This window comes from Plodia interpunctella, chromosome 3, assembly GCF_027563975.2.
Source record: "Plodia interpunctella isolate USDA-ARS_2022_Savannah chromosome 3, ilPloInte3.2, whole genome shotgun sequence".
In the NCBI taxonomy this organism is placed as follows: domain Eukaryota; kingdom Metazoa; phylum Arthropoda; class Insecta; order Lepidoptera; family Pyralidae; genus Plodia; species Plodia interpunctella.
The window spans coordinates 4070517-4171513 of NC_071296.1; the positions used below are offsets into that span (position 1 = coordinate 4070517).

Sequence of the window (100997 nt, forward strand, 5' to 3'; positions counted from 1 at the left end):
TCTTAATAAATTAAATACCTATGAACTTATAATAAGCTCGGGAAGATTCTTGCCGGGCCCTCCTACACAACAAGTTTTAGAGCTTTCGTTAGTAAAAAGCTTTACCGAATATGTATAATAATTATAATCTGTACTTATAAAATTACGAGTACAGATTTTAATTATTTAAAACTCAAAATCACTCAGATTATTGAAGAAGATATCGACTATAACAGTTTACTTCTTACTATAATAATTGTCTATTTCTTACGTTAATTATAATTACATTGAATAATATGTTTATTTCGCATATATAATGCTTACTACCTATTTTTAACTTAGAAATGAACCTAAAATACAGTCATTGTGATAAATCATCAAAGAATCTCAGCTTTGGTTCTCAGGATTAGAACGCAGGCTTCAGTGGTTTCTCACACAAGAAGAAAAATAAATGCTTGAAAATACGTCTAAGGAAAACTCGTAAATGGGAACGTAATCTGCGACAGAAAGCTAAGTTGCTATGAAAATTATGTACAGTTATTTAAGGAATTTAAATAACAACTAGAATATGTTTATTCGATTAGTTTTTATCTCTCTCTGAGCGTTTTCCTTTTTCCTTTAAGCATCGGCACCCAGGATTATATGTACCTAAAGTAAGAATTACAAATGTAACAACTGTAGATATTCATTAATTTAAATACTATTAGGGTATTTCGGGGATTTTCTGACGTGAAATCCAACGTTTCTTATTTAGTTCATTCACTAAGGAATGAGAATATTTATATTAGTTCATTCACTAAGGAATGAGAAATATACATTTTTACATGTAACTGATACGACGAAAGATGTCTGTATTTTCATTCTGTTGCTTCCGGCGCGTCAAAAAAAGTTAAGAAAATTCGAAGCAGTGGTTCGGAATCCATTGTGAAAAACGTGCGGAATCCAAAGAGATGTTTTGTGAACGGTATTTTCGTTTCCTACACAAATCCATGTTTCGTCGACATCGTGTCAGCGATGTTAGACGGCTGCCTGGAATATGAAATGTACAAAATGTACAGTCAACACCTTATCAACCTCCACATATCATAGCAAATTCGCATTTCCGCGGGGTAACTTAATATGTGGTAGATTTTACGCTTTGCAAACTAGGATCATTAAAACACCCTGCAAATTTACGGGTTTCTTTTTTAATTTTTAAAGTGGATTTTATTAGTTTTAGTTATGCAACTACTTCAAATGAATATGTAAATATTTTTTGTTTACATGCTACATACTTTTCTTGTGATGTGCAACTAAGTCTTTATGTGAAGTGCTTTCACATAAAGACTTAGTTATTAATTTCCTAAATCCATAATCGTCTTCAATATGTAGGTATCCAGCCACGCTATGATAACAAAATATATCGTACAAGTTCTCAAACATGTACAGATTTGCATTTTAAACGGAAACCAATGCTCGTCGGTAATCGCATCACTTCGGTCCGCAGCTGCAACGGCACCGCTATGCGAACCGAACACGGAGATTAGAATCAAACCAAAGTACCGATACTTCAGTGTAGGATAGGTGGAGACGATAGGTGGAGTAGGGTGAATAGAAAAGAGGCATATACCTATGCTGAATCTGCCGATGATGAAGATGATAAATGTGAAAATATTCAACAGTGCTGTACTTATTGGTTTTAAAATATTTTTTCACAGTTTATACCCTAAAACAAAGTATTAAGTACTTTTAACACAAGACTGGAATGGAGAATGGAGGGAGGCCTTTGCCCAGCCGTGGGATTCTTAACGGCTCATAATAATAATAAAAAAATTGGCACTTGCACTTGGACTAGTCGTAATAGACAAGTTTTTATTGGTATGTATACAGCATATGTTAAGTATCAATCGATTTAAAAAAATAACATTTTTGGTATAAGATCAATAAAGTATGACTTAACACTTGTACATTTTTAACTGTGTACCTACTCGGTGAATTGAAATATTGTTTTAATTTCAAACGAATTCAAAATTTGTTTTGAGCTTCTTGGAATGGTACTGATCTGATGCTGATGCTCTGTCGTTGCTATGACAAATTGGAGTACATATTGCACTTGACACGCTCAAACAGAAATTGCAAATGCGGTCGCTTTGAAGTTTCTTTATTTCGACTGCAATTGCATCATTCTATTCTGATTTCCAGTTGCCAATCTAATTATTGTTTGGATCTGAAAATGTACTTATTTAAAGGTACAGTTCAATTCTACATTCATACAATTTCATAGCTTTGTCGAGCTGTTTAAAAACTTTAGCTTTTTTATTGAAATCACTTGATAACTTATCGACGTACACCAATGTCGCAGATACACCTAACGCGTGCGACACATAAAACTCAACAAAATAAAAAGCAATAGTAGGTGTACATTACACACAATCACAGATCTGAAGCTTACGTACCAATTTGAAACACAACAATACTATGATATGGCTACCGCAATGCGGCTAAAAGGAAACCGCAATAATCAATTAGGAATTATTACCAGAGCACCACTACAAGTAAGTATATGTAGTAAACTTAGAGAATTTTTTCTTTTCATTTTACTTAGGTAAGTCGTCAACGTGCTTCGGTTGAAGGCCTGTTTTGTTTTTATTAATAAATTAATGAAACACGGATTAAAATTCTTATCGTTTTATGTCGTATGTTTTGGTTCTATGTCTATCGCAAAATTCCGTTCTATTGGTGAGATACATTTTGAAATCTGTGGACCTGTATATTCCGAAGATTGAATTCGACATTATCTACTATAACTACAATGTAGATTAATTCTTCCTTCAATTCAAACATACTTCAACTCAATGTTTATCGAAATATCTGTATAAAGTTATTTTTGTACCTTTACATTCTATGTTTTGTAGAACCCATCGATCGTAGGCAATCTCAGAGTAATTAAATTATAAAATCAGTTCTATTGAACGAAGTCGTATAAATTTGATAAATTTTGTATTTCAAGATTATTATTTATTCGTATTCAATGCCGAACCAATTCGTTTAGATATCTCAATGCTTTGTAATGCAGCAAAAGTTATATTAAGTGTTTTAATTAATTTGTCTTGAAGAAGAAAGTTTAATTTAGACTAATTGTGTATATGCAATCATTATGTGGTGACATAATTCTTGTGGACAAATTAAAACAGGTCAAATTGGTTTTTCAGTGCCTACTTTAATATGCTTTCATAAGCTTTTTTTTAGTTGAATTTTAAAATACTTATAACTATATAATTAACTTCTTCTTATTTTATTACAATATCTAAAATATATATACTTAATATTTATAATAAAACTTACACCTACAATATTCATTATATAAGATATGCTTACATGCCCGCAAGGCATGAGAACGTTCCCGAATAAGATTGGCTACTTGCATAAGCCACACGCAAGCGTTCAACGAGTACATTTGTGAAATGCCGCCATGATCGAAATTTGTCGGACATCATTATCATCGCCATATCACACATATAAAATATATTTATTTATTCACCAAAATTGGTACAAGCAAGCTAAAAGCATTCTCTACCAGCAGTCAACCTTCGGGAAAAACAGAAAGACTAAAGCGAATAAAATAAATTTCCAATCCAAAACCAATTTTAATGTATTACTAAGCTATAGAATAAGATCTCTTAAAAACAACATGCTTTCTCCTGCAAAACCTTCTCCTGTACCTTCTTTTTACAGGAAATCCTTTTAATTTTTCATTATTGATAGACTCCACAATGTGTATCCATTTTTGGTCCAAATCCTCGGGAAGTTTATCATTGATTAGTATTAAGGGCATTTTGAAGCGAGGTGCCTCGGTTTTCATGTTTTCTTTGTAGATTGGGGATATTTCGAGCCAGGCCTTGTGAATGGAGCCTTCTGGGGAATTGGGCTTGGAGCTATCTTTGCTGGAGAGTGTGGTGGCGTCGTTGTGCTGAGATAGCTCAGAGATCTGCGCATCGTTCTCGGCCGCGTCCGGAGAGGCCAGCGCAGCCTCAGCGTCCAGCATCAGTAACTGAAACAATGTTAAATCGCACATAAGTACATCAATATCACATCAACCTTATTCGTGACAAACTCGCCTCAATTACCGTAACAGTGAATGTACCTGATCCTTTTAAAATATAGTAGTTTAATTACAAAATTAACAGCCCTGCTTGTCTGGAGTATTGTAAAAGTCAATCAAAGTACAGGGCTCGATGGAATTCTAGTCAATTTCACCAATAAGGCCTGTCAATTTCAACGTCTCCTTCGAGCACCGTTCGAAATATGTGTTAATACTATACATAATATTAATATTCTTTGACTACACTAGTTACTTAGATCAAAATTGTATTTAGGTATATATTGTATCACTTAAAATGGGTCAAGAAAACGAAATAAAAGACAATAAAAATTAAGATAAAGCATTTCTCAAAAGTGCAGTTAGTGAGCATCATTTAAGATTAAGAAGCAGTTCTGTAGAGTGCGGTGCGGTGGCGATGTGACTCTATTATTTCAAAGGATCAGCAGTGAACAAACACCACAAATAACGTGGTATATAACCGTAACTTTGGCGGAGTGTTTGAGCATCGGATTGTACACGAAACCAGAATGGCGTCGTAAAACGTCCGCCCGAACAAATCCGGGACCTATGAACAAAGACGATTAGTGCCGCCGCCTGATCTACGGAGAATGTTCTTCTTGTTCTTGATTTGTAGTTTTGTTTTCAGGCTCCGATATACAAACAGACATTATATTTAGTTTCCTTCCTACATCTGTCTCCTAATGATAAAGATCAACCTAATGATAATGCCGGCTCCACACTACCGAACAGAATGCCAAACAGATTGTGATGCGCATGCATGAATATTGCGTAGTTTGTTGAGTGCTTTTGTTTTTACTTATACTTATTCAGAGTCTTATTCCTCATAGCTAAAGTGAAATTTTTACAGATACTAAAAAACAATACTAAATATTTAAGGGGCTCCCATACAATAAACGTGATATTTTGCTCGTTTTTATAGTGCGGAAACCTTTGCGTCTGAAGTCTGAGTTGTACTTGGCCAGTATTTTTTTCTAAGACTAAGCAAGCAAACAGGCGGTCCACCAGATGGGAAGTGGTCACCGCAACCTATGGACGACTGCAACACCAGGGGTCACACGCGCCGACTCTGAATAAATCTTTTCTCGTTTTTGAAGAATTTCATGAAATAAATGCGAAATGTGAAATATTTAATACCAATAACCTTTATCAGACCCTTAACTTCAATTAACGTCAGATATGACAGGGCAAAGGTTTATCCCTCAATTTAATTTGTATAATGAAAAGGCGAAAGCGAAATTAAAAATTAAAAATAATGTTTGGAATGGCCCTTTTAAAAACAATTATTTTGTGTCCCTACTAACATAGTTTCTAAGTACTACTAACACAATGAGTCCTGGTTACTTGAAATAAAAATTATTCATTCATTCATTCATTCATTCATTCAATGTTTTATAAAAAATCAAATGAAACTAAATATATTAATCTGAATGATACCATGGGGCTAAATGGATGTGATTACCTAACTCATTTGAATTTCTATTGGGCAAAAAAAGTTATATATGTAGATAGGGAAATCTAGAGTCTGTCTACTTGAATCATTATAAGATGTGTTACTTATTCATACTTATAACAGAATGGGTCTCTGAAACAAAAAAAAAATCTATTTTTTAATTTGTTTCTCATTTTGGGATTCGCGGCCTATAGTCCGGTCCTTTGAGACGCTTGCATGAGGAGATAGATCCAATTATTTTAATTATTTATTCAAAATGATTTACCAGATCAAATCAAATGAATCGGCGCGCGGTCACGTCAAACTTGATCTCTTAATTGTTAACTTGAGCCCTCATTGAGTAAACTTGAAAGCGTAAAGTTGCAACCGCTCAAAAGCTCACGCACAACTTCTAAACGAGGATCGGAGTGGAAATTAAACTTTTGACGTTTATAAAGTCTTAGAGAATTGTAACGCGTCGTAATTAAATTTCAGGATAGATAAGAAGCCTAGTTGCTTTATTGTCCCGCATAAAGGATTTTTACCCAATTATTTGCCATTGCTCAAATACCTTAATATGTAATTATTTGTCTTATGTTCTGGCTTAAATTGTTAAATATGGCCAAATTTAATGACTGAAAAGAATATCGCTATATTTCATACTTCATCCATACTTTCATATCCAATGATTTTGTCTGTGTCCTTCTGTCTAATTTGAGTATTGTCTTATGACGTCGATTCCGCTGTATCTAATGAACGAGTTGATAATATTCTGTATTAATAATAATATCATTGATACTAATAATTATTCCAGTATAGATTTTTCATTTCTCAGGTGTGTCAGTAACAGAACTCAGTCCATGACCGCCAGTCGGCACTGTATAAACAAACTGTCAAAGCAGCATCAATCGATTCGCCGTTAACGTGAACACAGATGTTTACGTTCGCGCAAATGAGCTGTAGGGTCGGTGAATCAGTGTTTACCGCGGACCATTTCTATAGACCGGCAGACATGCGATTTATCCGCAGTTATACAATCTACTGGGCTTGTGACGCCTTGAAGCTTTTGTAAATTCGGCTGTAATGTTACCAACTGCCTGACTTCAATCCTCCTTGGAAATGCTATTATTGCCTATCAGCAGCCTAAGCTATATGTCCCTTAGTCGCCTCGTACCTTTGACGTGGACACAAATTTTCACGTTCGCGCATAAGAACGCTCTGTTACAAATCAGTCTTTACCGATGACCATTTCTATAGCAAGGTACACGACGTAAGACATGCGACTTACAGACATTTGTAGACTAAGTAGCTAAATATTCCTTAACGTGAAGACGTGCATATGAGCATATGAGCATACGTGCATATGAGCTATAAGATCGGTGAATCTTTGATTACCGCGGGCCATTCCTATGGTTAGACAGACATTCGACTAAATAACATTGATGCCTGGCTCGGCATCTACCTAAATCAGAACAATTTGAAATATGAAAATTCTTGTGTTTATTCAATAGCGACGCTATCACTTTATGAGTTGATTTTTATTAAGTTAATTGTTTGTTTATGCAAATTTTAATCTAGTAATATATATACTCTGTTTCATATTTCTGACATCAATACATATAATAAAACAGTAATCTCTAATAATTTAAGTGGCCATGGAAACTTTGCAAGGTAACATTGCAGCTATTACTCAAACATTTTAAGGAATAGTACTAAAAGTAGCAAGTGTGCTATGGTTTTATCGCGCATAGCTTACGACATGCTACTTTGATGTTTCGCGAAAATAATTAACGCTTTCATTGGCCGAAATTAACATTTAGAATCGAGTTTTACTATCTTCCTGGTATAAACTAACTCCTGTGAACTAGGTCAAAATGTTTTTAATAGTTGGTATTAAACGAGATCGTTATATTTACCATAGGTTTTCATTAAAATGAGAAGAGCTAGTGGTCTGACCTTTGTATCTCTTTGTAAAAGTTTAAATGTCAGTTGACTCCGTAAACAGAGAAAACTCAAATAATCACAAAATGTTAAAATCGTCGACTACTATGATTTTTGTAATAAATAATACTTAAGTATAATAATATTATTTGTTTATATTTATATATAAACAAATAATATTACCCTAATTTGCGATAAATCTAAAAAAAACTATCATTATCGCAATAACATTTGATAGACCGCGGAAAGCTAACAACACTAAATCAAAACAAAGTACGGGTTCTGTGTTGCGAAATATAAACTTCACGTCAAAACTACCTTGAATCTGAACTTGAGTACACTTGTTTTGATTATATAACGTGGCGGTATTTAAATATAAAAACAAACCAAGCCACGTCAGCCGCGGGTGTATAAACTTGCATATGTTTTATATCTACCACCAACTATAGTTGTTGGTGTTCGTGACTCACTGATTTCACGTATTCAAACAATCGAAATTCTTGAAAATAAAAACAACAAATAGACCAAAAATCACGTCAAGTTACGACGTACATTTTGGATGCAATTTTTAGTCGACATACAAAAGGATTTCATTGCGAAATTGTGTATATCCTATGTTAATTTACTTACCTTTTATTTTCATAACAATATAAGACAATATAATGGTGAAAATATGAAGATATATACAAAGCAAAAGACATGTATATGAAGCTTTAATATACACAGGTACAAGGAACAATAAGTACACACATTGTCCATTACTAGAGACTTCAGAGCGTTATGCGTTACTAGTTACTATCTTCATTGTTTTGTTTATTTAAAGACAGCTTGTATTTCTCGAAAATTAAATTACACATATTAAAATAATGCATTCGTATGTACCTACTGCTAAATTAAATACGACAAAGTTCAGTGAATTTCAACTGAAAGAGAGAGCAAAATATAAAATTGGATTTCGTAGAATGAAGGTCTATCAAATCCAATTAAGTATATATTTTGCTGTGGTTGAATAAACTTTTTTACAATAATTACTAGCGACCCGGCGTGGCTTCGCACGAGGTCTATAATTAGGAATAAATTGTCTAAATTACTGTGACAACTGTATCAAAATCAGTGAAGAAAGTTTAGAAATAGACAGACGCGGAGTGCGACTATGTTTTATACAGCTCAAGAAAAAAGGAGCTAATTTGTTCCTCAAAATATGACGTACCCTATGTTTGTCTCTAGATGCGGTGTAAAGCACCCAAGCGACGTACACGAACATGATGAGCGCGGGCACCACCAGGCTGGCGACGATTGGAATCCTGCGCACCCACGCATGGTACATCGCCAGCAGGAATAGCGAGATTCCCACCAAGATGGCGATGTAGCGGCCCGTGCGCCGGCGCTCCTCCTGAAATCATTGAAAAATAATAAGTGTCATACATTTTCTTCTATTCTCTCTCTTTATTAACGTCGCATGTTTGATTACATTTGGGGCTATAAGGCCGCTAAGACCAGAGACCGCGTAAATAGTAAACTTTAAACAAGTTTTAGCTCGATTTAACCAAAACAACTTAAACAATGATCAAATAAATCCCATAAAACAAACGATGACGTAAAATGTCTGACGTGCTAAAAGCCCTCTTTGTAGCGCGCATGAATGTTAACAAAACATCTACTTGTAGGAGTAATAAAATAAACGACTCGAAAGATAATCTAGTAGGTATATCATTTTATTTGCATTTCTTTACATTTTAGAATCTCAGCAATAGAAACACGCTTTCTAAGTTTCAAAGTTGGTTCAACAGTTGTACGAGTACATGGGATTTTCCTAGACAATTGCTACGAGAACAATGATCACAATCATTTAGACTAAACATGACAAAACGTTCTTTTCAGGATTTCTTGCAACATCATGTCCGCGTCATTAGCACTCATACTTAATCCATGCTAATATTATAAAGTGAAAAGATTTATATTTTTGGTTTTTTATTTGTAATGAATAAACTTGATTTTGATGAAATTTGGCACAGAGATAGACAATACTTTCAGGAGTAACACAGGCTACTTTTTATTACGATTTTACCCGGATGACGCCGGACGGAATTCTAGTATTAAATAAGTAATGTAAAATCTGGTGCCCACCAGTCATTAGGTAAACAATGCTTTGGGAAAGGTACCGAAATCTGACATGATGACACAAAATCATTAAAAGAATAGCTCCCTCACGTCACAGCCCTCGATTTAAACGCATCAGATATCAATCACTCATTTACGTCTGCAATTCAAAGGCCCAATCCACAAACAATTCAGGGTTTTTGACGTGTCGTTAAAAAACCTTAAACTGTTTGTGGATTGGACGTCTATTTTTACATATTCAATTCCGAATAATTTTTCAGGGTCGCTGATCGACTGATTTGTCCTGTGTCTTTAACCTCGCCCTGGATAAAATTACATTTAGTATGATCTTGGACTGATGTCTCAACAGTTTTGATTTTGGATGATTTACGAGTTGCAGGTTATTGAGTAACCTTATACATTTAACGACCACGTAGGTCGGTCGGGTTGGCTAAAGCCAAATTATTTTGTAATGAGGCAGAAACTTTCGATAAAATTGAATTTAAACACGTTTCTGTTCACACAATGTAAAGGGTCGTGGTCAAAGTCAAATGAAATTTCCTTTGTGTACATTTATGCAGAGGTTTCTAGGAAGCTTAGAGGCAGTGAAACTATTCTAGTAAAAAATGTATGTACCTACATCAAGATAGGTGTTACTTAGGTAATCCTTCGGTTTCCAATAATCCTTAGTAATGACATCGGTATTGAATTAACAACATTCCCCAGGGTCGCTCACCAAACTAGTCAATCAGGCGCTTGATTTAATCAAAAGGGTATTGAAACCCGAGTCTCTGGTGTAGCGAGCGTGTGGAGACAAAAGGAATAATTTGTGGAAGCCGACCCGACTACCTACTCGTGTTTATTCGTGGCTCCTATACACACATACGCACAGAAAGTAGGTATCTGTGCAAATTGTGGTGCAAATAGTTCTCAACCCTAAGCTTGTAGATTAAGATCGTAAATGAGTAATTGAGGCTCAGTTGGAACAGTCAATTTGACGTTAACTTTGACGACAGACAAAGTACCTACGCATTTTGTATTATCGGCAGCGGAGCTGCGCGCAGATCAAAGTAAAAGTTAAAGTTGACTGGGTGCAACTGAGCCTAGTCTGACTAAAATAATGCCAGCCATAAATAAGTAACCTATAATAACTTGAAATCTAATCTACTAAGTGTGGTTGTCAGTTCATATGATACTGGAAAAGGAATCAACCATGTTTTTTAGATTTTACCATCCTAAACGACAGGACCTTTGCCTTGTCTTTTATTTCATCTATGAACGCCCTTCTTGGCTTTCCTTTATTATGGCAATAGCAAGTTATATATATAAAACACTTAATATAATATAAAACATGGAAAATGAGAATAACGTTCAGGATATATTTTATTTTAGAAAAATTCCAAAGTGGTGAATAGGGGAAACCATACATTCAGGGAATAGATACGTGCAAAAAATGGCCAGCGGAAACGATAAATTACAGAGATTTGCAATAAAAACAAATATTCAATCATTTTGGCAAGTTAGAAAGTTTATTATTTTATTTCAAAACAGTTGAGTGGTTTGTGTTAGGATTCCCGTCAAGATTGCACATCTCGTTATAAACTATTTAAACATGACAAGAATAGCTACTTAAATTTTGGGTGTTTTCAATATATCCTTATCCTACCATATTATAAAACAAAGTCTTCCGCCGCGTCTGTCTGTCAATCTGTTCGCGATAACTGCACGGATTTTCATTTCACCAATAGATAGTATGATTCCTGAGGAAGGTTTAGATGTACAAATTATTATGTTAACCCGAGCGAAGCCGGGACGAGCCGAGATTTATTAAAGTAAAAATACGTACGTGATTTGTTTCTTTCTTATCAAGTAATTGTTTTGAATTTGTTGATGTAACGGTTTTCTGAAAGGATTTCTTTCAAATAAAACTCTCGCGACCTTATATTTACCGAAAAGTTGAAATGGCGAATTTCGGAACTACCTAAATGGATTGAAATATAATTTAGGGTGCAAGAAAAGAGTTTCTACGTTTGATGTACGGAACGCCGGAGACATCTGGCGCATCCTGGCCAACAATCTGTTAGAAAACTTTTGTAAAAAGGAAATTAAGCCTAAAATTTATAGTTTTCTATTTAGGGTATGTACTTACTTATTTGTCTGCGGCTTCGCCCGCTCTACGAAAGCGCAACAGAGACAATTAAAGTTTTACGTTCAAATTCAAATAAAAAATATTGTTAATAAAATTATTAAACTATACAATTCAAACGTCGCTTCTGTCGAGCTCACAAATATTTAATTAATTAGTTAATTGGTATATTCTTTGATTTTGACGAGACGTGACGATTAATGACACCAATAATGAGTCTTAAGAGCACACAAGCATAAAATACCTTCACCGAGGACGTCGGGGGTGTCGCCACCCTCAACACGTGCGCTGAGCCCCTCAGATCATTGTTCAATTTCAAATTCATCGCGCCGCCGCTTCTAAAATGAAATGCACACTTAATTAAAACAACCACAAACCGCTTACGATGTCGATTACTAATTAAAACCGCGCAACTAACGCACCTGTGAACAGACAATTGAATGAGTTACACACCTGACACTCATATACACTTGAGGATTAGGCGCTCGAAAAGTTATAGTCAGATGCGTCTGCGCGTTCTACCTAACCCGAGGGCGAGAGCTCACTGCAGACAACCGTGACTGCATAATGAATTTACGCCTTGTTTACTTCGGCCGTTAAAAACGCGTAAACCCCGGAACATACTATCAGATAAGCTCGCAAAATCGACTCCAGGAACAATACCGCAATTAATCATTCGCCAAACGAGTGAGCATCGGCAGATAAATGTTCGAAGCGCGTTTTATGGCCACACGCGACGCTAACCAGCACACCATTACGGGTTAGCAAAAATTCTCAATTCGCCAGCTTGTTTATGTCAATATTTTTTAAATAATCTACAGTCGAAATTTATATTTATTACATTCTGTGTATGCATTTCCAGTGTAAAATCTTCATGTGAGTTTTTACGGAATGGAAATTGAACACAAAGAATTTACATAACGAGCAATAAATTTTCACGACTTAGTCCTGTGACGTATAGGATTGCTATTGGTACTCAGAATCTAGCCCGTTATACGAGATATTCTTCAAATACAATAAATTACCTTATCATCACTATTTTTGAGTTTTTTCTATCCAACATTAAGGATTTTGGCACTAAAGGAAATTGAGAATTCAAACTTCAATATTGGTTAGAGTCTATAGCGATCCAGATGGGACTACTAGGGGTCTTTGCCCACTTTAAACAGAACGGGTAAATCGAATTCTCAGGGATTCAATTTTCGAATAAAAAGGGAAGATGAACTCAGAGATGTTTGTTTTTCATTTTCTATTAATTATGATCTGCAAACTTTGTGAAAAGGAGGCACATTTATAAATGTAAAGTATCTATACCTAAGTTAGCAACAGTTCCCAATATTAATACTTACTTTAAGATATTTTTTTGTACATAGGCATAACACATACTAAATATACTATATAACACATACTTTTAGTTTTTTATAATATTAGTAGTGAACGTAAATATGTATGTTAAGTACATGGTTGACAAGACCATGTCATACCATACGCCTGAGATAAAATTGGAAACAACAGCATTCCCAAAGACCGGTCATAAAATCGGAGCCGAATCTTCAAAATTTCAATATTTACATCAAAGTTTATAATAAAACCGGGACACATAGAGATGAAAGGGAAATATTTCTGTAACTATTAGTTTAGTGCTGAATCTTTATTCGGTGTACCTAACAATTAACAACTTACTGTGCATGTACAATTTATCTAAGCTATTGACTTAATGAAATTCCTCAGCAGCCATTAAGCCAGTGATGCGATACAAAAACGATGTTATTCAGAGCAATCCAAAAGTTTTCCGTTATTTGTGAATTTCCTTGCGTAAAGCCCCACGGGCGTGAAAATGTTTGAGCTTTATTATCATTTTCATAATTATAAATCATTCATTGTAAATTGTTAAATTAGGAAAATGTTTACTTTGTAACAATCATTATATATTTGAATTAAGAAAAAAATATTTTATATGTAACTAATTACTTATTTCATAAACAAAAAAATATATATTTTAAGTACAAAAAGAAAAGATACTTACCAATAACAACAGTACTACCTAGGTAAGGTTATAGTTAACTTTAATGGAGTCCACTTCATTAAGTGGATGTTAAATGGCTATGAATGTGAAAATTTAATTGATTTACAACCCGCTGTTAGATTGAATACACGTAGAGTTTATGTTAATTTATGGGCCATAAATTTATGATTACTGACCAATACTAAACCGGGACCGGGACTACAACCATAGATAAATCATCGGCCGTTGCGCAGCTTTTTGAATTATTCTCATCCTCGCGTGTTCCCGGTTTAGTTACATTCGGAGCTGTGAGGCCGCGAAACCCGGGATCAGCGTGGAAAATAAACCATACAATTTTGATGATTTTACTACCGGCTGCTTGCCTGACGTCAATCCTCTTTGGGAATGTTATTGTTGCATATCAGCCGCCAAAGCTACGTGACCCTTAGTCACATCGTACGACACGGGAGGATGTGGTGTGGTCCTATTTTAGGGCGGGACCACACGCTTAATGCAAGACTAGGTATGACAAAAATTTAACCTATCTCCCAGTATGTCTATTTTAATGAATGGATCGGATTTTAGACGGTGGATTTAGGCTAAGGTCTGTTTGTGTACAGTCAGGTCAGTAAACCTTGTCCTTTTACGTACACAAAACAAGCTGCTATAGATGCGTAAGTACAGTCAACCAAAAAATACTTGACCAGTTACAATTTTATTATAGTCTCTTAGCTCGATTTTAGTCCTCAGACGATATGAACTACCCTACTTACTTCAAGACCTCTCTATAGAATTACATGTAGTGCGTAGGCAACATTGATCCTGTATATATTATTGTATATAAAAATAACGTTAAAAATAAAGTTATTGTATAATTTTTTTATGAAAATCTGCATCATGAATCTTCGCTAATACTTATATCTGTATCGTCTAATATCTAACCTCTAATAATCGAATCTAATAGATGAATCTACATTTGCACACGTCAATACACGTCACTTTTTAAGCATAGAAAGTAGGTACATTATTTAAAGCAAAAAAGTGATAAAGATTATTTTTTCTAACTGTACTCCCGTAGACTAGTGGGCATAGTGCCCACACCGCCGTGCCAACTGTGTGCCACCGTAATTTTAAAACGCATGATGCCAAATTCGCGCTATGGTACTAAATTTTAATTTTATTAACTTGTATTAGTACTAGTGGACTTCTTTTAATTTTATGCAATTCTTCAGTTTCAGAACCGGAATAAGAAAAACACGTATTAAAGAAAATACGATAGGGTGAAAGTCAGATCAAGAAGAGTGTAGAGGAAGTGAGAGAGATAATGATTGTCTCCACGGAAAACTACTATACTGCTCATACGTAGAACACATATAGTTAGAATTTACTAACGTAATGTAGCTGTAGGTATATTGTGAGCGATTGTGTGTGAGCTAATACTGATTTAATTTTACTGTAATCATAATACTAAATAATTAAGTATTTTCTACACTACTTACATACTTACAGGAATTCGTTTCACCAGACCAGACCTAATTGGAGTTCATGCCAAGACATATCCAAACGACAAGACCAAAGTTGATTACAATTTATATATGTATGGACGGGAAGTAAGTCAAATATAGGAGTCAACATTTGATTGGATATGTCGCAGCCATCTGGTTAAATCGACCATTTAATCGGAAGGCTAGCCTGTTTATTAAACGCCGATATTCAAATAAACATCTATGCCAATAATTAATTGAACTAGCATCAAAACTTGGCTTATTGTAAGCTAAAAAATACCTAAATAATTCTCTCTTCAAAGTCTTCAATTTGAAGAGAGAATTATTTAGGTATTTTTTACATTCAAGGTACGTATTATATGTAAAAATTATCTTTACCTTAATTAACTTTACCACGTTAATGTAAAAATGTCTACTGAATAATTATCTCATGTAAATCTATACCTATCGGAGATAATAATATCGATAATCGTCGAATTTGTGTCTATCGATTGTAACCTATATACTCTATTCGTTTTTTTTTATTTTCAACTCTTAGAGTAAAAAAAAATACTTCAGCGCACACGGCATTTACCGCCCAACACCGCCCACAAAAACGAGCACAAATTACCCAGAACCTTCCCGCGCTTAAAATCAAACCAAAAAGTCTCAATATGGGCAGGATGGTGGGGCGAATTGACACTTCGCTTCGAGAGGTACAGGTTAGTAGACAGTTTTCCATGCATTAATTTAAATAACTTTTTTACCTTGATCGATAAAATAGTTCGCCTCCGAAGCATTTAGATGAAGACTAGTTTGTATTAGTGCTACACCGGCGACAACCGCACGGCCACCGAAGTTGAATGTTATTGTCATATCATTAGATTATTCTCAAGCGAGCGTCATGTGTTGGCAAATCAATATACCATCACAATATTAATTACTATGGGCGCGAAATTTGAGTTTTAATCAATAGTTTTTCTTTGTCACATCTGAGCGTTTTCCAGATTTCTTTACTTTCTCTGCCCAAGTTCCGCTTTCCTTCTTATTCTTCTCCACCACAAACAAAAGCTTTTCAACTAAGATAGGTACCTTTCTCAAACTCAGTACAAACTAATTTCAGGACCAGATGGTGAAATGGAAACTAACGAATTTTTTTACACTTAATTAACTACTAAACTTTTTATACTAGGTATCTGTTGAAGTTAGCAGGCAACGTTTCACTTCGAGGTTTGCCTTTGGATTATTTTTATAGAAATTAAATTTAATCGTTTTTAAGGGATGAAGAAAAAGAAAAAAAAAATGTACTTACTAATTATAAAATAAAACACGGACAGTGCTCTGATTTCAAGCGGAATTCTACTAAAATGGATAATTGCTAAAAATTTATTAACTAAGCTTACCGGGTTATGCTGGTAGCTAGCCTACACAATAGAACTAGTTAACAACGGTAGGTATTCTAATACCTTTTGAAATGGGAGTATAACGGGAAATAAGGCCATCCAGCGAGGCTTTAAACAGGATTTATAGTCTGTGCTACGGTAATAACACATTACTCTGTCGTATCGGGGTCAGGTACGTGTACCTAAGTATTTAAATCTTTAGCGAATCACCTTGTACCTAAAGCTTTTAAACGTTACACATCATGTTATGACTCGTTAAATTACACTGTACTAAATCGAGACATTTCGTAATTTTAACAAAGACTACAACACGCTCTGAAGTTTGTTTAAAAATATCATCTCCACCTCTTTGTTTGAGTGTATAACTTTCCAGATTTAATTGAAATTAAACCAAAAAATATTCATTCATACGGGTCTATCTAATATGGTAAAACTATTTTCCTCGGTAAGTCAACCCAAAAATTCTAGTCCAAATTCATAGGACTATAATCGTTTCAAAGATTTGAATTTTTGTAGTCAAAATAGCAGACAAATTACCTATATGTAATTTGTCTATTTTGACTCGAAAAGCAGAACTTCATACCTGAGAGCCGTGGCTGTGGCGTCTTCTTGTGTTTTATTATGTCAATTAATTTATATACGTTATACTTACTTACCGCGACAATTATACCATATTAGAAACTTTTTCCTACCATAGGGTGGGCCACGGTTGTGGAATCGAATGACACCGCAGCGATGCACGTTGTAGTGAAATGTGTAGGTAATTCTTGCCGGATCCCATTCGTGGTGTCGAATGACGCCGAAGCGACGCACGTTGTGGCGAAAATATTTCAGCGTTCAAATCATCATGAAAATAGAAGTCTAATTACAATTGGTACATTGTATTTAAACAAATAGGACAATTTAATTATACAGAAATGGCAGAAGAAATAAAAATAAATCCTTTGTTATATGTTATTTATTAATTTCCAATTTATTTACAGGGTGACATGGTATAAATTCACTCTAATTGCAACATAACTTTTGAATGTTGCAATGTGGCTTTTAATGTAAATGGTTTGTTCAGACTTTCTATATTAAATGTCTCCTCTGCAAATTTTTCTCCACTAGGATCCTCATGTAAACTAACACTCAAGTCCTTCACATCTTGACCTGCCTCAACATTACACACATTTTGTGTAAAAGGAGGTGTGCCCTGTTTGAATAACTGCACTGTCTGATCCAAATACTTCAAGTATATGTCTTTGCCTAAGAATTCAACTTCAGTATTTAAATCATTCAAGTTAAACTCTGGTACATCAAGTAACAACCCAGCCTCACGGGCACATCCCATAGCGATTACTTCATCAGGGTTTATGCCAGAAAGAACTTCCGCATCTGGCAGTAAGTTGCCTATGGCAGATTGCAGTTTAGGAATCTTCATACTTCCTCCACACAAAACTATCTTGTGGATTTTTCCCTCAAAACTATCAATAATCTTTTGGGCCGGTTCTATATATGCTGATAATTTTGAAGAAAGAATATTCTCAAACCTCGCCCTGGAAATATTTTGACTCCAGTCCACACCATCCATTAGTGATTCAATAAAAACATGTGCAGAGCTAAGGGTAGAAAGTATGTGTTTGCAATTATCTGCATGATGCAACAGTTTGAACATTGCTCTGCGGCTCTCTTGCGGATCTAATTTCCACTTTTGCTTCACTTCTTGAGCGATGTAGTCTGCCAAATCTTTTGTGATGCACTGTCCTCCTAGATCCGATCTAAATATATTTTTTTCAACTGTAATAAATCCACTAGATACTTTTGCAATTGAAACATCACAAGATGAACCACCAAGTCGATATATTAATACATTTATATCTTCAATACTTTCCTCCACATTATACGCCAATAAGGCAGCAGCAGGCTCACTTATTACTTGAAGAACATCAAATCCAGCCAATTCTGCACATCGCACTAGTCTGTTTCTGCTCTCATTAGACCAATACAGCGGTGCAGCCATAACTAACTTCAAATCACTCTCGTTACTCATAGAATGACTAGCTATGGTAAATAATTTAGCAAAAATCTTAGTGGCAATATTATCAGGATCAGAGTATTGAGTTGTTTCACTTGTTTCAAATTCATATGTCAGCTTCTCCTCATTTTGAATGCGGCAAGATGAAGATACTTCAACATAAGAAAAATCTTCTTCAGTCCAGTCACAATTCATTAATCTTTTGTTATGTTTTATGATGGCTTTGGAAAGTGCCTGTCCAGATTTTGCGGTGAGACCAATTTCCCATTCCGAGCCGTTAAGAGCTACAATAGCTGGCGTAACTCTGTCACCTGCATCGTTTGCAATTACAGTAGAAGCACCATTCGAGTAGGCGGCCAAACAGGCAGAGCTATTTCCCAAGTGAATTCCATATGCAGTAGCCATATTTAATATTTCACTTTTCAATAATAAATAGCTTAACAAATTTCAAAGTATTCTTGGGTATTATTAAATAACTTTCAATGGTAATTCACAAAGAAAATTGTAATTTAAAACACATGTGCGAAACCTTAGTGAAAGTGAAACACGAAAACTTGGTACTTTTATGATTGACTTTGACATTTTGTGACATTGACGCATAATATCTGAAGTGCACTGAAGTGTCAATTTTTTAATGAGGATAAGACTAAGGTGAATGGCAACACACTGCCTATAAATTACTATTTTTCGGGCACTCAGTAACTGAGAACCGGCAATAATATGTTACGCCCACATTTACGCGTTCTCACTTGTCGCATAGCGTAGTTGCGATGAGAATTTTTATTCATTTATTTTCTATCTATATCGTTTGATATGAAAGCGAAAGTATACACGATAGATCCTAGTAGTAACATATTGCTATTGCGTAGCCTATCGTGACAAGCTACGTGATAAATGAGTCCTCAGATATATCTAGTGGTGTAGGCGCAGCACTAGCATAACCATAGATAAAAGAAATGAGCAAAACTAATGTAAAATAAAAGATAACCACCGCTCAACGGCAAATATTCCGATCCCCAAAGACCAATTTGTTGAATAACCGATCAGCTACGTTGATGTTGTTGGCTACTGTATATATATAAAATAAAAACAATCCGGACAACATTATTTAATAAATCAGCAAACATTTTTTCTACAACTTTGCAGATATTATTCCATCAGGTCATGTGGTAAATTCATAATAATATTTACACCTTGTGTAGGAATAGGGCATAAGTCCATATTTTGATAAATCTTCACGTGTGAAGTGTTCCGAGCTTATTTTCGATCGTTTACTGGCTCGAAAATTTTACAGCGTGAGGCGTATCCCATAGTTCGATTTTTTTTTATCTTATGGAAAACGATTTTTCGGCACCCGAATATGCTACATTGTTGTATATTTTCACAAACGAATGTTTTCATATTGTACATATTGAAAGGATTAATAAAGTAATATCAAAAATAAACGTTTTAATCGACATAGCAAAAGACGGCAAAGCTTTTGTGTACCTAACATACAGTGCTGTACTCTGGCGGGATAAATGTGCAGTAATATGCCTCCTTATAGAAAAAAAAAAGTGGCGGGAAAGACAAGGTAATTCGTTATCATTTGAAATGAAAATCTTTCTAATTTCTTGTTTGTTACCTAGGTTGCATATAAGGTTAGGTACTAGGTATTACATTTATCAAATAGAGTAAATGTTATACAGTAATGGTGATGGAGTCTAAAGAAGATAATTCTTGTAATATTTTAAATGATAAATATCAAACTCTGATAGCTTGCTTTTCAAAATGTAAAATTGTGAGTACCTATACCTAATTGTTGGAATTCACATTAATTTATGTTAAGACAGCTTTGTGTTTACAATCTTATAAGAGATAGTTAAATTGTCCTTGATCTAAGTAATAATTTCTCTAAATTGTCCTTGATCTAAGTAATAATTTCTCTTAGAAATAATAGCCGAGGCTTTTCAATAACAACTACTAGCTACTAACTACTAATAATTATCTAACAGGAATTCCAAAACGAAAAGGAAGAAAGAAAAAAATTAAGTGAAATAAATGCTAAATTGGAAATTGAACTAAAAGAAGCTCGCGAATTGGAAAAGTCGCATCGCTACCACTTATTGTCATGCCGAGAAATGATAGGAAATCTTCAGGAAACTGTCTCACAGTTGGTGTATTTAAAAAGAGATGTTAAGAAATTGAAAGACGAATTATGTTCCAAAAGCGCTGTTATTGTTTCCATGGAGAAGGTAAGACATGCGTTTTAATGATTTAATTTATCTTAATTATTCAAAAAAATAACAATGAGCGTAATTATAATCAAACTTAATTTTTATTGCGTGGTTTACATTTTTTTGTCTGCTTAGTTTGTGTTTATTATTACTTAAGTTGTTCTTCGATTAGTAGGACAAAGAGAACATTTTACTGAAACACGCGGAAAATGTGACCGTATTAAAAGAAGGTCATGAAAAACACATTGAAGAGCTGACAGCCATGAATGATAGAAAAAGTATGTACCTGCTACCTAAGTACTTACTTACTTACTTATTACTTATGTAATTAGATGTACAAAGTGACCAACTGCGAGTCGGTCTCGCCCTTGAAGAGTTCCGTAGTAGTAAGTAGGTACCTAGTAAACAGAGCGTCGGGAGTGGATTAGGGGTAAGGGATCAACGTAGGATCAACAATACAGTAAAAATATATTCTGTGTTCATTAATATAAAATAAAAGAACACATTACATAAACGTAGTTAAGTATTTGCAGTTTATGAAAATGTTACAACTCACTAAACCAACAAATCACTAAAACTTAACTGTATATCGTTCAGATCAATTTTCATTGAAAGTTTTCATCTTGTCTTAGTTTTTCTTAGATTTTTCATTCTCATTTTACTTTGAAAATGTCTATATATTTTCCTGAAAACCATTTTTGAAATCTATCATAAAAAGCCCCAAATTGCTAACATATTTTATTACTTAGTTCAACAGGTTCAATACGAATCGGACACACAAGTGGCGCAGTTTTCCTGTGTTATCGAAGAGCTAAGGAGCAAAATAAAGGAAATTGAATCGGAACATAGAGACAAAGTATGTACTTACTCACGTGTACATTGTACGTACAGTCTACTCAGTTTAGATAGATACATTTTATTTACTACCAACTAGCTCCACATCTAGGCTTTGTTCTCGTGGGAATTTTGACATAATAATTAAATGTATGACACTTGTTTAGGATTCGGTTGAGTTTCTGAAGATCACTCCATACCTACACACAAAGCTACAAACACTTCCTCGACGACGATGTCCTCTTTGTAATATTGATGTAGATTTCCACATGCCATTTAAAAATATAACTTTACATTAGGGAATTCATCATATTTAATTTTTTTTTTATATTTAGGCACGCGGTTGTGTGTCAGCCAAGTTCGTTGAAAGAGGCTTGTAAAATATCGGTCTTTGAAGTAGATACTTACTACTTATTACTGTATTCTATTTACTATGGCTTGAATATAAAACTACATTGCATTTTTCGTGCTAAGTTATTTACTTACCTGTTTATAGGTGAAAAAAAATACAACAAGTGAGTACTTAGTACATAATGCAGTTTGAGAGGACTTATTCATTAACCTAGTGCTTGACACCAGATAAATAATAAATAAATATATGATTTAGATGAACGTAGTAGTGCTGGAGTATGAAGAGAAACTCCAACGCGGTGCAGCACAGATAGCTCAAATGCAGGAACAGCTGGCGCGGCAAGCTGCGCGCACTGAGTCTAGCATGGACGCCTATCGCCGAGTGAGACGCCGATATTATCTATTAACTATATTTTAATTTATTTTGTCGAGCACTGAACAATATTTTTTGTGACAGAATGACAATAATGTCCGAACACACTATAGTATATCGATGTTTATACATAATTAAAGTACACGGTATAAACAAACATCGATGTACATAATCCTTTTGATTTCTTTTGACCAGAACACCATTCCTATGTCAATTTGACAAGCTGAGGTTAATAATTTATTTTCGTACAGTTATTAGTAGGCAAGTAATAGTGCCTAGTCAAGTAGAATAAATTGAGGCAGGTTTGTAAATTTGAAAGGTGTGCACTGTGCAGTTCGTTCCTCGTGAGACAATGATCTACGAGGGCGTCGACTGGCGGAAGTCGCGTAGTCTTTGCATATAGAGTCAGCCTTACAGATATGACTAAGGCTGACGTTATATGCATAGTTTTGGTGCTGCAAAATCTTACAGTTGACGTATGCTGTATGTTGACGATATGCTACAAAATCCCTGTATTTTTTTAATTAATTTCGTTTCATAGGATATATAATCCTGCTAATTCTTATTAATAAAATTTGAAATATCTTTACCTGCTTGCATACCATTGACGTATAATTGAGCTCTCTGCCATTTTTATTGCACTTTCTTTCGTTTTGACTTTCGCTCGAAACCAGTGCTTCACACACAGTCCAAATAACTCGTATTTTTTGTCAACTGTGTACTTCTATAAGTACACTGAACTATAAGTATACTGTATATTTAAGAAGAGGCCGTCTGCATTTGCATCTTAACTTTTTTGCGTCAACTCACTTCCATGGTTCCATTGTATTATTATCTTAATGACTGACTTAGCACTTAGCAGAAATAAACATTAGTTATTATAAGGCCGAGGGAAACAAATCTACAATGCCGCAAGCCGCAAATCAACAGGGTCAATCAATATGAGATATATGCTGTCTAGCTGTTGCTTACAAATGCTTCAAATGTTTGTATTCTAGCAAAGGCAAAACGCAATGAATGATGCCCTGGGTTGGATACAATCACTCATTACTGTACTGATTAGATTTACTCATCGAGTGATTATACACTAGCACTTCACTGCAATCACCAGAAACGTGAGATAAAACAGTCCGTGAGAGACTTTAATTAGATCTCAGTCAACATTAATTACAATTCATTATCCGACTTTCACACCACAATCTTGTGGTATCCAGCGACACGATGTGCAAGGAATTTTTCTTAATCCGTATTTACTTTCATACGTATTCTTCACTGTTTTTTTATTCAGTTAAGATTTCATTTATATGCTACTTACTACTTTACAGAAATTAGAAGATCTAGAGGAAAAACTAAAGCAGAGCCAATTTAAGGAATATTTGGCGCAGAATACCTATGCTTCACAATATGAGACCCAAGTTGAACGTCCTTATTCGATGGACAGAGATCCGTACCCAATAGATTTTGAAACAAATTTTGAACCAATAAAGTCTCAATTCAATCCAAGTGTTAACCATAATAAACCAAAGTCAACTAATACATTGCAAGTTATGTATTACGGTAACAAACCACCATGTGCCAAGGGTTCAGATAAGAAGGGACAATTCAATATTACCAAAAAGAGAAAACTTTACAACGAAAAAGACTTTCAGGACTGCTAAAGGTTCTTTTAAGGCTTTGTCTAATAACAGCTTATTAAACTTTATTTAATTGTACTTACACAGACAAATTTTTCATAAATTACATGGCATGTTTAATATAATTTGTTACTTAATATAATGTTGTCTTTTATTACGAATTTATTGTCATCTCCATTAAAATAATATTGACTCTAGGTAGGTACACAAATGTACCTACCATTAATTCACTCTATTTCTCAATATTACTTATGTAAAGTGTTACTTAACATCCGTTATAATTCTTAACAAACGTCTTGCAACAAAAGCGAATATTATAACAATTATTTTGAACCAAAAACGTAATTAAAGTTTATCTATAGCGTTGTATCTAATTCTGTTGATTTATCTAATATCGCACGATTCTACCGCTGTGACTATGAATTAAGAATGCGGTTATGAAAAACTATTACATACTTGACTATTCATAAGTTACATCATGGCCTACATTCGATCGTTTAAAATGTGCAAGTACATCCCTTGAAGCGTGAATAGCTTCTTCATTAATGGATAAAGAATTTGGCTTTGTAATAATTATGTGCATGAATTAAGTAATGAAACTAACATATTTACCAATTATTGTCTAAACTTGATATATCAACCAGTAAAAGGTACTAATTTGGTACTGTTCTTGTGAGCAGTTCCAAAAAATACTTACACCAAATTAGTTATAGGTACCTAATAGAGAAGTAATTATATCATTTATCCTGATCAGGACCAGATTAAATGATATTTACTGAGACTTGATTAATCCAAACAATCTCACTTTGGAATAATGGCATGGTTTTCACAAATGTATTTACTTATTTAAATTAATTATGATTTTGCTTGAGTGCTTTTATTGACATTTTACCTTGATATAAAATCAAAGAAAGGTGCCAAAAAAATATTTATTTGTAATCTATCAACCAACCTCCTGCTTCTAAAAAAAGATATCAATGTAATATAATTACTATTGATAATAGAAGAGTATTTGTCTCTCTACGATGGCTTTGTTTCCTCAAAACCGAACCACTTCAATGTCACTTCAATGCTCCCATGAGGTCAGAGTGCTACTCTAATCAATCTGTATTACCTAACTCCGTCATTACTAAAAATCTTAAGTAATTAGTCTATTTTTAATAGGATCATCCACATTTCCACTTACATTTTATGAGCTTACATAATATAATTATGAGACATTATGTTTAACATGATGGATTGGCAGTGAAAGTTTTGTCTGATACTTAAAAGCAAATCTTTATTATAGTTGAAAGCTAACCGCACTGATAATTCAGTAGAAATTACTTGAATAAGTCGATGCAATAGGTATAATAGTATCGCTATAAGAAAGCGGTTGTCAGACGATTTATTGGTAGCTTTGTTGGGTTCGCTTCTATCGGTCGTAAGTGATTAAAATACCATCTTCGCATTATGACTTCATTTAAAATCATACAAAACTTGCATTATTGATCTCTGTCTGATAGATGTACAACGTATAGAAAAAAATTGCGAAAATTAAAACAAAAACCTTTATTCATCTTTGGCTATGCATTTTTGCAATAACTAATATTTAGCACCACACTAGGTACTATCCATATAATTACCTACTTAGTTTAATCAAATATAAAGAGTATAATAACATGAAGTTTTATCTTACTACTAACATGAGCATAATGTAAAAAAATATAAACGAACTTCAACGCCGTCTTGATTCCACTCCAAGTCTTGATTCTTTGATATAATTTTAATGGTTTCTGATGAGTCTGTCGAGCGAATTCCAGCTGCACGAGTAGTCGATCTGAAGATGCCCGTATCGGGATAGGTGGAAGTTGTCAGGGGCAGTCTTCGGGAATGGCCTGGCCCAGTCCTCGTAGTCAGGAGACAGGCTCTCGTACGCATAGTGCTCGTACGCTTCAGTCAACCTACAAAAAGAAAAAATATGATTACATTTTCAAGAGACATTTGTTCATATTATCTTCATTCTGAATGTTAAGTAGGTATTTTGAATAATTCACCCCATCCTCTTAGAGGAATCCTTAAATGATCTATAAAATAACTACCATAGCCAGTTTCTATTAAAAACAAATTTTTTTTACAGAAATCTGACCTTCAATTTAACTTCAATACCTGCTATCGACAATTAATATGATTTACAGCAAATTATATTAAAATTTATTATTATATAGTTATAGTAATTGCATTACATGTGTACCTACGTAAATATTATAAATTTTATTTGTTCTGTTAGTATTTTTTTATGCTAGCTTCTGCTTATTCCACCTACATGTAGGTAGAGTAAATCTTCAATTGTAGATACAAATTGTTCATCATTGTTGAACTGTAGGTGTTATTGTGGGTGGGTTGATCAGACCTTGATTTAATATTATATTAAGATTCGTAGGTACAACGTTCATAAACTTTTTGTTAAATTCATTATACCTACCTCTACCCTGTTATAGATAGTAGGTATTCATTGAATTTCGATGGTTAAAATTATTCTGTAACCAGAATATGACAATATTTACTCAGCTGTAAGTAGGCTGTAAGTACTAAATTACTGTAGCCTAACGATTTAAGCCTTTTGATTTTGATGATTGAATGGATGATGGAACGATTTTATCTTCGTTCTAATTGCTTTCGTTCCTGTTTTAAACACGATTTTTCCTAAAATACGTAAGTCACGGCTATTTGTTTTTTGGGAAAATATTTATTTTTAAAATTCTTATAAAATTTAAAAGATAAATGTTTATCTAAAGTTTAAATAAACGTACTTCTTATTTACCTACACTCGAACTAAGATAAATATGCAATAAGCATGACTTGGTATACCCAAATCGACAAATTACCAGAAAAGTGGAACATCATCAAATATTGCAAACATAAATCAATAAATTAAAATATGAAAATAATGTAACTGATTATACAACATTTTATCCGTGTCAGTGGACGATCATGCCAATTATATAACAATCGTAACAGTTGACAGAGTCTTCGCGCCATTTCGCCAAGTGGGAAGTGGGTAAAGAAGGCCTATCTTTGGAGGTACAACGGGTACAACTATCTTCATCTGTCACAAATCATGGAAGCCACAGAAAATGTGGCCACATTCCCTAAAATGTTCAATTCTAAGCACCGACTTGACATTCTCTAAAAAATATTTTGCATTTAAATCGATAGGTATATTTTTTGTTAAATCGAGATAGTTTAGCGTGTCTGAAGGGTTTACCACAAAACATACATACACGTACATATCACATTACTAACGTGCTGACTGCTGCACATGCCACATGCTGTCTCTTTTTACCATATCGTGTACACGTACATCGTTCAAAAAAAGAGAGAATATGTGGACGCAATGATGTGCTACGTTTTTTAATGTTACATTGTAGTACTGTGTTTGAGTCACCAATGTCATTGTAAAACCGATATATGTATGTATTCTTTTTTCATTATTGACAGGAAATTAATTAGGTAGGTACGTTTGAGTAGGTATTCCAATCAGTTGAGATAGGATTCTCTATAAAGATCAATCTCAGCTAAGCACAAATCTGAGAAGCTTTTTCATTGAGTATTTATTTAGCCGTAAACAAGTACTTATAGGTAAAGTTAAGCTCAAGATAAGTTATTGAAATTTCTTTATACCGTCTATATTTTATATCTCCATCTTGGCATTACTTTCTACTTATCCGCTAAAACTCCACAAAGCTATGTTCACGTAATTTATGTTGTCTAGAAAGTCAGTATTAACAGTATAATGGCTCTCATGTTCCAAGTGGAAAAACATACTAGTTTCCGACCATTCCCTGCCCATTGGAAACTAAATTGCGCAATCTGAAGACGAGACAATCCGAGTGACTATTATAGATTCACCGCCACTTATCTGTTAGTAGCTATTAGGAAATAAGGCAACGATTAAGTAACTAACTATACAAATAATAAAATATTCGGTCATTTGGATATTAATAATTATTGAAAGTCCTCGTTATAGTAGAAAGTGAATTAGGTGTGATTTCAACCGAGCTTTCAATCTTGTTTGGTTTTAGTAAACGTAAGTAAGTAGATCACATGCATATTTTATTTTGCAATTTTACCAGCGAAACAAAATTAATTCATCTTGAATAAACAAAGTAGGATGCACCTATGTAGGTAGGTACATAGGTGCATCCTACATTTTATTTTAAAATAGCCTTTGTCCGCGGCTTCGACCGCGCGATTTTGATGAGAGGTAAAATAGGCCTAGTCCTTTAGCGGTACTTCGAATTATACTTGTTTAGTAGGTATATATATACTAAATATACCTACTTTATGGTATACCTATATGTACAGGTATGCAAAATCTCAAGAAAATTGGTTTAGCATGAAGATCACAGGTGAATGAAAACAAACAATTTGTTTGTAGGTCCTATATTTCTATTCGTTTCTTTGTACCTATAGATAGGTAGGTAATTAGAACATTTCGTCCAAGAATTTGTTTCAGAGTTCACTCTAGATAACTACATCAAAACTATTAAAAGACATCACTTTGATCTAAGGGTCAATGTTAAAACAATAACAAATGCAACACAAAGAATCTGTTCTCACAGATGGAACTTTCATTTGTAGGAAACAAAAAAATGGTGCGCGTTCACACGACGCATGTTGTTAATATTATACAAATAACGCTTCTTGGCGCGCCGCGCGCCGCAACGCTAGTGTTTTTTGCCATTAGCTTTCCGTGGAAGTTAACGTCACGCGTTTTGTTATGGGAATGAGAACCTGCATTCAAACTATAGGTACATAACTCTTATTTATGAATACGAAAACTTTACATACGATAGCACGCAAATAGGTACCTACCTATAAGCAAGCAGTTTATATTCTTTCAATACTTATTGAAAGAATATAAACTGAAGACGCTTAAACAAAGCAACAGACAATAGAGTATTGAATGGGTAATTTGGATGACAATGTTTTGTCAATTCTCATGGTTTTTGCTGAAATTTCACAATGAAAGTGCAAGCGTTCGTCTCTAATGGCAGATTACGAGGATCGTCCCCATCATAATTACTTTGTCAGTGCCTCCTCTATCATTACGGCGAGACAAGAGTGAAATCGTTGCCACAAATGTTTTCCGCGCACGAAGTCTTCATCTCATTAAAAGAAAATGTCTGCCGTCCCGTCGATTTGTTGGGATCGTCGTGCGTAACGTATGTTTAACACAAACATGTAAGTACTTATGATTATAATGATTTTTTCCGGTATTTGAGTCAAGTTTTGCCTTGGCATTCGTTTCCTATCTTCCCGTTGATTGCTCACTCATCATCACCTGACAGTTTAGATATTTTGTTTTCTAGGTATATTCTGATGTTCACCCACAACAGAATGTCATCAATCAAAGTCAAAGTGTCATCATATTTTCAAATGTTGGTACAATCAACTACTAGTTTAATTTTGTAAAAGGCTTAGAAATAGTTTTGTCACTGTTTGCTGCATGAATAAACAGTTCGATTACATCAAATTTGCATAAGTGGGTAGGTACCTACCTACTTTCCACACTAGATACCTAACATGCAACGTATAATTTATATATAGCTTCAATGTACCTAATACCTACCTTATGAAAGAATTTTAAAACAAGTTTGTATTAATCCAATTACCTTATATTCATTTATTAGTTGATGCGGGAACAAATATAGGTATTTACATACAGCCAAAAATCTAAAAAATAAAAATGTTTTGGCTTTTATTAGCCCACTGATAAAGAAACTGTTCATTATATGTATAGAATTTCTTAGTATGTCAGTAAATATGTAGGTACCTATATTCAATGCAGTTATTACATGTTTAAATCATTGTGATTAACAGCTAACACAAATAAAATGTGAAATAATTGTAAGTAGGTACCTACTTACTTATTATACGCTTAGTACCTACTTAGTACTTAGTAGCTACTTAATACTTAATTAGTAAAAATGGAAAAAAATATTATTTCATTACATAGGTACCTATATCTTGAAATGTATAGATATTGAGTTCAAGTTATAGGTACCTACTATATACGTACCTACCTATGTTATACCTATATCGATCAAATTGAATTGAGGACATTTACGTTCTAAGTACCTAAGTATTGTTATTGGTAGAGCATAAGTGGAGGCTTGTTGATATTGTCAATAATTATTTTTTTGTTTAAGTGTAAATTAAAAGTATAATTTTAAAATAAATCCTATTGTTTTAGCTTCTTAGGTTAGGTAGATAAGGGAGGTAGGTAGGTTACCTATGAGTTTATTGGCATTTGTGAATAAATAGGGTACCTACTTTTTGGCTCATGGGTAAAATAAAACAGTTTTTATAATAAGTAAGGTACTTTTATACCTTAGGTACCATTTAAATGAAATTCCTGAAAAGCGTCATAATATCTATACTTATATATATATCTATATTCTATACATAGAATAAAACTGTAAGTGGACTATGTTTGTTCGAGCAAAACGTAAAAACTACTGGTGGAAATTTGAGTGGTTCTCACAGGTTGTACTTATAGCGGATGGTCTAACTTACAATCTGGTAAGTACTAGGTTTAATCGCGATATGTTGCTTAGAACAAGAGATATTGACATAGGTAATAAGTTATGAGCGGAGCGTGAAATAAACACCGGCGAAGCCGTGGGCAAAAGCTAGTAAAATATATAAGTCACTGCGTATAGGTACAATCTCCGCCTGCGTGGTATGTACGTATTTAATTGATTAATAAAATTAATTAGAATACCTGGAATGTCTTCTATGCTTGCCGTATCCGAGATTCGCCATCATGTACTCTGGGTGGTGAGGCAAAGACATACGGGACCTTGGAGCCGGAGGCATGTACCCTGGCGGAGGTGGTATTGGCCCGTACAGAGGTTCATACAAAATTGGGTGAGGAGCGTATACCGGCTCTTCGATGTACATGGATCTTCTGCGCTCACCTGGCAAGTATTTGATAAAATATATATTTTTTTACAGATTAGCTGACCGGATTTAGTTGGTAGGTATATAAAATAGTTAAATCCCCTATAACTCTAAATATGTACTTAGTCGAAATATGTAATGTTGTCCCAATAATATTTATTTGAATGTTTTTGTAATTAGGTAGGTACTTAAGTATGTAATAATATAAACCTAGGTATTCCATGCACCTATGGATCGCTTGTGAAAAGGCTGGTACTTATTTAAAATAACACCCTGTATGTATTAAGTACTGAATATAATATCGTTTTATAAGTGGTAGAGTTAATTTCCCATGATAAATAAAATAAACAATCCAACTAAAATGTTTCTTTCACCACCACAATTGCGAATGACATTTTGGTCAGAATGATAACAAACAATTAAGAATCAAGATAAGGAAATCAATTTCAGATTGCGGTTAAAATAGACATTAATATTCAAATAGCAGTTAGTAGTTATCGTAGGAAGTTATGTATTATTATTATGCTATGTGGACCACAAGTGGATAGCTATTTAACTCAATTTATTAATGTTACGCTCATGTGCAAATTAAAAAACATCCACAAGATAACAATTTTAGTTGCATATTACAAAATAGCCGTATTGTAATTATTAACTCACGCATCGGTCGGTCTCCATAAATAGCCATATCGTTGTGCATATCTGCTATAATTGCTCTGGATAATTTTCTCCCATAGATAGGATAGTCAGGGGGAATCATTTCTTGTGGAGGTGTTATACTTGTATTTCTTCTAGGTGGTGCTGGAGCTTCTTCAGTAGAGTCATAAGTTTTGGTTGGGACGTAATAAAAACTGGCACTGACAGGTTCACCAGCAAAAGAGTTTAAATTTTCTCCTTGGCTGGACTCTGCTGTTTCCGCCTGCATCATTCCATAAGCTTCATTGTCCCATGGATCCAGGTATACCCGTTGGTTCGGCGGTGGGGTCTGATCATCATCGCCTTCGCTATCGAAATCAATAGCCGCCCAATATGGGCTCCCTGCGTGGCCCGGCATCACTTTAGAGTCAATCAAAATGTGGAGTCGTCGCGATGATATTCTGCACACTGAACACTGGTATCCTCGGGAGCGTTGGAACACATTACCATTACCACACGTTTGCACGTCCCATCCACATATGGAATCGTTTTATGTGCTTTAAAGATGTTTGTTATTCTCGGCACGAAATGCGCGGTCGTTCGACAAGCGACCGATGCAATCGACGGCAGACTTATGAGCTAACATGGGCGAGCGCGCTAGCCGTGGCTCCTCGCTGTGTGTGCATAACAGCGTAGCGATGAAGAGATGCGATAGATTATACCAGCAGAGAAATGTATTCACGCCCGCGCCGAGCCGACTCGTGGTTCACACGCAAACTTTGAAAGCAATTTTTTGCTTTTGCATTCAGTGCGTGCTCTAAGAATTTTTATCACACCTACCTACTTTGAAAATAGAGGTTCTCGTTATTTGTGCGTTTTAACTTATTTGTGTATGTTGATGATTTGGTAACAATCGAAAAGAAAATACTTATAAAGCATGTCCTTACCTACCTAACATCTTGTGGTATCAAGCTCTATCTAAGTGGTATAGATTCACTCTGAATTAAAAAAAAAACTTGTTTTTATGCTACAGATATTAGAACATTAGGTACTTTTCTGTGTTTTATGCCCAAAATTGAGCGAAGTCTTATGAGCCAACTCCAAGTCAATACCTATACATATGAGTATTTCTGTAGGTACCTGTAATAAGAGGTTTCTAGGTAATAATGCGCATCTGAGTATCGGTTGACTTGTACAGATGTGTAGATTTTGCGAGTTTCCAAAAAAATACGTGCCTAATACCTCCCGTTGACACAGAAACAAACCATTGAAAAGCAAGAAAGCAAGTCCTTGTATAAATTAAAAAAAAAATACATCTCCGACTCCTCGCGCCTTTCTCTGAGCGAAAAAGCAACCCTCAGTCCTCTTTATTACAGATGTAGATGATGTCTTGGTGAGATTACTTCAAATTTGCGCCGCCGCCGCCGCCGCCGTCGCCGCTCAGCTCTCTTGGCAGATGAATCGGCCCTTGAAAACGTTCCTTTGACGCGAGGGGGTTCTAATGTGTCAAAGTAGGTGCATACACGTCCCAACGCCCTCCGTTCTCAATGGATCAACGACACCACCTGAACCTCTTGTCATCATCGTCATCATGAGCTACCTAATTAAGTATCCTTTGAAGTTTCAACCCGCGCTGACCATAAAATCGGAACTGACCCACATCGCTGCCACATATGTAAAAGCATTGGTGCTTCTAACCGACTATTTGTTATCCATGTAACATAGCTATTATGTCATCAAAGAACTATTATTTTTAGCCTAACGGATCACCTAAAACAACGATTTAGCTACCTGAGCTACTATTTGGATGTAACTATCGAAGTACTTACTAATTCCATGGATGTAACTAATACAAATGTATCTGCCTATATGAACTTGCGAACGGTAGGCAAGCAAACTCTTTAGTTAATAGACCCTTCCTTGCAATGCCCTTGCTTGATCGCAGTTAGTGACAGTGACAGATTGTTTTGTTGTCACATCACATTTGTAATGTCTTGTCATTTCATTTTGGTTTTGTTGTTTTGGTTTTCTTTCATGAAATTGTAAACAAAATTACAAATTATCGAAGTGTTTAATAAAAATTATCAAAAGACATACTTAAATAAAAATGAAAGTATTCATTATCAGTATTTTCTTTTATATTTTACAGTATCAATTAAACGTTTCAATAGCAGAATTGAAATCAAATAAAAACGAAATCGTAAACCATTTGGGCACACGTACACCGTATAGATTTAGATTCAATAAAAATTATGACAAAATTAAGTATTCAAGTAAGTAGTTCCATTTTATAATTTTTTTAAATTATATTGATTATTTACTTGATCTTTTATACGTATATTTTCGTAGATACAACTGCTGCCACTTATTCATGCCTCATGCGTATTCTTTGTAACCTATTCAAAATGTTTACAAACATTTCAGAATGCAAGGACTCAAAAATCTGGATGATTGTGAGACATGGAACCAGATTACCAAGTGCTAAAGACATATTAGGAATGAATACTACACTCCATGAACTAAAACATCTCATAATATTACAAAATAAATTGGGTAGAGGTATGTATACAGGTTGGGCATCTACCAAAATAAATGCCTTATGAGGCATTTATTTTGGTAATTTATTCTAATTTTATTCTATAATACATCTCAGGAGATTTAAATGAAGAGCAAGTGACAAAGTTCGAAAAATGGTCAAGTAATATAAATGTGGAAGAGGAGAAGTTTTTGACTCTAGAAGGTCAGGATGAAATGATATTACTGGCTGAGAGAACTCGAAAGCGTTTTCCCAATGTGATAAAAAATAAATATGACAACAGTACTTTTTTGGTGAGCCACACACTTTATAACACTAGCATATTCAAACCGATATTAAGTATGACAGAGCTATCACAACCTGGAACACTATAACCAAGTACAATAAAAAACTTACCTTTCTTGTCTCATAATGATTATTTAATTACTTTAATTTTTGTTAATTACTTCATAGGCACAGGTGCTATTATAGTTCTGCTCAAACTAAATGAATCTTTTTCTTTTACATATTAATAACTTGTAATATATAATATACCTATTTCTGTTATTTTATAGTTCCGTTTTACTGCAACTCAAAGAGCACATCAGAGCGCAAGATATTTCACAAAGGGTTTATTCACTCAAAAAGATGCCCAGAATGTTGTGTTTGCTCCAGCCACTAAAGTAGATCATATTTTGAGGGTATGAGTATAATAGATGTTATGATTCATTGCTGATTAATTTTTCTGTTAATTAGAATAGAACAGTGATATGGAAGTCAAAACTACAGGCAATTTGTTCAAATTACTTTACTTGTGGTAACCAGTACAAAATGAATACACTGTATGATATATAACTTATAACTTAAAATATAACTTACATGTATGGCATATAATAAATGTGTCCATGGGATTGTATGCCAAATAAGTCAACTGCTAGTGGATGGCCCAAAGTAATTTATTACTAATTGCTTGTTTCATTATATATTTTTGAAATCCTAAAGCTTCTCCTACACTTAGTTGCTATTTTTCAGTTTTACAAACATTGTGACAAGTGGCAAAAGCAAGTTAAACAAAATCCAGATACATACAAGGAGCAAAAGATATTTGGCCGAAGTATTGAAATGAATCACACTCTAGATTCAGTAACAAAAAGATTGGGCCTGAATAGACCGCTCACATTGGGTTTGTAAATGTTTTCAACATACAATCGGCTTGCTTTGCTATTTGCTACATCATTATCACAACACAATGTCGGCATCAACAAATGACATCTATAAATCACAGTAAAGAGAAGAGCAGTTCTGTGGCATCATTAGCACCCGAATGTACGCACGCATAATAAGCGTGTTTTGCACGACTTAAGGTTGCGCCTACCTGCACACTAGCGCCACTATCACATTTTATCATCTTTTATTTATTAGCGAAATAACAATAGTTTTTATGGAGGTGTAAGGCGATAGTGTGCGGATGTATGTACTCTCCTAACCAATCTTAACAAGACAAAATCATGCAGTATTATGCTGCGTTCCGCCAAGAAAAGGTCAAGTTCAAGTTCTTCTCTGGACTGTCACGGTGTACTCGTATTTCTTCATGGTACAGTCTGCCCCAGAGAAAACTGACCACCTAAGAGATGGTGTTCAAATCGCGGGGGTGTTAGATTTCTCTGTGGCAGACTGTACATGGTGGTGTGGTTTAAGTATATAAGTGTATAAGACACTACAAGCTGTTGCAAACCAAGCTTACAAAATCAGTTATTCATTACATTTGCAAAAATTTATAGTATATTATGAGGAGATGCATACTGGATTCTAGTTAATTCTGAATAAGCTTTTGTATTATTGCGTTTAGGAAACTAGTAACTAGGCAATCAATCTTGACTGTCATTTTACTGAAATATGTACATAACTACCTAGTTGCACATTATAAAATTTTATAAGCACCTTATAAAATAGATTTGTGCGCATTCGTTCCCTCAACCCCGTGATATAGCAGTCAAAAAGGAGCGCTGCCTTTCCTGGTTAGGCTTCGTTTTGCGTCGGGACCACAATTTTTTCCTATATCGTTTATCAAGAATTGCGGGCTTTATGTCGTCAAGGATGATATACGTGCCAATTGCCTGACAACTGAGGATGCCAAAGACCGTGTGAAATGGAAGAAAAAAGTAGAAATGGGAACCCTACGCTCCGACACTCTAGGGCTGTAGAAGAAACCGGGAAAACGAGATGAGAGAGAAACAGGTTAATTTTAATATCAAACGCAATACTAAGTTTCAATTAATTAAATTTCATTTAAAACTAATGATCTTTTTATATAAAATTTAATTCTACATCTAACCAAATTATTATAATTGCCTAATATTATTCTCAGCCAAAATGATGTTACTGTGTACTAAATTGTTTTTATATAAATTACAGGTGAGGTGACTTTGATGTACAAGGTGTGTGGCTATGAAACCTCATGGAATAAGTTCACCATATCTCCGTGGTGCTCCGCTTTTGATAAGAATACTGTGGAGGTATATATCTATTTCTATTTTTATATACATATATATAAAACGCAAAGGTGACTGATTGATCTATTAACGCACAGCCCAAACTACTAAACCGATCAGGCTGAAATTGGGCATGCATATAGCTACTAAGATGTAGGCAATCACTAAGAAAGGTAAAAGTTTGTATGAAATGTCGTCATTTTTGAAGTGAAATGCCATGTCATTTGAGACAAAATTGTGGTTAGTAAAAAATACAATTGAGGAAAAGGATACGTTGGGGGAAACGGTGCGGGAAACGTGATACATGGAAGAAATGGAACAGAAATTGTAGCGGGAAACAGCAATTTGAAATAAAGACTGAAGATGATACGAATATAATTCAAATAAATACAGCAAAAAACTTAAGACATATTATTCTATATTTTTTTCAGATACTAGAATATTACCACGACCTTAAACACTATTGGATAGACGGCTATGGTCATAATCTAACTTATAGACAGGCATGCTTAGCATTGCAGACCATGTTTAAAATGTTTAGGTAAGAAAATTTGAAAACATTTTTCATGTGGTGTAACCCCATGGTTTGTAGTGAAACTAAATACGTGCACACTAGTGCCACCACTACCACCATCTCATTTTTACTACTTTTATTTATTAGCCAAAAAATGTGAAGGTGGCCCTAGGTACCAGTCTGTTAAGAAAGTGAAGTACCTAATTGGTGACGGCGCTGTGTCTTGTTGACTGGCAATACAGGGTGTTATCAACCCATCTTGACAAAAAGAAGTAGTTCATCAAAAATCCGTTTTCTTCACATTTTTGACAAACTGTATAGTGTGCCTTTTTTAATAATTAAAAAAATATTTAACGAAATGGATTGTTAAGGCACTTTATGCCCGCATACTAGCGCCGCCTCACATTTATATATATTTTAGCGGAAAAATATATTTTAATAGATAAAGAGAAAGTTGACTACACATGTCGGTCAATTATAATTATAATAAATAAATTTTTGTTGATAATATTGAGAAGCAGAAGCAAGAACTACTTTCACGTATTTAATTTACAGATCTGACCGCGAGCCATTTGCGACGTTCCTGTTCGCCCATTCGGGCACCTTGCTAAAGATTCTCACGCATTTACAGCTGTTCAAACCAGATCACCCTCTCACTGGCGATGCAATGGACAAGGGTAGATCGTGGAAGGCTTCGTACATAGACTGCTTTGCTAGCAACTTGGCATTTGTGTTATACAAGTGAGTTTGAATTACATAGCAAAAGTAAGAAGAATTAAAAACATTTGTTTTTTCTGTTCCGTATTACAATACTTCTTCAGCCTTACTACAGCCTTAATTATTAGCCTTAAGCTTTATATTTTTTATGAATAACAATCATAGAGGTATGAGAGCGTAGAAAAAAAAAAAGTCGTTTAGTTGTTATTTTTGAAATTATGATTTATTGCAGGTGCAAAGATGGTGATCACGTTTTAACGCTTCATCAAGAGAGACCTATCATACTGCCAATGTGTGATAAGGAACTATGCCCATTACAACAACTGGAGGATTTCTTCTATGATACAATACACAAATGTGACTTCGCAGATTTATGCAATCTAGATAAAGATGAAAAAGATAAAAGTAGCCAGTGAAATATCTAAAGGAAAGTCTCGAAATAATGCTTTGTTGTGTTGTGACTTGTGAGCTATGAACAAATCAAACTTGTTTGATATTGCCTTGCCGAAAATTTCTGCGCTTGTCAATTACTTATGTCATAAAAAATGTAAATGGAAATAAAATTATTATGCACTGCTTTAGTCTATAGCTATTTTTCTTTTGTATATTTTGGCGCATGTGATGTGAGGATTACGGGCAAGGGAACTTTTCAAGCCTACGTGGTGTGGATGCTACTCATGAAAGATCCAAAATCGTTATGCTCAGCTCATTATAATAACAGAAAGCTATAGATAATTTTATTATACCAAGATTTCTTCCATTTTGCTTATACAAGAAATGTAAAAGATAGTATGTATATTAGAAATACAATTTGAAAATAAATTAGAGCTCTGACGTCTTTTCCCTCCCCATCTCAATTACATTTTAGTATAAGTACCTACTTTCCTGTTTTAAAGTCTACAACACCTAAAATTTATCGGTATTTAATTTCATACTAATAAATAAATATTTTTTAGTCTAGTACTTAGTTAGGTACCCGTGTTAGGTACTCCGTTAGTACCTACTAATTCCATGGTTGATACCTACCAACCTATATTGAGAACGTATTTTGAGAATATTAGGTACTTGGCACAGACAAAAAAACATTACATACTAGACTTACGTAAAAGCCTTCTTTTTGAGTAGGTACCTACTCAAAAAGATAAAGGCTTTTTTTCTGGCGGCACATCACACATAGCCAGCGTAGCGCGGCCACACACTTTAGTTGCCCAAACCCGGAATCCTAATCAGTAATTTGAATTCGGAAACCGGAAAAAGCCGGATGTCATCCATGCAGCGTTCGCCTACATTTTGGTTCGGCCGCCGCATACACATGAAATTTTTTATTTTTTTTCTTTTCTTCTTTGTGGCAATCAAACTTCTTGAATAGAGCTTATTTTTGCCAGTGTCGAGTTACATTGTTGTTGGACGATAGGATAGGACTTAGGCGGTGTTGAAGAATGAGGTCAATAAATACATATATTATCATATGCACATGAAATTTCCATGCGGTTTCAGATTAGAATGTTGCCAGCACGGTACAAATTTAGATTTTATTGCGAATGAATTACAACTTGCTGTATTAATTACTGTTTGAATTCAAAATGTATTTCATAGAATTTTTAAATTATATACAGTAGTATATTTACAGAAAATTACGTACAGTAAAATATCTAGTATCTATCAGTATGTAGCTAAAGATATATTTTTTTATGTAGGTTTCTAAAGGTTGTTAAAAACAAATAAATATTAATCGATTTTAGAAAATCTGCGAGAAAAAAAAATCTACTAGTTGGTATGGTTTTGGAATACAAAAAACCGTACATATGTGTGAAATAGTAGGTTGTACGGAATCTAATCTACCTAATCCATATCGTACATTCCTTAGGTAGACACATTCGGAAACCTAATGTGTGTGTGTGTGTGTGTGTGTGTGTGTGTGTGTGTGTGCAGCCGCGTTGTTTGTTGCCATGATAAAAATAAAAGTGTCAGCTGTCATGTATGTCAAATGTCAAGCAAAAATATTCGCGCCAGAAATATCGTGAACGTCAGACAGACATAGGTATGTTACGTACAAGTCAAGACAAACAAAAAATGTTGATTTTGAGAAATCTGAGTGCACCACCGAAATAAAATAGAGACTTTGTTACTTTGTACACAACATACATCAGGTATAATTTATTGTTAGCATATCGATTTTGTTCTATTTCATGCAGAACAAAAGTGGCAAAATTCAGAATAGGTTGATGCCGGACATCTACCACTTGTTTCGTTATCATTTTGTTATACAAAGGTTTATAGCCAGCTTACTAAATAGGTAATGTGCTTTTCTGTAACATCCGTTATTGTTAGTAGCAGATACGTTAATTCGAAAAAGTTTTAGTTGGGTGCCTAGTAGGATCGAGTAGAAAGGAAGCTGTAGAATAAAATAAAAATATTGTTTTAGCCATGCCTGAAGACGAGTGTGCAGAACTTAGTAAAGCCCTTGATGTCTTAGAAGATAATACATTCGACACAACAATAATGAGATATCAGGAATTCAAAGTGATACAAAATGTAGTAGACAGTGACACTGCATTGAACATTCACAACATAAAAAGGGTGCTGGCTGTTTGCATCCACAATATGAAAGATGAGAAGAGGTTTTGTGGCAATTCATTGACTATTGTCTCATCCATTCTGAAAAAAATTAATGTAAGTCACTATTGTTATCTAGCTGTACTTCATGGTTTATGCAGAAATTGTGAAAATCACAATTTCACAATGTATATATGTATTATTCTATATATTAAATAGCATTCCTTATGATTGTGGCTATCATACTGGAAGTACAAACAACACTCCAGCATTATTAATTACATAACTTTATTAGTATAGGTAGATGTTGTGTAAAATTATTATCATTACTTATATATTTTTGTTTTCAAATTGTAATAAAATTAAAACACTGTATTGAGATGATATTTTATCTATGACATGCTATTTTCGTTGACTATATTTATGTGATAAAAAATGTTATGTTTTTAGTCTGGTCAACTTACAACAGTCCCTGATCTCATACCATCAGCTTTGGCCATCATCAACATATTGAAAACTATAGCCCGTACACCCAAGATAGACACTTTGCAAGTCCTGAGTTTCAATACTCTGTTGTCATATCCTGATGAGACATTTGTGACTATCACCTCTTCACATATCACAGAGATAATGGAACTGTATCATCTTTATTGTCACAACATAATATCGAAGGAAGTGAGGTTTCTGGTTAGTAAATATTTTAAAAATTTTGTTTAATTGAAAATTAATTAAGTAGTGAAAGATAAATAATAAAATATATCAATTAAATATTGTGACAATTAGTTATATTGATTACATTGTCTTTTTTCTAAAATTTTCAGCTCTGTGATGTATTAATAAAGCTGCTTAAAATACTCCCTCAAGAAAGGAGAACAATATTTGTTAAAGAGTATTTAAATATTTGGTTTATTAAACTTATACCAACAGTTTTGAATGATGAATCACTTGGTTCATACAATACAAAGCATTTTGAGGCTTTAGAGCTGTTGGCTGAGGAACTCCAAAATGTTGAATATTCTGACAATCAACACTGGGAAGTGCTTTTTGGATGTATATACAATCCACATAAGTGAGTTTATGCTTTTGAAAACATATGTTATTGTTGAATACTTACATATTATAAAACAAAGTTCTCTTTCTACTTTCCTGTCTTTTCTAAAAACTATAAAGGATCTCTGATGAGCAGATGAATAAATTGCTAATCTATTATGTTACTGTTTCTTTCAGATATCCTCTAATCATGAAAAATCTTTTAGACTCTGGCAATCCATATTGGCACAGACTGTGGATTGTATTTATAAAACTTCTCAAAAATCAGATAACCCGCAGCAATACTCAAGGAAGTCCCATAAATGCTTTGTTACCAGTTGTCGAGGCAGCTTTTAAGATGGATGTACCCAATCGGTGTCGGGCATTCAAATGTTGGGAAGTACTCATAGACAACTTCTCTAAAGAAACAAATGAGGTTTATATAACCAAGAGGTTAAAACTCTTGATAATACCACTCCATTCAAATAATGCTAAAGTTGAAGAAACTGCCATTGCCAAATTGCATACATGGTGGCATTTAATTAGGAAATTTGAGAGCAGAATAAATAAGTTTTTTGATTCAGTACTAATTGCATTCTTGAATTTTTGCTTTGGCAAAAATGTTTCAACTGTCAAAGCCACATTTGTACCTGGACTGATCTCGAGTAATGTTAAGAAAAATTGTGTTGAGGCTTTTATCAATATTGCTGGCCATTTAGACTGCCCTGGATGTGGTTCTTTGCCTAGATTGGAAGGTAAATTAATAAACACTCAGGTATTAGTATGCAACTGGGGTAACTTTGCGTACTGTCTTCGTAAAGCTATTATTATAGCTGCAGATGATTCAGTAGGAGTGACAGTAAATCAGGCTCAGTGTTTGTGGAAATCATTTGTGCAGATCATTGGAGATTTGCCTGACAACAATGTTCGAAGAGATATATTTAATGAGTTATTATCGGTATTGGAAAAATTAACACAGGTTGGTTTACTATTGTAAAAGTATTTGTATTTATGAATAAATCATAAATGAGAAATTGTAAATGTAGATTATTAGATTGATATATGCATGAACATATATCATTTATCATTGTGCGTGTGTGCATTGCTATGAAATATCTTTAAGTCATCCTACTAGTGAACATACTCACTAGTCATACTCATTAGCACAAATTTTAATAGAATTTTGGAAACTGAATATAACCTTGGAAAGCACATCTTTAGTCTTTAGTTTAGGTGCAACAAGTATAAATAATAATATACTTTTTATTTATTTTTCCAGGATTCCCATCAAAGTGCTACAGATAATGCTGGCAAGATTGAATTGGAGGATTTAATTCTGAACTTGGTTTTTTCATTATTTGCAAATGACAATAATAAAATTATGTCCCTACTTACTACAATGCAAAAGACTGAGGGGCCAATGTTTAAAATTTTGTCTATAATTTTGGGACCAATTTCAAATAATCTTTATAATAAGTATGTACTTTAATTATTTAAAACAAGCTTGGGGGTGTAGGTGTAATGAGTGTTTCTTAATAAATTACGAGTATTAAAAAAACAAGCACATTTGTCATGTACCCAATTTTTCCTGGCTTATCTTTAACATATGTGTCGCGCCGTAATCAGTTGGCAGTTCATACTTTATAACATTAAGTGCCACTACCTTGCTCAAGCTTTCTTACTATAAATTATTAATCTGTTTAAAAGAGAGGAAATTATTATATGACGGTATTTTTTATACTTAGAACTTATTTTATCTGAATTGAAAATTAATATTCAAATGTCTCATGTTGATTACGAAAACAATGTTTTATATTTTCAGAAATGATAGCATTGGCTGTGTGAACAAGTTAAAATCGGTCATAAAATGTATTTTGGACGAAAAAATGTGTGTCGTTAGCCATATAGTGAATTGGTTGATGAAAAATTTGTCTCCCAATGATAATACACTAGTAATATGGACAGCGTTGGCTGAATCGATACACGAAAATGGTACGAAGACAGAATCTTTGAACTTAAACTATATATTAATGTGGCCTTTGAAAAATATCGACAAATTCAGTGATGTAAGTATTTTTCTAATGATACAAAAATCTTTATTTGCTAATACACAGACAACCTATTCAAAAATAGTAAATCATTAGTGTAATACATTTTTAATAGATGTATATAGAATACAAATAGAAAGTGTGTTCTTTTTTATACTTAATTAAATAATCATTTTTATATGTCATTATGTTGCAGTCTGCATTGGCATCATCGGCATGGTATAATCTCTGTATATTGACTTATTCAAACAGCAATAGTAATGTCGACCAGGAATCGTTCAAGTTGGTTAAAAATACGACTATAACCGATTATAATAAGGTGTTTTTATTATATGCTTCTTTAGCGATTTTGAAGTTAAAATTGATTAAAGGAAATGGTGAGTTAGATTTTTAATATATTTAATAAGTATTTGTTTTTGTGAAGTACAGTAGATGATTAGAAAAGGCGTTCGTAAACCATTCTATGAATAGTTGATCAAGCAAAAGACTCTACCCAAGACCCTCTCCCTGCAATCTTGGTGATAATATACCATATATTAATCATTGTAAAAACAAGGAGACATTGAAGACTGTTACCAACCAAACTATTGCATTTTGTTTTAAAATTTTTGTATATTTTATTTTGTTAACTTTGTATATTTTATTGAATAATTTTTAATGCAACAGTTTTGTTCCGGTCTACAATAAGCTAATTAAAAATCTTATTTGTAAAGACAACATATTAGATAATTTAGCTTCTTGTATATTTTTATTTTTATTGTGGCAACTTGGGTATGGCTTGGCACTTTCGTAGATGTTTTGACGATTCTTTAGTAATATGATGCTGTACAAAATATATTTACAACATCGTAATTTATTTTAAAACTGAAATATTAATTCTATAATTATTATTTTCAGCAAGTAACATCGAAAAAGATATACAAGTTGTTTTGAATGCAATGTCGAAGATAGAAGAGTATACAAGCATTGAAAAAATATTGCTGATTCTAGTAGATACTCTTATTCTTTTGACAAGTAAGATTATAGACGTTTCAAATGCTACTACTTCAGAATATGTATTCGTAACTACAATCCAAATATTAACTGTTTTGAAACAACAGTCGCCAGATGTAAGTAATAATCATACATTGCATTGCAATAGTTTCTTAGTACTTTTTAATATTGCCATTCTTCTAATTTGATCAAATTATATTTTTAGACTGTCGAAGATTTATTGCAGTTCATTCAGCAACTACACAAAAATATAGAAATTTTCGTCAAAAGTTCAAATTCTTTGCAGTTAAAACAAAACATTATAGTCAAACTAGCAACTTATGCAACAGTCGATAATAAATATCAACAAAAGGAAATAATACAGTTATTGAACTCGTGTCTGTGTGAGATAAAAGACGTTGATAATTCTTTTTATACAACTATCAAAAACAGTATAGACGGTTTGGGTTCTAAAGAAAATAAATCTGAAAATTCTAAGCAAAACAATAATTTTACTACACCAAATACTAAAGCAATAACTAGAAAAGCAAAGAAAAAAGAAGCTAGTATTGTGAACACTGTAGTAGAAAATGGAGAAGAATATGTTGTAGTCAAATCGAATTGGAAATTCAATCCTAGGAAACTGACTGAAAATCAGAAGGAAAAATTGCAAAGAAAAAGAGATGACATTCCAGCTCTCTATCAGGACTTGTCTCAGTCTCAAGACGAATTTAAAATGGCGACATGGAAAGCGGACTCTCAGGATAGCTCAACGACAATGAGTAGTAAATCAAACTCAAAAACAAGCGACGATCCTGCATCTATTCTGAAATTTATACCTAGTTCCGAAGTTGTGCCTAAAATTATTGATAACATTTTCTCAGAGAGTGCTTCTAAAGCTAACACAATGACAGAGCAATCAGAAGATAAATTATTAGATAATAATACAAGTAAGTCTAAACAAATTGTAACCAAAGACGTCAAATCGCCTCGTGTAGCTCTGAAAGATAGGGTTTTTAGAAATGTAAGAAATCTTATAGAAAAATCATCATTACCAGCAAACGGCAAGGATAGGTCAGAAAGCTTAATACAAATAGAAAATGTTCCTAAAACACCCGTTTCTACGGTTTTAAATATTAGTAAGATAACTAACTCTGCGCCACCAAAAGTAAATACAGAAAGACCATCCCGCGTGAAAAGAAAACCAAAAAAATTAGATGATGTAGTGTTATTTGGCTTAAAAAAGCGAAGAAATTCTTTGGGTTGCAATGATCAAAATGATTCACAAGGCGGTAATGAGTTAAGTGAAAGCCGATTAGATGATTGTAATATGCAAGGGGAATCAATCAAGAATGTAGATATAAAAGAAGACAAACAATCAGATATAGTTTTGGGTAATAAAACAAATTTAGATACTAACATGGAAATTGTTGACGACCCTTTAAATAAACCCATGGATAATAGAGTAGTCGAAAAACTTGATGAAAAAGAAGATGAAGTAATCCATATAAAAGATGATGTTGATGGAGCAAATGTTGAAAACAAAAATTCTGATATTAACCTTCTCGAAAAGGAAAAAAATGTGGAAACCAGTTCTAAAACTTGTGATAAAGATAAGAATTCATTGTTAACACCGAAAACAATAAAGAAAAAAGATTCACAAGAATCATCTATCAAAAAAAGTACTACAAAAAAATCTAGAATTGAAAAAGAATTAGCTATTGATATGGTTGAAGGACATCCATTTTTGAAAACCCAAACTGAAAAGAGGTTAACAAGAAAGAATCTTAATAATTCTACAAATAATAGTAGAAGAACAAGTTTAGCTGAAAAAAATAATAAATCTAAGTCTGATATCAAAACGCCTTTAAGACAAGATAAGAAAAAAGATAAAGATAAGATTAAAGATGAAACGAACAAACAGAAGGCTAAAGGAATATCCGTGAAATCTGAAGAGCTAAAAGAAGACGCAAGTTTTGAATCCATAGAAGATGCTCCTTGCTCTGAGGATGTAATTGAAAGTTCCCAGGATTCCACAGTCACTACTATAAGTGTAAAGTCGACAAAGTCATTAGTGCCGAAAAAAACATTACTTATAGAAAATGTTCATGTACTCGATAAACGTGTTAGTAAGGAATTAGAAACTCAAAATTTGTTAGATACTCATATTAAAAATAGTTCATTTATTGACAATAAAGAAGATAGTAAAGAGGATATAGAAATACCGAAGAATAAAACGGCTGAAGATGCGCAGGGAGATATAGATCTGACAGAAACAATGGATACAGAACCTTTCGACAGTAAGGTTGTAGATGAAATTATTGTGATTTCTGATGATGTGCCAATAATTTCACTAGATACAGATGTTGCGGGACCGGAGACACAAGAATTGGCAGAAGCTGATACACTACCTAACATCGTTGAAGATTTCATAGAACATCCGACAAATAAAACCATTGTTGATTCGAATATAACGACAGTTACATCAACTGTAAGTGAAGTCGACAATAAACTTCAGACAGACAACGAAAATAAGACTGATTTAACTATAGCTGAAACTACAGACTCTGGAACTTTAGACAAAGATACTGACGTATCTTCTCCATTTAAAGACGATGTTCAGAGAAAACAAGACTTCTTAGATAACACATTTGAGATATCCCCAATTAAGACTATGAGTCCTGATAGAGATAAAAAGTCACCGTCGCCAGAAACCAGTAGTGATTATGTTGTAATTAAATTGTCTTCGCCAGTGCAAAGTAATGGTGAGCCTTTTGACAAGTGTGATTCGCCGGAAATTTTCACTGAAGACAAGATCTCACCAGACAAACGTAATCAATCGCCTCCTAGAGAAGAAGTCGCTGTGACTAATACGAGCCCGAGTTCTAGTTTGTCTTTAAAGAAAAATAGACCACAGGTTAGAAGTGGCGGTCGTGCGGCACAAATGCTTGGTCTTTGCGTCCCGGATAGATTGCAGACCTTAAAAAATTCTGAAAGATTTGAATCTGAAGAGCCAAAAAGAAGTCCATCGACCACGCCTGCCAGAAGGAATTTACGTATCTTATATAATTCAGTTGGTGATAATAGTGAAAATTCAGAAGAAAATGAAGACAGTGATAACTTTTTGAAATTGAAAAGGTCTTTGCCTACGGCTGATAGTAGTCCTTCTGTACCTATCCTAAAAAGGAAGTTAGCTGAAATAATCGACGAGGCTACCGTTTCACCTGCCAGCAAAGTGAGTATCATTATTATAGTTAATATCATATATTAAAGTTAATCCACTAAACAATTATTGCTGTTGAACGGATATTGATATTAGTTTTCTAATTTTCAGAGGAAACGAGTTAGTTTTCACGACCCGCCAGTATCTACCACAGTCTCTGTACATAAGTATATAGAACCATGTGGTGTTAGATCCCCACAAAATTCAGCACTCAAACGCCAAGAGCGACAGTTGAGATCACAGACAAATTTGAAGTCACCCAAAAGACTCGACACAGCATTTAAGTTAGATATGGTTCTAAACAAAGCTGTTGAAAGTTTTGACGAATCTCAAAAGAATGCCAGTGTAGATGATACACAAATGACTTCTTTAGATGAAACTCCTGTAGTAGAAATAGTAAAGACGAGTGATCTTAACGACGCCTATCCAATATGTCCTAACTTAGTTGATTGTAGTGACCCAATAGATGCTATTGCTTCTGAACTGTCCTCTCCAGCCACGAAAATAATGTTCTTGAAGGAATTGGAAGGTGAAATTATAACAATCGGTGATCTGGCTAAGATGACTGAACTTGAAGTAAATAGGTTATGTATAAAGGCGCCCAAAGTGAAGGTAGCTAAGAAAGTGTTGTCCGACTACGCTTCAAAAAAAGTTGCATTGCAAGACAAGGAACTCCCGCAAGAGATAATGGAAGTCGAAGTGCCGCCTAAGGAAATAGAGGAAATTAAGAAAAGTGATGCAGAAAATCAGACTAATGTAATGTGTGTGGATATGGAAATTCAAACAAATATAGTGGAGTTTACGACCGCGAACATGCAGACTGATGACGTTGCCACCGCACAGTGTCACACCCAGACAGTACAGTCGGGCAGTAATTCTACGGAAATTATTATTTCTTCATGTTTATCGGAAGTAAGTATGATTTCTATTTACTCACTTATACCACAGCTTAGACGTTAATTTTACAGAATCCTTATGTTCCCGGATGAGTTAAATTTTGAAGATTCTGCCTTTCACCTTCATTATTTTCTTTTTTTCAGAGAAAAGACTTCATATTAGAATTGAATAAAAACCTGCCAGACTCATCCAAACAGGAAATTGTTGAGAGCTTACAGTTTGACACACTCAAAAATTCTTTTATGAAAAAGGTTAATAACCAAAATTACTCCACTGTTATAACTGATGTGCTGAAAAATACTGCGAAAGGTGATTCAGATTTGTCACGTCTGCAAACATATCTATCTGAAAAGTATACATCCAGACAACTGATATTATTCTGTAGTGAGTTATTGCGTAAATTACATGATGAATCAATGCAAGATTAGGAAATCAGGATACAATGTTTGTATGCATTTTTTTTCGGTATTTGATTATATCTTGAAGGATTGTGTTCTATCTTATAGTATTCATACTTGTAAGAGTTCAGTATAAACTTTATAATCGTTTCTTACTGAAGAAACTTTCAAGTTTATGATTTTAAACAATAAGATATTTTTTCTTTTTAAGTACGTCTTTTAATATAGCATAGAAATTGTACATTTTAAGTCTTTTAATTTTTTATTCATTTCAACATGTTATTCGAGATGATTTTTAAATTTGGTTTAGAAGAAAACTAAAAAACTCTTATCAAAACCTATTTATTTCATAACAAGTTCATATTTACAATATCAGTCATGATTGTTGACCTAACGGGTCACACATTAGTTCATCCATACAAAACTCTTATTACCACAAAATGCAATGGCGATTATCCTATATTGTATGAATGAATCTGCATTTCAGAAGTGGGATTTTATGTATTTTTCGAATTACATAATTTAATAGTCAATGTTGACAAAGTTTACATGCTTGTACGAAGTTTGTACGCACATGTTACATCAATTAATATATGTTATGGCGTATATATTAAAAAGATAAATTTATTTCCAACAGTGATGGCTTTTATACATTTATCTATAGACAGAATACTGATAAATATTATCTTCATTTAAATATTTGCCTCTTTTCGGAATGCGATAAATATAAATAAATATTATATTTATCACTTTTGAATAACAACGATTTTGCGTGTAAACTCTGTCAAATAAGTAAAAGTACAAGATGGCAGCAAAATATATCAGGATCTTACAGATATAACACAAATTATGAACAGCAAACTACTGTAGACAAATTACCTTAAAGCTTTATATATAACACCAAGACTTAGCCTATGTATAACACACTTATATGTACACATCCGATAGAACATAACTTAAAATAGGTACCCAGATTTATATCACACAAAAAAATCTTAAATCTTTAACTGCCAAATTAGATTATACAAATTACAGACTGAAATTTGTAAATATAAAGGGTCAATTCGACTAAATATTGTATGATTAAAAATAGATTTCTTGATTACATAAATCCAATACTTTACAGTACTATTCTATGAAGTAAATTTTTTTAGCAGAGTTCAATTGGACCCAAAATACGCCGCGTCGTAGGAACTAGTATTTTTAAATAAATTATTTTAAAATATTTTGCATTCTCTTTTATTATATCAAAAAACTGCGTCGTCTAAAACTGGGACAGGACAGTAGATAAAAAAAATGGATGCTGTCACATTTTTATTTTACCTATCTAAACTAAATAATATCATTTTCTTATCCTACATATCTATATATAAGAACGAGCAATTTGAGCGATTTATACAATTTTCGACTGTTTCTCTTTTATGTCCATGTTCTCACAAAAACAATGTTTTGTATTTGTAATGAACAAAGCTGCCAATTACTATTTTACACAATCTTTAATACATGTGTTCCTATCTAGATTAGTAACGTTCGAAATTAGAACGTGTAGTATTGTATACTTTGGTCCACAAATTGAGCACATTATTATGATATGAATTACACTTTAAAAAAAAGCCTTCGTCAAGGGAATCTCATTTCAGCAACATAATCTAAGTGGTCTAGATTCTGGTGCGAGTTGGATCGTCGTGGCGCGCGGGGTCGATGCAGGTTGTGGTGCGAGTGCGCTCGCATCACTCTGTAGGTGCCCTCGTGACGAGGCCCCGAGTCGCTGGACTTGCGAGTTGACGACACCCAGTCGTCGTCTCTTGATCTGGGAACTTTGCGATGGTTGTCAAATATTCTGCGATTATCTTCGTACCTTTGCCTTTGCCAACTTCTATCCATCTCCTGTCCATAAAGTTCCAATTCTCCTGAAGGTTGGAATTGACTCCCGCCCTGGCAGTAGCTCGATCGCTTCCAACCGTCTTCATATTTTTTTCGTCCGTTGTCATCATCTCCTGTTTGCCTGCGCTGAGATTGGTTAGAACTGCTTTCGCTGGTATCTTCGCCCGACGTTCCGATACCCAAGTCTTTATCGTCTCCATAAATTTTATATACTCCGTTTGGATTTAAAGTTTTACCATTGAATATTTGATCATTCAAAACCAATTGGGGGTGCGGTATACAGTATGGATGAGGAAACTTTTCAGATTTGCCCATCTTGATATCTTTCTGTTTGGTGCATGATCCTGGCCCGAACAAAGACAGGAGCACTGGTAAAAGGAAAAGTCCGTGCATTGCACCAAAGAATATGACCATGAATACCATTTTGAAGAACACTGAGAAGATGTAACTGTCGGCTAAAAGTAAAGCCACCACTCCGAGTATCGTGCTGAAAGATCCTTGGACTATTGGGAGTCCTAAGGAGTATAGACACTCGCTGACCCTTTCGTTGGTAGATTTTGCCTTGGATGACATGTACGCGTAACAAATATGTGCGGTGAAATCAACGGAAAATCCGATGCACATGATAAGGTTGATCATGGATATGGAATCTAGATTTATGTCCCAGAGCGCCATGTACCCGACGACGCCGATTTCTATGGAGACGATACTGAAGGCAACCCACAGAGAACATAGAATGTTGGGGATGAATATGAAAGACGTGATCATCATCATAAGTGCACCATAACTTAAATTCTGGATGGATGTTGGTTTTACCAGCTCGAACTGTAAAAAGAAAAAAAATGGATTCAGAATTGATTTAATAGTCGTTATAATTTTTTATACTTGAATATAAAATTAAATAAAAACACTAGGTAAGTAAAAAAATGATCTCAATTACGTATTTCTAGCACAAAATGTTTACCTGATCGAAGAAGACAAAATAAGGATGGAATACAGAAACATTTAGCGGTGACTGTTTGACGACGTCTCTGAGTACTTTGACCATCTCTTTTTCGTGGTTGGTGCCGCTGATGTTCACGGCTTGGATTAGGAACCTCGACGCAACTATCCGGTCTCCGGCTTCATTGAATTCTACGTCTAGTGAGAACGGATTCGCAGGGAATAGCCATAACTGAAAATAGGAACATAAAAATTAATTAAAAAATATGTTGTATTGTTTGTTCGTGTCGTGTCGTTTATACGTTTAAGTTTATACAATTCGTGTAAAGTGTGAAGTTTATTAACAACTAAGTACTTATTATAGTGTTAAGAAAATCCATAGGTACGATATAGTAGTCGAAGTACCGTTAGAATGGTTAGTCACATAACTACTTTATTTCATTTACATTTATGGATCTAGAATCTACATACTAATAAATGTAGTTAATTATAATTTCATTTTCCTCACCTCCTTTAGATTGTGAATAAAGTCAGTTTCATTTTCTATTGTAACGTTTAGGTAGTCATTGTTCCTGGACACATAGTCGACGAACGTTCTCAGCCAAGACTCAGTGTACAAGGAATTTGATATATACGAAGTATTCTCCAAACTTTTTGTCAATTCTTCAACCTGGTCCTGAATTTTAGGGTCAGAGTAGTTATATTGACCGGTTATTACAACCTGGAGAGAAAATTGAAAACAATGTTATTTTGTAATTCATAGAAAACAACATGTTTTTGAATTTAAAATGTTGCGACAAGGATAAAACTCCATCAGTGTTATCAATAAATATAGTTTTTGCAGTTATACCTGAATCCTGTATGGAAATTCTCTGTAATAAAGGTCTTCTCGGTCGAAGAATTCCACCGAATACGAGTCTTCTTTAGATAGCTTCCGTCTCTCCAGTCCTTCCTGAAGATTCGTTACACCATACCCCGCCCCCGCAAGGTAGGCTAAAAACACGACCAGAACAAGGGCTTTCACAGCACTATTGTTTAGCAAATCGGCCATTGTAGTCTTGAAAAACGCCATAATACAGTGCTCCTTATTGTCTATTGGATTGTCTGGGTCAGCCGGGTCTATACCACCGCTACAGAATACTCTGTATAGCCATGACCTTTCTTCTGTAACAAACGCAAATATTATAATACGAGAAAATATTGTTACAGGTAAAGACCTAAGACTACTTTGAATAGTGTTTTACATTTTTTGTGTTGACTGATTCAAAGTTGGAGCTATGAGCAAGTAATGAATTTATGGACGTGCAACTCACCTTTCCTTGCTCTAGATTCTGGCAACACCTGCAACATAGTGATGGTGTGGCGGTTCTGTTTCTCTCTGTACCCTGATACAGCGACGCACCCAGCGAAGAATGTCAGATGCCACACAAATGTGAAGCATACTGCTAACCCTGCAAAGAGAAACAGTGTTTTAAGCTTGCTTTCTTGACGTTTGCAACTTAAAAGTAGTTAATCTTTATGAAACAAAGAAGTTCGTCTCAACTTTGTGTATAATTTTGGAAATGTTTACCGTTAAGTTTTATCTGGGTTTGTACTTTATCAAATAATAAATTGGAAGAACGGACCAGTGCTTCTTCCACGTGAGACATAATGGGATCTACTATAACGAAATCAGTCAATAGAAGATCAAAGCTTACCAGAATACATGCAGAAGATCTGGACGGAAGGAAAGGGAGAGAAGATCCCTATGAAGAAGGACAGCATGTCTGTGACGGAAGTGATGGTGATGGACACTGCTGCTTCAGACAACATGACTGCCATGCGCTCGGGGACTGGCAGCTTCGGAGACGCTCGGCGCCATGCCGCCAGCATCACGAACGTGTCGTCTATGCCGATACCTTGAAACCAGAATATAAATCTGTATACTTTGATATCTTTTACCAAGTTAGGCGAATCAGCTATTCCTTCTTCTCGAATTTCCCGTTTCAGTTCGCCTATTTAAAGGCTGAGGCCTTGGTTATGATTTAATTTCAAATCCATAAAGAAGTTTTTAGTATTAGAATATAGAGGTACGGATTTTTGTCAATTAAAAAAAAAGCTATATTGGTAATTGAATACTCTTAAGAGGTCACTCACCAATCATCAAAAACGGCGCAGCCAAGTTGATGCCAATGAATGAAATGCCCAAGTAAATAGCACAGCCGAAAGCCGCAGCCGTGGCCATCACAGCCGATATGTTTCCCAACAGCCCTAGCCAGGGTTTGGACCGGACCCAATCTCCCATCATACACGTCACGATGGAGAATATCCCCATCAGTATGAAGGTGGAGCTGAAAAATGGTATAACAGTTCTCGTGTTTTTCTCCAGCTCATGGTCAAGGGTTCGTGAAGCGAATCGTGCCACTGATATGTGCTTGAATCGTCCTGTATCTTCTGCCACTCCGACTGCATCCAGAAATGCGTCCTCCCACGCTGCACCCCTGAAAAGTTAAAGAAAATAAGTTTTTAACATTAACAAAGTCATTTTAGATTTAAATGTGTATCAATAGCTAATTTAATTCAACACGTTCATTATACTATTTACCATGATGTGCGTGATTGTAGCAAATCATGATTTTCCGGTAGCATGCTGACCGTTCCTGCCGGATGTAAAATATAGTTCTAATCTATTTATATAAAAGAGAACATATCACATAAAGACAAATCCTCTGATAGTAGAAACTTACAAACTGGTTCATTAGATTTCTAAGCAGCATTTGCGAAATCCTGTCCCTAAGCGGGTCAAATGGGTGAAATTTAAAAGTCTGTATTGTTCAGCAGTTTTTCTATAGTCAGTACCTACATATCGGGTAAGCATTGGTATTGAGTTTACGTCTAAAATTTTTTCAGTTTATTTTTAAAATATCTGGGGGAAAACCACAAATCCGTCTTTGCCTACAACAGAGATTACTCGTACTTCTATACTTCTGCACCGACGCAGTTGGCATTCGAAACAGGCCAAAGCGTGTCAAGATCGATCTCCATTATCTAAGTTCACGTTTGTTTACGTCAAGTGCACCTGAATTAGTATTCACAACACACTGGCCACTTTTCTACAGCTTGAATTTATTGCAGTCAAGATGGCTTTTGAATGAAAATTGGGAGGAGCGACTGGTGAATGAAATTCCTAAATGTTGTCCAATATAAAGAATCAGATCATCATGGATAGGTAATTGCACTGTCCTAGTCCACAGTAAAATCTAATCATAAAAAACTTAAGCGAACTTTAAGCTGAAGTATGTCTCGCTGTGTCAATGTCTAATATTGTAAAGTGCTATAGTGACAAAACATTTATTAGCTTAAAGTAGGTATGCTTTAACTTTTTTATTAATTTTTATGAGATGACTGTTGACCTTGTTTTTTTTAAGTTACTGTGCTAAAATTTTATCAAAACCCGCTTAGTGTTAAGTAACAAAGTAATCATTTAGAAAGTGCTTGATAATTATATAGGGTACCTCTTTAATTATAACGAGCCAAGAAGCTATAAATTATCGTAATTCATAATCTATTTGATAATCTGAGATACAATTTAGTGTAGATTTTCGTAATCGTTTGCTAGAATGGATTTCCCCGGGTTGCGTGTGCGCAATTATCCGTTTCGTGAAATACAGATTTTAATGCTGTTTCTGAGGATATCCTTCAGGCAAGACGAAAATAAACTTTGAATTATCAGTTATTTTTTATTAACTCATGATTTTTAATTAATGTAGGTACCAGAGAAAAGTTAAGAAAATTTCGTAAAATAATTTTAATCATCAATATTTTTAACTAAATGTTTGCCGCGGCTTCACCCGCAAGAATTTCTCACGGGAACAGGGTTATTTTTCCGGGATTAAAGTTACCCGTCCTTTTCCGTACTTTAAACTACCTACCTATAACTTACCTACATGTTATGCTAAATTTCAAGATTAAAATTTTGCATAACATATAGACTAGTAAACTGACTTTCGCATATATAATATTATGGTTAGGATTAGGATAGCATTAGGATAGTTCCTACTGTGGTAGTTAAAAAAAGAAATAAAAATATTAGATTTAGGTACTATATAATTAAGTGTAACGAACTTCACGGGGTTACAATATTCCACAGTGTAAATCTTCCAACCTAAAGTACCTAAGTATGTAGGTAAAAGGCGAAGAATTGTATATATGATGCAGCGGTCTTTAATGTATGTTTGCGAGGTAAAAAATCATGTTCAACGAAGAAAGAAACCGTGCGCCGTCGCGTCGTTTGTCGTGTTATACAAGGTTGTTGTAACCATAAACTTTAGGTCTGTTGTTGTAATGCTACTTACTTAAAATTAACAAAGAAATCTGTGTGCAGTTATCAGTTACATAAATGAAATTAGTTGGTGAGTTTTGACGCTTTATAATCCATAGGTATATACATCCACTATCGCACTTCCCAAATACTATATAGGTAACTACTTGTGCGAGAATGAAAATCTATGTGCTATGCTTTCAGCGCTATATATCAGCCGATTTTGTTGAAATTTTATATGGATGATCAAACATTCACTTTTTTAATCAACCCTCAAAGAATTGGAGGTATAAGTTTGTATGAAAACACACAAAACATTTTTTGTTAATGGTACAGCTAAAGTATAGGAAAAATAGAAATGACGCTCTAATAAAAGTTGTTCAGTCTGATCACAGATTAAATAATACCCCACTAGTCTGATCAATTTTTGTTGAGGTATAAAAATCGAAGATCTGAAACACCTGAAGAAGAGTCATAATAGTTCAGCTAAACTATAGAAAGTATACTTTTTCAGTCTGATTATCATCTTCTGTATGTATAGGTATCGTTACATTTTTTTTTTGACTCCTTATCAAAAATTGTTCGGCCACGCGAACAAAGTCGCAGGCATCAGCTAGTCTATCATAAATTAAAATGGCTGATGAAGATAAACAAAGTTACCGTTGCTGCTGTACTTTGGTGTCAGTCCTCACGAACCATACGAGCTGAACAGCCGGCACTGACACGATAATGTCGTCTACCACCTTCGAACCTCCGAAGAAGACGGGGAACGCATGTGCCTCCCACGTCACAGGGTTGAACATTATGGGGAATGTCAGGTTTAGCTCTCCTCGCTCCACCTGAAAAACATTTCATTTATAAATTTAAAAAGTATTCTAAAAAGTATTATAAAGTATTATTAATTCTTGATATTGATGCTCTAACTCCTTTGGATATCTATTAAATAACTTTTCTTTTATACCTATAGGCACAGATTATAAAATAAGTAACAGTAAGTGCTACAGGAATATATAAACTCTTCAAATCGGCGGTTCTAGAGAATAGGTCCTTAAAACGAACAATAAAACTTTTATTCATTTTTCCTTTACACATTTCATAAATTTAGATAGATTGGTAGTATTTAGATTTTAAATATTTTCCTTCGAATTTCGCAACATAATGTATAAACCAAATAAAAAAATCAGGAATCCCCCCGCCGCTGGCATCCTCTCATTTGTTTGAAAAGACCCGATTTCAAACGGCTAAACGCACATTTTCCAAACATGGCTAAGAACACTCTCTTTCAAACAAAAAACAAATTAGATCGAAATCGGTGCAGCCGTTTGTCTGCTACGATGCCACGGACAGACATCTGTAGGTATGTCTGTCTGTACTCATCTGTATTCACACACGCGTTAAACTTGTAACAGCCCTCGTAATGTCGTCAGGGGTTTAAAAACTAGGTATATTCTGTATCTATTTTCATAGAATTTTCCGAATCATGTAATCTTAGTAATGAAGTTTACCTATGTCGTTTAGTGACGAAATGTGTTATGTAGCAGAGGTGGAGTTACGTTACAAGAATCTTGCTTTGATTGGCAATAAAATTAGGTGCGTTTATATGTATGTATATCATTTATAGGAAAATCTTTTATTGGTTATGTTCATTACATTACCATTATATAATCAAGTACGATATTAAAAGCGATTATGAAGGAACTTTATTAATTCTAAATGTGATATAACAGTAAACCCCGTTAGGAATAAAGGCTCTGTTTATACAAGGAATAAATATGTATACTTACTACATAAGAATAAATAAAATATTTATGACTGTTATGATAAGTTTGCCGGTAGTCGTATAAAACCAATTGACGTCTTTCTATTAGGTTGTTTGACCATTGTGAGTAAACTATCTATTGTTTATAAGTAGGTAGGCAGTCCGATAGTGATCCGAAGAAGTCGGATAATCATTGATTTGGTTTGAACCACAGATTAAATAATACCCCAGTAGTTTGAACAATGTGGTCGGAATTCGCTTCGCCGTTTAGCGGCCGGCAGTCAATCGTAAAGGTATTTTATTTCCTGTATAATGTGTGTATAATGTGCTTGTAACAATATAACTGTTTGTTTATTTGAAATAACTTTATTGCATTCAACAAAACATAAATAAAACTGTTGACATCCTTTTTATAACCAATCAAATTTCTGCAAAAGATTTACAGTGTTTAAGTTTACTGTTACAAATCACACAATACTGTATTAGATATTGATAAATACGGCAGTGGTCATAGGTATTATACATGTTGAGTTTCTTCAAGGCTGTCAAAACTTAGTCGACAACAACTGGATTTTAAAAGATTCTCTGACTTGAAAGTGAAAACGAGAGCCATATTGGCGATGTTTTAAATAATGCATGCGACATACTTGAGTGGGTGTTTCGTTTTACGTGACACAGAAAAAATGGAAATGTCTTCATGTCTCTGTGTCTGTCGACTTGCGGTCACGGTTATGTGGGCTGTATCAATATCTTATGAAATTTCGTTTTAAGTGTAATTGATTTCCATTTTGTTGCCTTTTTGTACGAATATTTTAATTATATAAAAGGTCGGTCTGAGTTGATTTATTGCTTGGTTAACAAGTAACTACTTACCTACTTCCTTATTTCCAAAAAGTTACTTGTAACTTTTTCTGCGAATACTTTGGCATTTTTATCATCGTCCAGATAGTTAATTTTAGATGCATTCAAGCTCTAAACAAAAGATATCTATCAGTGGCGTAGAAGCGGGAAGCGTGGACTGGTTTTATGTGCCAGAAACGCAATAACCGCAAATACAAATTCGGACTGAATTAATATAAAAAAACCACGGAATTTCTCATTATTTATTCTCTGAGAAATCTTTCAAAGTTGTGTCTTTTAGTCGTCACATCCGAAATCCATGGTGGATATGGAGTAGTTCTAATCTAGCTTTTTTGTTTGAGATATAAATTGCTACTAACCTCGCCGATAATTTTATCCAAATTGAGTATATCATTAACGAAGCATTGGCCCTCCCAGCGCGCGCACTCGTCCCTATACGTGAAGGTTTCTCCCGAAGGCAAGGTGACCGTGGTGTTCTGGACCAGCTCGTCCAGTTCGCGTAGCTCCTTCCACACCTCCGTGCGCAACATGTTGGTGTTGTTGTCTTTTGGGACCACGATTACACGCCCGAATCTCCCTGTTGATCAAAACACAACGGTTTACTGCCGATGCCTTAGAATAATAGCGTCATATTGTGTCAATAAATAAGTCGGAATACGTAATTGTATAGGTACATTTTTTATAATTGGCCACAGATTTTGAACCTAAGTTCAGTTAGTTTTTATTTTAGTTCGAGACATGTTTTCTAAGTTCTCTCATTCTAATCCAGTAATGGATTAGAGTGGAGAAGAGGAACTAATGAAGTAAGACGTTGTAACAAACGATACTTTGACACCGCTGAATGCAAATGAATTACAATAACAGTGATTGAAATGCAATGCTCATTTTGGAAATCGGGATGAGTCAACATAGCGGTCAGACAGCAGACACTAAACCCCAGCATACCTATAGGGTGAAACACCAGTTGTTCCTTATGATAAGGCGTTGCATTTTCTTTGAAACTGTTGAGCTTTGAGTTTCTAGCATAGACTCCATGCCGCGACTATTTTTAAGCTGCTTCAAAATGGTTTGTTTGGTAGATACTTAGTTGTTCTTGCACTGAGCCTTATTATTACGAGTACTTAAACTAAAACAGTTCTTAAAAACTTCCGACGGACTCAGTGGCATCCTCAATTCTTTTGTTGTCTGTCAGTCTAGATATAAGTGCTTACTTATATGACTGCTAGCCTGAGCTTTTTCCCTGTTTTTTCTTCAGCCGTTGAGCGTTGAAGTCAACGCTCAACGGCTTATTACTTAAGTAAGTAATAAGTCCCGTTTTATACTCTTTACCAGTGGTTCTAAAGACATAAACTAACCTGGTCTAGTAATTCTCCCGACGTTAAATCTGTGGCTGTAATTGACTTTGAAATGCTCCTCGACTATTCTCCTTTCCAGCTTGCCCTGGCCCCGGACCGGCGAGAACAGGTACTCGGGGTCCATCTCGTAGTAGACTCGCTGGTACCCGGTGATCATGAGTAGGGTCAGCAGTACTGGTATGATGATGAAGTAGCCAGGCTGCCGGCCCACGATCAAGCCGAGCTTGTAGAAGGATTTGTTAAGAATGTCGTCGACGAATGTCAGCTTGCAACCCATCTGGAAGGATGGGAAAGGTGAGTTTGTTTAAATATTCGCGGTTGGAGATAATAGAGACAATTGAACAATAGGGTCGCAGTCCGATCAGGCCTCGCGAGATCTGAATAGTTAATTAAATTTTCCATATCCATAATTGTAAACAAACATTATAAAACGTTATAATCAATGGGGAAGATAAATTGAAAGAAAATAAAACAAGTCGTTTAATTGCTACACAGATTGGTTAGTAACAACGAACTAGTAGGTACCTTGTGCTTGAACGACAGTTCTTTTGTTGCTAAGTTACTTACTTACCTACAGTTCGAGCGTGGTAAATTTTTTACATGTTCGATATGATGTAGATATTCAATTATCGGAAATTTGTAAAATTGTATTCGTTGTACTTTTGTATGTAAGTACATATTTGTTACAAGAAGTAGTACAATATATTTATGGAAAAATATACTACTTATTTATGACCTCATATGATAATATCCTAACCCTTCATTCCAGTTTTCCTTAAAGTCAGTAGGTACATTAAAACAGGGCTTTTGTAAATTAAACCAACTTTTTTGACTAAATACGTTAGACGTCCACGCTCGTCCACGTGATTGAGTTCCATTTAATATTTTGGCAAATAAAAAGGTCCGCTTCATAAAATATGTACTTAGTATAGTGTTCTCTATGTTTACCGATACTCCTAAGAATGAGCAAAACTTTGAACTTAACATTATTTAAATTATTTTAATTATATTATGTTATCTACGCTTTTGATAACGTTTTCTGATGCACTTTTATATGCACCATTATATGACGTGATAATGTTTTTTCCTTATGCATTTACAATCTACAGTACCATCGCCAGCTTTAAGCAATAGCAATCATGTTGTTACGTATTGCTTGCCATCAGGTATGTGCGCATGCTCATGTCCAAGTTAGCGGTCGGCTGCCCCCGTTTCAACATGTCTAAACTTGGCGACCGGTCCGTTTGTCTGTGCATAATTCAAGGAAAATCAGAAAAACTATCTAAATCAGGCGTAGATAATTCAAAGGTGTCTAGTTAATTGCCTTGACCAGTATTTTATAATTTCAAAATTCAATAAGGATTTACTTATTTCAGTACAAACTTCTTAGATACAATTCATACAATTAGGCAATTGTTAATCGGACTGGGAAATCTGGATTTTCACGTTTCTTCTGATGATGTATCTACAAGAGACATAAATTTGAGAAATATTATGACTTAAAAATTACATAACGAAGAACAGTAAACATTTCAACAATATTTATTTGTTGTAATTTAGGGGTCATACATAACTAAGATATGACGTGATACATTAACCTGTGTTACTAAAATTACTAGTTTATACGTACGACCTTAATTTAATAACAAAATCGGAATGAGATCATTACAATAAATTCATCATTACAATTGTATGTGCGATTTATTATTATATGAAAAAGGAAATATTTTCTGTAGATATCATATTTACCAACGTGCGTTCTGGGGGCTATCATGAAACATAAAACACGTAGCACGTCGTTGCGTCCACACGTTCTCTTTTTTACACAATACTCTTTTTCTCATATCGTGTACATTTAGGAAAAAGAGATAGCATGTGGACGTTAGTAACGTCCGCGAAGCCCGGAGGCTGCGTAAAAATTTACGACAACAAAAACAACAACCCTCCTTGAATATGCTATTGATGCCTATCAGCTGCCTTAGTCTCTGTTATAAATGTATGTCAGTCGAACATACACAGTTAAATACACCGGTTGTTTTACTCCGATTCTCTCGCTCAACGTATAGAATAGTCCCTTAGTCGCTTCGTACGACATCCACGGGCGGATATGGAGTGGTTGTTGGATTCAAGGGTGGAACGACACGCCACATTAATAATTAAATAATCCTTCATGAAATTAAGGGAACATAATGTAATATATAAGAGAGCAAAATAAACTGGAGATTCTTCTCATTGGCGATGCTATCATCCTTACGAGGTTTTTTCAATCCACCAATAAAATCAATCTCTTTTCAACTAAACTTGTCGTCTATTTCTACATTTAATAGATCACTTATTAAAATTACCATAATAACGGGTAATGAGACTAGTAGAATAATTCCCATCATAGCTTAGCCGCAACCGCAGTACCTACTTTGGTTTTACAATACTATAATTTAGCAGAATTGGGTTTTATAGCTGACTCAATTACCCAAAGCTGCTGTTTTACGAGGCTTTGTGATTTATAACTTTTGAAAATTATAGCTAACAATAATACAAAGTATGTGTGGGGTGGCCCAGCCTAGAATTGCTGTCTCAGGATGCTTCTACCATCAACTAACGAAACATACATTGCTTGTAGAAAACCGATTATACCAGTCCTATTTCTTATAAGTCTGTGCATTAAACGAATTCTATTCTCACCTTTAATCGCAGTTAAGCGATAGAATATTTAGTATTATTATTAGAATATTTAGTTTTATTATTCAAATTAGATCATAGAAGGTGTTAATTGCTAAATCCATTGGACAGAGCACAGATATAAAAACATGAACAGAGTCGTTGTTCAGACCTATTTCATAGTTAAAAAAAATATTTATAGCGGCCGACATCCAAAGCTTGCAATGTCAAGAATTTTGCAATAAATGTGCAATAGTATAATGTAGTTACCACAGCATATCAGTCTGTAAACGTATATTAAAGATTATCTTTGTTTAGTTAACGAAAAAAATGTTGATGAAGTAATGGTAATTGTAATTGAAATTAAATCTAATCTGTTTTTTTCAACAAGACGTCCATCGACTTTTTTAAAATGAAAACAAGTAGTCATTATGCAAAATGAGTATTTGTTCAAGGTTTGTTCATGATAATGACAATAATGCAAACACTAATGACGCGGAGAAGGCTACCAATAAATCTGATTTTAAATGCAATTGTTGTGTTAAAAAGTTTTGATAAGCTATGGATAGCGAAACAATGAGAAAATAAAATATAATCCGAATCTATATTAATTGAATATATTTGCGCGTAAGTATCTTACTTACATATTTAATTATACCTACCATCGATGCATATTTATTTAACAGATCATTAAATTATCAGTATTGTTTTTTATTATTTGGTTAGGGTTAATGTATTATCTACTTAAAAAGGCGCGCGCGCAGCTTCTATGCAACTTAGTAGGTTAGAGCCTTAACAGATAATTAATATCTATGTCGGTGGACCATCAATACCAGCAGAACTCCTTGACCGGCCGTGCCTTTCACTGCAGGTGTCTACTTTGTACACGTTTTCTAAATACAACAGGAAAATCGTGGAAAAACACTACAAGTTTGCATTCCATTTTTATTTAATATACATTAAATACTCAATATACAAATAATCATAATATCTAAGTAACAAAATGCGTGGTTACAATTAGTGATTATAATGATTGGCCAAACGGTTTAATTGAGTATGTAATTGTTTTTTATTTTATTACTTAAATATGGTTGGAAACAGAAATGGGAGGCTTTTGCCCAGCAGTGGGACCTAAATTTAAAAATATAAATATTTTGCTTCTTAACATAATTCTTCAAATGTTTGTAGACTAAAGTAACTGGACGATCGATCGGTGCAATGTAAAGTGCAGCAATAAAAATTACCTAACTAAGTATATTAAAATAATTCTGGCGATTATCTACTGATTGAGCATGCGTCATAATATATTCATCCTATTTCGTCGCATAACAATGTGGCGTGTGGTTCCGGTCTATATTGGGACTGCTCCAAATCATCCCGTGGATGTCGTATGATTCATAGGTATGTCACTTCATACGGTATAAAGTGACTAAAGGGACATATACAGTAGTCTTGGCTGCTGATAGACCATAACAGCATCAAAGAGGATTGAGAGGTCAGGCAGGTTTATACGTATTCAAAGTTATAAAGTTTTTTTACGCTGACCCAGGGCTTCGCGGCGTCACAGCCACGAACACGCGAGGATGAGAGAAAGCAACTTGCAGAACGGTCATACAGCACCGTTATGTAACTAGGTATCTAGCAAGTAGTATAAGAACCTGTGAAAGTAAACACACCGGGCGGTCACTGACTTAGTGTAAATGAGAACTCCTATTGACCGCAACTGCACTTTTTGCATGCCTTAGTTTTTGGTAAATACAATACAAGAAATCTGCATTGCTCATTAAGAACAATATTAGATACCAAAAATACAGTGATAGATTACCATTACTGTAAGTAGAGTTCGCTTCTTAAAATAATGGTAATATATTATATAGACCAGGGTTCCCTTAAAAATAAAAGTCCTAATTAACACGCTGTTTGGTGTTTTGGCAATATTATAATGACACGAGCTACATGCTGCGTAATTTCGCTCCCGTGGGATTCGGGATTCCAGTAGCCTTTGCCTCCCCCATGAAAGTGGTTATTAATTTATTTTATTTTCGAAGTTCTTACAGCGAAATATAGAGTAAACTTACATATGTTTCAATATATAAAAACTATGCTAATTACAAGACTCCGCCTATTAATTTGAAACAGTTGAAGAATACCAACTAAAACAAGATATAACAATACATACAACAATTAGAAGAAAATAAAAATAAAAACGACTAAATGCGGAACAAATACTATTGATATATACAAAGTATACTTATTGTAATATTTATTATACAAAGAAAATATTTTTTCAAATGGGACCCGCAGTTTCAGATTTAAACGCGGTGAAAATTGTTGCACTAACCAGAAGAACAAATTGTTCAGCGTCATAATAGTTATGAGTACACACATTTGTTTCTATAATGGAACGGAATAGGAAATTAGAAAATTGACAGATTGAATATACGTCATTATAATTTTATAAATTGTTTCAGTGAAATATTTTCTTAGACTTTAGCTTTCAGGGAGCACACGACCATCTATTAAGTATTATATTTTTCCAAGATTTCGTAGATTAGTTCTTAAAATTATTGAACAGTTCATACGATAAAGTATGGTTCTGCATAGCTTTGTTTAAATACTTAAAGTATGTATGTATATATAGTAAATTCAAGATCGAATTTAATTTCATTGCATAATTGTAAATTTCAGACAAAAGTGGCAATGGCCTACATAATCCACTTTTTCAGCCTATTATTAAGTATCATTAATTGCTACAAATTAAGATCTAAACTGCGCTATAATTTATGCATTGGAAACAGAAAAGTGCAGCAGTAAATCAATGTAGCCTCCAAAATTATTTTTTGATAAACTTGAACTCTTGTTAATTTCATTGATGTTTGGTGGAAAAAACATTTTAATTTGCAGTATTCGTTAAAATAATTACTACATATAAAGTGCGAAATTTGAAGTTACCACGTTAACAGAACGTTGCTAAATCGCCAAAATGATAATCAAGTGATAATTCGTGGAGGAATGGGTCAATCGTTGTCAATGCCAGGAATGTTTTGCAACACAATTTTGTAGAGTAAAAAGTTTACAAAAAGCTTACCTGGCGTTGCTCTGGATTCTAATTAAATTCTTGTTTTTGATACACAAAAAATCTGATTTTATTAACCCTCAACTACAAAAGGATAAGCTTGACATTAGACAGACATGTTAAAGTTATAAATTCAACGTCTCTGTATGTCTGGCCGTGGCTTAGATTAGAAGATTTTGATCTAGTTATTTTTATTTGAAAGAAAATTTAATCGAGAGTATTAGCTATTTTTGGAAAATTTGCTTTTATTTGTTTGGCAACCGGCAGCTCTTTTACCAGCAAATGAGAGAATGCTAGTAACTTCGCTGTGGGGTTTCCTAAATTCTTAATTTAACTTAATTAATTAAATAAATAATTATCGGTATAATTAATAATTGAAATTTACTCAGATTTGATATTTCGAGTCTGATAATTAAGTGTAATTCTCTAGTGCTATAGTTGATAAGTAAATTACCTAATTAAGTAGCTGTTAATAAACAAATATTTAACAAATCCTTGTACTTTGATAGAAATAGAATTGAGGTTGCGTCAACAAACCAACATAATAAACTTTTAAGTGCATCGTGTACCTACTATTTACATAGAAATAAGTACCAACAGCAAATTATCTCTTATAAATATAATTACACACAAGTATACTTAATTGTTAGTAAATGACATGTCATTTTTTATAATAAGTAATAATAAGTACAAAGTTAAGCAATCTTCTAGAGGCTATAATGTAGTCGACGTAGGTCTACGTTATTTCTAAAAATTACTCACATTTATAGATATATTTAATGGCCTAATTATGTATATTTACAAAAGTAACATTTGCACAATATCCTTGAAATTAACTTTAGTAAACACTTTAGAATATTGTCTCATAATGGAATACGTTTATATGGCAAGGTTTACATACACACCAACTTTTACATCTATTACCAATGTTGACTAATTTCTAAATCTCTTCCGATTGAGAACTTTAGTGGAATTCGTTGGCTAAATGTGGGTGGCTAGATGTGTTTCTTAAAACAAAAGTGGATATAAAATGATTAGAAAAAAAAAACAATTGACAATATTCGGATTGAGGCTCCGGCTACGTCCCTGGCACGGCCCTAGTGTTTGGAGTCATCATCATTTGGGATCATCAGACCTAAACGGTAAATTAAGGGGAGGAGAGCGATTTTTATAATATCTCATATCCTCCAGTCTTTTGGGAATAAGTTTTTTTGGTTTTCGCGTTTAGTTCTTTTGGTGGTTTCAGTCTAAATATCTAGGTGCAAAAAGCATGAACAGCGGGCGTAGTGCGGATTTGCATTTCACTTCTCGCTATTGAGTCGATTCGAAGTGAGACGCAGCGAACCAATCACATTGCGGTGTGGTTGTCGTTGCGTCACAATGGCACAATGTGATTCGCTACGTCTCAATTCGAATCGACTCGTGGGTGCGATATAAGTGACGAGAAAATTACTATTATTTTTCTTTGTGAATATAATAGTAATAATTAATATACCATTACGTTACCATTTTATAGGTATGTGCGTTTGCCTTGTACCCATAGCGCTACCGCGTTTTAATGTATTAATATTAGTTAATTACCGACACGCCAAGTTAGGACCATGTTGTACACGCAACATGCAGCATGTTGCCTCTTTATTCATTCAAATGCCAGTTAGTTACCTGTAACAATGTAACATTAGTGTTAATATCTAGGAATATGTAATATTTTAAAAACACAGATTTTTATGAATATAATCACTACATAGTACAAAACAAAGTCGCTTTCCGCTGTCTGTCCCTATATATGCTTAGATCTTTAAAACTACGCAACAGATTTTGATGCGAGTTTTTTAAATAGATAATGTAATTCTTGAGGAAGATTTAGGTGTATAATTATCCATGGTTTAATCCAAGCGAAGCCGAGACGGGCCGATCTAGTTTGTTTTTATAATGTACAAAGTAAAATTATTAATTACCTCGAAGTTTGTGATGTGATTATGTACCCTGTTTAATTCCAAAGGTTTTCAATTAACGTAGAAAAGTAGTTAGGTACGTAGTTATATTGTTCTGTCCATGTAATATTTTAAAATGATAAAGTTTTTAAATACTTATTTTTTTTATCGAGATGTGTTCTCCTAGTGTTAAATTTTATTCAAGTTGCCTAAAGACATCTGATATGACCTTTACGACTGCCGCCATTTAGCGCCACCAAGACGCATGCACACTAGAGAGTCAATTAAGGTTTCCTCGCGATATTTTCCTTCACCGGAAGAAAATTTAATACAAAGTGTCTCCTGATATAGCTCATACTGTTTACATTGCCGATTATATATATCTCTCTCTCTCCTCTTCGCGTTTTTCTCCTCCTCGTTGCATTTAGGGTTGTGACGCCACAAAGCTTAAATATAAATCTTAAAATTTTGAAGATTCGGCTGTTATTTTACAGTCGGCCGCCTGTCTGACGTCAACCTTCCTTGGTATCTATAAGATACCTAGGCTATTTGCCCCTTTAGTCGCCTCCTTTATCCTTTAATCTTGCCAGATTATACTAACAAGCTTTTACCTGAGACCATCATTCTATAATATACCATCATCATCATTCTATAATATACCTAAAGACATTGTACATCGTATGGACATAAAACGTCTGAAAGAAAGTTTGTATTTTTTTAATTTATCGCGTCGTAAAGTCCTAATATACGTGGGACCAATGGATCAACAACATTATTAAGTCTCTTTTAGATAATAGCTTAAGGTCAAGCCCAAGGCTGGGTCGTGGCGAGGCAAATGGAGCGTGCGAGGTTCGGTCGAGGCTGGGATACCGTCGGCTTTCCTTATGTCATTTCCGTAGGTTAAGTCACTATTGTTATGTGACACACATGTGAGAAGCTTGTCTGGTTTCAAACGCTCGGATCTAAATATGGAGCTGCGTGTTTACAGGGTGTTTTTGAATAGATACCTGCTTAAATTTCACAATATGCTCGGTACACGGAATTCATTAAAATATTTTTATGTCATTTTTTGATACGAATACTTTTGCTTAGAACTTGATTGGTGTGTATAAAAACGCCGTTGAATTCGATGTAATAAAACTTATAGTTTTTCATCCCACATGCACTATTTTAGTACCTACATATCGATAAATAAGAAGTAATATTTACCAAATGATTTCATATAATAAAATATAAGAAGGCATAAAATCTTTTAAAATTTATGTTTAAATCGGTATCTCGCCGTGCGTGTATTTTTACACGCTTGGCGTGTAAAAGGAGAATTAAATTAACACATTTAAAAAATATAACCGAATGCCAATGAGTTAAAAACTGTATATATTGAACTATTATACAATCAAGCGAAATAAGGTTTGATCTATAATAAGTTAATAAATTTATTTCAGGGCCTAAGTACGAAGGTCATACGGCTATGAATAACCAAAAGTTTCGAAATATATTAATATTAAAGATGTGCTGTCTGTATGTATGAGTCGTGTCGTTGCATAACATTAACAATGCAATAAATTAATACCTTCCTTTTTCTTTGCCAGTTCCTTAGACAGTAGCAGGTGGTGGTCGCGACCTTGATGTTTTTTCAATCACTTAAAAATCTTTAAATAAGTGGGTCAAGGTCTTAGAAACAGGTTAGCAAAAAATGTTGTGATTTTAAAATTAATCGTTACATTGGTAATTTATATAAGGAAGTCTCCTGTCCAATATTTGCAAGCTAGTCAGCTTGCAAATATTGTTGATATGTATTGCAATACAATTTCTTTTGACTATTACAATTCAAATTATAATGTAGCATTTCAGTTACTTAAATTATTTTTGTTAAAAAATACATCCAAAATTGGTTTCGTTTCTTACGTACTTACTGCTTAGAAATTACACAATGGTTCGTGTGAACGTTGCGAATAGGAAATGATGTAACTATTTAAATTGAATCTGAGATGTAGACAGTCGCGATGGCACTAGTGTCATTTAGAGCGACTTGAAGATATATCTATGTACAATAAAGTTAAAAAAAAAACTATTCTCTAAATAAACTTGGAATACGGCCACACACTGGTCGAGCACCATTTAAATAACCTTTCCGAGTCGAAAATAAGTTTTTTTTTATTTTGTCTCGTTCAGTCAATGATACCGAAAAGAGACATACGGAATATATTTGCTGCGACCTAAGGCTACAACTTCATGTGGCCACACACAGCGTTGATGTCCATCAATAAATAGTTATTATTTCTAGTTATGAAGCTCAATGACGTGTGTATACTGTGAAGGCGGTCTTGGATGGGTGTCAAAAAATGTATTGAGCTATTATCTTGAGTTCCTCCTAGCTCCGGGCGTTAATATAGTTTGTATAAATAAAGTCGCCCTTTGTTTCTATCTCTTTCTAAGCTTTCTTCATTGAAACCACGCAACGGAATTTGATGCAGTATCATCTCGGCTGTACAAATTCAAAACCTAGTAAGTCTCATGAGATAAAATTTACAGGAGAGACAAAAAACGAGTTGGTTACTTTGAAGTCTTGCCACTCCGAAACTATAAAGGGTATAAAGACGAGAGTTAGATCAAAAAATGCGTTATATCCTCGGCTAGATACCGTGAATGTTAAATAAAGCGTAAATGTTATGGAACAAATTTTATGGCACTTACTAATAAATAAATTGTATCTTTATTTTAAAATAACAGGCTCCACAATTTCTAGACCTAGCAAGTGCACTTACTATATTAATAAATTTGTTGAATAAATTTATCTCAGGCACAATGATCATTTATTAAGGCTAGTAAGTGTATTCTGTTCTTTATCAGTAACTATAACTCTTTGTGCATACATTTTCATAGAACGTAAACGTAAGAAAAGTAGGTTTTCGAAGCTAATATTTATTTTTTAAAAGTAATAAAAGAGACATAGTTAAAAGAGTTTAAACATACAAGTTAAAAAAAATCTTATTGTTCTATCATTTGCCCCCCCGAAACTAAGTCTTCTGAAGTATCAGAAACCGGTAAATTTAACCAAAATTGTTTTCGATTTGTAGGCATAAGCGGTACCAGTTTTGTTAAGATGCCATCTCTCTTACTCTGTTTGATTCCTCTTGGACCATCAATAGTTTCTGGCAGTCGCTTTACATCAAATTTTTTTACAAGAAAATCGACTTCTTTGTATTGATCGTCAAAATCTAATTTGTAGAACATATTTCTACTTCCATTCACAAATTTAACATCTACCAAAGAATTCAAAGTAAGAGTATTAAGTACGTCGTCGGAGTTTCGCCTCGGGCTTCTTCTTTTTTTAACCCACTGGTATTTTTTCTGGACCTCCACGATATCAAGATTATTTCTAGAATTCTGCACTGCATCTTTATAATCTTCATAGTCGTAAATGGCCTCCCGACGCTTGATTTGAGTTTCTATATTCCCATGAACACTGTCTGCAGTCATGTGGGTATGCCCTTTAGTCAAGTACTTCAGATTTATTGTTTCAATTGAAGAAAATCCAGCGTTCACAAGAATTACAAGTGATGTAAATAAGATCCAGTTCTTGTTTTGACTAGTACAATTGTCACACCAAATGACTAAATGTTGTACATCTCTTTGCTTTTCGAGTAGTGCTGCAAAAGCGTCAACTATATTATTGCCATCTCTGCCTGCCCAAGCTTCGTGCCAGAGCACACAATTGCAGTTAGTATTTAACCCTTTTTGCAGAGGGGCGAATGTTAAATTAAAAACAATGAGACGACTTAAAAAAAATGAATCCTTGACTTTAGGCATATCCGGTAATAACATTACTTTTTGGAGATCCATCGAGTAATATCTAACTCGAATAGTGTTTTCCTGAGAACAGTCTTCTTGATATTTTCGAATAGCTTTATCTGCTTTAATTTTGTGGCATTCGTAATCAGCTTTTAATGTTTCCGGTACCGATTCGTTTTCGCATTCTGCGACTTGCTGCTCAAATAACGCACAATCAGCACATTTGTCTCCTTTCGGAAATTTAAATGAAATGTGCATCCGTTTCAAAGTTTGTCGGTAAACTTCTTTAGAGCATGATATGTTTGGAAATTTACTTTTAAAGTCCTTAAACATGATGTTCAGAGTTAATGTTCGGGGTAGATAACGAGCAAGTGGCGCATTGTTTCTTCTGTAATGAGAGACAGTAGGGTTAAAAGATAAAATGTGGTTTGAAATAGGATCTCTATCTAGTCTACTTTTTTTTCCTCCTCTCTTCTCTGCAACTTCTCCATATAATACATTTCGTTTCACACCTCTACTTATCTCAGTAATAACTGCATCGGTTTTGTAACCCAAAGTTTTGAGAAAAAAATTTTTGCAGACATTGACTTCTTCCATATTTTCGTCGCCTTCATTAAGTTTAGGTAAAAAATAAAATCGGGATTCATTTTTAGCATACTTTGGATTGGGATTTTTTTCAGTCACTTTACGTCTTTTGATGTTTTGAATTTTTATACACTTGATCAAAAAGCTTTTACGGCTCTCAAAATTTATGTTCCAGTAATTTTCCCAAATGGTTTTTCTTTCTTCTAAAGTAAATAGTGAACACTGCCTGTTACATTTATTTCCACATGTTTCTTCAATTAGTGGATATTTAAGTTTCTTTTTTTCAGCTCCCTGCCTATCATTTTTGGACATTAAAACTTCTGCACTATTAACAGAAATATTATGCCGAGGATCTATTTCAAAGGTTGGCGGTTCATTATGTTCTTGAAAACGGTTGGCTTGGTCTTGGTCTAGAAATATAACTGTGTTTGGATAAGTTGCAATATATATAGGTGGAAGTAGAGCTGGCATAAAGTTGGTTTGATTTGTAATCTCAGGAACTCTTTCAAATTCACTTAAATCAATATCAGAATCGTTGTTTACATAATCTCCAAAAGAAAATCTGCGCTTTTCGTTCCTTAAAGAATCATATAAAAAATCAGGGTCCTTTACGGAATCATCACTATCATACAAGTTATATAAATCTGATGGTAAATCGTCGTTATTCTCTTCTCTTGAAGTGCTTGGGATAGGTTCCTGTTGATTTGTAGTATTGATGAAAGAATGTGACCTGAAATAGACAGCTAGGCTCACAAAAGCAACACACACCCGTGCAAAAAAAAAGTGCATTAAAAATAGGTTAAAGTTTAAAAGGTAATTGGCAAAATAATAAAAAAAAACCATGCGAACACCCAGTACCAGAAACCCATTGAAACTAACCCACCAATTAGGCATAGTGATGAGTGCAGTGCACAGGAATGCTTGTTCAATTTTGATAGTTAAAATTTTGATTTTAAAATTAAATTTTATTGTGAATCTCATCCACAAGCAGCGAATATTTTCTGTACAGTTTAGAAGCATGGAATGGTGCTATTTAAATAAATGATTTAGAAAGCTATCGCGAGATACCTTTTTCCATTAATATATAAACTTACGTAGCTATAAAAATACTTTATTAAGCTAACTACTTTACACTGACCACAACTATCAAAACATAAAATAATCATCTCTAAAACCGGTTTCTAAAAACGGAGGTATGTCGAACAAACTAACCCTTTTCTCGAAGTCGGTTAAAAATGTAGTCCTTGATGTTTCATCCATTCCATTTCCACTAAATTCCATACATAAATTATTATAATAATGACTATCCTAACCATTTACTTTCTTATAAGACCACACCCACATGTTTTTAAGGTTATGAAAAAATATTTCGAAATTTGTACATGAACAAAACATGAAAACTTACAAATCAGCATCTTGACGGGAATTAAGAGCATTTAAAATTCTTTTTGATCTATAAAATTGCATGATTTCTTCAATTGAAATAAAATTATAAACGGGGGAAACTTAGCACGTCACGTCGAAACTCGTTCTGTCGCCATACTGAATTTGTGCGCGAACTTCACCCACTCTGTTGACAGTTTCAAAAACATAGTAAGGCGCGTGACAACTTTAAAAACCTAGCAAGGCATGTCCCTTACTAGGATTTTAAAATTGTTTTGGGACTTGCTAGTTATTGAAATGGTATTTTTAATGTTTTGATCATACGGATGTGTACTTGCTAGGTTTAAAGATTTTAAAAATCGAACTTTCACATTGTTTTTTAATATTTTTATATTGCGAATCTGTGCGTCATAGCCTATACACCCGTAAAAAGCAAAAACCCGATTTTTCAAGGAGTTGTCCCTTGCTAGGTTTTGAATTTGTACAGCCGATCTGTTATTTAGACAATTTATTCCCGAAGGTTTATAGACGTGCGAAGCCGTGCCGGGTCGCTAGTATCTTATATCTGTACATGTGTTCTTGATTGCAAAGTCTTAATCGAATTTGAGACAAATTGATTTCTTAATTAATGGCTTAAATTGGCATATTCAGTTTCATAAGTGAATTGACTGATTTGATATACTTCCAAATTACATAAGGTTCAAAATTTAATAGTTCATGGTGGTTTGTTATGGTAAATTCGTCATAACAGTCGATTAGTCAAAATGTAGGTATGGAACAGGTGTAAAAAAATTAATATTTTCAATATACCTATAGTGTAATGTAATAAATAGTACGTGAATACTTTGACTGTGGCAAATTGTATCCTATTATTATGATGGATCAAAGATCAAAGCTACAAACTACTAGCAAATTTCACTCTAAACAATTCTGAAAGTTGTTATTTATTTATCTGCAAAAACGATTGAGATTACAGAAGTTAAAAAAAAATTAAATTATATATATAAAACAATACTCGTGTACTTTGTAAGTAATATTCGATAAGGGGAAAAAATTAAGTATTTCGTTAAAATTATTTAAATATATTCGTGTAAGAAAACTATACTATGACCGATGTTGGTATATGCTGTCATTACAATACCTTGATAGCAGGAAGCTGTTCTTGTCACGAATACAGCTCGATGTTTTCTTAATTGCGCCTGCGCATGGCGTGCGCTGCGCAGCGTTGGCGTGCTCTGCGCATCGCTTTCTACCTTCGGTCGGTGTTAGGTGTTACAATAAATTGCTATAACGAGAACGTTGTCAATTATTCTGCCATATTATATTCCGCGGAGATGGTCAGTATATATGATTTCATATCTACTAACTACATCAATACAATTTAATATTTAAACGCAGACGTGTCTATTCAAAAAACTATTTTGAGAAAAATTTGTTAACTGGTTACGGTTTTATATACTACTTTTTATTATATTGAAATAAATTACCACTAGAGTGAAGCTACAAGTCAGGGGACAGGTACTTAAAAGATAACATTGAACTAAAGACCAACAACCAACAAATTTACCAAGCTTCGAAACTCGTTAGTAGAATTTGCGTGATTAGAAAATCTTTACACATACATTTAAACTTTTCTATATAAATAGGGAGCATTGAGTACGAGCGCAGCACTATGATAGCTGCAGTTGCTAAAGGGATAGATGGACAACGCTCAACGGCCCACACTAACGCAGGACCGTTGGACACAAACACAGAAACGGGCACAACACATATTTGTGAACACAAGTATAAAAATTTACTCGCAGTGGGAATCGAACCCAAGACCTCCAGATAGCGGGGCGCGGTGACCACTACGCCACTGATGTCGTCAACGAGGTGCGCCACGATGTGCTAAAGATGCAGTTATGAAAGGCATTACGATTGAAGAGCTAATTCTCGGTAGATGACTAGGTTGCGTACGATCATTACGACAACGATGGTTATCTCAACTGTGTTAGTAAAAGTTACCCATCAGTTTAGAATGATCCAATTAAACTTGAAGACGTTATAAAAATGTATGGATAAAACGTTGGATTCGGGTTTATTGTTATGATGATCTATTATTTTATGTTTTAATGATCTTCAAAATAATTAATTATTGACATTTGATTTCAAATTATACTAACAAGTTGTATGCAAGTAGTTCCACTAGCTATCTACACAGTACACTCGACTAATCGGAATGGCCGAAATGGTCAATAACAAATTGTATTATTTATTAGATACTCAGTATATTACAGTATATTAGATACTCAGATAAATACCTATAATTAGAGCTAACCGCCTTTTACGTGTAATATTAATAAACATAAGATACCTTTGGTACATAATCCTATATTATATAATGGACGTGTCGTGTCACTACTAATAAATGCCCAATACTTAGGTGAGTTGCACTAGTCAATTTTGACGTTGACTTTAACTTGCGTGCCGTAAACGCTTGAACAAAAAGGCGCATTGTGCGTTTTTCATCGCAAGTTGAAGTTAACGTCAAAGTTGACTGGTGCAACCACACTATCTTAGTCTGCAAATTTAAACGCGTAACTACCTACCACCTAATTGGCGTTATAAATGTTTGCTTATAATTCAAGCTGCCACACGACCTTCGAAATCAAGTTAAACTACTGATCACTACTTTGTAAAGATTAATATTTTTGTGGTATGCTGTTGCATGTTGCTGTGGCAAACATACTTTTCCTTGAGATATTACATTTTCAAATTGCACCTCATAGTTTTGAAGTTTCATGCGTGCCAATGGTATGACAACCGTAAGGATGACAAAGATCGTGTGATGTGGAGATAATAGGAAAACGGACGCAGGGCTACGCCTCTTTGTAGCATGATACATATCTATCTCAAAATATCTGGAAAAGAGACTGCAAAGTCTCTCTCATGTGAGAGAGACTTGCAGTCTCTCTTTTTTCAAATGGTTGTAAAGACACTTGACCGTAAGAATTTCTCAACTAGTCTGGTTTAACTTTGACATCCGCAAGATATTCATGGTAAGTATACCTATGTGTGTGACTCATGTTTCTTTCGGACAATCCAGTGGTGTCTGCAATATCCTAACCAAACTGGAAATGACAAAGTATACATCCTGTGGTATTTTAAGTCAACAACCGAATTCTTAATTATTTTAAGTCAACAACCGAATTCTTAAATAAACAAAAGTTGGTAATATTTCTTTGACGGAGAAGCGGGAATTGGAAAGGCCAATTAACATCCGTTACCTATCTCACCTGAGCATTTACCTGTTTCTTCCCCAGCCGTTGAGCGTCAGAGCCCAGAGTCCGATACCCCTCTCTTTCAAATGAAGGATTTCATGGTTTCTTCGTCAGCCGTTAATCTTTGGAGCTCAGGGTACGCTTTCCCACTTTTTTATCTCCACTTCGCTGCAATAACTTACTCAAATAGTTTTTTACTCGCGGCATCGCCTAAATGAATTTTCTCCGGAAAAATTGTATTATAGGTATTTTCTTCTCCGTACCTACTCCTAACTATAATATATTCTAAATTTAAAGTTAAATGGGTTAAGCATAGTACCCCGATGAAGAATGGTCAAATCACCCTTTATATATAACCTATTAATAAAAATCACCCTTTTTAAATTTGTTACCTCTGATGCTGTGATTTCAGTCGATAGATATTATGGGTATGGACTGGTAAGTATGTGATAACTATTTAGTTTTATATGAAACTAATTATCTGTAGCGGAATTAAATGGTGCATTTACAATGAGATGTCCGGGATATGATCTTCCGCATACATCAGTACGATACAGGTTATGGAAATAGGAAGGTTGATGTGTTTTATTGGCTTCTTTGTAATATTTTACCCTTTTTTATTTCCTTATAATTTTCACAAATATGAATTGTAAAATTTACATTAAACATCTTCATATCGCCCCTTGTTTCTTCAATTTTTAGGTAATCGCTTTCAATTTCCGATTCTTTTCTATATTTATCGAAGATAGCAAGGGCGGAGTGAAGGAGAATAGTTGGACGGATCCGGGCGTTGCTCAATAGCAGTGGAAAAACAGGAAAAACGCTTAGATAAGAGAGAGTATGTTTAAGTAGGAATGAATAGAATATCGACATTTTTAATCCACGTGAACAATTCGAGTAGTCGTTTTAATATTTCTGGTTTTATTTAATGAAAGTCTTATTTGTAAACAATAATGTTGCCTTGAAAAATAATCTGATAACGGCGCACTGGAGCGATCGATTGGAGCCGACAAACCTTGAACGAAATTGACGAACATTAATGTGGGCACAACAATTTCGTCCCTAGTGGTTGATTTCAAAATACTCCACCTACTTCAGAATAGCAGTAAACATGATCTTATCCTTATGTGTAAGCCTTACGCCTCTCGGTTATGTGTGCCGGGCTGCGCCTGCGCAAGACAGGCGGTTACGGCACGCATTCTAGTGCTGTTTCCGCTTGCAGTAACTTCTTCAATTTCCGTCACCATTGTCGCGAAATCCAAATTATAGTTGTTGATGTATGGTGATTGTAAATTGCACATTTTATTCTATAGCTTGTCAGGAATTACAGATGTTAAAAGTGAGTTTTTTGTTGTGGTAATTTTTTTGCGTAACGTTCTCTTTGTTAGCAAGGAAACAAAAATCAATAATGTTAGCAGAACCGATTTATTAAAGTCGTCAATTTTTTGTCTTTGATTGAATTATGGGTGAGTTGCACCAATTGACGTTGACTTTAACCAGCGCGTCGCCGACATTTGAACATGGCGTCGAATGACGAGGTGAGCCGACCCCATATAAAATAGTACAAAGCTAGGCAAAGAGAGATAGAGAGAGAAATTAACGATTAAATTAAATATTTTGTCATTATAATTCAGATACTGTACTTGATGGGTCACTTCAAAGTACTTTATTTCATTTTGGGACAATATACTTATGAAACCAATCACCCACCCAATGCAATTACAAAATCGTATTAAAAGCAAACTAACTTCATTAAACTAATCGGACCAAGACCACCGGCTATAGCTTCACAATTGCACGTTACACATACAAATTAGTTTTAATTAGTCATACGTATACATGCTTAGTGGAGTGCAGCAAAACACGTGCTGATTTTAAGGGCTAATGTTTGCGGGTGGGGGTTCGCTGGGAAGGTCACGAAAAGTGGGAGGTGGACGATAGTGTTGCAACCGTTCTGCTAGGACGCCTGCACTTGCGACACGGTGACGTAATTCGGACGCTACGCGTACGATTACTTAGCGACCAATAACTGGTGTATACCGATGATCATTTTAGCCAGATAGATGACCCAGCTGTGGGATACACAATCAGCGTTGTGTATCCCGCTGCTGGGTCATCTATCCCTTTCTTTTCGACGCAGTTGGGTCATTCTTTTTTAAATTTGTTGAGGTCCCGCCATCTCCTGCTTGGTCTACTTTCCCTCCGCATCCGTCACAATTGTGACTAATTTTTTCCACCGTGTTAACATGTACCACATAAGTATACCCCGCTCAGATTAATTTTAACCATTGAATAATAAATTCATACGGATAAACGATATCATCAGTTAATTTGATCTTACGACCTTTCTCTTTAATATAGACTATGTAATAGGCTGCTACTTTCAAACTTCGATCAGAAGAGAGTTACAAGTTTAACGTGTTTGTATATCTGTATATCTTAGGTACTGGTGCATCGAAGCTTCCAGATCCGAGTTTAATCTTGTTTTTTTCTGTGTAAAATTTTAATATATAATTCAATGGTGTAGGTGTTTCAATTACAAGCTTTTATTTAACTTACCTAGTTTAGTGAATCAAATCTTGCAAGTTAAATTTGACTCATTACCCGGGGCGCGAAGATGAATTGATTTTTTTATTTATATTAACTTAAAACACATTGGGCAATCTTATGCTGTATTTTACGTCTACGTTCATACGATAAACATAAACACACATATAAGGATAGCTACGCTAATAAAATAAGTTCAAGTATTGTTCATTAATTCATCTCGACGATAGTGACGACCTCGGTGGCGAAGTGGTAAAGTGCTTGCTTCTGAACCGAGAGGTCCCGTGTTCGATCCCCGGTCGGGTCATGAAAATGATCTTTTTCTGATTAGCCCGGGTCTTGGATGTTTATCTATATATGTTATAAAATATAGTATCATTGAGTTAGTATATTATTTATTTATTTATTATTATTATCAATCGGTACGAGGTAAAGCACAATAACAAAAAAAATTGAATCCGATGAACAATGTTAGAACTACATGTGTAATCTAACTATTGGGGAATAATAGAAATCTTGAAGTGGATAAGATGAAGAACAGAGGTGCCAATTTTTTTAAATCAACAAAATCTCTAATAGAGGATAAAAGATTGTATGGAAACCACTTAAGGTACATTTTTGCTCGGGCAAAGTCTGACACTGATACTAAATTATAATTCAGTGCGCCGAATCGTTTCCAGTAATTACAGTCAATTAAATCGATTAGATTTTTGCGAATTCGAACCGTTCACTTGAATTTAAAATAGCAGTTTACGTATTCTTGTTGTAAACCGGCCAAGTCGGTAACATATTATATGGTCAAGTTAGTTACATGCAGTTCGCCTTGTGTAGCTTTGAAATACTTAATTTATCATACTTAATGAATGAATTAAGTTTGTACTCAATTTTCTTGTTCTATCAATGCTTCACAACTAATTTATCATCCATTTTTGTTTATGAAAAATAGTATGTGATTGTAGTCATGATAGTAAGAAACAACAATAACAATAATATTGTGCTTTTTATTACAAGTATTTTGTTTGTTTTATTAATCTCACATATAATAATATAATTAACATTGTTGTAATTTCAATGTAAACAATAATAAATGTTTACAACAACAACTGAACTACAAGAATATTAATTATATAATTATATGTCAGATTATTAAAATACTTAAATCATTTCCATGCATTGGGAATAGCCAATTTTAAATTTTCGCGTGTCACGTGACGGTCATCGAAATACATTATTCTAACAAGAAACATTGTATCTTATGTTTAACACATAATGTAGTAATACGAGTACCTCTATGGTTTAACATTGTATCTCGATAGTGACGGTACTTGGCGAAGAAACAACAGGTTGGCGGTAGAACGATATTCTGCCGTGCAGTCTGAGCAGTAGCCCGCTTAATCGGTGACCGAGATTTAAAAAAATAAGTAGGCGTGTCATATTATCTATATATTATTTATATTTCATTGGTGGGAAAGAGTTTTTCAGGAACGTGCTTGATATTCTTTACGTGTTACTAAACAAATAGACTACAGGTTCCCCGAATTTCAAGGAATATAAGTAACTCATTTATTTTAAAATGCACCGTTTTTCCAAATACCTTACTCATTCAAAATGAAGGATTTAGGTCTAGGTATAGGCTTTTTAATCAAATTAGAAAGTAGATTTGATATATCTCTTTCAGTACCTAGTATGTATGTACATTAGTACCTATCATATACAAGGAACAAATATACGTACCTAACATAACAATGTTTTGCGGACGTCTGTGTGCTATCTAAATGAGATCTGTCATTATGGTCTATGCTTATCTTCTGATCAATGATGGAGTAAGCGACCATGAAATTGGGGTATAATCATGTTATTTTTGAGTTTGTTCAAATATTAGTTACCTTGTCTTTAACTTTAAATTATTAAATGCCATAAAAATATCTAATATATTTTTATATTTATTTGTATGCTGTCATTATCATTTTACTTAATAATTAAGTGCTTTAATTCGTCAAATTTTCGTCTATAGAAAAGATATAATTTCATATAGTTTAATGTCTAACTAGGTGAAGGAAGCCCGATACGTAAGGTACTACTTATACTTGCTATATATCTTGCTTTTTATTTATTGCGGCAGTTCGTCGTAGGCACTTCGTATATCTCTGTGCCAAATTTGAACAAAATTGGTCCAATAGTTTTTAAGTTAAAAAAAAAATACAAATGTTTCCACTTTAAATTTTTAAATTAGAGAACTTGCATCTCGCGACTTTGCACGAGCGTAAAAATTATATTTTTTTGTTCCCTTTTGAATTTGGGGATATCCTCTCGATGTGGTCCCCTACATTCCCTTAAGATCCTACATACCAAACATTAATTCCGGCTGATCCTTGTCAGTCAGTCAGCAACTTGTGGAAAATTGGTAAATTAGTACATATAAATCTTCTTATAAATATAAACCTATCATTCTACAGTCCATAGTGCACTAGAAATGCAAGCATAGAGAGAAGTTGATAAAAGCAGAAACTTTAGCCCAGGGCAGCGCATAAGATCTGGCGGCAGCATCTACGTCATCGACCACTCTGTAGTGGTCGTGGTTTTTCGATGATGTCTTCTCCGCTGTTGGTCCCCTGGGCTTAAGTCACTGCTTTCGAAATGGCTCTCCACTTTTCTCTGCTCTTGCTCTCTCTTTGCTCTCGCTGTCAAGAGTGGCCGGCTACGTACAAGTACAAACCTATTACGATTATGTACGAAATATTTTTTATTTTAGTTAAGACGAGTTGGTATAATTATATTGTTAAAGATGATAAATGGTTACACATTCTGTGTAAAATAAGTGGATTTGAAGCTTAATAACCGTGAAAGTTCACCTACATGCCTTGATGCCAAGAGGACCGTGGAGAGATTCATGAATAAAAATATTCGAAATTGCGTTAACATTTGCTTTGAATTTATACAAATAATTGTGTTTATAAAACTCAATCAACTAACAGTATTGCCGTTCAATGTGCCAACGCGAAAAATATTAGGTCTATGTAAGTAGCAATTTCTGAAAAGTACTAAGTATGTATAATTTATACATGATTTTTTATGTATTTTCGTACTTATTCTGTTTCGTATTGATATGGTACAATATGAACAGAAAAATATGTGTGTTACTACCTACCTTTTACTAAATAAATGTCGTTTCAAATTCGAAATGTGAGAAGTGATAGTGTTGATTTATCTTCAAATGAATAAAAAGTTGAAAAGTGAAAGTTTTGCATGCCTAGATCAAAAGTGAGATGTTTGTTTATGATTTTGATAAGGAACAACTGTTTTTAATAAAATTCAAATCATTAAAAAATACCCTATTTACTACTAGTTTCACACCAAAAATCACTACAGTCCTATGACGGAGTATCTGATTGATGTGATTTTTGATGTGAAAGAGAGACAAACGCACTCATATTTATATTAAGTACCTATTATTGTAATTAAAGATTGATTTTTTTACAAATATTCTCTCACGAATAAACTAATTTACTTATTTCTGTTAGTCGTTTTTTTAATAAAATCTAAAATGGTCCGTAATTATTTAATTGTATAAATTACTTGTGCGACTTAAAGAAGCAGTAAAGAGAGTATGCGGCCAGATTTAATTCATTTTCAAAATTAACTATTTTCCTCACGCAATGTTGCCATTATATAAATTATAAAGGACGCAATTATGATTGTAATGATGTATCTATTAGTTTTTAATTAGAAAAAGTAGGAATGAGTTTGGACCAAGGACCCCTTAAATTACCTTCTGTTTAAGATACTGAATCTTCACCAATTCCCTTTGTTTCAAAGGTGAATAAGTATTGACTAATATTGTAGTGAATAGAAGAGTATCACGATATCTTTAAAACTTTGCAAGAGTATGTATGATAAGTTTTTTAAGGAAAAGTCGAAAGAAGTTTCCTCCTGAATTAAATTATAGCTGCCTTTATTGATCGTGTATATTTTTATATAATATCGGCAGTTTACTCTTTAAACTTTAGCAAGCCGAAAGTCGTTCACCTTCAGGTTTGGAGTACGTCAGAGCGTAAAATAAATTTATAAGACTGGTAATTATTTCCTAGTGACAAATAGTTCCTGTTTCAGTTATATGATATCCATTTCGGTTTTCGGTTTGCGCAATCACGTATTCACTGTTTTTTTTTAGTCAGAAAAATAGAACGATGTGGTAAATATTTATGCTTTATTTATATAGGGATTTTTTTAACGGTGCACTAATTTTGTGAGCTGACACAGATGAGAGTCGGTATCCAAAGAAATCGATGTCAAATTATGACAAAAAGTATTGGCCTCCCATACAAATTGGGAGATCAAGACACCGGACTTTTCGATCTTATTTCATTGATTATTATTTATTTAAGAAAACTGTTGCGATGTACTGAGTATATTGTAAAATATTTTTTTTTTGGGTAATTAATAATACCTTGTATGGAACTGGACACTGTAGGAATTTTCACGTACGCGTAATGTTTACAAGATAAAAAAATAATTAAATTTTTGTTGTCAACTTCTATGAAGGTCATGGTGCATTTGATGAGTGACAAAAATTTATTCCATTCTATATGAAGAGTTGACTTCTAAAAATCATTCAAGATGATACTAAAAGAACTTAAAAGACTTCTTCTTGTCGAGTGTGTTATTGTTAACTCTGGTGTCTGGGATTTTATTCACGTTGCCTAAAGGTATCTGACATAACTTTACGACTACCTACCGACCTCTGTTAGTAAGTATTACTTTAAAGATTTCTGTGTGTTTTAAGTAGAGTATCTCCAAAAGAGACATTGATAATTTTCATCAGGATTTCCTCCTAACCTTGATCGACATCGATTCAGTTTACGAAACGTTATGACAGCTCAACTCCTATAAGCCAGCGTCAGTTTCTTATGCAAAGGTACGTGACAAGAGATCTAATGATATAGTATTGTTCGTTAATAGTGCGTTGTAGTTGTATAAAATTAAATCGTCAAGATTAACAAAGGTTACTTAAATAGGAGGACCGTTCGTCCGTCCTGTTTTCTAAAAAATAGGCGCCTTCTCATGTTACCTTCATTTTAAAAAATGTTGTGTCTCAACTATCTGATTAGTATTTTAGATTAACTTATAACTTACAAATCGACTCGACCTTTCAGGTATCTAGAAACATTCTAAAAAAAAATATTATGTCATATTTACTTTTATTGTTTTATATATTTCTCAAAATGACCGGTAACTGATACAAGAACTTGTCAGATGCGAAAAATTTCTACATCGAAGATTTTAAAAAATATATAGTTACAGGTAAAGCCACCTGTTTTGTAAAAAAGCAGGTAGTCGGCTATTGTAGCAATTCCTCGGGGTTTGAAATGTTTACCTCGACAACTCCCTGAGCCTAAGGCCACAAAAATTTAAAGCCACGTGAGACATATTACATGACATGATACAAAATAATTATGGGGATCTTTACGGGACTAATAAACGTAGTCGGGTCATCAGACGTCAGGTCATTTACTATCTAAATTCCAAATTTAATCAAATTAACAGACAGACTCTCTCATTTATAATAATAGAATGGATAGTAAGGAATTTGTTACTCATAGCGAGTCGTCTCTGGCGTTCTCTCATGGATTTTCTACTTCATATTTATACATTGATTACACAATTTACATCTTTATTCCTACACCTATCGAGCAATCATTCCAACACAAAAAAAATGTCATTCACCTTAAAAATGAATAGTGGAGTCGACGACCGATAAATAAAATAGTTTACTCGGATGCTGCATTAGGAAAGCTATGAAGAGCCGGATTCTCACGAACTTACCTACTTTCACTGAGATATAGGTGGGATAAAATGCATCATTTGTATCGTTGCAAGTGTAATGCGCAGCTAATATATTGACGTTTTGTCCCACGAAGTATCTTTACGCTCAGTCTTTTGTTCTGTCCCAAATTTATTTCATCTCAACTTACGCTGAGATATATCTTTGGTTCTTTGAAACAAATAGTTTATTACTGTTGTTATTTCAGAATAAAGGTCATGTAGGCGTTCAAGCACAGTTTTCAGAATAATTATTCTTGTCCTTGGCTTGTATCCCGATTTATTATTAATTATATAATTTATTTACTTTTCAAAATAAATAAAATATGAAATATATAATACATTACTTTGTCATCTTAATTAGTACAAATAAGCACAATTATGTATTAGCATTGAACTTCTTTTAAATTTATTATGATCGGGCCAGGTTTTCAGGCCACGATCAGAATGATCCGCGCATAGATTGTCTCGACATTCTTGAAGCTCGCGCTCTCACTGGATATCGTACAACAACGTAAAGGAAAGCGGTTTATCACGAAAGCAATACATTTGACTTGCATGTTAGATTACGAAGGAAAGTATTATAGCCGGTTACATAAACCTTGAAATCGTTGCATCAATTTTAGTCTTTAAATAAGTTAGAAATATGTTATGTAGATTTTTTTCACTTAGATTTTTATAATATTTTTATCGGAATAAAAAATCCCTTTTTGGGTTCAGTGTTTATTTTTTACAAATTTTAGTAGTCTTAACGCCAATGATACCAGCTCCAATTCCTCATGCGCTGATTGTAAAATTTAATTAAGTAATTAATTCAAAATCACATTTCGTAACTTCCATGCCACCAATGAGTGGCCTTTCAGTTTCTCGATTGGGCTCTGTCTACTCTTTAAGGGAAAAATATGCATATTTTGATTAAATACACTTTAATATTTGGCCGTAGCTAGCTTGGTTCAATACTCATCTAGCCTTAGGGAATCGAGCAAGAAATAATGACGCGGCTCACACAAAGGATATCCGTTGCACACAAAAAGAAAACCACACATTATGATCTACGTATTTTGTTCTTACAAATAGGTTGAATATGATGTTCATTTGCATAATTTGAATAAGAAAATTAAAAAAAATATTGATTTTAGTCGCTTGTTACATATTTGCTTAGCATATTTGAGTATCGAAATAGGTATATCATAATTCGGAGTTAAAGAAAAAATAATCCCTAATTCTAAAGGGCCTTGGAAGGTAGCTTAGCAACATTTTTTTTTAAATATTGTTTCATTTCACAAGAACTTTTAAAGATTTTAATTAAATATTTAGGTACACTGACATCATTAACAAATTACAACGTAAATTAATTATGTGCAATAATGGGTTAATCATATTTCAATATTTAAAGTTGTGTCAAAACTCTGAACTGTTTAATTAGGTAAGTCATACATAGATTACGCCCTCATTAGATAATAATAGATGTACATATAATTTTAATAAAGTAGCCACGTATATGATTGTCTATTTTCTGACAATAATTATGCTTAGAAATATGTTAATAGGAACTTAATTTTGGGTTAAATGAATGCGCATTAGTTTTACACGAAAACAAAATGAGGGTAGAAATAAAGACTGGGTACAGAACTGTAACCTTTGTGTTACATTTCTACTCTACAGAGTAGACACAATAGTAGAGTAACAATTTTCATGAGTCCTTCCTTTTCCACGTTCTGTTACATTTAATAGAAAAAATATGAAATAAAACTTTTAACACATGTTAATTTAATACATATTACTGATAGTGGTGTTAACAATAGCAAATTTCCACGCCGCTTACCTAATTAGGCGACACAACACTTCTGAAAACCGTAGCACCAACAATACAATATCAGAACTCCGCCTATTCGTGTAACAATACTATATGTATAGAGCTGTTTCAATTGAGTTTCAAATGTGCTGAAATCAATAGAGCGTTAACGTGAAATTAATTTCGATTAGTTTTCAGTTTCATTTTTTACTTATGTCTATTTGAGATTTGTGCACACATAAAATATTTAATATGTGGTAGTTTTTTTTGTACTACTCACTTTAAGAAACTTGGAATGGAAATGCCACATGCAGCATGCTTTTCATCAAAATTCGTATGCTTATAATTCAAAATAGACCAAACGGGAAAGTATACCCATCGTTCCGGAGGGATATTATTGTTCCCTTGGTTTGATGGATTTCCTTGAAATTACATTCATGTCACTATATTTTTAAAAATATAGTTTGTTCATTATATGTTCATACATTTTTGTAAAGTTTGTACCTTACAGTTTTCCTTAAAATTAATTAATTGCATTGAAGTCTTTTGTTTCAAAACAATTTTTTTAAAACTACATCTCAGTATGTTGTATGTTTGAGTAGTATTGCACAATTCCAGTTAAAATAGCCATTAATATTCATTCTTGAAGGCTATGCTTATCTTGAATATCTTAAAGTTTCTAGTTTTCAAACTTTGTTAACAACTTTACTATTCGTGTCAGTCTCCCATAAAGTTTATAAAATATAAATAATAAAATGCGAAAGTGTAAAGCCGCACAGCAATGTATGTTGTAATTAGGGTAGAGCTACGAAACTGCACCTTACAATCGCCGCGACGGCTGTAGCAATATGCGAAGACCAAAATATTAAATAGAAAATTACCTTTGAATTTATTTGTGGGCCTGTCACTAACCAATCCTTCACAAATGCGTTCCAAAACACTGGTATCACGTATCACAAAGTTGTTTCACCTAAGCACTGTATTCGAAAACATTTTAAATTTGAAAATCGATCGTGTTCGAAAGTCGGGTTGCGCGAGCGCAGTCAGCGTGCGGTGCTCGCTCCGAGGTACAACGACTAGTGGTGCGCCGGAGCACCCCACTCCTCTGCGCTGCTCAAACTGCTAGCACCAGACATTTAACACTAAAGTACGCGAGATAAGGACCTCGCTTCCCGCTGTGAGGGCTCTAGGCCCTAATCCTTTGTGTTAAGCTACAGACACGAGATGTCACACGAGAGTCACAAGAACCTTGTCACAGTTTTTATCACCGCATTGTCAGAATTCTCAGTTCTTCGTATCTTCAATGACCATTACAACACGTAGATATTTATAGTTACAATTAACGTTTTTTGTAAAGGATCTGGTTATAAATTAAAGCGTATAAGTATATACCAATCTGAATGAAACTGTTAATTAAGATGATGAAGAACTTATAACGTTGAGATGAAAATAAAATATTTTTTGTTTAAAATTAAATTCTTTTTAATTTTCATTGGATTCTCTGGGTCTTTATGTAATGTTACATATATATTACATAATTACCCTGACTGGACCAACCTGAATGATTAAGTACCATGCGTTTTATAGCCTTGTTATGACATACAACAAACATCTTTATCCAAGTTCCTTTTATTTTTTTTTCAAAATACACTAAAGGTACATAAAACAAGAACACAGAGTACATTCGTCACAGAAAATAGGTAGCATGTGTAAATTATCCACAGTTCTATTTTATGAAAGAAATTCGTTACATATTAATTTCGACTATTGTCAATTCGTCATATTGATTTTTCCGGACATAAAGAAAGAAAATAAAACGCTGAATAAAATTATTTTCAACCACGGCAATATTATATAAAAAAAATAATTAAAAAATCCAAATTATGATCGCCGAATCAAATAATATAAGTATAAAATATACAACAATCGTCTACATATAAAGTAAAAAAAAATCATATAAAGAAAAATAAAGATAACTTTATGGGTAGAAAATTCCCAAAAATATTACACCAAAAAGCCATGTGCACTCTTTTCAAAGAAACAAAAGCACCGCAGATATATAGCATGCACGTGATCAAGGACCTGTTGGATACCCGATACCCTTTTGTTCTAGTGTTACTGTGGGTGGTTCTTCATTTTTTTCGGTTACATACGAGAGGATACAGAATTCATTACTTGTAAGCAACTATCCCCCAGTAAAAAGTTGCTCGTATAAATGTACCTAAATAACGATTACTTAAAAATGCTTTAATGTGTTATGCAATATATATTAACGCATTTTTAGATATAATCGTTTTACTTTATTGTGGCGTATGGTTCCGCCCTAGAATATGACCACTCAATATCCTCCCGTGGTTGTCGTACGAGGCGACTAAGGGACACACAGCCTAGGCAGCTGATAAGCAAGAATAGCATTCCCAAGGAGAGCTGACGTCAGGCAGGCGGTCGGTTGTAAAATCACAGCCGAATCTTTAAAATTTTAAGAGCTTTTTTTACGCTGACCACTAGCTTCGCAGCTTAACAACCTCAAACGCAACCACATTTTCTTAGATATGCACCTTTTTGACGAATATCAAAAAGTCAAGAAAGTAATAAAAGTTAATCCATTATGTTAACTAACTTGATGAGATCTGAAATAAAGTTTTGCCATTGCCGGCCGACCAAGTCTTCAAATAATGTACGTAATAATCACCAGTGAACTTTGACGTTTACTTTAACCTGCCCGTTGTCCCTTAGCTACTTTACAATTTTCTGCCAAAGTTGACTGGTGTGAAGGTTTCTTTTTATTACTGGGATTAAAGATTGCGCTGAACGATTTTATTTGGCACATGCCACTAGATTGTAAAGGTGGTCACATACATAACGATTTCGACAAAGAATGGCAAGAGAACACAAAGCATAGGAATGCGTGGAAGAAGTTAGGGAAGGCTTTTGCCCAGCAGTGGGACTCAAACAGCTAATAAAAAAAAATTGCAGACATTTATCAATGCTTTCTCCAAATTGTCATTGATCGTCTCCGGTTATTAAGATATAAGCGAGCTATAAAAGCATTTATCACCACTCGATACCATTGATTCAAAAGTACTATTATTTCCTGGTTGCGCCAGCGCAAGTACCACACGGGTGATTGGTCCTACAATTCTGGAACCATTTCACCTTCACCTATGCGATCCACTAAATCTACCTGTAACTTTCCAATTTGTGTTGATTTAAAAGTAGGGTGAATACTTCCTCACGGGTTCAAATAACGCGGTGAAACGTTTTTCGAACTGATCCGCAATAGGTATGTGCGCCTGTCCATAGTAATCGTCAACACACTTGCTATATATGGGGTCCTGGCTTTGAATAGCACCTACTCGGTTCGAGTATGCGATAATTTAAGACCAGAGGGTTCATCCGGTTCTACTGGTACATTGTTTAAATTCAGGTACTCGGGTCTCGATGTCGACTTTTTTGACAAATACTACTTACTACATTATATAGTACCTTTGGCGAACTCGGTATAAGTGTAGTAGTTATCATATCATACACGTTCGTTATGAAGGTCCTGGGTTCGATTCCAAAGCGGGAAATTATTTGTCACTGTGATCACGAATAGTCTATTGTTCTGGGTGTTTGAATCCATCGTACCCGCGATACGAACTTAGTGTTAGCTGTTGAGTGTTGTCCTTTCATTATTATTTATTTATTACTAGCGACCCGTCTCGGCTTCACTCGGGTGGCAGATTGTAAAATCACAGCCGAAGCCTAAATTTAAAAAAATAAGTTTATTTTTTGTGCTGAATGCGGGCTTCCCGGTATCACAGCGCCGAACGCAACCGGGAACATGTAACATGCATAACATAATTCAATTAATGCGTGAGTACCACATATAGACTCGGCACATATAGACTCTTTCAACATGCAAATATGATTTCAACAATCGAACTAACAGCTGAATCTAGAGTACATACCTATGCAATAGAAGTTGCGTTGTAAATCGTTTGTCAAATGAAAACAATACATAATACCTATAAAATCACAAACTATAATCCAAGTACCTACATTACAATGAGGAAATGTGACCACAGATGGTCAAGTGGCCATTTCGCCGTAATCTCAATAAACCTGACCTTTCCACTTGGTGAAGCGGTTTGGAGACAAGCATCGCCGCCTCTGAGAGAGGAATGGACTAATGTAGACTTTAATGACTAAATTGCTGAACATTTGTCTGGGTTCGAACACCCACTCCACTTGAAATGGGAAGTTAAATCTTATAACACGTTATGATGGCGTATACGATTTTTTTTTATTGAACAATTTACGTTTGTATTTGGAATTGTCATTTATTCCTGAATGCGATTATGTTCGGCAAAAATTGTTTAATGCCTTTTTTTGCAAGCTTTCATTTAACTTGCAATGTAAGATGGTAATGGGTGGAATCTTGTAGCTCAATTTTGAAGCAGATAGTCTTCAACCGATAGAGCTGAAATGTTGTAGACACGCTCCAGTCCAGGATCAACTACCAAGGAGGGACTCCTCATCCACATGATTTTTTTGTCACACGTTGAATCAAATAACTACTCTCTGACGACGAAGAAAAGCTAGTGGCAAAAATAACATTTTAATATTTAAAAAATGTATACAAGTTACCTATGTTCGAAAACGCGAAATGTCTCTTTTACCGTCGTGTGACGGCGAGAGAACTGTTTCGTCAGGCGATTTCCATGCCCCGAGAATGCCCTTGGGAGTTCAGAGGCTACGCTTAACATGATCATAAATTCAGTGGAGCTTGTTTACTTAACATACGTATACATTGTTGAATTCCTTTAGTGTCTCTTACAAAAAATCCGATATTTCAAGAAAGCGATTACATGACAACAACATGGAAAAAAATGGTTCATTTTCGTTTAAGTGTCTCTTTGAAACACCATATTTATAAAAACTAAATTAAACATTTAAGAAACTGCCCTCCGAAGTTGCTAACATCAACTCATGTCCTAGAAAAAAGCTGATGATTTCCAAACGGTTGCACATTATACAAATATAGCTAAGAACATTTATTAAAATTCTCTTTCAAATAAAAAAAAATCTAGGTAAATCAAAATCATTTCATCATCAGTTCAGCCGTTTGGCTGCTACAATGCCACGGACAGATCTGTCTGACACAACTCCCCTCCGTGTATTGTCCGGAACAGAACTACTGACTTCATTATTCTAAGTTTAGGTTATAGAAAGTTGAGGCAGATAGACATATTGAAATATAGAAAACTGGAGAAAAGCTGTTCTCATTATGTCGATATACAAAGTTATCAGAGCAAAGAGTTTCTACATTCAATAACAAGTATAATATGTCTACTATTAAATAAAATAGAAACAACATCTGATATCTTCATCCTTCATCATGTTAAAATTATAAATTAGGTACTTTTTCGTAATATATGATGATTATGAACTCTGAAGATAAAGTGCTTACCAAATTTTGGAGACCAAATATTGCTGCCCAAATTATTATTTTGGTAATCTGTGCATATAATCACATTGCTGATCATGATTGCGTATCATAAATTTTTGTTGAACAAGAATTACGGCTTGATTTGTTTTGTTGCCAAACAATATTTTTTGCTTACCAAATTTTAAAATGGCGTACCAAATAATTAAGTGATTCACTTTTTTACACTGCACCTATTTTTTGAGCAGATAGAGATATTGAAACCATGGAATAAGTGGTACTCCTTATTGAAACTCAGCCCAAAATCTAGCTAAAAGTGGCCTTCGAATATCGCGATTCTGGGCTCTGTTAGTCTAATCAGCAAGGGACAAAGAATTGATACCTACTGCATCTGTATCGTGTAATATGCGCTTTACGAGAAGAAAACTGGAGCGCAGCGGTGTACAGTTGCTTTTAAATTTCATAGAAGTATATTTATAGCCATAAATGGAGCAAATAAAAGCAATGCTTGGAACGGACCGTTTATTGGTTAACATTCAGACAGAAATTAGAAGGAAAATAATTTTAATTTATATATCCGCACTACTAATTCGATTAATTGACATTATTTAGTGTGCGCTTTGACTTTCGTATACTCATATGTCTATGATTCTATGCTGCGCGTCCGATTCCACGGGACCATCGATAAAATTAATACGATCTGATCAATAGATTAGTTCTATGTAGAACTTAGTTAATATGCAAATATGAGCCTTACTATACGAAATGACGAGTAGGTACCATAGGATTTTAGTAAAAAAGGTCATTATTATATGATGATTCCGTACAACGGGGCCCCTTAATCTTGAAAGCCCTGGTCGAGGGCGCCGTAATTTCTAGCCGTCCATAGCTACGCCCCTATGAGTTTAATTAATTATTTAATCACTATTTACTGTATAGTACTACGTAAGTAGGTAAGAATTGCCTAACTAAATGATTGTGTGTTTTCCGGGATCACCGCCTACGTCTCATCACCATGTTATATCATCGTCTCATTATATGACTCGAGATGCGGTCAGAATGGAATTTTATAACAGTTTTTATTTGCATACCAATTACCTAAACCGGGATGAAATTGTCTATTTCGAGAACATTCTCATATGAAAATATACAGCAGTTGATGTTGTTTAGTTGGTAGGAAATGAATGGTATAAGATAGTTCTCAGAATTTCGTAAAATGTAGAACACATCGCAATAGTTTCATTGCAATATCCAACAGTGAAAGTCATCTAGGAAAATCCTGTGTGGGTTAATTAGATGATCGAAATGTCGACACAAATGGCACTATTAAGAGATTATATTTAATTTTTATGCTTTTTTATATAAGCAAACAGGCGGTGTGTGGCCCTAGCATAGGACCACTCCATTCTTCCCGTGAATTTCGTACGAGGCGACTAAGGATCACATGGCCTTAATAGCTGATAGGAAACAATAACATTCCCAAAAAGGTTGACGTCAGGCAGGCGGCCGGTTGTAAAATTTTTAAAATATTAATTTCATACTTCCCGCGAATCCTGGGCTTTGGGCGTCACAGCTTCAAATGCAACCGAGTACACGCAAGGATGCATGCAAACAGACATGCAGTCCATATGATAGAAAGATGACGTCACCGCAGCCTATGTACGCCTGCAACACTAGGGTGTGCCCTAGTGTTGCAGGCGCACAAGGCGTTGTCGGCCCTGATTAAATCAATTGAATTTTTGATATTTTTATCAATTGATTTCTATAAATTCGCAGCAGGGTTAGCGTTAATTTATGTAAAATTATTTATTGACTAGTTTGGTGTGAATAACTTTTACATGCAAGGTCATCGCACCGTCTCGACATCGCAGGAGGGAAACATGGCTTTTCCTTATCTCTACTAAAACTTGGTGTAAAACACAAGGTTTTCAAGGATTTCCTTATTATTTTCCTCACCATTAAAAAATACTGTATAGTTGAAACTTTTATTTTGAGTTATAGTATAAATTTCTGAATACTATGTGTATACCTTGTGATAAGTGATAAGATAGCATGAATTTCAGTTAATGCGCTTCGTGCTCTATTCTTAACTTTGACTTGTCTGTCATTGGATCGTATCGAAAATATCGTGCCAATATCCAGTTTTGACTTTTTTAATTCTTTAGCCAGATCTACATATTGGCCTAACGGCGCGGGCTACTGATTTCTGTAAACGTGCTTATGTGTTGGACAAAAAACAGGAGCTACAAATGAAAACTAAGCAATGCACGCAAATTAGCCCTGATGTTGAGCCAATATGTAACACAGGCTTAATTTTCTGGTTAAACACTTATTTTCCTTGCCCTTATTTAAGTTACGTCGGTTTTGGAAGCGGTGGCGAACTGATAAATGGCCTTTTGAATCGAGCATCGTGGAAGAAAGAGAGGCAAGTACCAAGTAATGGAACAAGGATGGCTATAACTATTTTTTAAGATACATTGCATGTTGGAACATAGTTGGTGACGCGTATTCGATTGCCCATGCCTCGGCCGCCATTTGCATCCAAGCGTAAAACGTTTCGTCACATCGACATCGTTCGCAAATTCGGCAATGCTTTCTTGAAATTTTGCATCTTGCGTCTTATATTAAATCATGTGCTTTTTGTGTATGTTAATGCAAATTTGATATAATATTTCAATATACCACGGTCACAGAAGGCGATGATTTATCCTTTCTGCTCTTCTACGAGCTGCTCTTCTTCTGAGAAGAATAGGTACTCGTACCTACTTTAAAATTTTTTATTGGTTCAGTACGACAAGCTTGCACAAGCTATACAGATTGTACATAGCATGGCTGTGATAGTAAATTCCGATTTTAGTGTTTATAATATTTTTTTGTTTAGAAAAAAAGCGAAGCTGAAGCGGTAGTGGTATATAGTTAAGACGTTGATCGAAAGGTCCTAGTTTTGAATCCCACTCGTGAGTTTCTATACCAATCTGACTCATATATGTATATTTTCAACGACCACAACTAGTTCCTGGTGAAGGAAAACTTCGTGAGGAAATCTACACACTGGTTGATTATTAACTTGTGTATGTGTGCCAAACCACTCCATTAATAATGCCAAGAAAGTTGTTGTGGGTGTTTAATACCATATAATGACCACAACCCACAACCATAAGGAATACGACTGTGAAGAATAGGAAAAAAAGAAAATATTTTTTTAATTCTAAAGGCTAAAGAGGCATGATTCTGATGTTATATTGTACAATACAGTTGCTTTACACACACATTGTTACAAAATATAATAAGTCTCCGGCATTGGACTAACTAAAATGCTCATCGGCAATCCACGATAATGAAATCGCTGCACTTATATTACAGCTTTGTGCAGGTGCATCCGTTGCATGTTTTGATATAATTTTCTTCAAAACAGAAAAAAATATTGTCAAAAAATGTTGCTATTTGTTTGCTTTTAAAGCGTCAAGGATAACCATTTGACGTAATTACAATCAAGTTTCACGTCATAAATACTTTCTCTGCAGTATCTCATCAACAGTCTCCATCAGAGATGGGTTCACTCCTATTATATCTGGTTATGGATGAGTATACTCCCAGTATATTTGTCAGTTTCATCGCAAACAGTCCGACGCAAATCCATATAGTAGCTAGGTTTGCTTTTTGGCAAGTGGTCAAATACTGGACGTAAACCACAGACAATGGAACCTAGCGTAAACCCATCTATAGTCTCCATATTTTATGCAGGTACAGAGTTCGTTCACAGCGCACTAGATGTGACCGATTTGATCGTAACCAAAGCGGACATGACCAATTGCCAGGACCCCTAGGGAGCACGTGTGGATCCATGTACCATCGAAGACGTAGTACGCTACGATCCTTCTAGAACAAATTCCCACGTGGGGCCAATTGGAAAATGAGATATATTGAACACAATGCTTGTTATTTTTATTTTTACTGCTTTACTTGCCAGTAGTTTTACAATTTTGCTAAGGTATATATAATTGAAATCATGAATTACACTGAACTGAAATAATCCATACTCATACTTATTCAAAAATGTGTCTGTCAAGCGTTCACCCTGAACCGATTGGGCATGTAGTTCAAAACCAAATTCAATAATCTTGGATCCATATTTTCAAATCCAAGGTTTGATGTTGTTTTAAATGCGAAAAATTTGTCTGCTAAACAAAACTTCTTTAAATTATGCATAAAACCATATATGTATTTGGGTGTACACAGAAGGACATAACACCTTTTATCCCGGAAAAATATATTGTTGCCGTAGGAAATTCACGAGGTTAAAGCAGCGGGTAAAAGCTGATAAGCAGTATATATAAATAACACCTAAAAATATCAACAAGCTCCAGCGGTAAACGTAACTGTTGGGTTTATTTACCTTCTCATTTATTTGGAAATAGTGTTACAGACAAGTAAATGGACCATTCAGTTATGATTTAACTGTTTGTTGTTAAGTGTTTTTGTCTGAAACTGGGGCAGAACTTGTCACCTACTTAAAATTCAGTTAAGTACGGGTCAGACACATTTGGCCAGTTGACAGCTAACTAATAAATTTATTTTGTGTCTCTTTTATTGTTCATGACAGTGGATATCTATATAATTTTATATAGATACATTATTTTTTTTAGTTTTTTATTTTTTGTACATGATTATTGTTAAAGGATCACTTGTAAGTTAGTCCGTCCTACTAATACTACTGGTAATTTTTTTAAATAATGAACATTTCATTTTCCACTGGACATAAAAAAGGTAAATAAATATTTTATTCAAATATTTGATTTAATATTTGGCTAAATAAAAAAAATTTAGTTGTGTCATATATTAAATAAAAGGGCTTATTATGAAGATGCGCTCTTATTTTTATTGAAAATATGTTGTTTAAATTTCAATAATACTGTCATACAAAAACTCATATGGAGTACAAGAGCGTGACACCCCTGGCGTTACTGGCGACGACGCCCCCTGATCTCCGAAACTACTGAGCCTAAAAATTTGGAAAAAAAACTGAATATTATTTTTAGGAATATAAATTATTGCTTGCAGATTACAGGAAAAGCTTTAAAAATTCTTAAAATTGTACGTAACCCTATTTGCGAATTCAACTCTTTTTATATAATTCGCATAATCAATAAATCTAATTTCTAAATCTAATTGTTACGTTACTCAATAGAAACATTTACTATAACTGTTTAATTCTTGTAGTATGGTTTTCAGATAATATCCATCTCATGACGTAGTAAAGATTAAAACACATAGGTAAAAGACAAATACAATAGACAAATGTAATGATGACCGGACGTAATTTAAAATACAAACTATACAATAAGCTTAGTTTATTTTCATTTCTTATAATAGTTTTATATTAAGGGAAATTATTATTTTCCGTGTGTGCTCGATGTTGTTTGATTTGTCATTATAACTATGTTTTTTGTTCGAAGAAACCATGACTCCTTTACAATGATAAGTTGTTTATTAGAATGATGTCCTACAAACGAGTTAACACATTTAGTTAATTGTCCACATCCGAACTAATTCCTAAAACTTCCTAACATTATGGATGTGGTTACTCATACATGTAATTAGGACTTTGAACTTAAAAAGTATAAAATTTACTGATTAGACGTCTGTCTGTTCGCGATAAACTAAAAAAGCAAGAATACACACAGCAAAAATTTTCATGCAGTTTTCATTAATACAAAGTGTGATTTCTAAGGAAGGCTTGAATGCATAATTTATTAAAATTTGCTCGGGTAAAAAACATATTACCTATTTTTTTATCCGAGCGAAGCCGGGACGGGCCGCTAGTTTTATATAAAAAGAAGTAAATTATATGACTAATTCTTAGTGACTAGATTTTCCGATTAGTTAGTATTGTCTTCGATCGTTCACATTATATCGAGGAGGATCTATAGATTGGACGTGATAAGAAAATCAAGTGCCAAATGCACGTGCAAAACTTAGTTGTCCGTATTGATGACATTGAAACAAAAGAGAAAACGTAAAGGTCAGTCTAAATACGAAATAATTTTTCCGTTTGATGAATATTAAATAAAGTATTATATTTTCTGACCTTTTCAATAGACCAGAGGCCCGTCCGGACATCGCTTGGGTAGAAACATAATAAAAAGTAACCTATGTTACTCTTGAATGTTACTCCTTTCGTCTGTCTCTGTGCCAAATTTAATCAAAATAGGTACAGTAGTTTTTGAGTTTATTCATTTCAAACACAAAAACAAAGAAACAAACAAATCTTTTCTCTTATTAGTCTATCTTATCTATTATTGTATGGATTTAATAATCACATTACGTTACAAGCTTCACTACTTTAGCGATAATATGAGGGCTTATTAATCTATGCGATCGCCTTCTTTCAAACAAGAGTTTTGAAAAAGAGTTTACCAAGTAATTACAATATTTGTTACTGTAGTTTTTTTGTACACGTAACCTCCTAAGTACAACATTAGGGCTGTGTCGTGTTTTGCATAATAATTAGTCTAATAACGTTGTGATATAACAACAAAAAGAATTTTAATAGCGGCCACAGCCTAGCGCTTTCTTCTGGTATGAGTTTGTTCTTTATGTAATGGTCGCAGAAGGTAAATATTACATAAAAATATTCGTACCTAGACAAAAACGCGGCATTATGAAATTAAACATAAATTTCAGAGCCCATGACTAAAATAGATATTTGTTATAACAAATTTGTTTGAACTGTAGCAGAAAACAAATATATTCTGATATTAATTAGGCATTAAATATTAACTACATTATTGAAAAATTCGTCCTTTATCTTTTTCTTATTGGAAGTTTTCCCGGGTTGTGATGTAACGAAGTCCAGAATAAATCTATCGGTTAGGCTGTATTTTGACTACTGGCTTTGTCAATCCGCTTTGAGTATGCTGTTGTTGTCTATCAGCTTTTAAGACTTATTTAACGCCTTATGTGAAATCCACCGGAGCATATGAAATGGTACTTTCTAAAGCTGGAAAAGGGCACGCTTGTTTAGATAAATAGGCGAAATGAACTTATCGATAAGATCTACGACACAATATTAATAGTTAACTTGTAATTTCACGTAAGGAAAACAGCTATTTTAATATCTTACATAGGTACATAACATGTCTGTTAAGTGTTACGACGTATACATACGATTTTATAGTAGATTGTGAAGACACGAACACTGATTCTTAAACTTGACCCACACTGACATTATATAATGTGTATCGCACGCTCTCAATGACTGCTACCGTAAAATAAAAATGGTGTGACAATGTGGGACGCATCGTAACCGATTCCGTTGGGAAAGTGCGATAAAATTCTCCTTTAAGCAAGCGAGGCGAATTCTCACGGATTTTTATAAGGAAGCTAATGACGGACTTGTAAACAATGCAATATTTGTTTTGAGATGAATTTATATTTCATTAGTTTAGTATTTAAGCAAACATAACAGCTTGACATGTATTTTTATTAACATACACACTTCAAAATATATACAATATTTTGAAGTAATAATAAACATTTTCAAAATTGTTTACCTTTTTATGGAAGTTCCTAAACAAACGAGGCCAATTTTATCACTAATTATCACCTAATGTAATGGTATAATTAAAAGCACTAAAACCTGTATAGCGTCAGCACCTGGCTCTATGTACACTGTCCTAACAATTGAGTAATTATCCTAATCCCCGATTATTCAAGTTAATGCAAATCAAACCCAGCAAAGGTCACTAATATTATCTAACGACCCCGCCCAATACCTGCCATTCAAGTCGCAAATTAAAGACATTGACAATGACAGATGTGACACTCTTGAATATTTTTCGCCCGAAAGTAACGGAATAGGAGTTACAAATAACAGGATTTATAGATTGTTGGAATCGTAGAGTACCTACTTTATATTTTAAACCACCGTATATAAGTTTATAAAATACGAACTTGTCGTATACGGTGGTTTATTATTAAGTATTTTACAGATACAATACAGTATCATGTGTTTATCCTTTACGAGTCGCCCAATTCGAAGACCACGTTTAGTTGGATATTTTAAGTCTAAAAATATACGAATTAAGATTTTATAATTAGCTAATATTTCTATATTAAAATTGGCAAACATCAATATTGCCAAGAAAGACTTTGTTTGTACATAATTACTACGACCCTAAGCCATGCGAATACAATGATAAGAAGAGATACAAACGAATCTCCCAAAAAACTAGTTTTTAATTTAATTAATATTTATGTAAGTATAAAGATATGATGAGATCGTTAATTTTTCGACTCTATCCATATCATCAAAACCCAGTGGTTGAAGCGTGACTGAGTAAAACATCCAGAATCCAGACCATTTAAATTTTTGTCGCATTAATAGTCGTATTTAGTTATATTTACAGTAGGATATGGCTAAGAGAAATGTTACAGAATTTCCTTAGCCATATCCTCCCAAATTATAAATGCGACGATGAAAGCAAATCGGTTAATATCATTACATCCCTGTAACATCATACAGGGGGAAGTGGAGGAGGCTGAGAAGCTGTACTGACCACACATTGAGTGGTGATAAAGGGAGACAAATGAGTAAGGTGTGGATGCGAGGTATTATTCTGGTCTCTGGGTATTTTATGCCAAGCATACA

General features: G+C 34.2%; 8 protein-coding genes across 15 annotated transcripts; 3 read left to right on the forward strand and 5 right to left on the reverse strand.

Annotated features, from left to right (window-relative positions):
- Positions 1 to 1765: 1765 nt before the first annotated feature.
- Positions 1766 to 16077, reverse strand: LOC128683854 (uncharacterized protein). 4 transcript variants are annotated; one of them, XM_053769876.1, is made up of 4 exons: positions 12151 to 12245; positions 11942 to 12035; positions 8662 to 8844; positions 1775 to 4009 (listed from the first exon to the last, which is right to left on the reverse strand). In XM_053769876.1, the coding sequence occupies exons 1-4, from the start codon at positions 12159 to 12161 to the stop codon at positions 3617 to 3619; spliced, it is 681 nt and encodes a 226-aa protein (XP_053625851.1). In that variant the 5' UTR covers positions 12162 to 12245; the 3' UTR covers positions 1775 to 3616. The 4 variants fall into 4 exon arrangements, with proteins under 4 accessions (XP_053625854.1, XP_053625851.1, XP_053625853.1 ...); XM_053769878.2 differs by having other exon boundaries at positions 1776 to 4009; positions 12120 to 12236; XM_053769877.2 differs by lacking the exon at positions 12151 to 12245 and adding an exon at positions 15954 to 16077 and having other exon boundaries at positions 1778 to 4009.
- A 1455-nt stretch (positions 16078 to 17532) lies between these two features.
- LOC128683755 (uncharacterized protein) lies at positions 17533 to 19179 on the reverse strand. The gene has a single exon (XM_053769675.2). The coding sequence runs from the start codon at positions 19009 to 19011 to the stop codon at positions 17590 to 17592; it is 1422 nt and encodes a 473-aa protein (XP_053625650.1). The 5' UTR covers positions 19012 to 19179; the 3' UTR covers positions 17533 to 17589.
- Positions 19180 to 20249: 1070 nt separating this feature from the next.
- Positions 20250 to 24135, forward strand: LOC128683913 (spindle assembly abnormal protein 7-like). Of its 2 annotated transcripts, XM_053769997.1 has the most exons (6): positions 20250 to 20386; positions 20601 to 20840; positions 20998 to 21100; positions 21572 to 21678; positions 22264 to 22389; positions 23706 to 24135. In XM_053769997.1, the coding sequence occupies exons 1-6, from the start codon at positions 20297 to 20299 to the stop codon at positions 24036 to 24038; spliced, it is 999 nt and encodes a 332-aa protein (XP_053625972.1). In that variant the 5' UTR covers positions 20250 to 20296; the 3' UTR covers positions 24039 to 24135. The 2 variants fall into 2 exon arrangements, with proteins under 2 accessions (XP_053625972.1, XP_053625973.1); XM_053769998.1 differs by lacking the exon at positions 22264 to 22389.
- Positions 24107 to 32377, reverse strand: LOC128683914 (uncharacterized protein). The gene is made up of 3 exons (XM_053769999.2): positions 31623 to 32377; positions 30784 to 30979; positions 24107 to 25957 (listed from the first exon to the last, which is right to left on the reverse strand). The coding sequence occupies exons 1-3, from the start codon at positions 32014 to 32016 to the stop codon at positions 25780 to 25782; spliced, it is 768 nt and encodes a 255-aa protein (XP_053625974.1). The 5' UTR covers positions 32017 to 32377; the 3' UTR covers positions 24107 to 25779.
- A 1201-nt stretch (positions 32378 to 33578) lies between these two features.
- LOC128683912 (multiple inositol polyphosphate phosphatase 1-like) lies at positions 33579 to 38420 on the forward strand. Its single transcript, XM_053769996.2, has 9 exons — positions 33579 to 33871; positions 34023 to 34157; positions 34252 to 34427; positions 34689 to 34814; positions 35146 to 35296; positions 36529 to 36629; positions 37037 to 37146; positions 37675 to 37860; positions 38069 to 38420. Exons 1-9 carry the CDS (start codon positions 33706 to 33708, stop codon positions 38250 to 38252), a joined length of 1335 nt encoding a protein of 444 aa, XP_053625971.1. The 5' UTR covers positions 33579 to 33705; the 3' UTR covers positions 38253 to 38420.
- A 1426-nt stretch (positions 38421 to 39846) lies between these two features.
- Rif1 (Rap1 interacting factor 1) lies at positions 39847 to 50184 on the forward strand. 2 transcript variants are annotated; one of them, XM_053770000.2, is made up of 12 exons: positions 39847 to 39986; positions 40262 to 40509; positions 40843 to 41079; positions 41214 to 41461; positions 41620 to 42400; positions 42701 to 42897; positions 43244 to 43487; positions 43666 to 43846; positions 44367 to 44578; positions 44668 to 47676; positions 47776 to 48576; positions 48705 to 50184. In XM_053770000.2, the coding sequence occupies exons 2-12, from the start codon at positions 40264 to 40266 to the stop codon at positions 48987 to 48989; spliced, it is 6441 nt and encodes a 2146-aa protein (XP_053625975.1). In that variant the 5' UTR covers positions 39847 to 39986; positions 40262 to 40263; the 3' UTR covers positions 48990 to 50184. The 2 variants fall into 2 exon arrangements, with proteins under 2 accessions (XP_053625975.1, XP_053625976.1); XM_053770001.2 differs by having other exon boundaries at positions 39885 to 40132.
- On the reverse strand, positions 49286 to 87961 carry Ptr (Patched-related). 3 transcript variants are annotated; one of them, XM_053770003.2, is made up of 12 exons: positions 87798 to 87936; positions 67376 to 67456; positions 60061 to 60337; positions 59065 to 59282; positions 56746 to 56924; positions 53922 to 54265; positions 53483 to 53683; positions 53099 to 53236; positions 52636 to 52949; positions 52294 to 52506; positions 51808 to 52017; positions 49286 to 51668 (listed from the first exon to the last, which is right to left on the reverse strand). In XM_053770003.2, exons 3-12 carry the CDS (start codon positions 60335 to 60337, stop codon positions 50580 to 50582), a joined length of 3183 nt encoding a protein of 1060 aa, XP_053625978.1. In that variant the 5' UTR covers positions 67376 to 67456; positions 87798 to 87936; the 3' UTR covers positions 49286 to 50579. The 3 variants fall into 3 exon arrangements, with proteins under 3 accessions (XP_053625978.1, XP_053625977.1, XP_053625980.1); XM_053770002.2 differs by lacking the exon at positions 67376 to 67456 and having other exon boundaries at positions 87798 to 87961; XM_053770005.2 differs by lacking the exon at positions 67376 to 67456 and having other exon boundaries at positions 52636 to 52946; positions 87798 to 87939.
- On the reverse strand, positions 70720 to 73889 carry LOC128683960 (uncharacterized). Its single transcript, XM_053770082.1, has 2 exons — positions 73514 to 73889; positions 70720 to 72838 (listed from the first exon to the last, which is right to left on the reverse strand). The coding sequence occupies exons 1-2, from the start codon at positions 73573 to 73575 to the stop codon at positions 70720 to 70722; spliced, it is 2181 nt and encodes a 726-aa protein (XP_053626057.1). The 5' UTR covers positions 73576 to 73889.
- Positions 87962 to 100997: the final 13036 nt, after the last annotated feature.

What these genes read in the sequence shown, in the direction of transcription:
- LOC128683755 (XM_053769675.2), bottom strand. Translation starts at nt 19,011, where the DNA reads ATGGCTACTGCATATGGAATTCACTTGGGAAATAGCTCTGCCTGTTTG.
- LOC128683854 (XM_053769876.1), bottom strand. An exon ending in CCCCGACGTCCTCGGTGAAG is followed by an intron (nt 8,845 to 11,941) that starts GTATTTTATGCT and finishes CAATGATTTCAG; the next exon opens with GAGGAGCGCCGGCGCACGGG. An exon ending in CATCTAGAGACAAACATAGG is followed by an intron (nt 4,010 to 8,661) that starts GTACGTCATATT and finishes ACATTGTTTCAG; the next exon opens with TTACTGATGCTGGACGCTGA.
- LOC128683913 (XM_053769997.1), top strand. Translation starts at nt 20,297, where the DNA reads ATGGTGATGGAGTCTAAAGAAGATAATTCTTGTAATATTTTAAATGAT. An exon ending in GCTTTTCAAAATGTAAAATT is followed by an intron (nt 20,387 to 20,600) that starts GTGAGTACCTAT and finishes ATTATCTAACAG; the next exon opens with GAATTCCAAAACGAAAAGGA. An exon ending in TTATTGTTTCCATGGAGAAG is followed by an intron (nt 20,841 to 20,997) that starts GTAAGACATGCG and finishes TTCGATTAGTAG; the next exon opens with GACAAAGAGAACATTTTACT.
- LOC128683912 (XM_053769996.2), top strand. Translation starts at nt 33,706, where the DNA reads ATGAAAGTATTCATTATCAGTATTTTCTTTTATATTTTACAGTATCAA. An exon ending in ACAAAATAAATTGGGTAGAG is followed by an intron (nt 34,158 to 34,251) that starts GTATGTATACAG and finishes AATACATCTCAG; the next exon opens with GAGATTTAAATGAAGAGCAA. An exon ending in ACCATGTTTAAAATGTTTAG is followed by an intron (nt 37,147 to 37,674) that starts GTAAGAAAATTT and finishes TTTAATTTACAG; the next exon opens with ATCTGACCGCGAGCCATTTG.
- Ptr (XM_053770002.2), bottom strand. Translation starts at nt 60,337, where the DNA reads ATGGGTTGCAAGCTGACATTCGTCGACGACATTCTTAACAAATCCTTC. An exon ending in TGGATAAAATTATCGGCGAG is followed by an intron (nt 56,925 to 59,064) that starts GTTAGTAGCAAT and finishes AATGTTTTTCAG; the next exon opens with GTGGAGCGAGGAGAGCTAAA. An exon ending in AGAATCTAGAGCAAGGAAAG is followed by an intron (nt 52,950 to 53,098) that starts GTGAGTTGCACG and finishes CGTTTGTTACAG; the next exon opens with AAGAAAGGTCATGGCTATAC.
- LOC128683914 (XM_053769999.2), bottom strand. Translation starts at nt 32,016, where the DNA reads ATGCCGGGCCACGCAGGGAGCCCATATTGGGCGGCTATTGATTTCGAT. An exon ending in TTATGGAGACCGACCGATGC is followed by an intron (nt 30,980 to 31,622) that starts GTGAGTTAATAA and finishes AATACTTGCCAG; the next exon opens with GTGAGCGCAGAAGATCCATG. An exon ending in AAGCATAGAAGACATTCCAG is followed by an intron (nt 25,958 to 30,783) that starts GTATTCTAATTA and finishes TTCTTTTTGTAG; the next exon opens with GTTGACTGAAGCGTACGAGC.
- LOC128683960 (XM_053770082.1), bottom strand. Translation starts at nt 73,575, where the DNA reads ATGCAATTTTATAGATCAAAAAGAATTTTAAATGCTCTTAATTCCCGT. An exon ending in TCCCGTCAAGATGCTGATTT is followed by an intron (nt 72,839 to 73,513) that starts GTAAGTTTTCAT and finishes TGTCTATTTCAG; the next exon opens with GTCACATTCTTTCATCAATA.
- Rif1 (XM_053770000.2), top strand. Translation starts at nt 40,264, where the DNA reads ATGCCTGAAGACGAGTGTGCAGAACTTAGTAAAGCCCTTGATGTCTTA. An exon ending in TGTATATACAATCCACATAA is followed by an intron (nt 41,462 to 41,619) that starts GTGAGTTTATGC and finishes TGTTTCTTTCAG; the next exon opens with ATATCCTCTAATCATGAAAA. An exon ending in ATATCGACAAATTCAGTGAT is followed by an intron (nt 43,488 to 43,665) that starts GTAAGTATTTTT and finishes ATTATGTTGCAG; the next exon opens with TCTGCATTGGCATCATCGGC.